Raw genomic sequence first — 121,926 nt, 5'->3', positions numbered from 1 at the left:
ACGTATAAAAAAAATTATCAAACAAAATTTGTAGAAAATTTTGTATTCTACAATATTGATAATAAATACAAATAGCAAAAAACCCATAGGAAATAAGATATTTACATAAAAAGCGCAAAAAACCGATTTTTGTGACCTTTGACCTTGAAATTTAATAGTTGCGTACACCCTACCATATGTAGGTTTTGAGACAACTTTTAGGGTGTCAATATACAAGTATTTACAGACTTACAGCTATCTCGAATTCCGAGATTCTTACCTAATTTATGCTTAAATGACTGGACTAATATTATTATATAGATAATTAGTATTGAAAGTTATTAACTGGGAATCAGGAAGAGCGAAAGACTGCAAGTTTGAATAGAATCTAATAATATCAAAAATCCACTCTGAGCAGGAAGTAGCTTCTGCTTTTGAGAATTTTTTTTCTGACATTCCAGTTTCCATCGCAAGCACCCTTGTCTCCTCCACCAGTGTTGCCGAGTCACTTCTTTTGGAAAATGTTAAGGAATGTAAACAAAATTTCAAATTCAGTGTTGTTAGCCCAGCAGAAATAATTAAAACTTTCAGATCCTTAAAAATGAAAAAAACTGATGATATATGGGGCATATCTGTAAAAATAATAAGTTCTCTTATTGACGTCATAGCACCATATCTAGCACTAGTTTTTAATAGCTGTATTGAACATGGCATGTTTCCTGACCTTCTGAAGTATAGTAAAATTAAACCAATATTTAAATCGGGACTCACTTCTGACCCGAATATCTATCGCCCTGTTTCAGTGTTGCCGACTCTAAGTAAAATTTTTGAAAAAATTATTTTAAGCCAAATGCTTACTCACTTTAACACTTATAAATTACTTCATATAAAACAATTTGGCTTTACTAGGGGACGCTCGACTACGGATGCAGGTGTTGAACTCATCAGAAATATTTTTGAGGCCTGGGAGTAATCACAGAATGCACTTTGTATCTTCTGTGATTTATCTAAGGCTTTTGATTATGTTTAACATTCAACGCTGGTCAGGAAGCTATGTCACTATGGTATAAGAGGAGCTGCACTCGATCTTCTGATCTCATATTTAAATAATAGGATTCAGAGGGTCGAGGTGAATGGCAGGAGATCTCCTGGGACTCCCCTCGGTGTGGGGGTACCACAAGGGTCAATTCTTGACCTTGGACCTTGAACGTAGTGTTGAAATTCTGTTTGATTAGTATCTTTAAGGTACTTACATAATTCGTTTGTTTTACGATTTGGCGCCAAATTGAAAATTGTCTGTATCACGTCAGCATGCGCGATGACTGACGCGAGGTGACTTTCGATATCGTTTAAGAATAGACACTATTTTGGAAAGATAAAACTAATAACTGGCTAGTTTTAGTTCAGTTTTTGATTTTCTTATAACTTTCAGTGTGAATATCGTACCTATAAGGAATCTAAAAAAGAATTATATTCAATTAGAATCGACTTATTTTTGACTTTAATGCAGGCGTTTAGGCTGGCTATCCACGAATCTATTATTATTTACGGAATATTTTTATGGAAAGTAACTCTTGAAAACCTTGGATTACTTCGGTGTTGGTTCTATACTTGTACTATTACGTCTGTACTTGTAGTAGATACCTTTATTACATATTCTTTGTTGTTACTAACAGTTTTGCTGGAAATTCCAAAATATATTTTTAGAAAGCATTTTGCTAAGAGATTTTGCAACACACGATCTTAGATAGTCTTGATTTTTTTACTAAAATGAAGCTCTGTGACGCTTGGTAAGACACCCCCCACTAAACCATGAACATTGGTATGGATTGTACGTTGATAACTGAAATAAAACGGGCGAGGTGATCACCATGTGATGGACTGTAGCTACCGTACAACGCTGCAACTTTGTACAGATTTGCCTATTTCGTTTCAATTACGATATATCGCGTTTGCTTACTTTTATCTCGTTTTTTACCCTTTGGTAGTAACTAATTGTTGTTAGGGCAACATATTAGTAATTTTGTAATGCCATTGATACTTCGTCAGCTGTGCGACAAAAACCGGGGGGAGTGGACGGATCTTTATTGCATCCTACTTTTCATATTTCAGATAGCTAAATATTCCTATAGAGGAACGGTGTTTTCGTGAACATCCCAATTCATGGACATCCCAATGTGAGAAGATACTGTCTTTTCCCCGTATTCTTATTTTTAAATCAAAATACTGGTTTTTATTAAAATAAGTTGGAAGGCAATGTTGTGCAGTGTTTTGGAAATTTGAGTGTGTCACAACCCTACACCCATGCATAACAACAGCTATGCCTGGGTGTAGGGTTGTGACAAGTCGAATTTCATGAATAATATATTTTACTAAGATTTAATTGAATCGGTATTTTCTCACTACATCAAAGGTTTCTCCAACGATGAAACTGAATACACTTGCAGTAGTAGTTTCGAGATTGGCGTTGTTGACTTTTGATAGTCTTCTAAGGTGCATATCCTAGATGAAAATATGGTGCCAACTTACGACCACTCTGTTAAAGTTTAGCGACTGTGAAGATAGCAAAAGGCTCGGCCTTTATTACGTTAATTTGATATAATTTGCGAGCTTCACAATGTCGTTTAGTTCCATCCGTTTGTTAATTGTCTTAACTAACATTTAGTGCTAATTAAATTTTAATCCTGCTAGGAAGGAAAATATGGTTTATTTTTCAATCGATAGGTATACATCACGTGAGTGAAGTTTCGCTTATTAATTAAAATAAAGTGGTATACACATCCGCAAAACCCTTAGGGGGTTGTTATTCGTTGTAGGTATACAAATAGATAACTCATATTAATCATATATAATTTAAGTAAAGATTTGAAATATTTTCCAAAAAATTAAACAATAAGGCAATAGGGGACTCCTCTAGAAGTGTAAAAACAAGCAATTTAACATGTACTAGAATAAGTAATTATAGTAAAATTGCAAACCTGATGCACCAAAACATGCAAGGATTATTTGGTAAAGAACTTGAACTGGAGTTATTTATGGATCATAAAGATATACATATTTTATGTTTAACAGAGCACTGGCTCAGAAAATATGAGCTCATCTTTAACTTCAGTGGTCATCAGGTGGCAAGTGCGTTTTGCAGAGAAAAGGCTACACGTGGCGGTTCTCTTATACTTGTAAGTAAATTATTTAAATTCAAAGAACGTGAAGATATCGTAGGCCTCTCTGTTGAACGTACCATTGAAATAGCCTGTGCAGAGCTCGATCGCGCCATTGTTGTTAGTATATACAGACCCCCAGATGCAGTATATGAATTATTTGAAAGTGTATTGGAGGAGGTTTTATTAAAATTATCTGAGTCTAAGAAGTATATCATGATATGTTGTGATTTTAATATTAATTTATTAGAAAAATCCACAACCAGTATTAGATTCAGATCTTTATTCAAATCATATTATGATTTAACCAATATTTTCTTAGAACCTACTAGAGTAACCGGCACCTCCAAAAGCTGTATTGATAACATATTTTCAAATTATAAACCCATTTCTCACTTTTTTTTTATTTCAGAGCACTTTGAGCCAGTTAGCCCTTTTAATATTGAGGTCAATAAATGTTCTAGAATTAAAAAGTTTACGTTTGTTCCTGTGAATAATAGGCGGATGGAGTAATATAGAGGTAAACTCTCAAATTTGGATTTATTGAAACATAATATTAATCCTAATGAAATGTATGATATGTTATTTAAAATAATTAAAACAGAGTTTGCTTCTATATTAACTTCAAAGACAGTCAAATCAGGTGGTCTCTTGTCATTTAATGATTGGGCAACAGCTGGCATTCATAGGAGCAGACAAAGGCTATATGAACTATATAGTGAGAGATCATTATATAATCATGATGCATTTTTTCTCGAGTATGTTAAAAAATACTCTGAATTATTTAAAAGTGTTTGTTCTATTGCAAAGTCTATGCATATCAGACAGATAATTAAAAATGCAACGAATAAAATAAAGATGACTTGGAATGTGATTAGCTGGGAATCTGGAAGAGTGAAAGACCGCAACATTGAATACAATTTATCAATAAACAATACTATAATTCAATCTCAGTAGGAAGTTGTTTCTGCTTTTGAGAATTTTTTTTCTGACATTCCAGTTTCTATCACAAGCACTCTTGTCTCCTCCACCAGTGTTGCTGAGTCACTTCTTCTGGAAAATGTTAAAGAATGCCAACAAACTTTCAATTTTAGTTTTGTTAGCCCTGGAGAAATAATTAAAACTTTTAAGTCTCTCGACATGAAAAAAACTGCTGATATATATGGGGCATTTCTGTTAAAATAATAAGTTCAATAATTGATGTCATAGTACCATCTTGCAATAGTATTTAATAATTATTGTATTAATCGTGGGGTGTTTCCTGACCTTCTGAAACATAGTAAAATTACACCAATATTTAAGTCGGGATGCTCTTCTGACCCGAACAACTATCGTCCTGTGTCGGTTTTGCCGACCCTTAGTAAAATTTTTGAAAAAATAATTTTAAGCCAAATGCTTACTTACTTTAACTCTCATAAGTTACTTCCTTTGAAACAATTTAGCTTTACTAGGGGACGGTCAACAACGGATGCAGGTGTTGAGCTGATCAAGAATATTTTTGATGCCTGGGAGGAATCGCAGAATGCACTTGGCAGCTTCTGTGATTTATCTAAGGCTTTTGATTGTGTTCAACATTCAACGCTGGTCAGGAAGCTATACCACTATAAAAGGAACTGCGCTCGATCTTCTGACTTCATATCTAAACAATAGAATTCAGAGGGTCGACGTGAATGGCAGGAGATCTCCTGGGACTCCTCCCAGTATGAGGGTACCACAAGGGTCTATTCTTGGACCGTTCCTCTTCCTTATCTATATAAATGATCTTCCTAATCTTATAGAGAAAAAACATAAGGTAGTATTGTTTGCGGACGACACTTCACTGATTTTCAAAGTGAAAAGAAACCAAGCTATGTATGACGATCTAAACGATATTTTATCTGACATCGTGTACTGGTTTAGCGCTAATAACCTATTGTTAAATAGCAAGAAAACTAAATACATTAAATTTACCGTACCAAATGTCAAAAATGTAAATGCAAATGTTTTGTTAAACGTAGAGGTGATAGAACCGGTGGAATCTGCTATATTTCTTGGCATAACTCTAGATTCCAAATTACAATGGGGCCCCCATATTGAAGGATTGGCGAACAGACTTAGTTCTGCAGCATACGCGGTTAAAAAGATTAGACAATTAACTGACATATCTATGTCAGTTAATTGTCGGCGCGACTAGTATACTTTAGTTATTTCCATAGTATTATGTCCTATGTTATATTGCTATGGAGCAACGGTGCCGATATTAATACAATATTTGTGCTGCAGAAGAGGGCTATTCGCGCTATTTATAACCTAGGTCCTAGAGAATCATTGAGAGCAAAATTCAAAAAAATTAACATCTTGACTGTTGCTTCTCAACATATTCTTGATAATGTAATGTATGTTCATAGGCACATAAGTGAATTTGCCAGAAACTGTCATAACCATAATGTTAACACCAGGAACAGACATAAACTGATGATGCCTACTACTCGGCTAAGTCGAGTTAGTCTTTTGTGGGGCGATGTATATGCTTTTACAACAAGATCCCAGAAAGTGTTCAAAACAAAAGTATTACGTTATTCAAAAGAATTGTCAAAAAACGTTTGTGTGGTAAAGGTTACTATAACATAAATGACTTTCTTAATGATACCACAGATTGGGAATGCAGCGACCGCCCTCAGGCTATTAAATAATAAGTTTAATTGTACAATGTTACTTTGTTACATTGTAAATGGTACTTTAATTGTAAAACATATTTTTTAGGGAAAAAAAGCCCACTGAGTTTGTTGCGCCCATTCTTCTCAGGCCTGACGCATTCATTTTGGAATGGGTGGTAGTTTTTTGACTTTCAATAAGTGATTTCACATCCTATTTCTAATAAAAATATTTGAATTTGAATTATTCTATTAATTGCAGTTGAATGAATAAATGAGTAAAAACAAATGTAGCGAAAGACACCCCGGAGCTCTTAGTTATACGGGTTACAGTTCTTGTGCAAAATAAAGTTTTTTTATTAAAAATTTCGTAGCGTTTTCACGATTCGAGCAGAGAAGCAATTTTGGATCCCTCGTTGGACGATCGTCAATAAATCCAAACACATTCATAACAAATCATTTGGCCAACCCACAGAGCTATCGCCCATACCGCTGACATAGCGAATCTTTCAGCTCAATTGGTTGTTGATTATGTTAATAATGAAACCATTAAATTTGTGATTTATTCTTCAAACAAACCATCTGTTGGTTTAAAAAAAAAATATTAATAATAATACGTATTTCTTTGGGTCAACCCTACACTCAAGAATTTTTTTTAGGGAAAGTTTGTAGTGCCTGATAAAATTTTTTAGCTTTACCTATTAGCTTTTATAAAAAAAATAATAACTATGCTGCATTAATTTAACTAGCGAGGACGAGCACGATGTCTTAATCTTTTTCCGAAAACGTTGTAAATGTCGAAATGTATAACATTTGACATTTTTGGCTTAACTAAGAATTAGGGATCACCCACTCTGTGGCTGTGGCCTTGATGTTGCTATATACTTTTAAACCTCGTAAAATTTCACTTTGAATGTCTCATTTCCCTGGTTTGTAAGATTAAACTATAAGTAACACTCCTAACAGTAACAGAAGTATTTATCTTAAAGTTATTTGTGTAATTTTCAAGTCTTACTAATAGCATGTGTAGAACTTTAAAAAGTAAAACTGTTGCATATAAACAGCATATTAAAACTTGAAAATATAACATCACAGCACAAATACACTGGAACTTGCATGGCCTGCCCCAATCGACTATTGTGTTAATTGGGGGTCCACAAAAGCCACAATAAAAAGAATGGATAAGAACTTTTGACATTCATAAGTGTCATATCTTTTGACTTAAATGTATAAAGTGACTTAACAACCAAGAAAAAATTTATCGAAATTCGAAATAAGAAACAAAATAGAAGATAAAAATGTATTATACAAAGTGAATTAATGAATTATGAATATTTCTACAGTTTAACGAATACAAAATACTAATTAATTGTCAAAAAACAAATATTATAAACATTGCAGACCTAATATCGCACACCTAGATCTAAAGAGAGCTAACTCAAAAATCTGAACTTTTGAGATATGCATACCATCGAATTCCTTAACTCATTACATATCGACCAACAAAACAGACACAAAATTAGTTCCACTACTCAACGCTACATGACGCCGGAAAACCGGGTCATTGCTAGTTGCAGTCAGAATAGCATATGGAACGCACGTACCCGTCGTAATCAAATGAGAGTTATTTTGGGTTAATTCCGTGTTGTTGATTAAACCACGAAATTATACTAACATTATTTCGAGTTGTCATCGTTTTTATGGTTAGTGTTGAATAAATTAAAGCTACATTTTGAGTTGAACCAGTGTTGATAGTAAGGTGAGAAGTTTTAATATTTATTTAGAATTGTTACCGTTTTGTTGAATTTTTTTTTAATTTGTAGTTGAGGCTGTTTTGTTGAATCATTTTTCATTCTCTTATATTTCTTGAAAAACCAAATTAAATTGAAACTTTTTGGTAATGGTGATTGAAGGTTTTTCATCTTTAATTATATTCGTTTCGTCTTAGAACTATACAGCTTAATGTGTTTTTACTTAAGTTTTTTAGTGAGAGCTGTTTAGATGGCCACATCAAATTTCATTACATCGAAGTTCATGAAATCGAACACGTTTCATCGATGGCCTATTAAATCTTTCGTTTAAGAAATTAACATTATCTGTTTCAGAAAAGGAATGAATCGTGGACGTTTTTTAGTAAATATGGTTGAAGAAAGGGACAAAGAGAATACCAGCCCTAGCTTAATGATTCAAAATGACAATATGCAACCAGATAAGAATAAGAAGGAGATGGTACTAGTAAATAGGCCACCGCTAGAAGATGACCCCAGGATGACGTCGCTAATGGATTAAGACTCATCTAAGGAACCTCATGTCTCCATATTCGTGGTTGATAAATCTATTCCGAGGACGTCTAAACAACAGACTGGTACAAATTATTACATTTCACCAAACCGAAGTTACGAAAGTGACATTGACAACTCCGATGTGGATCCCAATTTCCGATTGAATCATAAAAGTACGACATTGGCTAAGGTTGTAGCTTCTAGTTCATCATCCAGCACCAGCAGTAGCAGCTCGGAAAGTTTATCAAGTTCTAGTAGCTCGTCCTCGTCGGACAGCGAAGATGTTAGTGCAAATATACAACCTCAACCTCAAAATGCTATGGTTGCTGAAACGAATGCCCAACAGCACATGACAGAATAAAAAAAAGGGTAAAAAGAGAGTTCGAAAACCAACGATGTGGAAATCGAAAGTTGCAAAAGTGCTAAGAAATTCTGGTAAAGCCTACCAGTCCTTGTCGAAATTGAAGATACGAATGCCCGAGAGAAAAGTCGGACCTCCCTGTGGAGAAAAATGTCGGTTAAAATGTAAAGAAAAGATCGATGAAATATCAAGGCAACATATTTTTGATGCAGTTTGGGGACTCAGTAACCTTGATAGGCAGAGAGAATTTGTAGTACGACACTCACAAAAAATAAAGCCAAAATATCGATACTCCAGCACACAAGATTTTAGAGCTCTTAACACGGCATTTTATTTTGATGTTAATGGATCCAAAATAAGGGTATGCAAACCATTTTTCAAATCAACTCTTGAATTAAGTTATAAAGCGATACAATGAAGGCCCTATCAATGAAGACGGAATCAGGAGTCATACAAGCTGATTTGAGAGGAAAACATGGCCATCAACCAACTATTGATCCATAAATTAAACAGTGTTATAGATTTTACAAATTCTATTCCAAGGATAGAATCGCATTACTAGAGAGCTCAAGCAACAAGAGTGTTTATTTCAAGTGATAAATCATTGGCCCGATATCGACAGAGATTATAAACAAGTAGGGTAGGGCGGGTCTTAAAGATCCGCGGGTAAAAACGTCCACCACAAATATTTAAAAAACAAGTGAAGTATCATTCTTTCTAACGATAGTGATGGAATGAAGCCGGCGCGGGGGGAGTAACGCGCCATCGCCGACAGTCGAGCGACGTTGCTTAGCGGAGATACACGGTCGCGTGTCCAAGTTTCAGCGTAAGTATTTTTATTCGATATTGAACTTTTTAGTCTGAAGGACTGTTTTTAAGTGAACGATCCCTAAACACAGTTTTAAGATTTACGTTACTTTATTGTTTTTTAAAGTTTGTTGTTATTTTTAAGTAAGATTGACTGTTTTTTTAAATATAAACTCTTGAAATACTCACACGTGGTTGGGGTAAAAAGGACCAACCGGACCTTTTGACCCCACATCATTTACGTATTGGTTATAAAATCATTATTTCAATTTTAGTATGCGGAACTACAGAAGAAAAACAGAACGTGGCACAAAATCTGTAGAATTGATGCAACGTGCAGCAAATATAGTTCTACATAAAAAAAAATCATTGAGGGAGGTGTGTCGTGCTTATGAATTAAGTAAAACTTCATTATCAAGATTTATTAAACGAATGGAGAATGATCCTGTAAATTTGAGATTTGGCTATCATGGTGCTCCAAGGAAAATATTTAATAAAGAACAAGAAGACAGTCTAACAAAATACTTGCTCAAACTTGCACAAATTTTCCATGGTATAGGTCCTAAAGAAGTTCGTCGCATGGCTTATGACTGTGCTATTAAATATAAAATAAATATTCCAGACACATGGCATTCACATAAAATGGCTGGGAAGGATTGGATGTCTGCATTTCTTACACGAAATAGCAGCCTCTCTATTAGAAAACCTGAAGCAACAAGCCTAAGCAGAGCAACGTCATTTAATAAAAGTAATGTGCAAGAATTTTACACGAAATTAGCAGAAGTTATGGATCGATTTAAATTTACAGCTTCTTCCATATGGAATGCAGATGAAACTGGTGTATCAACTGTCACCAAACCATCAAAAATAATTGCAGCTAAAGGAAAACGAAATGTTGGTTCTGTAACATCAGGTGAACGTGGAACTAATATTACTCTATTAGTCGCAGTCTCAGCTACAGATTCATCCATTCCACCAATGTTTATATTTCCTCGCAAAAAGTTTCAAGATCATTTTATTCGAGATGGTCCTACTGATTGCATTGGTGCCGGAAATTCTAGCGGCTGGATTACTAATGATGAATTTTTTATATTTATCCAGCATTTTATCAAGAAAGTTAGGCCTAGTAAAGAATCGCCGACGTTATTGGTTTTAGACAACCACTGCTCACACTTATCTGTACCCACACTAGATCTAGCTAAAGAAAACGGCGTGGTGATGCTTTCCTTTCCGCCACATTGTTCTCACAAGTTACAACCGCTTGACGTGGCAGTATACGAACCTTTTAAAAGATATATGTCTTCAGCTCAAGATGCATGGATGAGGAATAATGCTGGAAAGACAATGACCATATATGATATCCCTGGACTTGTCCGAACTGCCTTACCTTTAGCTTTAACACCAAATAACATTATGAGTGGGTTTGAAAAAAGTGGCATATTTCCCTACAACCAAAATAAATTTAATGACAATGATTTTGCACCAAGTTATGTTACGGATCGTCCCTTAATAAATTACACAAATGAGCCACAGCCATCAACATCATCAGATTCTTTTCCATCAATACTGTTGAATACACAGCCTTTGATGTCATCTAATCCGCAGCAACCAACAACACATGACGCAATGATTGACACTGGTGATACATTGGTCGATCCTCAGGAAGTTTTTTCGCCTGAAGTCGTACGGCCGCTACCAAAAGCTGGCCACGAAAATCAATCGCAAACAGAAAACGCCGCAAAACTGCTATTTTAACAGATACACCTGAAAAAGAAAATCTTCGAAAAGAACAAGACATTGCGAAGAACAAAAAGACCAAAGGTGTAAACAAGAAGGCGAAAGTAAATAAAAAAGTAGAACAGGTTAAAAAAGCAATATTACAAGAAATTAATAGTGATTCTAGCTCTGATGATGAATATTTCTGTTTAATTTGCTGCGAGAACTACAATGAGAGCGTTCCAGGCGAAGGTTGGATACAATGTAATCTGTGCAAACGTTGGGCCCACGAAAAATGTATTTCAAACAGAGGTAGTGTTTACTTCGTATGTAATAATTGTGATTCAGGAAATGATGAGTCTGATTAAGATACAAAAAGTATTATCTCCAAAGCAATACCTCTTATACTATTCATAAGAGTTAGAAGATTTTTTTTGTTTAATGCTTAGCATTTTGTTTCCTTTTATAAGAGTTTAAATATTTATGTTTGACATTATTGTAAAGTTTTGTCTGGTTATGGCAGAATGCATAAAGGATAGCATTTATTTGTTTATTTTATATATTTAAACTGAGACTGATTATTAAGTGTTAGGAGAAATTACTAATAAAACCAAACATAAAAAATATTCATGTATTTTTATTTGAATAAGACTAGGTAATTCATTTTAATTACCTATACTTAAATGAAGATAATATATTTTCTGTTATTACAATGATTACCGCACTAGTATTTCTGTTTTTTTTAAAACAAATATACTTTTAATATACACTAAAATATTGGACCTTTATGCCTCCCCGCTGTCCCGTTTTACCCCTGCTATGGGGCAAAAAGAGAGAGATGACAAGGTCTAGATAAACAGTAAAAAGATATACTTCTGTAATGATGAATCAATCGAGAATTGGGCCAAATATAGTTCGATTATTGTTTGTTTCATATGTGTTTTTTATTTTGATATAGGCGGTTTGGTTTTCACAGTACAATTGCTAATAATGAAATTGGACCTTTGTGCCCCGCCCTACCCTACGTGAAAAGGATGGTTTAACTTTTGCCACGTCATCCACCTTCAACAGGATATTCAACACCCAATTCAATATTTCTTTTTTTATACCGAAAAAAGATCCGTGTGATTTTTGCGAAAGATATAAAAATTCAGACGTAGAAGAAAAACGCAAGTTTAGCTAAGAATATGAACATCATCTGAATGAAAAAGTTTTGGCTACAAAAAGAAAATGATAAAAGTAGGACCGATGGTACTATCGTAGCAGTTTACCACTTGCAGGCAGTATTGCAGATTCCAAAGGGACAAATATGCCTATTTTTTATAAATCCAGGATTAACTGTTTCAATTTTACCATTAGGGATTTAAGGGCAAAAGATGTGGTGTGCCTCTTTTGGGATGAAGCCCAAGGAAAACGAGGAGCTGTTGAAATTGGCAGCTGCATACTCGACTACGTTAAAGCTCAGGTGGCCCAACATCCTAATAAAGAAATTAACATAATTTTCTACTCAGACAAGTGTGGCGGACAACAAAAAAATAATTTTTTACTGTCAGCCTACGCCTACGCTGTAAACAAGTTGAGTGTTAAGTCTATTACTCACAAATTTTTAATACGTGGACACTCTCAAAATGAAGGAGACAACGTTCAGTGTCATTGAGAGACAAATTAAAAGATACTTGCAGTCAGGTTCAATCTATATACCAGAGCAATATAAAACTTTGATTGATACAGCAAAAAAGACGTGAAAACCATACACAGTCGTAGAAATGACGCATGACAAGTTATATGACGTGAAAGCTTTGCAAGAATCGTGGGGCACAAATTTCAAAATAGACGAGGAGCGAAATCAAGTCAAGTGGCATGAAATTAAGGTTCTCATGATTGAAAAAGGACACCCTGAATCGTTTTTCTATAAAACATCATTTGCAGAGGAAACATACAGAAAAGGTTGTGTGCGAAAGAGGATCCGGATCTGCCATAGATCAATCGGTATTTTCATTCCCTTTAACGCATGCATACACTGAGAAAATGGCATTGTCTGGTGCAAAAAAAATTACATACAAGAATTAATACATAAGAACGTCATTCCAAAATGCTATTGTGATGTTTATTATAAAGATGTTTTGGGCGATGACAATTGACTGTTTTATAGTATATAAGATATAATATATGATGTAGTATAAAACAAATTTAAAAGGTGTAAGAATACAATTTTTTTTAGTTATTAGCTAAAATTTAAATGATACAATTAAATAATTTGTGATTTTCAATTTGATCTCAAAGTGCCATTTTTTGTATTTAAATAATTATATTAAGTATAATGTTGATTATTTTTTGTTAATAAGTAGGTATGCATTTACCTTCACTTTGCTATGTTCAGCATACCTACTCATGTAAGTTTTTTGTTTATAAAATTGCAATAAAAAAAAGTAGAGAAATGTGATTTTAGATGTGCTAAGAAAAGATAGTTTTTTTGAACAATTAACATAATTACGGGTCCTACGGGTACTACGGGCTGTGATAAGATATTCTTTAATTAATGATTATTAAAGATAATGTCTCACTTGAGTACTTAATTCAGTGTTTTCTTGCTAGTCCAACAACTAACATACCCCTTCTGTTGGTCACAAACCTGTGTATGAGTTGCATTATTATAAAATAATTCAAAATGTTGTTACATTTAAATTTATATTGAATCTTCAAAAGAGAGTCAACTAAAAACGAAATTCAGATTCACAGATTCAACTCCAAATAACTAAAAAAATTATAAACATTTTTTAAGCAATACAGAAATAACTACAAAAAAATTAATTTTCAGCCCCAATATACGATTAAAACATACGATTCTGATAACATAATTCTTCAATATGCATTTAAAAAGCATTGATCAATTCAGAAAACTGCTGCAGAGCACAGGGAATCAGTTTTTCAACTCTACTGAAAAAAGGGTTTTTTGAGTTAATCACTGTTTAGATCTAGGTGCTGTTTAGATCTTAACTGCAAAATTTTTCACTATTTTTAACAATTATTATAATATAATATAATCTAGAAGAGTATTGATAAACACAATGTGTATAAAAAAATTAAGAGTATTATCAACAGGACTCCAATTCAAAACCTTAATCATTTTGGCAAACCACAATTAGAGATGATGTAGTGAATATTGTTTTTCTTTATACTTTTTCTACACTAATAAATTAAATTATTGTTAATTCCCTACATATTATGATTACAAGTATAATCATTTTCACAATTAATTACACTCATACAAATTAATTACTAAGCATTTAACACTTATATCTGTACAACCATTATACATGACACAGGAATGTACTTTTGTAGATATTCCAAAAAATTACTATCAGTCACAGATTTTGTTCTTTCCATACTTTAATTAATTCTTTACCATCATCATATCCATGGGATGCAATAACTCTTTTGTAACCATCCTTGGTGTATTTCTTCTTATAAAAATAAAATTGGGCACAATGACTCACATCTACTCCCATTTTCTTAGCTACTATTCCCAAATAGATATCATCAAATCGGAAATGTTGCACAAACAAACTGGCTACATACAAATCTTTCAAGCTTTTATTTGAGACAACAAAGGCACCGGCAGTAACATATTTAGGCCATTTATTCCAGGGGTACTCTTTCAAAGACACTCTCCATTTACTGGAGCGAAACCTTTGTGGAATTGATTCAAAAACATATCCAGCAAATAAGTCTTTCTTATCTTTTGTGTCACTTTTGACATATTCCAATAAGTTGCGAGCGGAAATGTACATATCATCATCTGTGAATAGATAAAAGTCTGCAGTGGGGCAATGTTCGTACAGCCATCGGAATGACATCATAGTCTTAATAGTGTTATTGTAATAAGTGTCATGAAAATCCATTTGTATGATGTCCTGGTAATTTGCCATTTCTTCACTTATTTTATTTTGTATATCTGGCTTGGAACTATCGATACCAAGAAAGAAGAGAGCTTTGACAACTTTACCAGGCACTGAGTTTTCTTTGCCATACGTCTCTCGTACAGCAGATCTTTGTTTGAAATGATCCATTGCTGACTTTACAACTATAAACAAATCAATCTGAGATATTTTGCATTTGCCAGAGTTTGTGAGATATCGGTATGGATATACATTAATGGGTGTAACACTGGGTTTGCCTCCTGCTAGAATTTCATTCACTACTGGTTGAATGTCTATGTTTAGAGGGTAGTCAAAGTCATCATCAAAACTTTTTGAGAACAGATAGTCGCTCACACCAAAGAAGTGATAAATGTACAACAATATACAAACACACACACAATATTGATAAACTTGTCTTTTCCTCATTTTGTTCAGTATTTCTATTCCACAGCAAAATCTGAAAGGAATTTAATAATAATGATAATACTGATTCACTATCTCTAGCTTAGCAGGCAGGATCACTGGGCTATATAAGTGTTAAGTCTGTATAACACAAAATTATTTATTATAATAATGGAAGAACTTTAATTAATAACTTTTTAAAAACAATACAATTAAAAATACAACTAATGTAAGATTTCTGTACTTAGAAACTATTACTATTAAGCATAAAATTAATAATAGAATATATTTGATGAGGAACAATAAAGCTTTGTTACTAATATATACTTTACTTTACTAATAAAATAAATTCAAGAACCTTGAAATAATTATAGATAGTAATTATCTCTAGAATAATATTCTCCATCATATTTGTTATCATAAAATTGTATTGTAATGAGAGATGATAATTGATAACATGCTATACAAATAAACAGATGCTACATACCAGCTTCTACAAAGATGTATCAACATTAGAGCTGATGGACACTGGAGGTAAGTAGTGATTCCTTATGAGACTGTGGAGTCTTGCAACCTCACTGTCCACACTCTCCATCTCTCTGACCAATTGAGTAAACTGCACAATACCTAGATTTTAAAATACTTGAATTTAGAGGAGACATCACTAAAGTTACAATTGAGCGATAAATCGCCCAAGCTTTTCTCTAAACACATATTAAGCATTTTATTTTGTACAACGGTACGGGTTGATCCATGATTCGTAAACCTACCTTCTCGTGATCCTACGAAACCATGCCGTTTAATAGTTTCCATCTCAATCTGAACAACCATAGGGAATACCAGTTGCATCATTTTTAACATCTCATTCCCGGCAGCTTCTTTAGCTTCATCTAATTTACTGGCATAATCGGGAGATTCCAAAGTGTTTATAACTTCACATAAGATCGTTCTCACTTGATCAACGGACAAATTTTGAGGCGATGCCATTTCTGATTTCTCAGAGTAAAAAGATTGTCATTTCCGTAGCTTAAAATAAACTATGAAAAAGAAAAATGCTTAAAATTATTGCTTTTGATACGTCTTTATGTACACCTAAGTCCCAAGTACCTAGTGATTATATTGTCTTCGGTCCCAAGGGTGATGTTTTCAGAAGACTGTAGTGCCATCTGTTAATTGACCCAAAAATGAAAGTTTTATCAGCTGTCACTCGCTTATAAACCTTTCAACTTTTCTTTAGTTGTGTCACTGCCCACTGGTCATAAAATGGCGATAGTTAGGTATTTTTTTTAATCGGTCCAGAAATGGCCCAGAAACAATTTAACACAAATTAATTGGAGTCACCCGGTGCGAGCTCCACTCAGCTTCGCTTTGCTTTGCTCAAATAATAAAACAACAAAATAATTTTTAAGTCATTTATTTTTCCTTTTATAACATTAATTGTAAAATATTTTTCGCATTCACTTTCAACGTATCCTCATAATTATTAGACTCCTTGTTATTTCACAAACAATATCAAATCACATTGATACAAGCAATAATAAAATAATCACTTTGTAATGATGATGTATGAGTGAACAAACGAACTAAAAAGATATAGGTGTAAAGCACAAACAATAAAACACACAGTCTTTGTTCTTCCAAAAAAATCACAAACCACAACATACAACACAAGTACAGACACAGGCCATTTTTCTTTAATTGTCATTACACGTGCACGGCGCACGTGACATTTTAATATTTTGGATTTTCTATGACAGCAGCGACATCTCTGTGCAGGTTTTGTACATATCGTAATGCTTTCAAATTAAAATGCTAATATTTGTGCTTACTACTGCAATATTTTAGTACTTTTTAATTTTTATAGTTATATGTGTACTTTATTACCGTTGTGATACAACTAAGATTGCATACTCTGTTATCAGCCTAGGAAAATAAAAAGTGATTCACTCGATTGTATGAAACGTGCAGTCGTCGACAGATTGAGGGATAAAATATTGTAAAATAGTAGATAGCCGAAATTCAGTACGTTTTAAGCAACTGCTCGCTTTAAAACTAAGCCGGATTATACTTCGTCGCCAATCGCCATTCTGTAATTTTACTAGTACTACTATTTCAAACTTATGTCAAATCTCACTGCACGTTTCATACTAAACTAAATTTCAATTTTTACTTAGGCAGTCCCGCCTCTTTTTATATAGTACTTACATTCTCTTTGATACATACTATTAAAATGGGAAAAACATTGTATCGCCATCTGTTAGCGTGTTTTGATATCTTTTTAACGTTGTAGCTTCACATAGGTACCTACGGCTAATTCTATTATATATTATTTGGTAATAGACGAATTAGGAATTATTACTGAACAGTGTTTAAATTATCTTTGGTAATTACAAACACAAACGAAGATGAGTTATTATGAATTATGATAAATCCTAAGTTATAAGATTATCTAATCTTCTCTAAATATTCTTATTTTTTTTCATTTAGTAATCAAAGTATACATCACTACATAAATTACAAATGAACTGAACTATAGTATATATTAAACAATTGGTTTTTACAATTAAAGTGTAAAGTATAATATTAGAATACAATAATTGATTTTTATGAATGATAAAAAAACATTCTTGATTTATCTTAAGAATTTATTGAATAAAATCTATTTAAAAAAGCTAAGGAAGTAAGGAGTGAGTATTCAGTATTGTTTTACAAATTACACTATTTCATACCACGAAAGGGATTTTGAGATGGATTTGAAGCAACTATTTATTCTATGAGCCTTAATATTGCTTCAGCTAGTTCACTAAATATAATTATAGTAAAAATATTCCTTGCTATTGCTTGATAGCATCATACTTAAAATGTACATAAATCGGTTATTCACTTGATAATATTATATTACAGCTAAAATGGAAGATGACATAGAAAACATTGAGTTAAAACCATCAAGCATAAGACGAAATATAACAGTCAGAAATAATGTGGCTAGACAAGTTGCTGTAAATTTTATGCCCTCACTAGCAACCAGTAAGTTGAGTATATTTTAGATCAATCATATCTCAAAGCCACAAAGGGTTTCATTAAGTTTTCCATGAGTGTCTATATTAGGGCACCATTAAATAACTTAAGCATGATGCTCAATCAGTCCAGATAATAAGCATAGAGTTAAAAAATACACTGAAATTGTTTTTGTTTGTATAGATACAAGTAAGAACAAATAACATATTGTCATTTTGTTTTGTTGTTTTGTGTTAATCTCTCAACCGAATAGATATTTTTTATTGCACAATAAATAGGTATAGATATTAACTCTTAAATTTTAATCTGATATTTGTTCAGGAAATATACTTATTTTAATTGTTTTTCACTGTACATACTTATCATTATTAGTTATCACATTAGTATAATATAATAACAAATATTATTAAAATATAAGTAAAATAAAAATTTATTGTTATAGTTTATATCTCCCAGTAGATCTACAATAATTAAAATAGTCTACAGCTTATTATTATATTTATTCAATGTATACAACAGGTACATTACGCTTGCGTAGAATGAACAGTGAGCATGATATACTAATTGATACTACCTCTGATGATCCTGATTCTGCAGAGAAGCAAGCAGATATTATTGTGAGAGAGATTGAGCAACATCTACATCTCATGGAAGATAATCCTGTCTCTGAGGAGTTGAGAAGGTATTATACAGTATTAAAATATATTTTGTTTCTAAATCACTACATATTATAAAACAAAGTCCTCTCCCGCATCTGTCTGTGTGTGTTTCATGATAAACTCAAAAATGAATGCACCAATTTTCATGCTCTTTTCACCAATGGATAGTGTGGTGCTTGAGGAAGGGTCTATTATAATTTGTTAAGTTTTTGCATACATCTTAGTTTTTTTGTATACATTAACAATATTTGTTGGAGATGTCGGAAAAAATAAGCTGTTTGGGAGTTTTCAACATCTACAGCATCAAACTGTCATAAAATTACAATTTTGCTATTATAATATTGCTATTGAGAAGACTTGTAGGGCCAAAAGTTACAATGTTAAATTGCATACCTAATGCTAAACATATAAAGTAGTAACATTAAAATCAAACATATACTTGTGTATAATAAGTTCAAATATTTTTTATTCCCCATGAGTAACAAGATTACATAAGTTTGAGAATTATTATTTTTTAAATTATAAAGTAACCCAAAAAAACAACATCAGAAAAATCTTTATTTTTGAAATTAAGTGCTCATGGTATAAGTCTATTCAAAGTTTATTTTTTTGTATAGTGTGTAATAACAAAAATATTTAATTAAAGATAGGAGTGGATGGGAAGTTTTTGGCATGTGATGTAAATGATATTTTTGAAAGTAGAGACGGACAGTTAATCTTATTATTTAGTATTTTATTTATTGATGAATTAACAATGATGAACTAAGCTGAGAATATTGTATTTTTCAAGTGAGTGCATAAGAAAAAGTATTATTGGAGTGGTAGTTTAATATATTTATTATTTTCTTTTGCACTTTTTCTATTTGATTTACATGCAACTTATACTTAGGATTATAGTGTTATATAGTGTTTGAGGTTTTTTAAATGGTTTACTAATTCAGTTTGTAAAACCTAAGTTTCGGAAAGCTCTCTGCACATTTGTATCTATATGATAAAGTGAGTTAATAATCCATCAGTATGCCTAAATCTCTTACTGCATCCACCCGTCTTAAATTGTAATCATCTAACCTTTAGTTGAATGTAATTGTTTTTGTATTGTTGTAAGTTTATGAGATAACATAGCATTTATCTATATTGATAAATAGCTGGGTTTTTCCTATAATAATCTGAAAACGACTCGATATCCAACTGTATTTTTTACAGTCATTTATGGTTTCAATAATATGAAAAGGTTTTTTGTCATTGGCATATTGTCAAAACATTTAATTTTTGAGGAAGAATTTTTATTCTTTATCGTTAATATATAATGAGAACAATAAAGGTCCTAAGTGGGATCCTTGTGGGACTCCCGAGGGAATTACCAGGAATCCACAGCAACAACCTTTGACACAAACAGCTTGACTTGGACTACATTATTTCCAAATACTTACATAGTTTTTTTCTATTGACAGAACAGAGTCTGTCGGGTCAGCTAGTACAATACTAATAAGGTATCAAAGAGAACAAGCAGTTAGCAATAAATTGATGTCAAGAATCTCATTTCTTAATTGAAAAGAAAAGATTTACACTAATTCACATACTGTTTATCATGTTTTCCAGTAAAATGACTGACACTTGCTTGTAACATGGATCTTGGTATTGGTAAAGGGCTCCTGTTTCCGCAATTAGACCGCTTAATTGGGTCCATTTTGCGTGCAGTGTTGGCCAGTCATTCCAACCAGCCCAGCTCCTTCCAGAAGTTCAGAACACTCCTGGGGTGTTCGCAGACTTCCTGGAGCGACCTTGTATTTACTAAGTTTTGTGCCCGTTGGTTGGCCACCCCAGCACATTCCAGGATTACGTGAGTGACCGTTTCATCTTCGGTTAGACAGCCCCTGCACTTAGGACTGTCCGTAACGACGATTGTAAATAGGTGTTTGTTCAGTGATGTGTGACCCGATAGGGTGCCGACCATAATTCGGATGTCATGTCTGTTTAGGCTAATAAGTCGACGTGTCAGTTTGGGCTATGTCCTATGTCCAGAACCGCTATGTCCTTTGATCCATTGCAGAGTTACCCAGTTGTTAGAGGCAGCTCGTTCTAAGGATCGGTGACACTCGTATATCAGCGCTGAGTTATAGGTGTTGCTCCCCAGCGCAGTCAGTACTGCCATACTATCGGATAGAATACGGATATAATATCCGTGTATTTTCCTTCTTAGTATCGCGTCTGCAGCTTCCTTGATGGCTATGCATTCGCATTGGAATATGGAGCTGTGTATGCCTAAGGGTATAGAGGTGTGTATATTCAGTTCCTGTGAGAAGATGCCAGCTCCAGTTCCGGCTGCCATTTTGGAGCCGTCTGTGTAAATTCTGAGTTCATTTACACCTGACTGGTCTGCTCCCACTTCGAACAGTTGAATACGGTAATTCTTTTGAAAGATGTGTGTTTTGGGTATTCTATCACAGGGTGCCTCACAGAGTGGGAAATCCTTCCTTACTCTGTTCCAGAGGTTTCCTGTGAGGCAGTCGTCATTCTTGCATACACCCATCAGCTTCAGGCGGAGAACCGACATTGTCGCCTCATGTTGGATATGTATGTCAAGCGGTGTGAGCCCTAGAATGGTTTCTAGGGCAGATGTTGGCGTAGTGCGCATGCAACCAGTTATGGCTGTGCAGGCCAGCCGTTGGAATCGCTGCAGCTTGGTTTGTACTGTTGTTAGCTCTGTCCTGGGCCACCAAGCTATTGCTCCGTAGGTGATAATTGGTCTAATAACTGCTGTATATAGCCATTTACATATCTTTGGAGCAAGACCCCAGGTTCTCCCTACGAGTCTTCTACACTGCCAAAATATTATACATGCTTTTTCCAGCTTGTGGTCTATGTGTTTATTCCAAAGCAGCTTACTGTCCAGTATGACCCCCAGGTATTTAACTTCTTTAGTAAGGCTTATCTCGGTATTGAACAGCTTAGGTAATGTAAGATGCATGGATCTTATTAGAAGACTTTTATACTCATAATCAAAGATCTTCATCAAATCAAATTTAACTTGATAGGTAGGTAATAATTTCGTGATCATAAGAAAAACAAAATTCAATCAAAAATTCAATATTGTGGTTTGATAAATGGTTTTCCGATATCCGATAGTTTCGAAATTTATTTATTTATAGAACTATGTATTTTTGAATACCCAGAGTACTTAATACCTTAGTGTTATTCGTAATTCTTCACGCAGTTTTGCGTTATAGTGTTATCTATGAAAGTAATTAATTATTTTTAAGTAAAAATTGGTACTTACTCATGAAAATTATATTTTGTTACCACATCAAAATTTATTAATTAATATTCCTATTGAGATATATCGTTTGTGAACGGTGGTTCGGTGCAGCGTCGGAAATTATTATGTGGGGTGAATTTTTGTTAAAGTTTTTATAATAGAATTCGGTTGCAAATACATTACTAATAGCTTTAGCACTGAGCACTAGTTATATATATCGTTAAGTGGGTCGAGAGTAATAATCATCTTGATCGTGACACTCTTCAGAACAAAACACTAATATGTCATCAAGTGATACGATAAATTGAACATTAAATTTCAGCTTGAAGCTTCACTTGGTAATGTTTTACTCCCTTCCTCAGCCACATGAACTTGTACTGAACAAGGTTTGTCATTTTTATAATATATATAAATTCCTAAATTCTATCTCCTACACTGTTTCTTCTGCATATCAATGATTTGTTGGACACCTCCAACATACATGGTTAGGCAGACGACAGCACTAGTTTAGCCGTATATACGAGCCCTGAGGGTCTCTCTTGGACTTAAACCCCCTTAGTCAGATGATTTGATATATTTAGTAGTTTAAATAGACAGACGACTCACCTGGAAAGAAATATATATGGACCCAAAAAGCTCTGTGCTAACAACTAAGGAAGATATGCTAGCTAATTGACCGTGTAAGGCTAAACTTACTATGGAGAATTAACTGTTGTTGTACAAATGTATACTCAAACCCGTCTGGACTTACGGCTTGCAACTCTGGGGCACTGTAATTGCTGAAAATAGCCTCTAAAGACTATATATAGCCTATATTATATGCAATATATATTATTTTCAGGGAAGCTTTGCGTGACTTGCCACAAGGGTTGACAATAAAGAGGAACGTTCGTGCCAAACTTTCTGCATCTGTGAGTCTTCGTTCAAAGAGAAGGCCAATATCCATGTTCAAAAGTTTCAAGTACAGATTTAGTTACACTTGTAAAAGGGTCAGTAGTATATTTGTCATTTCTATTATTTTAGCAATTTAAGTGTAGCAGTTTTATTCGGTTTATTATTAAATAATTATCAGTCATTTTTTTTCCTATTCAACTTTAAGGGTTCGTATTGTTATTTGTATATTTGTAAATGTAAATTTTATTTTGTATGTCTACTACTACTTAGTAGTCTTAGCTTTGTTAGTACATATATATTTTAAAAGACGGCGCTTTATGAACTGATGTAACGTCGTTACGCGTTATGACGTTTACCAAGCGTTGTTGCATTGTTATTCTTACTGTCGCTCCCTAGGTTAAATAATTTTTTTTTTATTTTATACACTAGAGTCGTGAGCGACTACGCGACCTGATATTTTCGGTGGAGCTGTGGTACGAGGCGATCCGTCACATCGAGGGGCACTTGGGCTCCGCTGTAGGCTCCTACTTCCACCTGCTCCGCTGGCTGTTCTGCGTCAACCTGGTGTTGTCGGTCTTCGTGGTGGGGTTCGTGATGGTGCCGCAGATCGTGCACGACCAGGCCACCAATCACACGGCTAGCAAGAGCTTGTTGGACTTGGTGACTGGTACGGTGGGTTGTTTGTCAATTATTTATTATCACTATTCATTTAGGTCAAAGAAATTGCCCTATGAATGTCAAAAGTCACCTTTTAGCAAAGATGTGATGAAAGATTGTAATACCTCATGCTAAAATAGGAAAAATAAAGATATTTATTTGTTTTCATGTGTATCATCATCATATATTGCACAGATTGGTATTGAATTATATCGCTTGATAATATGACTTTAAAATTATGGTCATGTTATTGGGCATTAGATATAAAATATTATATTCAAATAATTACCAAAAGTCATGCCTCTGCTCACGAAATATCCGTAAACGCGATCACAGTGTCCATTAATTATTTACTTGTTTTCATTTTAAATTCTTCTATGTATGTGTGAGACTGTATAATAAACTTTGTAACATACCTGTGTTACTTCTATCAGACCCAGTGCCGGATTATCCACGGAGCGAGAGTAGCAATTGCTCCGGGCCCCGCCCCAAATGGGGCCCCGCAAATTTAAGCCCACTTATCATAAAAGCCTGAGCGTAATTTTTCGAATGAGTTGATTGATATTTGGTATTTTGAGTTTACTTGATGTTCCTACTAAGACATGGATTGTCTTAGACATTCGGTAAGGGACTTATTCCAATATGGATAGAGGGCTTCTTAAAAGGTTTTGCTACGGGCCCCGCGCTTGCTTAGTCAGGCATTGATCGCTTCACCTTCTATAGCCGTCGTTACCTTTATAATCGGGAGCCAGCCGAGTATGGTCGGTTCTAGCAGACTTTTGACTTTGTTATATTTCAGGGCGGGTTTGAAGAGTCCGTGCTGTTCTACGGTCACTACCATGACGGCGCCATCTCCGGTCCGACGCCACTCCACTACTACATGCCTTTCGCTTACTTCTTCACCTTCACCTGCCTATACGTAGCCGTATTTGCTGTGCTGTGCTACAGGTGATACATATATATTGGTCCACTTTTGCTAATCTAAGTAGGATAATAATAGCTTCATTTATTATTCCATATTAAGTAATAGGTAAAATTATTTAAACGCTCGTCAGACATTGTTAACTTATTTATTAATATGGCTTTACTCATGATTTATCAGACAAGGGTTGGTCTCTGCCCCCTACTTGGAAACCAGTGTTATTAAATGTATTTCGCAATAAGACCCTTAGTGCCGATGATCACGTAGTGGACATCGTCAGTACATTCTGTGTAGCCGTGGACACCAATAGTGACACAGTGTCAGTGATACCGTGCTCGTACCACCGGCGCGCCCCGCTCTGTCCGGCCGCGCACTCCGAGCTCAAGTCCGCAGTAAGAGGTGGGACGTTATCGCGAACCCACCACACTCACCCTGATGAAGGACCTCCGAATCGTTCGAAACTCAGTCGGTTCCCACCTCAATAAATTGTGAGTTAAGCCGTATTACTAAATAAGTAATAGGTTACTATCTGACTCAAGATTGGAAATATTTAAAGAAAGTAAGGGTAGTGTTGAAATTACTGATTTTCAGTCTCAACTCGAGTTCACATACAAAATCACCAATCATTTTTCTAATTTTTAGGCATACTTTTTTTCCCTTCCTTCAGTTTTACATAATAAATTAGGACTAAAACCTTTCAAATGAATCATTACGTTTATTAGTACATTAAGTATGAAATGCAAATAAAAAAGCCTAGGACTTTGTCCTAATAAAAGTTCGTACTTTGCGTTCCGTTCAAATTCTAAATCACTTTATTCTTGTAAGTCAAGGAAATGACACTTGTGATCTTATTGCTACTGTTTCCCTATTGTACCAGAACAGCTTACTCGTACCGGCGCACCTTCATCGAGACGAGTGGCGGGCTCTCCAACGTGTTCGCCAACAAGGTGTTCTGCGGCTGGGACTTCGGCATCGTGTCGGAGCGAGCGGCCCTCCTCAACGCCGCTAGTCTCTACAATGAATTCAAGGTACGCGCAGACATACATACATACTTGCACCCATTTATACGTAGGTCACACTAAAAGTTTTGCGTAACTTAAAAAAACAACATGTTATAAGCAAAATATTATGTTTATTGCTTTTCAAAATAATACATTTTACAGATTTTTTCATGTGATCGAACCATTTTTTAAAACTGGAGGACCACAGATCTGCAGGCATGTTTTCTACGTGCAGATTGAACGCTATCACTGCCTCTTCGGAACTGGTTAAAGTGGAACCTCTCATCAAATCTTTGATTTTTGGAAAAATACAGAAATCACAGGGTGCTAGGTCGGGGCTATGTGCAGGATGGGTGACGTGTTGTACTTTTTCGGAAGCTAAAAATGTCTTAGTTTTGTTGGCCGTGTGTGAAGAAGCGTTGTCATGATGTAGGAGAACGTGGCTTTTGGGTCTTCTTTCGCGAACTTCTTTTAACACCCAGTTTAAACAAATTGGAGAATAACTCGGCATTAACACTCTTTTGATCTTCATGTGGAATTGTGCAGATGGGACCCGTAGCTGAGCAATCATTTTTTTACCAACGTTTCTCGCCTGCCTAAGTTTTGTTGGCCTGTTCTCATTTACAAACAGTCATTCATAAAATTGCTGTTTTTTTTCGGGTTCAAAACGATAAATCCACGTTTCGTCTTCTGTGACAATGTCATAAAAGCATTAGAATGTCCGTGAAGTACGACTTCATTAGCATCTGTGAGCACCGATCCACGCGAGCCCGCTTCTGCTCCGCTGTCAGTTCATGAGGGACCCAACGACAACAAAGATTCCGAACTTTCAATACTTCGTGTAATTTTATTAAAATTAAATTTTCTGAATTTGGCTCATATCAATCCCCAATAGTCCACGAATTGTCTCAAAGGTAATCCACAGGTTTTCTTCAATTAGCCGCTTAACAGTAGCCACATTATTTTCGTTGATGGCAGGTGAAGGCCGCCCTTGACGAAATTCGTCATGTAAAGAAACCCGACCTCTCTCAAATTCAGCAAACCATCACCTCACGGTGCTCAAGCAAGGTGCTTCTCTCCCAAAAGCATTTTGAAGACGAGCGGCACAGTCTTGCGGAGAGAGAGAGCTTTTAAAATCATAAAAAATCATAGCTCTAAAATATTCTCGACTTAATTCCACTTTAGTTGCGTACGTTTCTACTTCTTTGATGTGTGATAAAAAATAATAATTGACAAATGATTTCCCGCCAATTGTTTTTTTTTATTACTAAGAAGGTTGTAATGTTTCAAAAAATATAACATTCGAAATTCAAATAGTTCCGATTAGCTAGAAGTGCAAAACTTTAAGTGTGCCCCATGAACACGCAGGCGCACGTACGCATTTATAATACTCGCACTTGTTGATTATAGTTAATTTCGGCCTTTGGAATACCTAAAAGTAAGCATAGCGCTTGCTCGTTTGTAGTCAAAAGTCAAAGTCAAAGTTTTTATTTGCATAAACATGTTAGATTGATGTTACATAAACATTATAAAGTTAATGTACTTCAACAGCTCAGAAAAGAAACTTTGTGATAATTATTTGACTCCATAACGTTATTTTCAGGAACTTCTGAGTGAACAGGACAAAACCAAGACAGAGATGTCACTATGTGTCCGATTCGGCCGTCGTCTTACGAATTTAGCCGTTACCGTTTTGGTATTAGGGTTTATAACCGCGCTGCAGTACGGGCTGTGGCTGCTTCTGGAGACAAACGTCAGTAGCCACTCCGAGATACTTCTTTCCTTGATAGTGACGGTCGTGTTGGCTGTTTGTCCGTTCATCTTCAATTTTATTGTAAGGTAAGAACTTTTCTTTTAAGATCTTAACCAAAGAGGATGTACTACGTAATAAGAGTCGGGACTATCAAAGTAAAAATTTAAATTTAGTTTAGTATGAAACATGCAGTGATTTGACATAAATTTGAAATAGTAGTAATTACAGTGTTGAGATTGACCACGAAGGCTAAGTTTGAAAGCGAACCGTTGTTTAAACGTAGTGGATTTCGGCTATCTCTATTCTATTCTATTCTTCCTACTGTGGCTTCTGTGGAAGACACACCACAGATTTGCCAGTATCAGTAGACTACCAAGCTATGAGTATGTGTCTCCAAGTTTAACGGTAATGATTGGTGTTAAGATTACATAAAGTTTTATTTTCTTATAATATCCGAAACAAATAATATACATGCTATTACACTATAAAGGACATACACAGATAGAATTACTTAAATTATTAATTAATATAAGTACTTAATGATATTTACAACTTAATCTTATTTTAATATGTTTACACAAAATATTTACAAAAGGAGTGTAAACTAGGGAGAGGAGACATTTAATGGAGGTTGGACGGTTCGGCTATCTCCTTTTTTATAATGTTATAGACGTCATCTGTCAATCTGTCAATGACTGTACGATTCATACAATCGAGTGAATCGCTTTTTTCATAGAGAGTTTCGCTATGCTGGTCTTAACGTTCAAAGAAAAGTCAAATAAACTTTATTCAATTAGGCTTAAACTGAACGCTTTGGAATCGTTATTAAAAACATTAAGGTAATTTGAACTACTGAATCTATAAATATTCGGAAAACGTAGAGCTCGTGAGAAGAACACACAAGAAACTAAACGGCCACACTTATAAATCATATAGACTATAGAGTGTGTATATATCAATGGCTGTAATATACATACATAACAAATTAGTCTGTAAGTATAATATATATTACAGAGATGCTATAGATATCTTCTGTGACAATATACCCAAAATAAAAAATAAATTAAGTACATAGATAAGTTAGCAAGTAAGTAATCTGTTAATCTTTTTTTTTATTCTTGTTATTGGCTGTTAGAATAAGTCCTGTTTTTATCAAGCTTGTTTGTTAAGCGTGTTTTGTAAATTTTAGTTGATAGAGATTTGGTCCACGATTATAGTGCTACTGATCTTATAACAATGCACAGTTTTCAAGAAAATAACGAAAAAAATTACAACCTCTAAACAGGTAAAACACAGAACATACATTTGAATAGGTATGATAATTTTTGTAACACATAAAAAAGGAATCATAAAATTAAAAAAAAAAACACTTTCCGACTGATTCACCTAGCATCCATGGTTATAAAATAAGTAATAAAAATTCACAGAAGGGAGATGTTGAAACAGTTTTAGCGGACGATGAATTTAATGTTATTCATCCGATAATCGAACGACTAATTGATTTTATTCGTAAGAAAAGCAGGTTAGTTCTTGTGTGAAATTTTAAACTTGAAATTTTATTCTAAACATCACTTAGTTTTGAAATTACTGCTGTAGTTATTGTTTCACTTAATGACGCATGCCACGTCCACATCCAGTAGACTCAATTGATAAATAGTATTTTTGTATATTTTACTACTTTGCAATCCATACAATTGTAGTCAGTTTTGTGGACTAAATAAAAAAAATATGAATCGGGTTGAGACTTAAAAGTTGTATGAATATGAAACTGGCATACAGATTATGTTGTACTTCATTGATGGGTACCAATGTATTGATGTGCCACACATAACAAATAACCACAGTCTATAAAAATCGGCTATGAAATAAATCGAATGTATAAAAGTCACGTAAATATGCAATAGGTGGCCGTTGACTCTCACCACGGAGACCCCGATACGATGCTCGCTTGCCACGTACGATTGTGATTTCGATTTTCGAACTCATATGCACGTAGAGTATGGGCCACGGTGATCACTTACCGTCAGTATGCAATGTGTGTACTTATGTATGCACGCAAGAAGTTATACTTCTTTGGTCTAACAAGGCAAAATTCATTAAAATTATTTATTCCTCGTGCTATTCTACGTTTGTAGAAAGAAAAATATTGTAAAAATCTTGCAACGATGGCTTTGACAATTAATTATTAAATAACGAATACGGCTGTACGGGCTTGAACCTTTGCCAATCCTAATAATGGACGAAGAAACCAAAAAACAAAAATAATGACGAATGTCCCAACCGTCAGAAAATTTTAGGAACCAACTTCAGCCTGTTACTTTTGTGTTACAGTGATGCGCGCGCATCTTAAAATTTCACTCTCATCATTTTTTCAAAACGCGCCTAAAGAAGTATAACATCAAAATACTTTCAATGTATAATATATTTACGGTACTGATTTTGTGTCAGTCGTATAAAGTCAACTGGATTCTGAGAAAATAATATGTAGATGTTCATCTCTCTCACATGCTGTGTTTGTCTATGCGCCGGTATATTGTTAGTCTATGGAGGAAATAAAATTAAATTTAGAGCACTGGATTGTTGATCCCACGTGAATTATTATAATCAGTTGCGTTTTTATAAAAAAAAGGCACAAAAAGGCATTTATTTTCTCAAAAATGATTCCTTTAGAATTCTTTCTGATGTAATTTCTTATAACTACTAGATACTACTACCGCTTCGAAAACAAATGGCGCTCTGAGAGAGAAGAAGCGGCGTAAGACACTCTCCCAGCATTCTTTTTTTGCGCTCTTTTCAATAAAAATATACAATGTTGTACAGTCATTTCTATCGCTATAAAATAATCACAATCTAGTCCCAGGCTGTCCGATCATTTATATATATTCAGCAGTGGAGTAATAGGATTTACGACAGAGCCATTTTTTTTATAAAACATTTAAATTTATTTATAGATAATGCCTGAACAGTGGCTGGGGCTTTATTATAGAAGTGTATACATTTACCCTTAAAGCTATTTTGTCTTAAATTTAGGTTCGAGTTCTACGCGCGCCGCACGTCGCTGTACGTGACGACCGCACGCACGTGGCTCTTGGACATGGCCACGCTCGCGGTCATCTTCGTGTACTGGGCGAGATCCGGCACTGCTGTGAGTATTATGTGTGTTTCATTAATTCAAATGTTAGCCAAATCACGCATACGCAAATATAGTCAGATCCCACACCGAACAACGACAAGATCTATTTTGCGGTGCGCTAACATAATATGATCCACTCATAACTACAGTTATAAACGTTTTGCGACATGGTAACAATGCTACCTATATCTCATAAAATTCTCACTTATTCTTCCTGACACGAATACACAAGAACTGCTGCAGCCGAGAAAAAGAGATGAATATGTCATGCGTATGATATTTACCTAGATGCAAGGCTATAACACTATTATGGATAGTTTAGGTACCTAAACTCAACTGCATCGGAATTGGATCGCTGATTAAAAGTTGATGGTAGGCCTTTATGTATCGGGACACGCTAATCCTGACGACCCTAGTAAGAAAATTGGGACAGATAATGTAAATTATAATCGGTCCTGTATGAAAAATTTAAAATTAATCCGAGTGGATTAAAGTCACGTTTATATTCCGTTATATATACATTTATAGATCTAGATAGAGTCTCTTGCTATTAGACAACCGATAAAAACAGTCCACGAATATTAGTGTAGTGTGCGTGACAAGCTACGTCTTACACTCGCGATTTGTATGACACTTTGTGTTAGTGTGTCTGTATTGCTCAAAATTGAGGTTAATTATAAACTCTTTATTTTCGACGTTTTCACAGCTGTCATAGTCTATCTAGACGTATAACGGCCGTTCCCAATATTCAGTCTCTGTCTTACTTGAGATAAAAATCGTAACTATGCTGACTTGTCTGTCCGAATAAACTTGTCAACGGTAACTTACCTTGTCCCGTACACGCTGTCTATCAATGGGATGACGTATAGCTTACCAGCCATAGAAATTTTTATGGAAATTGCAATTCACGCGTCCAAATATAAGGCGATAAGAATGAAGAACTTATCGGGTATATTGGGACAGTTTCAGATTATTGACAGCTAATTACTGACAGTAGAAGGTAGTAATTAATCTAATTAAGTATTAGTAATTTATCTGTTTCTGTAGGTAGTATATTGGGAACGGTCGTAAATGATTTAAGACACATACATAGTAAGCTAATGTATCACGTTAATATCTATGAACGTCTGCCCTATTTACGACATGTTGTGTAGGGTGTCTGCATTCTGAGACCTAAAATCGAATATATGCAGCAGGATCTAAGAATGAGCTTTGTTTGGTTCATTATTTATATTTTATGAGATAAATTTTACGACACCCAAGCGAATTTCGTTACATTTTCATTTTGAGACTATACAACCATGGCGGGAATATCTAAGAGAGGCCAAGAAGTTCCAGAATAAAAACATGAAATATTGCTGTTTTAATTCCTAAAATATCGTAAGATTTTATCAAATAATTTTATTCCAAAGGGGAAAAGGACCTTGATAATTTATAGGACCTATCTTATTAAAATACTAACTGGTGCCTTGTGCGTCACCTAAAATATTCGATAGTTCGACCTATGGTTGTAAAGATAAAAATCACTGCCACCTGCGCCACCTGTCTCGCACTACCGGAACTATATACGTCGGATTAGTCATGTCGCCCTTTATATGATTTCAAATTCTTTTTTATATTGGGTTAACGGTTCTCGAATTTTAGGTATATATTAAAGATTATTTGTTTTATACTAATTTATTTGTTTATGCGAATATCACTTACTAATTTCCCTACATATATAGAAGATACTTTCAACTGGGGGAGCCTGGAGGCTTCTTTGCACAGGATGCCGGCTAGATTATGGGTACCACAACGGCGCATATTTCTGCCGCGAAGCAGTAATGTGTAAGCATTACTGTGTTTCGGTCTGAAGGGCGCCGTAGCTAATGAAATTACTGGGCAAATGAGGCGTAACATCTTATTTCTCAAGGTGACGAGGGCAGTTGTAGTGCCGCTCAGAGTTGTTGGGTTTTTCAATAATCCTGAGCGGCACTGCATTGTAATGGGCAGGGCGTATCAATTACCATCATCGGAACGTCCTGCTCGTCTCGACCCTTATTTACATAAAAAAAACTAACCGCTCTCAGAGTACCGATTACCGCTTGCGCAAGATAGTAACGTGGTTGAGAACAAGAAGTAAGGTGTGTCCCGTGGTGTCGGCTGCTCCTCTCGGTCATTGGTAATGTTGTGTTGTAGTGTTGGGAGACGGCGGTAGGTCAGGAGGCGTATCGTCTGCTCCTGCTCGACTGTCTGGTCTCTCTGCTTCTCCTGCCCGCTGTTGAGTTTCTCAGAATTTTTATTTATAAGTGAGTTTTTGGTTTTTTTCCTTTTTTTATCTTTGTTACAATTTTTGTTTTAACTGAAATTCATTTTGCCGTTCTAAAGGATCAGACGCCATCTCGTCATTTGTCAGCGTGACAAGCTTTCGCTTTTTGCCCATGTGAAATAATTGATATTTGACTTTCACATTTTAAAATATTCTGAAGTCGATTTAATAAAGGTAAGCCCAATTGGGTTTCCAGACTTTCGAAAATAGAAAATCACAGGACAGATTACAATTTTGCTGTGCACTCAGTATTTTTTTTTAAACACAACGAAGTTTTTGATGTGCAGTTAAACTACCCTTAATAATTTTATATATACATAATATAAATTAAGTAATAGACAATTACATATTGTAATGAATTATCTTTTAATTTAATCTCTAAATCAATAGTCGAACCACAGTGGTTGGATTTGGGTTCCTAATTAAAACATAACAAATATTGTTTTGTATCTATAGATACTCAAACAGTGGAAAGAAATTGCCACAGATAGAGACTACTGGGTATCAAAGTAATTAACAAAAAATAAATATAATAATAATTATAAATTTAATTTAATACCTTTTTAAATGTATAATAATATAACGTATATAAAATAAAATTTAATTTTGTAATTATTAAAATGTATAATAATTAATAATATATAAATACATGATGTGTTTTGATTTACACATTTAAATTATAATATTTGTATACTTTAATATAACGTTATAAAACTGAATGATAATATGTAAAATGCATTAGTTTATTAGGTGTGACATAAAAGGCGTTTGTAGTTTTATTTTAACTATAGTATATATTTCCCTTGTGCATAGATGGAAGCCGGCGGGTGGTGGCCCCGAGTTCAACATCGCGTACAACTCCCTGACGCTGGTGTACAACCAGGCCGTGGTGTGGACAGGGCTGGCTCTGTGTCCTCCGCTGGTGGTGGCCCTGACCGCCAAGTGTCTGCTGCTGTTCTACGTGAAGCGGGAGTGCGCCCTGCGAGCCTGTCTGCCCGCCACCAAGGTACGGTACGGGACGACACACACACTACGAATGTGAACGAGTGCTACTTGTGGTGGCTGGATGCTCGTGTTCGAGAATTTAGCTTGGGCGAGGATCGAACCGGGAGCTCAGTGGTGAGAGACAATGTTTCAAACTGTTGCGCCATCAACGCCTGTTTTTATATTTTTGTAAATATCCCTTTAACTTCAAAATATACGAAATGTAATTGTTTTAAGAGATATGGAATAAATGGCTATATTATTTCTTTTCGATAACAATGTTAATATTATGCTAGCGTAAAATTTTTGTAAGTTCTTTATTCTTAACTTACTTGTGCAACTTGTGTAATTGTTGATTTAAAAGAGTGGCATGATTTCTTTATCACTTCTTCTTTTTAAAGCTCAACCTTTTCCGAAGTGGCGGTAAATGGCAAAATGTTTAAATTATTTTAGTATTCAGAAATGTTAATTATCATTATTTTAAATTTAATTTGGGATCATTTTTAAAATCCAAGATGGCCACCGCGCAAGTAAAGCACGGGATAATTATGTATGTTTGTTCAGGTGTGGCGCGCGGCTCAGACTCAGAGCGTACTGTACATGTTGGTGACGCTGTCTCTGTTCACCATCAGCTTCGGTCTGGGGGTGCTGTTACTGGGGTGAGTCATGTTAGACCGCACACTCGCACTGTAAGGGCTGCTCCACATACAACGAATATGCCGGAAAAAAGACAGAATATAGCGAAAGAATAAGTGTGGTGCGACGAATGAAAGAGAGAGAAGAAGAGTCATTAAGATTGTTGTTTGATAGTACAAAAAGTTTTTTTTTTTAAATGAATAGTTCTTGAATTGAAGTTAATTTCTGCAGTTTTCCTTTAATGAACTTGAGTTCTATGTAGCAAAGTGTACCACAAAAATGTTGCGTATTTTCGTTATAAATTTTGTCTGTGTTTAATAACTATTTATTTATTTAATTTATATAAAAGTAGTAAAATCTGATTCATACATATACAGTAACCTTTTATACCATTATACATACTGTAATTTTTTCATATTATCGTAGAGATCAACACAATCCGTAAATGGTGGTATTATCCCCTGACCAATTACACCAAAAATTCACTTATCAATCGTGGTTTTGTGGCCGATAATTCAAAAATGCATACTAAAAATACAAAGGAGGCCATTAATTGGATCAAAATTAAATAATAATAATAATAATAAAGCCTTTTTATTTCCTTAACTAACATAATAATATGAATAATAAGAAATGTGTATATACATTTAAATATTTTTTTCATAGTTAAGGCCCCTAGCGGGTATAGGCCTCCTAAGAATTTCCAGGTTGTTCTTGACTTTGCTTTCTGAGTCCAGTTTTCTCCAGCAATTTTTTGATCTTATCAATCCATCGTTCCTTAGGGCGTTCTCTGGCTCTCTTGCCTCATGGTCCAGACTAATTGGTGACCAGGTTTGATCAAAATTAAATACACCTTTCAAATTATGTATATAAACTTAAAGAAAATATATTTTATAACTGTGAAATAACGTTCGTAAAATTGCGTAAATCAGGGAAGTCAGCAAAATTTCATACACCGTGTCTTAACTACAAGCGGTGGTCTGTGACTTTACCTGTGTAGATTCTAACGTTTAGTTCATTTAACTTTTGTATTGAGAGAGTTTTTGTTACGATGTTTCATCTTAAAGTGTTATAATGGTCCTATTTCTATTCTTGTTAAGGCTGTACCTAAGGAACTCTGATAATCCTAAAGTGTGAAGAAACATCAAATTCTTACAATAAACATTTATAATTAAAGTGCCTGAGGGTGTTCGCTTTATTCCCAGTCCGTGGTGTCATTAAGAAAATCGTTTATGCTATAATAACCGCTCCCACACAAACGTTTTTTAACAATTCTTTTAAATTTCATAACACATTTGTTTGGTACATTTTCTGGGATCATATTGTAGCAGCATATACATCGCCCAACAAAAGACTTACTAAGTCGACCCAACCGAGTAGTAGGCATAACAAGTTTATGTTTGTTCCTCGTGTTAACATTTTGAATGTCACAGTTTCTAGAAAATTCCTCAATGTGCTTATGAACATACAGAACATTATCAAAAATGTATTGAGAAGCAACAGTTAAAATGTTTATTTCTTTAATTTTTTCTCTTAATGATTCTTTAGGACCTAGGTTATAAATCGCGCGAAAAGCCCTTTTCTGCAGCACAAAGATGGTATTAATATAGGACATAATACTATGAAAATAACTAAAGTATACTAATCTCGCCGTATCTATGTCAGTTAACCATCTAATTTTCTTAACCGAATATGCTGCATAACTAAGCCTATTCGTCAATCCTTGAATATGTGGGCCCCATTACAATTTGGAATCAAGAGTAATGCCAAGAAATACAGCAGATTCCACTGGTTTTACCACCTCTCTATTTAATAAAATATTCGCATCTACATTTTTGACATTTGGCGCGGTAAATTTTAATTATATATACATCAATTGAGAAGCTTATATATGATGATTAAATTTGAATTTCTAGACACAATTAAGTAGGAATATTTAGACTCACTTTTCTAGAGGGCTGACTCTTTGCAACCTAATGTCCAAATGGTAAAAATATTGGAACCAACAAGCTTTCGACTCTGCTACCAACTGGATGCAATCCACAAAGAGAGAGAGAGATCAGCTCTCTCGCTAAATTTGTTAAGATTGTACCTGCGCGCCTTATTTTCTACATTGTTGTTTCCAGTTCGTATACCAATTTTTATTTTATTAATTATAATTCATTAATTAATAATAATACCAATTTAAGTTCATACTCTGTCCTATCGAATCTTAATGACTCTTATAATTATATCATCGAACAGAGCGAGATATGACGTTTTTGTACAAATTCTTAACAGTTTTATAGACTCTCCATTTTTGTTATATTTACTTAAGATATCCTTAGGCCTAGTCTAGTGCCAAACTAGAAATAAGTCATTGTTTTATGCTCAACCAACAAGTACTAAATATGATATGTTCATAATACTTTTATATATCGGGCTTGTAATAAGTATAATATAAAATTTAATAATATTGATTTACATACTTGTTCCATCAAACAGTTTAAGAATGATATTAGATAATACTTACATAAATAATTTCATTTAAGTTAGCAATAATCCGTTTGATTTTTTTTCTCCTAAAGTTTTGTACGTTTTTTATTTTGTTTATTCTCTAACTGCTTTTTTGACTGCTAACATGATATGTATATTAGTGGAATCTTTAATAGTGTGTGTACAATTTTATATGTATTTTTGTAAATGTTTTAAATACTGCATGCTTCCCAAATATAAATAAATAAAAAATAAAATATCTTCTTGTTTATTTAATATATTATGTGTGTCAACTCCAGGTCTCCATCGCAGCAGTGCGGCCCGTTCCGTCAGTACTCGTACGTGATATCTGTGGTCAGTGAGGGAGTGCTGCGCCTCTCTCATCACCACACCGTCAGCAGAGTCATCACCTTCATCACCCGCCCCGGCTTCATTGGCTTCTTTTTCGTGGCGTTGTGGTAAGTTAATAAATAATAAAATAATACTTTTACACATGTTGTTTCCGTGCCGACTCAACAACCAGTTTTGACCATCGAGTCATTAAAGTATAAGGCAAAACTGTTCATTAAACTAACTTCTTGTAAGTTGAATGGATCACAACCCGGTAATCCACTCCCATGCGGTTTGAAATGTATGCCCTTAAGTGAAAGTAGTTTTTTTTAATAAGGAGAGAAAGTAGCGAGACGAGCAATATACTCATTCATATGGTGGTAAGAGATACGCCCTGCTCATTACATTGTAGTGCCTTAGGATTGTTGATTGAACTCAAAATTCTGAACGGCATCGTTATTGCGCTTGTCACATGGATGTTATTATGTATTTGATATAAGATGTTACTTGTCATTAGTTCAGTCATTTCACTAGCTGCTGCACCCTGCAAAAAGAAACCGAGCAGTAATGTGCAAATTGATTTACGACAGAAAATGGCGCCGCTGTGGTGCAGAAACCTCTCACTGGTAACTGCTTATTATAAATAAAACAATTAAAATCAATGTAATTGTAATTGTGTTTCTTGACATTCGATTTTCTGTAAAAGTTAAATTTTTATTATTACTTTTACCAAGACCATTCCAACGTTTCAAGACCTTTCCGGTCTGGAAAGGTCTTTCCTTTCCTTTCCTTTTCCGGAGGGAATGCAAAAAAATGTGTTCTATTTAAATGTGTAACACACGCGTTAATCAAAGAAAATGCTATGGTTATTATAAATTAGACGGTTACACCTAAGTTTTACTTATTTGTTAAAGTTTTAATATAATTAAATGATGTGTTTCAGTGTGTGCGTGTACTGGGCCCGCGCCACGTCGCAGGCTCAACGCTCCAGTGTGGCTCTGTTGCGGGAGATGATCGTGTTACAGGCCAAGGACAAGGACTTCCTGTTGGCTGCCATCGCCAACGTGTCGCAAGGAGGTCAATACCTACATTGTGTTATATCCGTTTTGTAAACAGGCGTCACCTGTAACCTTTTCATTAATAATTTAATAAGCACTAAAATGTATAAAAATAATTACGTATTTTTATACAATCTTATGAATTATCTAATTCTAGTTACGATTATTGTTATTTTTGGAATCGGTGTCCTTCCTCCGCAACCCGCTCTCGCCTCTCGCCTCCTCACAACTCGAGCGCATCTCATCTATAACTATGTATGTAGTTACAAACCTATCTTGGATGACACTGACTCCAAAAATTACACCCTTACTGTAAGTCGTTAAGGAGTCCCATTGGTCATCATATTCGACTACGACAATTACTTGACGATAACTATGATATGATAAATGACAAATATCCAGATACCATAAAAAATATTCGACCGTGTATCGTTAATTTGCTCCTAAGAATTGAAGAGTTCCGTTACTTTGTCATGGATTCCGTAATCAGAACCTTTGAAATATATCCTTTCAAATTAAAAAAGAATCATCGAAATAGGTTGGAAATATTGCGTTATTCGTAAATTTATCACACACTTTGCTATACGTATGTATAGCAAATTTAACACTTTTATGGTTTTCTCATGGATGCCATTGTCAGATCTGGAACATATTACAATGAGACCACACGGGAAGCACCAGCTTTCAAATATAAAAAGAATTATCAAAATCCAAACCCAGTCGAAAGTTTTGAGGTAACAAACATAAAAAAATAATACCGACGAATTGAGAACCTCCCCCTTTTTAACCGACTTCAAAGAGGCGAGAGCGGGTCGCAGCGGTAGGACACCGATTCCAAAAATAACAATAATCGTAACTAGAATTAGATTAATTAGTTTGTATAAAAATACGCAATTATTTTTATACTTTTTAGTGCATATAATATCTATTGTTTTGGAGTAGTGTTTTTTAAGTCGGTTGTTTTTTTGTTAAATTTTTTTTTGAAGTAAGAGAGAGAAAACGACGGCAACAAGCTGTAGTATATCTAGTATCTATATAGTTAATCCACTTTATACGCATCCACAATATACCATACGTCCTATTCTGCATGATGAAAAAATATCGGTTTAAAGTAAGATCTGTGCTGGTGGTGTCAGTATTCCGCTATCATACCAACACACTTTTCTCATGCGAGCCATGTTTGTGGTGTCCTAAAGTGCGTCTGCAGTGGGTGTCAACGACGCGACGGCAATTTAACGCAGCTATCCTTAGCAGTTGCTGTTATAGAATGACTGGTTTACATTGTTCCAGTCCAGTAATCCAGTAACGCTGGACTGGACTGGACCGGGCTGGAAGGATCGTCTACATGATTCCACTGTCGCTAAATATCGCTGGATTTAAAAAACACGAGTTTACTGTACAAATTGTTCTGTTAGCGCTGGAATGGCACTGGATTGGCCGTCTACATGATTCCAGTAGCGCTTGAATGGGCGTGCTGGATTCAAAAGTTGACCGCCAATCCAGTTTCTGCACTGGATTGCTCACTGAATTCAGTGCATTCCAGTGCCGGTTTCCACTATCTCAGTAGTAATCCAGCGCTGGACTGGATTAATATAATGTAAACCGTGCAGAACTGTATCTTTTTTTCGTTTGTTATCATCAGAACAACGATCCGAAACATACGTTCTGTAAAAACGACCAAAAACAACTACTTGATTAGACTAGCTAATTGCTACGTGTACTTCGTATCTGTGAAGCCGACTACGGCTTAAATTTGCTGTTGTCCTTCTAGTATCTTCTCTCCTTTTTACCTAAGGTCCCTTACGGCCTCATTTGAGAGGAACAAAATTGTTCTTATTATCTGTAAAAAAAATTGTTAGTATTTTTGTATTTAGTATAATTAAGTACACGTTCCAAAATAAAAACACACGAAAAGAAAAAATCGTTCACTAGACCTGGTTTCTGAGGTATAAACTTTCCTTCATTCTTTTGAGTGGGACAGCATCGTCCATGGTTAAGTTACTAGACTTAAAGCGATACCTCTTAAAGGGCTTCATTATTTTTTGGTTTTAAATTTATTTTCCATAGTTCCACCTAAAAAAATTACTCTGTATAAACCACTCCACTAATAGTCCAACTTAAAATAATCATTATCAACATTTATGTACTAAACAGAATGGCTGTATAGTCCAAAAGCGGAGGAAAACTTGGAGAGTCACACGTGGAAGTATCTTCAAGAGGTCCGCAAGCCGTCCAACGCCGGCTTCCAACTGGACGCGTCCCGCCACAGCCGCAGCTACCGCGAGCGGCCGCCGTCCTCGGCCCACGACGGCGACACGGACAGCTCCTTCAGCTGGCAGGGCTCCGGCAACCAGCTGCACGACCGCGCCGAGGGCAGGAACATGATTTGATGTTACGATATGTTTATTGTGATGTTGACAACAACATTTACAATACATACTTTAAATATTTAAAGTAAAGCATGCATTTATTCATGACATCACAAAACATTATAATCACGGATCAACTCGACAACAAACGGCACAAAGTGAAAGATTTAATACGGAGATTGTAGATCTCTGTAACTTAGCAGGAAATGCAGTTGCCTAACCATGAGAAGGATGGAGAAGAAAGGTTATTTAAATGATTCTTATTTCAATTCCAAAAGTGCTGAGTGGGTATCCTTTTCATGACATCCTATTTTTAATTTGTTAATTTTACTATCTATAATATACAAATTGGAAAAATACTATGTATAATATAATATAATATATAAGTAATATACAAAAATGTATAATTTACATAGTAAAATTCTTCTCTTCTCTCTTCTCCATCCTTCTCATGTTCACGCAACTGCATTTCCTGCTACATTACAGAGACTAATCTCAGTAATAAATCTTTTACTTTGTGCCGTTTGGTGTCGAGTTGATCCGTGGAGCACAGGGGCATGGAAGATTGTACTATAGCTACTGGAGAACGAAGTGTTTACAACTATTATGGTTTATATATGGTTCGTAATTAAGCCTAGCTGTTCAAGAGAGAAATTCTGGCAATGATCCTTTTACACTTCATTTTAGTACATGTCATTATTATATTACGTATTGTTTACTTGTGATTCTTGGACATATAGCTTTATCAAATCGATTTGAACGATTCGTGCCCCGCATCCGATGTTGTCTTCTGAATTAATAAAATGGATGATCTTCTGAATTATTAATTTTTTCATTCCCATTAAATTTTAATCCGACTTGCAAGGACCAATCGAATTTTTCATGTTTTTTTGTAATAAGTTAGATTTGGTTTGCATGCCATAAAAGAGAGAGAGGTGAGTTATGCTTATCACGAAGTGGATCTTGCATGCCGGATGGATTAGTTTATATTTGCTGCTAGAATTACAGTAGAATCCGTTAACAATGGCATAAAAGTGTCATGAATGTCATACTGAACAAAATGGCAGATTCTTTACTCCTTACGAATTCTTTTAGAATAAAATCTAGATTAATTATTCCGCATCATGCAATTGGGGAAGAGTAGGTGAGACCCAGCATCCAGCATGAAAGTGGTAGGAATCTAGTAAAACACCAATGTAAGACACTAGAACAACACATAGTACTAAAAAATGTCATGAACCGATATTGTCATTAAAAGTAAAAAAGCAAGTTCTGAGTCAACTACGACCAAATGTTTTTGGCCATGTTTGTGAACCCGGGACACGGCTTATAATTAATATATATATCATATAATGTGCGTATAATATTTTGTAACGAAGTACTTGTATTGTGTATATATGAAAGTTTGTGATAATGTAATGATGGTGCCAAATGATATATCTATATAGTTTTAATTTTAGTTCAACTAAGGATATACAATATACACAAATTATATGTTTTAGAATTGTAACTAGAAGTATTATTAGCTGTAGAAACTACAATCGTCAAATTATAGAGACTGGAGAGATAGTTTGTGTCTAAACCCCGCGCGTTGGAACGTGACGTCAGCAGGCTGTCGTCAATTTGTATACATTACTTTTGATTGGTGATTTTCGAGATGTCTACCTGAACTAAATGACCTGTGAAATTTTTGTCACGCGGGTATTTTTTAACTGTGTAAGCGTCTCAATTATAGAAAACTTTGGAACGTATGTTGTTAACTTTCATTAGCCCAGTACCTAATTCTGTTGTCAATATACGATAAATGTAATGTCCGAAGTTTTCCCGAACGGTAACCATAGCAATGTGTGTGCATTATAGAACTTATTTTGTATGTAATGTGTGCATTCGGAAACCCGAATATGTTTTTGATAATCGATTTCAGATATATTATCTAATGGATTTGAATTTGTATTGTTTAAACCAAAAAACCTTTTTTGTAAAAAAAATAAGGGGTTCTCAGACGGAACTCCCTGAGGAGTGCCGGCTGAAGTGAATACTTGAACATTAACGTTGTGCATTTTTGAAAATTTTTGGAAAGGTTAGGGAATAATTTCGCATGAATTGCTTTATTTATCAGTATAAAAGTAGTGGCTAAACTAGAATGTATGTGGTTCAATACAATATTACAGATTATATTACATAAAAATATAATCTAACACTTCGGAACTATTAAATACAGATTTCGATACTCTCAAATTTATAGCCTGACGGCGGTCGCTCCATTCTCAATCCGTGGTATAATTAAGAAAGTCGTTGTACTTACTATAATAACCTTTACCACAGTCAAAGAGCAGACAGAGGCAACAGTTAAAATTATTATTTCTTAAATGTTTTCTCTTAATGGTTCTTTAGGACCTAACTATTCAATAGCGCGAATAGCCCTCTTCTGCAGCACAATGATGGTATTAATATCGGCAGCATTGCCCCGTAGCAATATACAATAGGACATAATACTATGAAAATAACTAAAGTAAACTATTATATTTGCGCCGTATCTATGTCGTCATAAAGTGGACTAGATCATACTGAACTGACGCCGCCCGGATTTATGTCACAACAGTATTTTATGTAGTACATACCTAGGTAGGTATATATATTATTATGTCTTCTTTGTCTATTTTATTTAAGTTATAATCTATAAATAAAAAAAATGCATTTATATGTTTATTACCAATATTTTATTTTGTACAAACGGCTCTGTAATGGGTCTGAATATTGGAATGACATTCAATTAAAAATATAATAATGGAACGAAATGTTATAAATTTATTTTTTACCCAATTAATTATTATGTTCTTAAATTAAATATCGGTGATTAAATAAATAAATAATACACCAGCACTGGTGAGACACTAACGATACTCTTGAGGAAACCGTGCCAATAAATATTAAGAAGCCGGGACCATGGACCTGTTGGCGCTTGCGGTTAAATAACGAAAGCGACACACGCAGTACGGTGATGCATCTATACTTTATTTATTTTCAGGGTTATTTTTTCAAAAATGAAATATTAATGTACATAATTTTAGTACATAATTGGAATCCAGTGCCGACTACTCTCCTTAAGTATCGTTAGTGTCGTGACTACACTATGGAAAATGTTTGATTAATGTTTCGTAGTACGCCACGTAAGAAGTATCGACATACATCAGTTAACACATATTTCTGCAATTCAAGTTGATGTGAACTATGTCGGTACTTCCTGTCCAGGTTTTCCTATAATTATAAATAATAATGTATAAAATAATAGCGGCTTTGGCTAGAAGTGAATTAAATAAGATTTATAAACATTGCTTACAGGACAATAATATTTTGTACAATAATTTTTATTAAATTTGTAATAATATTTAGAGTTGTTTTATTTTTTCTTAATTTGTATTCTGTAATTATAAGGATGGCCTCTACTTCATTCATCGAGAATTGTTACAAAATATTTTTTGCGACTGGTACTGGCCTTACGCTTGAGAACAGCTATACCCGCTTTGTGCTTGACTACAGCTATGTCATTTGGGTTTGCCGTAAGGGTGTTAGCCAATTATATGCTATTGGCGGCTACAACCTAGTTACTAGACTAGTTTTTTGTGCATTTCAAGAAGAAGCACTCCTGTGATGAGTCCGTTTATTTGATTGCGTTAGTGCATATGGAGTTATGTTTGAGTTTATATTGTGAGCACTTTAGCATTGCATTGCTGAGAAAACCAAGAAGCAAAATGAGCTGGAAAGAACGGGTGTTATCTAGGGCGTGGCAATCCAATAACAGGCTCGCTACATACTCTTATACTTTCTTTTCCATAGCTTAATTTCGCCGTAGTTCGCTAAATGTGGACTCGGCCTTAGATAAGTAGGATCCAACATAGACATATCTATGTATTAATGTAGATATATATATTATACTCACTCGATCTTGGACACAAACTGTGTAAACAGTTTTACAGGACTTTGTATTAGTTTAAGAAGAAACTGTTTATAATAAAAAAATAATCGACATGACAACCCGGTAATGCGTGACCAATTTTGATTTGATCCAATTTGTGCGTTTGCCTGTGGTTTAATAATCAAAATACTACATATACTATAAACTATGTCTATGCCTATTTGTCGAGCCTACCGCTATTTTGTCGGTTTTTTGAGGGCGAGTTAGAGGAACAAGAGCGAAGCGACTAATTACTCGTGTAGAGCAATGTGTAGGCAGAGAGGGTAACATTGCTTTAGCGTGAGAAGCAACGCAAGGAGCATAGTGTTGCGGGCCCATTTTGATGGTTTTTCAGTGCGATTCAGAGGACCGGCAACAAGTGGCTGCGTAGCGAAGCGAATAATTGCGCGAGTACCTATAAGAGCGTGTGGGCAGTGAGGGCAACATCGCGATTGCTTGGGGAGCAACGCAGGAAGCATAGTGTGGCGGGCCCATAAGGGTGTAAACGAGAGCCAATGAAAACATATATGCTGTGGAGTGGCCGTCACTCAATTTATATCACACAATTACCATAGCAACGCGTTATTTAGGACGCCGCGTCCCAGTAATGCACATCAGAAATTTCATTTAAATAATCGCAGTAAATGTGTTTTTAAAAATTCTACATATAGTAAGTAGAGAGTTATATTAAGCTAACTATATAAAATAATTAGGTAAGTTATATTATAATAACTAGGTAATTTGCAATTACAACATTTAGGTACTTATTAAGTACACCTCGCACAGCCACGTGGAACCTCTGCCCGGCTGCTTTATTGCTGAAGCGATGCGACCGAGGGACCTTCAACAGCTGTAGAACGTACTCCTATCCCAAAGGCCGGACGCATCTATTGGGCAGCGTTCAGGAAGACTAAAACCTTGTCGCAAATAACACTGTCTGAAGACGAAGGTTTCTAATCAGTGTGTGTTGACAGTGAAGACTTACGGTACGCAGACGTGGTCGCTAACTAAGGGTTGCTCAGAGGGCTATGCTCGAAGTTTCCCTGCCAGATAGAATCAGATGAGGATATCCGTAGGAGAACCAAAGCCACCGACATATCTTAAACGATTGTGTAAATCAAGTAGCAGTGGGCAGGGCACATAGCTCGATGAACAGGTTGCTGGGGCAGTATAGATAGTACTCGAATGGTGACCACATACCGGAAGACGAAAGATTGACCGTTGATCAGTGATCTGGTCAAGATCGCCGGAGTAGGTTTGATGGGGCAGCGCAGGATCGATCGTCAAGATCTTTGAGAGAAGCCTTTGACCAGCAGTGGACGGTCTTACGGCTGATATGATAATAATGACGATATAAAAATACAATCCAGTAGTTATTATTGATGAAATGTATGAATTTATAGATTACACAAAGAAACAGCACTAGCAAGTTTAATTTTTTATTGATTAATATCGTTCTCCTGATTCAATTCGACTAAGGGATCTTCAAGACGAGAGCTTAGCAACTTAAAGGCTGGCCACGTATCTCTTGCCCCTGGTATTGCGGGTGTCCACGGGCGGTTGCCTCGCCATTTTCGATCACGTGAGACACTTGTCCGTTAGCCTCCTCTTATATATATAAATATATATCTGGTAAGCTAACTTTTAAGAGTGACAACTTGCCTCAGGCATTAATAGAACTTAACCTGCTGTTGGTTTGACATTTTAATTCGTCCAGCTATGGCGAGTGGGGACAGGAAACGTCCGGCAGCGAGTACGTCGCGGTCGACCGGCGCTTGTAAATGTCCGTCCAGGTTCGTGCCGGGTCCGCCCAGGAAGCAACCCGCCCTGCCCTGGATGCCCCGGGCCGGCTACAAGCACGAGCTGGATCGGGACAGCGAGCTGCTCCGGGCAGCTAAGAATTATTATCCAGAAGGTAGCATAGGTCGAAATGGCATCTGATTGTAAAATTTCTGTCATCATTTCAAGTAATTCTAAATCTAACCAATTCATTTATCAAGGTCCATAGTGGACACGGTGATAACACATGCTTAATAACGACTGCTACTCAGCTATAGAAAGTGAAAATTAGTCTGTGCAACTTGAAATACTAATTTGAAAACAGGCGACAGCGAGGGTCGCTGCAGCGAGTTCCCGCCGCTGATGCAGCACAAGGCCTGGACTAGGGGAGTCCCGTATCGGGACAGCTTCGATCACGCCAAGCCGACAGATAGTATCGGTAAGTTGTAATAAGTTGCTCAGCACAAACCTGCGAACAACTCTTCGAACGACACACATTCCACGCCCCTCTATTCCAAGCTAATAGAGTTAATTACATGCAGACGTCTTCGGAGCACTTTCTCTCTAGCTTTACCAGGCCAGTAAGACGCTGCGTATATTGGCGATATATATAAGTATGTATATATAATAAAATGAAGAGGCTGCTCACCTCAGCAGAAAATATACTTCTAGTTTTCTGGAAAGTATATTTCCATAAATAGTTTTATCTTCTGTGAAAGTTATATGATATTATAGTTTAATATTCGGACACAGGAAAATCCGGGATTAAATAAGAAAATCAATTAACTACAACACTTAATCATCTTACAATAGCTTGAGTAAAAACATTGAACAATTTTTGCTACCATTAATTATTGGCATGTATTGGAGTAGCTACTGAATAATAATATTTACCATTCGATATTGCCATGTTCTTTTTTATGAAATTATGGGATGAGACGAGCAGGATGTTCAGCTGATCGTAATTGATACGCCCTGCCCATTACAATGCAGTGTTGAGAAGAAAAAACACAAAAATTTTGAGCTGCACTACAATTACTCTCGTCGCCTTGAGACTTAAGATGTTAATTCTCGTTTGCCCATTAATTTCACTAGCTACGGCGCCCTTCAGGCTGAAACACAATAATGAAGATGCTGAATTTGAAGCCGTAATGTGTAAAATAAATTACACATTACTGCTTCTAATTCGGCAGAAATAGGCGCCGTTTTGGTACCCATAATCTAGCCGGCAACCTGTGCAATCGAGCCTCCCACTGGTAAATTTCATTCCCAAGGTGTGGTATAAAGAAAGAAAAAAACAAAAAAAAGAAAGTTATTATTTTATGGGTAACATTTTACGCTACGTCGCGCAACTAATGACTTACTAAATTGATTTAACCGAATAACAGTCATAACAAACTTATTTTATTTTTTATATATTTATTAAGCTATTGCATAGCTTCTATCTCGGGCCTTGAGCGTGGAGACCGAATGCAGAAATTCCGTAACGAAAAAAAACCTAACACCCCACTTACTAGATGTATATAGATCGCCACGGTTGTTACAGTTGCCGTGGAACAGCGGTTATCAAGTATGCTATTTGTACAGAAGGTCCCAGGTTCGAGCCTGGGGTACGTTTTAATTTTTTTTTTAATTTCTTTATTTTTTTATCACGTTTTTTATTATTTTTATTATTTACATTTCTCCAAATCCAAAATTGGACGAGGTAGAGCATTTTATTCATCGCACTTTACTGGAGTACACTGAAGAAGGGTCGAAAATACTTGGTACAAATGGTAATAAATTTCCACTTATTTTGGCTGGCGATTTCATCATCAACTTTGCTGATAAAAAATCAGAGCGGTTGACAACTTTTCTTTCAAAAATATTGAATTTGAAAATGAATACTGATCCACAAGAATCCACAACAAAATATGGGACCACCATTGACGCGGTATTTTCCAGATATTTAGAAGATATCAAGTCTGAAACTTATGTTTCTTATTTCAGTTACCATAAAACTATAGTTTCAATGATATATTCCTGAATAACCTACGTGTATTGTAAGATAATAAAAATATTTTGAACAATATTAACTTCTCATTTGTTTAATAAAAGAAAAAAAATTGTTTTCTTTTCGGTCACCACGCTCAAAAAGTGTAACTTGAATTAATATCAAAGAAAAAAAAACAAAGAAAAAAAAATACTGGATAAATAAAATAAATAAATAATTATACAAATGATTTAAGTTTTCTTTAGTGTTAATTCCGCCAATATATATATATATATATATATATATATATATATATATATATATATATATATAAAAACACTAAAGAAAACTTAAATCATTTGTATAATTATGGATTTCCGCAAAGTAAAGCCAAATTCAATAAATTTTCTTAAATAAATAATTATAATTGCATAAGTTGATAAAAAATGCTATGCAATAGCAACCGCGGCAGTCCCCGAGTGCCACACGTCTTTTTTTATTTTATTTATTTAACACCAACAAGACAAACACTAACAAAAGCATAATAATATTATTATATTAAATAAACGTTTATGTTTGTTCCTGGTGAAAGCATCATGTTGCCTAGTTTTTTGACCGCATAAGTTGCTGAATCTTGAAATCAAGAGTAATTCCATGAAATATAGCAGATTCCTTAGGTTTTAGCTCATCTCCGTTACCAAAACACGCCCTTTTACTTGTGTAACGTTGGATGCAGTAAATTGAATATTATATTATATAACATTATTCTTAATAATTACATGTTTTGTATTAAACAGGAAACTGTTACACAACTGCTTCAAAAACTATGCGAACGATTAACATGCCCCCCAAACGTCGCCCGCCTCCCAATCTGTACGGTCCGCTTGGCCCCAATGGGGAGCTGCAGTTCCCCCCACTCAAGCCTTGGGCGGAGAGAGAAAGAGAGAGATTGGAGGCTCTCCAGAAGGAGAAGAGTAAGCCTAAAGTCCAGAAAGGTAAGGTTGAAAGTTAATGAATCAAATAAATTAAACAATTTAGTTACTTTAATAAAAATCAATTATTTATTTATTTTGTATTTTATAAACACGATTAATAATTATATTGTTCATGTCACAGTGAAATTTGAAATTTTATAATTTTAATCCTGATAAGTGATATTGTTAGTAGTTTTAAAATTACAAGCTTAGATTATTTATACATCTAGATAGACTATGACAGCTGTGAAAACGTCGAAAAAAATAGACTTTGTAAGCTCTAATTTGAACAATTCTCGCACATTAATACAAAGTCACGTACACTAAACTTATATTCCTGGTATTTTTAAGGACTGGTGCTGCTCGAAGACCTTGTGTCTGGTGCGTATGAGAGACGAAAGGCAGCAGAAGCAGAGGCGAAGAGAAAGAGAATAGCGGAGAAGAAAAGACAGAAGATAGAAGCGGAGAAGGCAGCGGAAGAAGCTTTGAAAAAGTACTTACTTTGTTTTTTCTGTGAATAATATAGTAAACTCGTAAACATGCTGTGAACAAATAAAATATATCTTTCATAAAGAGATACAATACAAACATAAATGCTTCTATACCATAAAAGACCTTAACTAACCTGTTTATTATGTGATTTTAATTTTAATTACAAAACTAAGTTAACTTTATACAGAGGCTAACTCGTGTTTATGTAGGCACTTGGCTAAGTTGTCGTTTGAGTTGCCGCGCGACCCCGACCAGCAGAAGGCTGAAATGATCAAGATAACAGAAGAGGAGCACTACAGGGTCCTGACCCCCAAGGAACTGGAGAGGATACAATATTATCTTACCACGGTTGGTAATTATTCTTTTTAACTGACTTTATAAAAAAGGAGGAGTCGGTATTTTTTTTATGTTTGTTACCTCAAACCTTTCGACTCTGTGAACTGATTTTGATAATTCTTTTTTTATTTGAAAGCTGGTGCTTCCAAATTAAAAAAGAATTTGGCCCAGATCTGACACTGGCATCCATGAGAAAACCATAAAAGTCTTAAATTTGCTATACATACGTATAGCAAAGTGGATGATAAATTTACGAATAACTCAATATCGCGCCAACCGATTTCGACGATTCTTTTTTTATTGGAAATGATATACTTCAAAGATAGTTTGGTGAGAGTTTGGTTAGGTTCTGATTACGGAATCCATGACAAAGTAACGGAACTCTTCAATTCTTAGGAGCAAATTAACGATACTCGGCCGAATATTTTTTATGCTATCCGGATATTTAAGTCTACCGTAACATAGTTATGGTTAAGTAATTGTCGTAGTCGAATATGATGATAAATGGGACTCCTTAACGAATTACAGTAAGGGTGCGATCTGTGCCAGAATTTGCAACTGTCTGTAATCAAATTGCAAATCGCTCACGTTCATTGCTGCATTGAAAATTTTAGTATATCTACACATATTTAGACAAATTATTAGTTAGTGTACTTCAAATTCACTAAAAATAAAAAAATAAATTAACAAAAAAACAACCGACTTCAAAAACACTATTCCTTAACAATAGATATAATATGCACTAAAAAGTATAAAAATAATTGCGTATTATTAAACAATCTAATTAATTATTATTATTTTTTGAATCGGTGGCCGTTCACCGCGACCCGCTCTCGCCTCTCGCCTCCTCACGACTCAAGCACATCTCACCTATAACTATGTATGAAGTTACAAACCTATTTTGATAACACCGACTCCAAAAATTGCAATAACCGTTTTATAAAAAAATATTTTAAGTCTGTAGAACGAAAAGTCAATAAAAATGCGTTCTCCCAAAGATAGCTGGTTCGATTGGTTTGTCGCCTCAAAAATTCCCGAGATACACAATGTAAATTGCTTGTATACAAACATATGTTGCTGAATAAATGAGTGTGATTGCAGTCTTTATCAGAGCACCAGCTACCACAGTTTCCCGAACACCTGTACAAGCGCGCCAAGCTGCGGGTGGACAAACAGACGGCACACATAAAGAGGAAGCTTCTTATTCTCACTTACCAGGCCTGCGTGAGACAGAGCGAGGCGGATATTAAAGAGTTTTTTCTTCAGTCAATGAAAAGGTAAGGGTTTAAATATCAATTATAATTTGGTAATTTTTGTCTCCAAATTCCAATCCATCATTTTGATGCAATTTGATATTCTTAATATTTCTTTCTCATAATGATTTCTTCACACAGGAACTGCCAATGAAAGTTTGCGCAAAGATTGTTACGCAAAAATGGTTTTTAGGATTCATGGAAGTCACACATTTCTATGTTCTCTATTCAGAGGTCGGAAAACTAGGTACTTGCCTGTTGGTGCCAGGCAGACGGGCCGCACGCGCATTGTTTTTTTGAAATAAAAAAGTTTTGAGTATTTTTTTTATGTTCGTTCTTTGGATGAAATTTTGTATATTTTAAGCCGAAATTACCAAGGGATGGCTGTAAGCATGTAGCGCATTATTAGTGGGATTAAAAATATACAATAAAATATTATTAATAGAGGTGTGCTGATTAGGTACTCGTTTAGGAAGCTTGCGTCATTTTAAGATTCTATTCTGTTATCAAACCAGGTGGGCACGCTCATCACATGTACCAGTCTCTTTTGTTTAATGTTCAAGTCAAATGTCTGTATACCTAAGATGCCTGCTGAGCTACATCCTGGAGGACCCCCGCGAGCGCGCGCGGCTTCAGATATCGCTGATGCCGACGCTGTGGCCGGCTCTGGTGGTGCGAGCGCCCGTGCCCTGGCACAGCGGCGTGGTGCGCGCCAGGCAGGCCATGTTCTACCGCTACTACGAGGGCAACCCCGTGCTGGTCGAGCTGAGGAGGATGTGGCACGAGAGGTCTCCATTGTTAATTCTTATCTGTTACATCGTTGCACTAGTATTTTTATAGATATAAAATTAAAATTACTATTTAAATGAGGCGCAATCACAAAAAAATTACGGAATGTGTCGTGATCAAAACGATGACTATTCAACTCGGGATATTTTATGGATCAAATTAACCCAAGCTATTTTTTATTTCTTTTTTTTTTTTTTTTTCTCCTTTATTTAAGGTCGCTTAGAACAACAAGGTTATCAGCGACCACGAACACAAATACAATAATTATATCAAACTAAAAAGATTACAAAATTTGAGGAATCGTAGAACATTACAATACATATCAGGATCACTTAATATTAGGTATCTATCACTACTTAGGTTAAACATCTGTCTTTCAGAAATATAACTAGCACATTCGAATAAAACATGTTTGACTGTAAATGGTGAGCTACATCTAAGGCAAGACTTTTCGTGATATAATGTACATGAGATGCATTGGTATGGCCTATTCTCAGACGTGTTAATATACATTGTTCTTTTCTATTAAGTTTTAAAATATATTTGGTTTCACCTTCAAAAACATCTCGCCTGAAATAGTGCAATTTAGAAGTTTCAGTATTCCAATTTTGGTGCCACTTAAGATTTATTACATTGTATAATTCGCGTTTGGCGTCAAGAAGTATGATAGGTATTTCATTACTATTGTAGGGCATCAAACTAGCTTCCCTGGCCACTTTATCGGGTTTTTCATTACCGTCTATTTATTTCTTTTTATCTTCCCTTAAAATATAAATTTAACTACAGCGAAGTGTCGGTGGTTTTAAATAGTCTTATATTATTCTTAATCTTAGCATGTGCCAAACGACCAAGCGGCTCACCTTATGTGAAACGAGAACCACTTTTCATAGAATTTTGCAATACCAAAGTCTTTCATCCCGCATTTCCAGTCTGTGAGGGAAGAGTAGTATCCTCTTATCTGGAATTCTGGCGGCTGTCCGACGGTCCTATTCTGTTTCGGTTTGAAGGCCTAATGAGACTTAATATCCTATATCTCAAAGTGACGACCGCAATTCGGATATCGCTCAGAATATTCGGTTCAGTTGTGAATCCTAAGCGAGACTGCTTTAAAATGGGCAGTGCGTATCACTCACCAACATGTATAAAAATCGGGAGCTATCCTGTTGGTAGCTATTTAAGTCTAGTGAAAAATTTAGTGGGGGACGGAGATAATTTGCAATAAATGTGTATGAAAAAACTTTAGTTGTGAATAATAGTTGTATTTAACCGGAAATTCATGACAAATAAAAATCTTCGTATTATTTCTGCTACTTATAAGTAGGTAAGTTTTCATCACAGTATTTAAAAAGCGCTGACAAGGCGTCATTTTTTAAACTGGAAGTTTTCTGAATTTTCCATAATGTACACAACATTCGTCAGCTCACTCGTTAGTGCACATCATTATTTTCCAGGTATCAAAATATATTCATTTGCGACATGAACAAGATGCAAGAGGAGTGTCCGTTCCCGCAGTACCCTGGCGAGTTCACGGAGCGGCTGAACAAGCTGTGCGCGGACACCAGAGCTGAGCTGGTGGACAACTGGATCGTGGACGTGGCCGACACGTTGATCAAGATGAGGAGCCACTGGTCCGTCTACGTCGCCAAGAAGAAGAAGGCATCCAAGTTCCAAGTGGAGGAGTTTTTTAGGTATTCCTACTTATTACCTGATGAAATATGACACTCAATTGTAAGAAAATTGTTTTTATATAAGTGGGGCAACATGTGATGGGATGAGGTGAGGTAACCGCTAATGGACATGCACAAAACCTTAGTTCTTGTACTATTATATATTATTTGGTAGTAGTTATTAAATTAGTTCCAAGAGTTCAATAATTGTACGTGAAAGAAATTACTTTGAATACCGAACTACGATTGAATTGTGGTTTCCTTAAAAAAATTATAGATAATTGTTTTATAAATAAATTTTGAATTTGTATTTGAATGCTATTAATTAATTCTATTTTCTGTAATTCAGTTGTATTCACGGCTTGATGTCGAAGCAAATTCGTGATCTCGTGGAGCGCAGCGTCTATCACTTTGCCGAATACTTTATGTATTATTTCGTAAGTACCAACGAATAACGTTCACATTAAAAAAATTGATCTTTGGGGCCCATAAACAAAAAAATAAAAGGGAATAAAGATAGAAAATGAAGAAGAAGAAGGAAGCTAAGCAGAGATTTAAACAGATTATGTCGATTTAAACGAAAGCAAAAAGTTCTAATACATCTCAATCATTCAGGATGTATGAAAAATGAGAGTAAATTATATTATATAGTGAAAGGAATATATATATATATATATATATATTATGGAATAGGAGGACAAACCGAGCGTACGGGTCACTTGTTGTTAAGTGATCACCGCCGCCCACAATCTCTTGCAACACCAGAGGAATCACAGGAGCGTTGCCGGCCTTTAAGGAAGGTGTACGCGCTTTTTTTGAAGGTACCCATGTCGTATCGTCTCGGAAACACCGCACAAGGAAGCTCATTCCACAGCTTTGTAGTACGTGGAAGAAAGCTCCTGGAAAACCGCACTGTGGAGGACCGCCACACATCCAGATGGTGAGGATGATATCCTAACTTGTGGCGTGTCGTGCGAAGGTGGAATTCGGCGGCAGGATATATTTTATTAGACAGGCAGTAGGATTTATTTCTCATCGCAACAATGTTGTAGGAAGGCAACGATTACGGTATGGAGTACAAGGATTATACATTCATTAAGAATCCGCTGCTGCGCATCAGGGTCGTGGGACAGCCTGGCTCCATCCAGCTCGCGTTCGACCCATCCCTGGATCATATGAAGGCTCTCATAACGAAGTGGTTCCACACTATAATCAGTGTTAACACTCGGCTGCCAAGCGTCGATGGCCTCATGTATCCAGGTACGAATACGGTCTCAGATAAATTCTTAATCAATTTTTAGAATTATGAGGTAAGACCAAACAATGCGCTTTATTCAACTTTAGCTGTCCGCCTGGAGTATTGATAAACTGGTCCTGGTTGGCGCTCTAGCACGCGCCAATCGTGGCAGTATGGCAGATGCGGACAGATGAAATTTAGATTTTTTATTAAGATTACAAGTGATGCGACGAGAATGATTTTCGACTGATGGTAATATGCCTACACCTTGGCTCATAGATGATGTTACCTCGCAGCGGGTCAGTAATTTCATTCAACTTCCCTAGTAGAAAACGCGTACCTGTGGTAGATACCTCTACAATGGAGCCTGTAACCGGCGAAAATATTTAACTCTTAAGAAACTCGGCCCCTCATTCATGTTCAAACCATTATTTTTTTAATTTTCGGTTCGAATCCCGGGAGGTGCAAGCATTTATATGATGAATATGGATGTTTGTTTCCGAGTAATGGATGTTTATATGTATTTATGTATGTTTAAGTAAGTATATTGTATTAAATATATCGTTGTCTTGCAACCCATAACACAGGCTATACATATATGCCTAATTTGGGGCAAGATATTTTATACAAATGATTTAAGTTTTCTTTAGTGTTAATTCCGCCAATATTTGTTTTTCAAACAATTCGACACGTGTTTCGCCTCTACACGAGGCATCCTCAGGACGTGTTGTCTCGTGCCAGATTTTGGCGAGACAAATTGTTTTAAGGCGAGGTTTTCCCAACACTTTAGGTAAAAATTGCGCGAACGGTAGATTCGATAGGTACGCATGGACACGGGCGTCGGGCATGGCTGAGAACGAACCGAGCGATGCGGGTCAACGACCGCCGACCCAGAAGGACCGCGTAATATTTTTTAAAACTTGCAGTTGTGCTAGAGTACGGAATTACTGTGATAATATTTTTTATGCATTTTTGAAGTAAATCTTTTTTATCGACGTATCAGAGAAATGTTATATTACGCCCAAAATTATGATTTCAACATTATGGATATCGTATCCGAGATTCTCGAAGGTGCAGAGAACTAATTTGGGATCATTTTTGAAATCCAAGATGGCCGCCGCACAAAATTATGATTTCAGCAATATGGATATCGTGTCCGAGGATCTCGAGGGTGCAGAGAACGATTGTGTGATCATTTTTGAAATCCAAGATGGCCGCCGCACTTAATTATGATTTCAGCAATATGGATATCGTGTCCGTGGTTCTCGAGGGTGCAGAGAACGATTCTGTTATCATTTTTGAATTCAGAGATGGCTGCCGCTCATAATTATGATTTCAGCAATTTGGATATCGTATCCGAGATTCTCGAAGGCGCAGAGAACTAATTTGGGATCATTTTTGAAATCCAAGATGGCCGCCGCGCAAAATTATGATTTCAACAATATGGGTACCGTATCCGAGGTTCTCCAGGGTGCAGAGAACGAATTTGGGATCATTTTTGAAATCCAAGATGGCCGCCGCGCAAAATTATGATTTCAACAATATGGGTATCGTATCCGAGGTTCTCGAGGGTGCAGAGAACGATTTTGTGATCATTTTTGAAATCAAAGATGGCCGCCGCACAAAATTATGATTTCAGCAATATGGATATCATGTCCGAGGTTCTCGAGAGTGCAGAGAACGATTCTGTGATCATTTTTGAAGTCAAAGATGGCCGGATGATTGGATTTCAAAAATGATTACAGAATCGTTCTCTGCACTCTCGAGAACCTCGGACACGATATCCATATTGCTGAAATCATAGTTTTGTGCGGCAGCCATCTTGGATTTCAAAAATGATCACACAATCGTTCTCTGCACCCTCGAGATCCTCGGACACGATATCCATATTGCTGAAATCATAATTTTGTGCGGCGGCCATCTTGGATTTATCTAACTTCCCTAAAGTACATATATACAAAAATCCTGCGTGGCATAATATTCAAAATAATATTACGTAAATTTTATTTTAGGTACTTTCCGACTTACATTTATTTATATATTTCAACAAATACGTTGTCGCATCATCATTATTTTTTTACTATGATTCCCGCTTTGTACTTGTTTGTTAAAATCTTACGTAATGTGAGCCCGAGAGACACGAACACAGTACCTTCCTTGACAGTGGTCACGGGCGTACTGCTGGCTTGAGCGAGCATGCAACCAAGGCGTCGCGTTGGTTTATTACGAAAAAAATTAATATAAAATAATTCACAAAGCATATTGATAAATCCACTATCGTATAAAATAAGTTTTGTGTTTATAGCTTTCATATTTTTATGATAATATAAACAATTCAAATAAAAAATACAAATCAAAAAATAAATCTATCGAGGTTTTTTTTTGTAATCGTGCTTTCGAAACAGCGATGATTTAGATAAAGAAATGAAGATAAACATGTCAAAAAATTGGAACCGTAGTATTTGTAGAAGTATTTAAAGTAGATTTTTAAAAATGTTACTTTTTAGGACTATAGCGCCTTAAAAACAAATATTGGCGGAAATAACACTAAAGAAAACTTTAATCATTTGTATAATTACGGATTTCCGCAAAGTAACGCCTAATTCAATAAATAAAAAGATATTTTATGTAAAAAGTGTGTCAATATTATTATATATTATCATTATATATATTATATATTATTTCGTAAGAGCCGACTGAGAGCCCTTGCTATTTCCGTGCTACAATATTCATACTGTCATCATATGATGACAGTATGAATATTGTATATATATAGCGCCACGCCAGTGCAGCTTATTGGGCTAGCTCCATTTGATGACAATCATTATCCTGTTTTTTCTTTCTTTTTATCAATGAATTGTATTATCTAATTAGTTTTCATTGTGTTTAAAGTTTTATTATCTATTCTGTTACTGTGGTAGTGGTTTGTTAATAAACTCTTATTTATTTATATTTAATTATTCAATACTATTTGTTGGGTTTTAAAGAAGTAAATAAATATTATGTGAATAAAATTTAAATTTAGAAATAAGCATACGTCTTGTGTTTAACAAAAGTGTATTATCGTTGGTTAAAGAGAAAAATGTTTTGCAAAAGTTATTTTGTGAAGGTGCTGCTCGGCCCAGACCGTACCTGATGGCAGTGTACCCTGAGGAGCTGTACCTAGCGGAAGTGATCAACAAGTGCGTTAAAGTATTCAGCATCAACAGGCCGGGACCCAGCCGCTACATCAGCATGTACCAAGACTACCACTATCTTCTGAATGGCTCCGCTCATGAAGATCTGCTGCGCTTCTTTGCCTTAGACCCGCCCCCCTACCTTAAGGTAACTGAACATTTTGGACGAATGGACAGTTTATCAACGTTGAAAGGATATTAAAACACGATTTCCCCACAATCTCCTGTAAATGGCTTATTTTACATGTCACTTGAAACAGAAGCGATAACAAAAATTACACTACATTTAATTAATAAAGATCTGTGAGAGCTATTCGATATGAGATTACACGTTAGGTTATTGTAATATCTCGGGACGTAACACCAATACCAATATCACGATGTCATTTTGATGCTCGCTTACTAGTACCAAGAGCGATAGAATCTGGAGAGTTGCTGGTGATTCAATCGTGGAAGGCATATACATTAGGCTTTATAGATATCCTACAACTAGCTCATATCATATTATATTTTTTACATACATTAATATGAAAGATAGTTTATTAAATTGTAATTTTTCCATGGGAGAACCGTCAATTGCCGTAAAGGACTACTCCATTTTTTTCCACCCTGACCTGTGTGGTTATCTCGTCGCTCCATCTCTTAAAAATGGTCTAATACGACGGTGTCTTATATATCGAGTACTAATTACTGACTGACTTTTTATTTAATCCAGCAGAATTCCACTTTGACCTGAGCCACACCATATTCGCAATTATTTTTCACAGATTAATTTTTTTCGCTTTTTAATTAGCCAAATCTATGTCAGTTAACGTAAGATTTACCGAATACAGTGGATAAAAATGTTTCATCGGCTCAACTCATTTCATATATAACATAGTATTTTCTTTGATTAACGCGAGTGTTACACATTTAAATAGAACACTTTTAAAGGATTAAAACGCGTGTAATTGTAACGGTTTTACATTAGATGTTTGCGTAAAAGTTACATTTTTATTTTAGCTAACCCAACGTTTCAAGACCTTTCCAGATCTCGTTTTCAGGGGGACTGTCCAGTTCCAATTTAAGTTCAGAGAGTTAAGAGAGTTCAGTTTAATCCTTTAAAAATGTTTTATTTAAACATATATAACACATTTTGCTATAATAATCACCAAATTTATAGGATTTTTCGGCGCGGATTTATATGTACGAGGCCCTCCGAGATGAGATCGTGTTCCTTCGCCGCGACATCCCCCTCAACATGATCCTGCTGGACTGCGGACCTATCAACGACGTGATCCGGGACATCGTGAACGGCCTGCGACACTACATCGTAGACCATTTCATCCTTCTCAACAGAAAGTGGAATAGATCGTGAGTTGACATTTATTATCACTACATTCAGCTCAAAATTGTTCAGGTTGATACCAGCATCCGAATTCCACCACTGGACATTAAGTGAAATTGGCAAGCACGTCTGGCTCTGCATACCCGCGTGTTTTGTGAAGTTGATAACTTCTAGCCTCGCACAGTAGCTTTGACGAATTGATAACCGGCTGCAGTTTTCTCGAACTTATCCACGTTAGTAATAAATTTTCATACAACCAGCCCGCTTATTCACATTAGTAATCAAATTTCATGCAACCTGCCCGCCTATAAACGATAGTAATGAATTTTCATACAACCAGCCCGCTTATTCACATTAATAATCAAATTTCATGCAATCTGCCCGCCCATAAACGATAGTAATGATTTTCGTATTATCTGCCCGTTGTATTTTCGTATCACTAACCTCTACCCGCGCAGCATCTGCAACGTGTACGAAGAGATGGCATCGCGTGCATCGGAGAGTCCCGAGACCACGGCGCAGCTGGTGGAGCTGCTGTCGTACATCCAGGACTGCCGGGATTGCGCCATGTTCGAGCTGCGAGAGAAGAGTCGCACCACCGCCGAACACGTGCTGTTCCTCATGGACCATGCACATCTCAACTGTATGACGTCATCTTACTATATATAAAGTACTTCTTAAGGATTGGTCGAGTGGGAGTTGGTCTCAAAGTATTCCGTGTCATTGTTCAAGTTGAAGTTTTGAACTCAAATATTTTTATTCAACATAGGATTTCAAATCAATTACTGAATGTCAAAAACTACCACCCATTCGAAAATGTATGTCTCAGATCTGATAAGAACGGGCGCAATAGACTCAGCGTACTGCATTATTTTTAAATAAAATTTCGTTACAATATAATTGCGTACAATAAAATGTATTACTAAATAGCCTGAGGGCGGTCGGTCCAACCCGTCTGTGGTATCACTTAGAAAATTAACGTTATAGTAACATTTACCACACAATTGTTTCTTAAAAAAATTTTGATTTGCGGCCTTTCTGGCGTTTTTCTTTGTCTCGTCGTAATTTAAGCTTAAGAAGTGTAACTCTATATAAGGGAAATTTGGATTTTCGGTCATATTGGTCATTATATTTAAAGCATTATAAAGCATTAATGCTTACAGTTGAAGATATCAACCTCAACACTAGAGTGTTTCTGTGGCCACTGGATATGGAGGAGACAATAGACTTGACTCTGAAGACTCTGAACACTAAGAAGATGATGGCGGAAGATAAGCTGCGCAGCAGAAAGGCGATCTTCGAGGAGAAGCTGAAGAAGCACGAGAAGGAGCTGGAGACCTTCCGGCGATATGATCCACCGCTCCTGAACCTTGATCTGTTGAGAGAAGTTGTCGGCCGAATCGATGAGATACACCATAATTTAGTTGTAAGTAATCTTAATTAACCCTCTAGTTATATTATAGTGTTGTCTAACTAACGAGCTGTTCTAAAAATAATACATAAAATTTTTAATTCCAGAAGTGAGATACATCACTTAGTGTTCAGTACTGTAATGTAAACTAAAACCTACGGTAATGTTTCGGACTCAAATACGTTTAAAATTTTTCGTGACAGGGTACGTGTTGTAGAGTATAATCACTATAATAACTACATTGCCAAAAAAGAAGGTCTAATTACTAAAAATCCTATAATGTTTTGGACTTATATGAAAGGTAAAAGAAGTATTGCCTCATATCCGGCTACTATGACTTACTCTGATCAATTTAGTGACACGGGTTTAGAGACAAGGTTGTCTCAAAGTATTCCGTGTCATTGCTCAACTCTTCTCCACCTATTTCTCTTCCACTTTTTTACCCTCTAATTCCCAGCCATCGTCAGTTACCTCCTCAATCGATTTCACACCAAGCAGCATATCCTCAATTGAAATATCAGCACCACAGGTGTACAAGGAGTTGAAGCGATTAGACCTTAAGAAATCAGCGGGTCCTGATACAATTCCTGCTCTTCTTTTAACCAGTTGCGCTAGAGAACTTTCAGTCCCAGTCAGAATACTATTCTAACGTTCATTAAAAGAAGGTTTAGTCCCTGACATGTGGAAATCAACCTATATCACCCCCATCCACAAAAAAGGCCCCAAACACGTGGTTGAAAACTATAGACCCATCTCGCGAAATTTTACCAGTGGGAGGCTCCTTTGCACAGGATGCCGGCTAGATTATGGGTACCACAACAGCGCCTATTTCTGACGTGAAGCAGTAATGTGTAAGCATTACTGTGTTTCGGTCTGAAGGGCGCCGTAGCTAGTGAAATTACTGGGCAAATGAGACTTAATATCTTGTCTCAAGGTGACAGGCGCTGTTGTAGTGCCGCTCAGAATTTTTGGGGGTTTCAAGAATCCTAAGCGGCACTGCATTTTAATGGGCAGGGCGTATCAATTACCATCAGCTGAACGTCCTGCTCGTCTTGTCCCTTATTTTCATTTAAAAAAAAAAGTTTTTGAACGATTCATTTTCGATCAATTATATAATGAAATTAAGCACGTATTTATTCCACAGCAACATGGTTTTCTCAGAGGTAGGTCTACAGTCTCCAATCTAGTTGTTTTTGTGACTTTGTTACTGAAGCTATGGATAACGGTAATCAGGTTGACACGGTGTACACTGACTTCAGTAAAGCCTTCGATCGCAATGATCACAATTTGCTATTAGCTAAACTATCTGCGTTAGGTATTCATGGAGATCTTTACCATTGGTTCACGTCATAGGTCCACAACAGATCCCAGTCAGTAGTTTTAATGGGTATTCATCGACCTGGGTTGAAATTCCATCTGGAGTACCTCAAGGGTCTTTATTGGGGCCTCTTTTATTTTTATATATATAAACGATATCAACACTTGCTTTCATCATTCTAAATTTCTTATTTTTTCTGACGCTATGAAGGTCTTTAATAATTGGTTCCACTAGCGATGCTTTTCATCTGCAAGAAGATCTTTTGAGACTTGACCAGTATTGTGCTCTCAATAGACCTTAATGTTGCGAAATGCTTTTTACTAACTTTTACTTGCAAACAGGAACCCATTCAGTTTCACTATGAGATTAAAAGCCAAGTATCTCGTGTTAATATCATCAGAGATTTAGGTATTACCTTTGAAACCAAGTTAACATTTAGTGAACATATTAATCATATTACTGAGAAAGCATGCAAAGCATTAGGATTTGATATCCGGTCATCTCAAGACTCAGAGCAAATGAAAACGTTGAAAGTTCTTTACTGTGCTTATGTGCGAACCCACTTAGCTTGAAATATGGAACCCATATATAAAGAATATAGAAAAGATTCAGACGAAATTCACTCGTTTTCTCTGCTATAAATTCAGAGTATCTGGAGTTGAATACCCTCAGCGCTGTTAGAAATTTCATCTGTTACCACTCCAGCTTAGAAGAGACTCGACTGATATTAGGTTTCTTGTAAAAATAGCCCAGAGCGTGGTGGATTGTCCTGAACTCCTCAGTATGATTGCGTTACGAACTCCAAATCGAACATTGAATAAGCATGATTTACTTTACGTACCTACGAGTCATTCTCAATATAGAATAAACAGTTACATACCACGCGTCACCAAAATGTTCAATATGTATAATTGTGATAGCCGATTTGATCTTTTTAGTGGTAGTACGAGTATAAAAAGCATAAAAAGTGCGTTTGCAAATGATTGACGAAATCAAAAAATGTATCATAAGTGTATCTTTATATATGTGTATGTATAAGTGTTTCTATTCTAAATCTATAGTTATAGCCTGTGATTGGCATTTAGAATTATGTTTACTTGACCGATTTGTAAATGTTGCTGTAAGCTCCCCAAATCAAAAAAATCAAAAAAATAAAAATAAAAAGTAACATTAATGAAAACAAATTTATGAAGAAATGAAAGAAAAACAGAATAATATTGACTCTAGACATCAGAAATTATTGATTTATAAAAGCTTAACATCGGGATGTATTGTACTATTCCAAATATGTCTAGAGTTTGTCTTTAACATCCTTAAGCTGTGCCTTCAGTTCGATGCAAGTTTCATAAACCTATTTTCCAAGATACATGATAATTATAAGCATAAGACAACTTTTTCCTGAAATAATAATTTTATATCGTGTAGGAAGACAAACACGAAGCCGATGAGATAATAAACGAAGAGACCCTTCTAGACCAAGAGGTGTCCGTTTACTTCAGTCTGCAGTCGATGCTGGCTGGCGTCGACCCCTTCCATAAGTTGTGGCACACCGCATTCGACTTCTACGATGGATATGAGAAATGGTACGTTGGTAGAGGTTGAATCTCTCTTCGATAACATGTTAAAGAAAATCCATCGCTCAAAGAACATCATACCCTTTCCCATTATCTGAATGACATTTGCCTGATAAGATATACTTGTTTAGGTACCACGGTCCATTCCTGGGCTTGGATGCAGAAACGATCACGGAGGACGTGGAGGCGTGGTGGAAGCTTCTGTACAAGCTGAGCAAGCAGCTTTTCGAGTTCCCGGGGGCGAAGCGGATCGCAGACATGGTGCGCAACAAGGTGGAGAAGTTCAAGGTGCTGCTGCCCGTGCTGAGTGCTATCTGCAACAAGGTGAGCTCGTTACACGTGTTATATAGTCGCGCGCGGAGACAGGGACTGGCCGCCATCTTAGTGACGTCATAGAGACAGCAGGCCCATGCCTAATGAACTTCAGGTGACTCATTCTATGACCACGTTATTATGACGAGGTCACTGCTACAACAGTTATGACCCCACGTATACCAGCTTTTAAAGGGTTTCTAGTTATTCAAACATGTATTTGTTGTTATCGTTGTGTTAATAATGTCTTTATTTTTTTCTATCTTTGTCTCAAATTACAGATGTTTTGAACGCGTCTAGCTGTCACAATTTTAGACTGTGTTGTGATTTCTTTGACCAACTCTTGGTTTATTGTCGTGTTTATAGTTAGAATATTTTCAAATAAATATTTTACAATTAAATCCACTGAAATAATTGACTAATAATACTATACTTGGATACAAAGGGCATGCGTGATCGACACTGGGCTAAGATTAGCGATCTCGTGGGAACAGAGGTGGTGCACGACCCGGAAACGACGCTGGCAGACATGGTGGAGCAAGGAGTCCATGTCTTCTCCTCGCAGTTGGAGGAGATCGAGCAGTACGCCTCCAAGGAGTACTCACTCGAGAAGGCACTCCTCAAGATGAAGGACGAGTGGTCCGGTGTGAAGTTTGAAGTTGTGCCCTACAGGTCTGTTTTTATACTATGCACTAAAACTAAATAGTACTCGTAACACCGAATAGGTATTTTGGAGCATGCAAAAAAACTGGATGGTGAGTTCACACTCCATTCGGGGTTGTCAATAACGGTGAACTCAACATATGGTTTTTCAGTTCCAGTAAAAATATGATTCGACAAAACGTGACTCCGTGTGAACTTGGCGTTCTTAGTAATAAAAATCTTGTGTAAGGTTATTTATTTATTAGTCAAAATGAGTTTTAATCCTTTCAAACGTTCGAGAACATTTTTTATGGTCTTATTTATAATGACTTATCATTATATATAGGCTAAGAATGTCGTTAATATACGATTATTAAATTTGGTATTCACAATCGCATATTAGTGCTAAACAGTCATTATCATCGCCATCAGAGAACCATTTTTTTCTAACCTTAGGTGCTATCCCTTTTTATCGTATCTCTATAAAGACATCTTTCACATAAATTATGGTTATCAGGGACACCGGTACTGGTATACTCACAGGGCTGGATGACATCCAACAACAGCTGGATGACCACATCCTCAAGTCGCAAACGATGCGCGGCTCGCCATACGTGAAGGCTTTCGAGGCTGACATGGTCGCCTGGGAGGAGAAACTCATCAGCATGCAGGATATCTTGGACCAGTGGCTGCAGGTAAAGTATACCTCCAAAGTTACAGCTTTTCATTTTTTTAAATCGAGGGACGCATAAGCTTGCTAATGTTTTTGCAGCCCAATGTCCTTTTTTTATTTTTTATCTTTACATGCCATACATCTTTACATTTTCTTAACTAAGACGGCTCCCTTTGCATCTTTATGATCACCAGAAATTGGAAAATTTTATCCATACTTAACTGCTCGATCTAAGCTAATACGAATTCATAAGCAGGTTTTTGGAGAACTTGTATGCATTATTCTAACTACGCTATTATCAATAACCATGGTTTAGTGCCAAGCTACGTGGATGTACCTGGAGCCAATCTTCTCGTCTGAGGACATCATGCGTCAAATGCCGACCGAAGCTCGCAACTTCCGGGACGTGGATAAGGAGTGGAGGACCATCATGGCTGCCACGCAGAAGGATCCCATGGTGCTGCAAGCTACGGACTTCCCTGGTCTGCTGAGGAAACTGCGCTCCAACAACGCCTTGCTGGATGACATTCAGCGGGGCCTTAATGATTACTTGGAGAAGAAGAGGCTGTTCTTCCCAAGGTTTTATGATAAAATTCTAACTAAGGGCATGATTTGTCTTAATATACATTTTATGATATCTAATCAAAATTGCAAAAGGAACTATAATTACACATATCAATATATTATATAACAGACGGCGGTTGGTGTTTGCGACCGCGAAACATTCGCTTAGATACGCAGAAATGTGACCATATAATGTGATTGTTTCTCGAATTTTTATTTTGGACCATAATTAATATTTCTTAAAGTAGCCTAAATGTGAGCGATATTCCAGTGAAAGTTCTATCAAAATCGCCTTAGCCTTGTTACCTGCATACATTCGCCGGAACCGAACAAAAAACGGATAGACGAAAAAATCAGTTTTTTGGTAGAACTTTTGTATGATCATGCAATATATCAGCTCAGTAAAAAGTTTTAATAGAAGTTAAAATCTATAAGGAGAGTTACGCAGGCCCAACACGGCTAAACCTGCATACGTTGCCACCCCGTACCTCGACGTAGTGCTGATCGAGCACCCATTGTCTTTTACATTTCTTTAGTTTTATTATAATATTGTTTATTCAGTCTTGTTCCAATTTACCTGTGAGTAACATTAAATATTGTTAAATAAAGTGCTTTTTAAAAACTCAATTCCCGACGCCCGATACATAACTGGAGTCTTGAGCGATTTTTAGAAGACGATAATCTGGGATCGGATCTCTCCCTTGTGATAAATGCGGTAAAAGACACACAATGAAGTGACTTATCTATATATGATAATGATTTCTTAGAAGCTAATTTTCTTTAGCTTAACTTTAAATATTTTAATGGGTGGTTTCAGGTTCTTTTTCCTCTCCAACGACGAGCTACTAGAAATTCTGTCAGAAACGAAGGATCCCATGCGCGTACAGCCGCACCTCAAGAAATGCTTCGAGGGCATCTACACGCTGGAGTTCAACGCTGCCCAGGAGATCGTAGGCATGATGTCCGCCGAGGGAGAGGTGGTCAAACTGTCCTCCTCTATTCAACCAGCTGATGCAAAGGTATCATATTCTGATAATTCCATCTTTCATGCAGCTCTGTTTTTCGAGTGTTCATTTCTACCCAACGATTGCTATTCATGTGGTAGACAACGGCTGTTTTTCCCCCGTCTACGAATATCCAGGGCCTTCTAGCAGCATTATTATTCTTGTCATGTGTATATAATATCAGACGGATTCAAAGTCTAAAAGCAAAATTTCTTTCAACATATATACATAATAGGCCAATGGCCGATGTTAATGTTCTTAAATTGATCTGCACTTTTAGCTAACGATGTCAAGTTTAACCAGTACCCCATTTTTTGATTCAAGCTGATCATATGACAAGCGGATTTATTCTTGGTTATGTCCAGGGTATGGTGGAGCGCTGGCTACAACAGCTCGAGCACCAGATGGTGGTGAGTCTGCAGGACGTGGCTGCCGAGGCGATCACCGCGTACGCTCTCTCTGCCCGCGAGCAGTGGGTTCTTAGCTGGCCGGGACAGATTGTGCAAGCTGGCTCATGCGTTCACTACACCACCGAGGTAAGCATCCATGAAATAAGCTGCCTATTCGGTAATGTTACTGTAGAAATAAACTTATCACTATACATAGAATACCTTAAATCATTTATCTATTTCGGTCAAAAAATTACGCTTATTATTATTATTATAATACTTTACACCATTTACCATTAACCTATGAAACTAACAATAACTATAATAACAATAACTAACCTACCATTTACCTTTTGAAAAGTAGAGGTTATTAAGCAATTAATGCATTCTCTTAATTCGCGAACCATTTAAATCAAAGGTTCCCAGACTTCTTTTCCCACGGTTAATTCAAAGCTTTCAAAAATTTGCGAGTTGCGGTGGATGTATGCAGCTACATTTCTACCGACAAAAAATGTGAAGATCAGATCTAACCATGGAATTTGTTGTGTGTGAATTGTGTTGCGGCTGAGTTCTAAACAAGAATTAATAGTTCTCGAAAAAAAAATGGGAATTGATTGTGCTGTGAGTAAATGTCAAAAAAGTAAAGATGGAAAAACAAAAAAACTGGGTCCACTTATTTCATTTAGAAGACTCTCCATTCGGAGTTAAAAATAATTCTAGATGACAGGATGACCTCGTAATTTACATTCCTTTTGACAATACCGAAACTTCTGTAAATTGTGTATGACGACAAAAGTCGGTATTTAAACATACTTACACACGTATTTAAACATAAACTGAGTGACTCACTAGTTATTATACATATTATGGTTATAATTGCATTGACATTGAAAAGCTCACCCCACACCCAACTTCCAACTTAAACTATAATAAGTATACATTTCAAAAATGTTCTCAATGATAGCTCTCGTCCCTAAGTAAAGTTTTCCTGTGTGAACCAGGCAATAGAAGCGATAAAGGCAAACAGCCTCCCGGACATGATCGAGCTCAGCACGAAGCAGATCACGGGGCTGGTGTACCTGGTGCAGGGTGAGCTGGACGCCGGCAGCCGCATCACGGTGGAGGCGCTGATCGTCATTGACGTGCACGGTGACTCATTCAAGTGTTTTAGGGAACATAAATACATAATTAGCAAACACCCGCTGGCATGAAGTAACAATGACATACACTACTGCGGTGTCAGAGCTTCGTGCCTGACGTTCGGTTCAGGCACTGTGCTGAAAACGAGTGCCCTACTGCTATCAATCAGCTCCAAATCACAAGGGGAAGTTACTCTTGTGACCAAACTATGAAAGGAATTTCGAAGTAAATATGATGTGACCCATCCGTACTTTGGTTCGCCTTCTCCCAGTAAATGGAAAAATCTGAAATGGACTTGTTTTTCTTTTGGGGATGTTTATTATACTCTATTTTTAAATATTACTTTACTGTTATCGGAGTAGCTGCAAATTCCGTCAGAAGATTTTATGCTTGAAAAAGAAATTCATGTAACCTACCTGTTGATTGCTAATTAATAAGTATTTCATAATATATTATACCCAGGTCGTTCTATACTCGAGGAAATGGTCGAGAAGAAAGTGCGCGAGATCACAGACTTTAACTGGATCAGTCAACTGCGGTACTACCTGCGTGGAGACAGGATGCTGTGCTCCATGATAACCACCGACGTGGAGTACGGCTTCGAGTATCTGGGTAACTCCGGGCGGCTGGTCGCCACACCGCTCACTGATAGATGCTTCAGGTTCGAACCGAATGGATATGTAACAGAAACGTAAAATGTATGAATGAGAATGCCGGCAAAGCTGTTATGTTTCCTATAGGATTATAAGAGAACTTGGGCTACGGTGATCATTTACCAAAAGTGACCATTTGATTCATTGCGCGTAAATGGAAAAGAAAACAATGTCATAACTGAGTACGACCAAGAAGGACGAAATTAAAAAAAATATGATATTATAATAGCCTATGACTTGGATGAGTAAAATATACTTTAAAAAACAGATAATATTACTCTACAATTATCCTTTTACCTAAATATTCAAAATTTTAATCACATTTTTTTTCCATTGAAAATAAAAATAAAATGTTAAATATAAAAAGTAAAATAGAAAGCCTTTAATGTTGTTTTCAGGTTATACGATTTAAAATGAAAAATATACTTTACCCCTAATAGGATAGACTTTTTTGTAGACCTTTTTAAGTTGTACAATACTGCAGTGCACTATTTTGATCTAACTCGTTGGGTTCAGTCAGCGTTTGTAATGTAAGCGCTAAAACGACATAAAATTAGAAACCTCTAAAATTATCAGTGTTTCTCTATTAAAATATGCATTTATTATACATATTAACCTTCCCTTTGATCACTCAATCTATTAAAAATAACCGCATCAAAATCCGTAGCGTTGCGTAGTTTTAAAGATCTAAGGCCCATAGGTGCTCAACGTGGGCGATCAAAGGGGGCGTTCCCCTTGTGGGCGTTTGAGACTTTCGGGGGGGCAGTAGAAGACCCAGAGAAAATTAGGAGGCATTGAGATGGCGCAGATGGGGAGTGGGTAGATTAAAAAATATAGTCTAAAAAGGCAAAAAAATACACGAAAATACTCTAAAAAAAACATATTCTCAAAGTGGGCGGTGAGCAAAATAAGGTTGAGAAATTTTGAATTCTAAGCATACATAGGGACAGACAGCGGGAAGCGACTTTGTTTTATAGTGATTACGTAGGGACAGTGACATCAATTTTGACCATTAGTTCTTTTTGTTATCAAGGACTCTAATGAGCGCCCTAAAGTTGAACCTGGGCGGAGCTCCCGAAGGTCCTGCCGGCACGGGTAAGACCGAGACCACGAAGGATCTGGCAAAAGCCGTTGCCAAGAAGTGCGTGGTGTTCAACTGCTCGGACGGTCTCGATTATAAGGCGCTCGGAAAATTCTTTAAGGTGAACTTTATAAGTATATATATAAGTATATTATATTATATGATGATTGAGCTGCGTGAGTGAAGTATCGATGTTAGTCAGAGCTGAAGACCGACTCTGTCTATTAAAACGAATTTTTAAATATTTCTTCCTCAAGTATTCTTTTTGATGTCTATCAACTCTGCAAATGCAATCAAAAGACATTTGGAGAGAGAATAATACGGTTTCATATATAATATATAATTTATTTCGAGCAGATAATATTCATAGAAATACTAATTTAAAGCCATAGTAAAGTTTTTTTTTTTAATGAAAATAAGGGACGAGACGAGCAGGACGTACAGCTGATGGTAATTGATACGCTCTGCCCATTACAATGCAGTGCTGCTCAGGATTCTTGAAAAACCCCAATAATTCTGAGCGGCACTACAACTGCTCGCTCGTCACCTTGAGACATAAGATGTTAAGTCTCATTTGCCCAGTAATTTCGCTACACCAGTAATTTTCGACCAAAACACAGTAATGCTTACACATTACTGCTTCACGGTAGAAATAGGCGCCGTTGTGGTACCCATAATCTAGCCGGCATCCTGTGCGAAGGAGCCTCCCACTGGTAAAGTAAAGTAATTTGCTAATTTGTCAGCTAAAGTTAGATTTTTAATTTCTTATATTTTTACCAGGGCTTGGCACAGTCCGGAGCATGGGCATGCTTTGATGAGTTTAACCGGATCGAGCTGGAAGTGTTGTCTGTGGTGGCGCAGCAAATCCTCTCCATCCAGCTGGCTATCATGCGCCGGGACAAGCGCTTTATCTTTGAAGGGACGGAGATAAGTCTAAACCCGACCTGTTCCGTCTTCATCACAATGAATCCAGGGTACGTTATCTGTATCTGCATTTGAAGGCTTGTAAATTCAAGTGGAACTACTCGCATGGGTAATATATATACATATTTATAATATGCAGATTCCCTATCATAGTCAACAAACCTGTGCTCAAGGCGCATTATGATTTGACTTGTACTAATTTATTCTCTATGACACAATATCTACTTACACTCGTGATTACGATAGTACTGCTTGCAACAAATATCTACTGAATTTATTACATAAAATTTTGTAATCAATCGAGAGGTGGAATTTCAAGCAAAAGTTAGTTTAACTTTTTTGCAAACATTAGGTACCTACTGCTATTATTACAAGTACATGCCTTGATTTTAGATTGTTTTCCGCATTTACTAGTCTGATATTATCAAATGTGTCGTTAGGTACGCGGGGCGCACTGAGCTGCCGGACAACCTGAAGGTGTTGTTCCGCACCGTCGCCATGATGGTGCCCGACTACGCCATGATCGGAGAGATCACGCTCTACTCGAACGGGTTCGTCAACGCCGGCCCGTAAGTTCATATACCACCGACTATACTCCATAGCATACATCTTTTAGTTTTTTTTTATTATTACTAGTTATATTATAACATAGCCCCTGAATTGACGAGCACTAAACTTACCTGATGGAATTTACCCCAGCCTACTAGAAACTGATGATTATGCAGAACTAAAGGATTATATTACTGGGTCGTACATTTCCCAGGCTGGCTCGCAAAATAGTGCAAGCGTATAAGCTGTGTTCGGAGCAGCTATCGTCACAGAACCACTACGACTACGGCATGCGCGCGGTCAAGTCAGTGTTGCTCGCGTCAGGTGCCCTCAAGAAGAACTACCCCGAAAAGGACGAGTCGCAGCTGGTCCTGCGAGCCATCATCGACGTCAACATGCCCAAGTTTCTATCGCAGGTTCGTGTTTAGTCAGTACTCAAGAGTTTTGCAGTCATCGGATTAACATTCTTCAAATTTCAACCTTTTTTTACTATAACACGTAGTTATTTTACAAAAAGAATATATAACAAAGAGTTTACACTATGGCTTGAGGCTCACCAGTTCTTTTAAATATTTCTGATGAATCCCATTTAAACAGCTGGCAAATACATTACGTTTTTCGAATTTCTTAAGAAATTTGCTTTGAAATTATTGTGAGTTTGGCTGAGCAAATACGGAATATAAATTCATATGTAGCTGTAAACATGTATTGCAAAAAAAATATTTATATAGACGCCGTGCAAAACTTTATTTACCTAATATTATTATCAAAAATACTCTCTTCATTTATATCTTTTCCTCATTTAAGAAAGCGTATTGCAGGATGTCCCCCTGTTCATGGGTATATACTCCGATTTATTCCCCGGAGTGGATATACCGCAGCCAGACCGAGCGGAGCTTCTTAAGTGTATTCTGAAAGAGCTGGAAAAAAGGAACCTGCAGGCCACAGAGTGGTATCTGGAGAAAATTATTCAGGTCAGTTGGTAAACACTTCAGCTAAAGTATTATTGTGTTAGATCTATTCTACAACATATTATATTGATAAGGGTGTTAATTTGGTTTTGAGTGGAAAAGGTATATATATATATATATATATATATAAGGTTCCCCCAAGCTTCATTAAGTAATATTAACTAAATACCTGTCTAAATAATATGCCTTCAGATATATGAAATGATGTTGGTGCGCCACGGGTTTATGATAGTGGGTCCCCCGATGGGCGGCAAGACGCAGGCCTACCAGACTCTGGCGGAATCCTTGCGCGCGCTGCAGCTGATGAAGCCCCCGCCCAGGCACAAGGAGTTCGGAGCCATTTACCGCATCCTCAACCCCAAGGCTATCACCATGGGACAGCTATATGGCTGCTTTGATCCTGCTTCTCACGAGTGGTGAGTGCATAATACATTGAGAGAAGCATAAAACTTGGATTATTCAATTTTGAACGTGGCGATTGCCGCCTGGCTGTTTCAGGATATGAACATTGATTCTCATATGAAAAATGTAACTTTATATGTGAATGATGTAGCTGCGTGTGCGCAGGTCGGACGGCGTGCTGGCGATAGCTTTCCGGGAGTACGCCATGTCCATCACGCGCGATCGCAAGTGGATCCTGTTCGACGGGCCCGTGGACGCCGTGTGGATCGAGAACATGAACACCGTGCTGGACGACAACAAGAAGCTGTGCCTCATGAGCGGCGAGATCATACAGGTCAGCTCTACGTGTGGTCATTATTGGGGCGCACATCACAGTTTAACTACAATTTCCTACAGTATCGCAACGAATTTACTTACACAGAGACTAGACTTAGAGGCTTTTTCACAATGTTCAACTAAAGTAGCAGATTGTAATAGGCTAGATAAATTAATGGCTACATAAAAGTTCCAGATAAAACAGATTGCGTTTCACAATCACTTCACCGCTATATTTTGCAAGCTCACATTCAATAGTTCCGTTTGACGAAAAAATAATTCTGATACGAAATAACGTAACACAAGCTTAAGCTTAAGCCATTAATAGCTTTTAATGAAAAAAATTTTTCATACTTTACATTTATTAGACATTCAAATATGTTAAACGTAGCGATATAATAAAAATCTTCAAATTAATTAACCTAAAAAATACAAAAGATCTATGGGGCCATTCGACTAATATTGTAAAATACATACTTTACATTATAGCACCTGAATTAGCAATAATATTAAACGAATGCATAGATGACGGTTTGTTCCCTGACCTCATGAAATACAGCAAAGTTAGATTTATAACCTGGGTCCTAGAGAATCATTAAGAGAAAAATTTAAAGAAATAAATATTATGAATGTTGCTTCTCAATACATTTTTGATAATGTTCTGTATGTTCATAAGCACATTGAGGCATTCTATAGAAACTGTGACATTCATAATGTTAACTCGAGGAACAAACATAAACTTGTTATGCCTACTACTCGGTTGGGTCGAGTTAGTAAGTCTTTTGTTGGGCGATGTATATGCTTCTATAATATGATCCCAGAAAATGTACAAAAGAAATGTGTTACGAAATTTAAAAGAATTGTTAAAAAACGTTTGTGTGGAAAAGGTTATTATAGCATAAACGATTTTCTTACTGACACCACGGACTGGGAATAAAGCGAAAACCCTCAGGCTCTTTAATTATAAATGTTTGTTGTACGATATCACATTGTAATCGATATTTTATATAAAAAAAGCCCGCTGAGCTTCCTGCGCCCATTCTTCTCAGGTCTGAGGCAGTCTCTTTTGAATGGGTGGTAGTTTTTGACGTTCAATAAGTGATTTAAATCCTATTTTGAATACAAATATTTGAATTTGAATTTGAATACTATATAGGCCTATTTTAGTACTGCCTGTTTTTAGAAAAAAAATAATTATTTTTGCTGCATTAGTAGCTGACTAATGCATTTTTGTAAATTAATGAACAAAAATCAATTTGGTTTCACTAGGGGCTTATCAACAATTATTGCCAGTACTAGACTCATTGAGCACATCTTTGACACCTGGGAAGAGTCACAGGATGCATTGGGCATTTTTTGTGAATTCTCCAAAGCATTTGACTGCGTCCACCATGAAACTTTACTCCTAAAACTAAAGCATTATGGAGTGAAAAATAGAGCCCTAAATCTGTTAAAATCAAATTTAAGCGAAACAGTTCAGTCGATGTAAATGGCAAACGGTCTTCGGGTAAACCAGGGTCAGGTGTTCCATAGGGGGCTTTTTTCGGTCCTTTCTTGTTTCTTATATATATTACCGATCTACCGTTTATGGTAGATAGCCATGAGATTGTAGTGTTTGCTGATTATACTTCACTTATTTTTAAAGTGAAGCGACGTGCAGATATTGATGACGAGGTAAACAATGCACTCTCAAAGATAGTGCGTTGGTTTGAGACGAATAATCTGCACTTAAACAGTAAAAAAACAAAGTGTTTACGGATCATTACACCAAACACAGCGGAGGTACAAACCAAAGTACTTATAAATAATCAGAGATTGGAACTTGTGGACTCTACGGTCTTCTTGGGTATCACGTTAGATAAAAAGCTTCAGTGGGGTCAACATATTGCCTAACTAGCAGATAGACTCAGCTCTGCGGCATGTGCCGTTAGAAAGATTAGAGAGTACACGAATGTTGCGACCGCTAGATTTGTGTACTTCAGTTATTTTCGAAGCATCATGACGTACGGTATTTTACTCTGGGGTCATGCTGCTGACATTGATATAGTGTTTACTCTGCAAGAGAGCTGTTCGTGCTATATATCAACTTGGTTATAGACAGCCTCTCAAAGAAAAATTTAAAGAAATAAATATTTTGAATGTTCATTGTCAGTACATTTATGAAATTATTATTATTAATATATCATATACGTTCACAAAAATCGTAACCTTTTTGCACTTAATAGTGATTTTAATTATTATACCACTAGAAATTAGGGATTGCTTGTAACTTATTCTAGTAGGCTTCATAAGATACATAATACCGTTAAGTGTAAATGTATACAATTTATTAATAAAGTCCCAGTGGCTGGGACTCAGGCATTATCTATAAATAAATTTAAATGTTTTTAAAAAAAATATCTCTGTCTTAAATCCTATAACTCCACAGCTACATCTAATATTTCTAAGTGATAGGACAGCCTGGGACTAGATAATGATTATTTTATCGCGATAGAAATGACTGTACAATATTGTATATTTTTATTGAAAAGAGCGCAAAAAAAGAATGCTGGGAGAGTTTTTTGCGCCGCTTCTTCTCTTTCAGAGCGCCATTTGTTTCCGAAGCAGTAGTAGGGTCTTGTATTAGAAATGACATCAAAAAGAATTCTAAAGGAATCAATTTTGAGAAAATAAATGCCTTTTATGCCTTTATATCCATCCTATAATTTAAATAGCGCTTACCTGATAGAAAACTTTATTTGTACATCGTGAAACGCAAATGCCTTTATTCGATAGATAAGTAGCATGTAGTCTATACGTAACTTACCTTGGACATTGTGAAACAGCCCCTTAGAGTATGGCTTTTTATTACTAGCCTCACTTTTATCTGACTAATGGTTTATTGAAATGTTTTAAGTACTTAACCTACAAGTCTCAACTCTTTTGTTGTGAAACGTGGATGTCTTTGCTTTGCTTTAATACTTCCAAAGTACTATTTAAACTTAACATTTATTAATACAGGAGGGTATTTATATTGCTTATAATTATTACCATTAGACAAGTAGTAGGTTTCGATATAAATATAGTTGTGAATAATAAAATTATATTAACATATTATGGGACAGATGACAAATAAGATGAACCTAATATTCGAAGCTGCGGACCTTGAGTTTGCGTCGCCGGCCACTGTCTCGCGATGTGGAATGATATACATGGAGCCTGAGCAATTAGGTTTGTTAATATTTGATTTTTTTTTGGAAGAGGAGGACAAACGAGGACGTAAAGGTCACCTGATGCTAAGTGATCACCGTCGACCACATGTCCCTGGTATACCAGCGGAATTACATGAGCCGCACGGAGAATTGTCAGCCATCTAGGAAGGTGAATGCGGTTACGAATTAGGTAGCCATGTCGTATCGTACTGGAACCAACGCTCAAGGAAGCTCGTCCCATAGTATGATTGGACGCGGAAGAAAGTTCCTTGAAAACTGTAGAAATACGATGCACATCCACATGGTAAGGATGACATACAAGTTTGTGATGTGATGTGCGAGGGTGAAATTCAGCAGCAGGAATTAGGATACTGGAGGTCTACTCGCAAAATCGACAACGATACATTCGGAACGATACGATAATACTCCGAATATATCGCAACTAACCTACTCTAACAAATGTTCGAATTCCTTATCGTTTATCGTTACCATAGACTAATATTTTGATTTTTTTACGATGTTAGTGTGAATGTAATATGTTCAAACCTAAACATTATCTGTGCTTTGTCGCTGTGAAGTGTCAAAAGTCAAAACATAGTTTAGGCGCTAAGGACCATGCCAGACTCTGCACCACCAATTTGGTGTCATTTACATATAATGTAAATGTTAAAAAAATATGTAATGAATATAATATAACCATTTAAAATTGAATAAATAATACAAAACTCGCGGATAATAAAATGTAAAAAAAAGTAACTCAATCCTTCTCGTCGACTTCCTATTTCTCAGGCGGCCATTTGCATTATTTCTACGCATAAACGATCAACAAAATGACTTAAATAACTTAGTAGTAAAAAAATCCTCTTGAATAGTAAATCACATATAATTATTTTAATAATATTTATTAACTATGTATATTGTATGGCAAAGGTACAGATACAACTTGAAATGATAATAGCAACGACAGCCTAGATGGTGTCGTTGAGATTATCGTAAAAGTGACGTTTGATTATTTGTGAAATTCGAATATTCGTCTCTGACATTTTCAACTAAGACTAGGGTTAGGACCGATAATATCGAATAATGTTTCGTTCGTTCAATCATCGTTTCGACATTGAATACGACGTAACTAAGAGTAGGATTCGACACGACTAATGCCACGATTTATCGAATATCGATTCTAGGAGTAGGCCCCCTGGATCTCAGACAATTCGTGTTCCTCTGCGTCATTTAGAGGCACTATTTATGCTCGAAAGAAGCAATAGGCGCTTAGAACATAAACTTAGTATACTAAGCGTAATAGACAAACACTCTCCTCATTATGGCGAGAATAATTTAAAATGTTCATGTTTGCTAGTTTTACAGATGTTGTCAGTGAAGTGTGTAGTATTTTGCTTTTGGACAAACCCTATGACAGATATTGATAAACGGCGTCATATTCACGTACACAATATTTTATTTTAAACACATATTTTTTTAATAAATATAATCTTTGGAAAATAAAGTGTTTACTGCATGTATAAAATGTTGTAATTTCTTTTTACTGAATATGTTCTACGATAATATGCACCAAGACGCAGTACAGACGAATCAGTATTTATCTGTGAAATGTTTCTTTATTTGGATTGTTGCTGTATATAATAACACAATCTTACATAGAACATGACATCATTATATTTTAAATTAATATATGTTAAGACACAGAATAATTACGATAAAAACACTAAAATTAAAATGCGGTCCAATTTGACAGGAGATTAATGGACACTAAATTGTTTAAAAACGGTTTCACAGTCCATCCATTCCGTCTCTTTCTCGTGCTAGTTAGTTTTTATTTTGCAGTGAAGGAAAATACGTTTACGATTTGAAGACCCCGAAACATATGTCGGGGCCCATATGTCGGGCTCGGGTGTAAACACCCCCTACCGACTAAAAACCTCCTCTGTGCTCATAGCCCCAAAGGTTTATGCAGCGAAGCCGGGCGGGGGGCCTTGGAGGCGGAGGCTAGTTAGTACCTACACTAAGTTATTGGTTTAGAATTGAGTGTCAGTTGAGCACGGCTACCGGTTGCCCAGGTTGGCGCGCGTTCCTCACCTCGTACAACGTCCTGCTGACCAAGAAGCTGATACCGGAGCAGTACGAGCTGATCCAGGAGCTCATAGATTGGCTGGTGCCGGCCATGTTCGAGTTTATCCAGCTCAAGTGCCATCACTTCGTGCAAGTCGGCGAGATACATCAGTTCTTTGTGAGCGCTGTTGTTATAAATTTAACTAAATTCGTGCCGATTTTTGAGTATCCAGCGCCCGAATTGTAGATAAAAACCCTACGTCTTCTTCTGTACCCGTGACGACGAGTGTGCAAAATTTTAACATTATCAATTGAGTAGTTAAGTTAAACTCACATTCGCATTTATATTATTAGTAAAGATAATAACTAAATATACAGATATAGGATATAAATATATAAATAAAGGATAATAAATGTTTGTTATTGGGTTCCAACTGGCAGCTGAAGCGCTTGAAATCCAAAAATCGGCGTCCTGGAGACCATAAATATCAAATAATAATAATTAATAATTAAAATTTTCGTTTTCTTGTCATGTTTTTGTCAGTTCGTCATAAAATCTATTTTATTACTAATTTCGACATAAATATAACTTTGCCCTAAAAGACACTGATGAATTGCCATGATCTTTAGACATTCATATTGACGATCTTGTTGATTGTTTATTTGTTTTTTTACTCATGTCTAAAGTAGAACCTATTTGTGTACTTTTCACCATCTATTTGTGTACTTTACCTGTATAGTTATATATTGTTATATGGTTATCTAATTGTTGTGTACATACAACAAAAGAATTACTGCCTAAAATGATATAACTATTACCCATGTTGCCTGTATTTAGTCGTTCACTCGCTTGTTTACGTGCCTGCTGGAGGGGGAGACCCAGTTCAGCACCATCTGGCTGCAGTGCACCTTCGTGTTCTCGCTGTTGTGGGGCATCGCGCCCTCAATCACAGGTATATTTTCATTAAGAGGATATTGAATATTATTGTCGCGCAATCTATTCGATTAAAGTTTTTATTTATAACAATCAATATCAAACTTTGAATGAGAATTTTTATATAGATAAAACAAAGTCGCTTTCTCTCTCTGTATATCCGCTAGCTCCTCCTAAATGACACGGGTTTTAGTGCGGTCTTCAATATCAGTTATAGTTTTTCACTGAAGATTTATAGATTATATTATAAAATTTATCCCAGTAGAAAAACAATATTTTTCAACCAAGTCGCCGTACAATATATTTACATTGATTTATTAATGGCTATTGACTTCTGTTGTTCTTCTACAAGCGTAAAGAAAACTCTGAGATGGTATATATGTATTTCTTGTATGGTTGACTCACTGCAACAATTTCATGTCACCACATGTAGCTTTTTGCCACTGACATATTATAATCATTTATAAATTGGAGGCATATTTTACAAAACTTATCAAAATTCCTAAATTGTCATAGTAACCATGAGGATCCATAATCATCGGATCCTTGAAATTGTTCGCTCTCTCTTTGATATCTGAACATTGTATTCCGTTAGGTGATAGCCGGAAAGGTTTCGACACGTTCTTCCGCAAACTGCTAGATGGCCAGAACACGGCATACCCAAAACCGAAGTCTTTCAAGCTGACCAAGAATCAACTCTTCCAAGACAAGGACACTGTGTTCGATTTCGTGTACGACAAGAGGAACAACGGAACTTGGATACCCTGGGCCGAGCTGGAGAAAGAAGCCCCGTTACCTGCCAATGCTAAGGTACATCCATAAATGTTTAATTGGTCTATCAGTATCAGTAGTCCCATTGAGGGGAGATAATATATGGAATATCATACCTTAGAGTTAAAATAGCTTTAAACACAATCCGAAACTGGTCTTACAGTTGCGTTGTGAAGCTTCGTTGTAACGACATTTTTAAGATTTCATTCATTGTTTAGGCGATATGTATTACCTCTCAGATAAGGTAACTATTACTTTATTATTATTAATATTTATGTTAGTATTGGCCGCGGCATTGATCAAGGTCAAATAGGTCTCCCCAGTGAAGAGGAAACGAAGAGACGTCCACTGATCACACCAAACTGATAGTGTAAAATAGTAAACTGCTGTTCGTGCAATTTTGCAGTGTTCGTCTGGGGCATTATCACCACACTTGTTAGTTCTGTAAAACAGAGGTGCACTTGTATAGTCCTGTATTGGATAGAAAGGTGTTGGAACACAGATTGAAAATAGAGCGACCACACTGTGGCTATTTAATAAAAAAAAATATCGTACGATATTTTATTAATACAAAAGCCCACTGAGTTTTTTGCACCCGTTCTTCTCAGCTCTGAGGAATACTATTTCGATTGAGTAACAGTTGTTGACGTTCAATAAGTGATTTTAAATCCTATTGTAAATACATTTTAATTTCAATTTAAAGAATTTGTCGAACAAAAAACTTTGAAGATTACTTTGTGTTACAAATTCATCCAAGATCACCTGGCTCCTGTTTTGGTATAACCCGAAAACACGAAAGATGAAACAATAATCCTATCGCACGTTAATTCAAAATTTAGAACTTAGTTCATGGGAAATTCTATTCTTTTGGATGACGTCAATATACTCAATTGCGCCAGTTCTTCGACACGGCCGTTAAATGGAAATACGCCTAGATATAGATTCTTTTAGGATGTTCCAATCAGTCAAAATTTTCAGTCGTGTACAGATAACAGAAGTCTTTTCATGAGAAAAATGAACGGGTTGAGCTGGACGTTCATTTGACGGTTAGTGCTACGCCCTGTCCAATACACTGCAGTGTTGCTCTGGATTTTTATTGAACCTAAAATGCTGTGCGGGCTCGTCACTTTGAGATTAAGGATGTTATGTCTCATTGTCCCAGACAAAGCCGTCTCTGCGGTACACATATCGAAAGCTTCCTGGGCTAAGCACTAGTAAAATTCAGTCAAGTCGTCAATCGTCGACAATGTAGTGATATCATAGAATCGATGCTGAAGAAATCTATTTCAGTATAACTTATGTTATTCCTCTACAGGTGAACGATCTTATAATCCTAACGAATGAGAACGCGTGCCTGCGATTCTTCGTGTCCCGAATGGTCAAGTCTAAGATCCCGATTCTCCTGGTGGGCCCCACCGGAACGGGCAAGTCTTCGCTGGTGCTCAACTTCCTGCTGTCGCTGCCTAAGGAGAAGTACATCACCAACACTATCAACTTCTCCGCCAGGACTACTGCGAATCAGGTCAGTGAGTTTTTGGAGTTCCGTAACCAAAGGCTAATAAAACCCAGTTAGAGCATTTTTATGGCATTACTTTACATTGATTATAATTAAAATAATTTGTAGAACAATGAAGCTTTAAATATTGATTTAAAAGAGTATCAAAGAGTTTCTTGCCACTTGTGATGGTGGTAAATGTAAAATCATTTATTTGACCTTAATAATCGATATTTTGTCGACGAACCCCTTTTCATCCATTTGTTCGCCCGCCTGACGGTCCGAGAACTGTACCTCTTAAACTAGAATAGTTCTCATAAAATTACAAAATATTTACTTGATAAACTTCTCAATGTAGAAATCAAAAATAGTATCCCATCAAAAACATAACTTGTAACAAAACAAGTCTCGCAACTAGGTCTTCTACTGTGAAAAGTTGTGAGATCCATGAAACACCAAGTCGATCAATTTATTTAGTCTCTTCATAACTTAATACAAAAGGACCCCTTTTGTATTAAGTTATTACATAATTAGCTAATTTAACATCTTATTATGACCATATCAATATTGAATATATTTTATGTTTTAATTGAATACTCTTCCATAAAAAAAAGTTATGATAAAATTTAATTCATAACATTAATATTAAATATTTTTGCGTAGGAAATTTTGGAACTATTAAAGGGGTTTTTTGATGATCTGTTCGTTTGTGTGTGTATGTGTTTTACGAGTTTTACAATCGAACAGAGTACGATCAACCAGTCTGAGCAACAGTAACACTAGTATTTGTTACAGACTCAAGACATAATCATGTCGAAGGTGGACAGACGCAGGAAGGGCGTGTTCGGACCTTCGATGGGCAAAAAGGTAAAGAGATTTGTCAAAATTTAAATTGTCAACTAAAATTACCAAACATGGCTTGTTTTGATTTGAAAGTTATTTTAACATCGGCCAGTATGTATTATTGAACAATGCTGTAGTGCGTACTGTTCGTGGATGACCTGAGCATGCCACAGAAGGAGCAGTACGGAGCGCAGCCCCCACTCGAGCTGCTGCGGCAGTGGATCGACCACGGTCACTGGTACGACCTCAAGGAGATGGTGCGCCAGGAGCTAGTCGACGTGGTAATTCTCATTTTAAATTGTACCAAAATTTACACGCCACCCAACGGATACACCCGTTTGGCTAACCTAAAACTATCAAACGTGTGATTTCAGCGGAGTACACGCACGTTGATGCGGAAGTAAGAAGGAGTATGATATACATATATAGATATGGTTTTTAAGGTTCTTGGAGTGACAGCGAGTTTGGTATCATTTTTAAAATGGCCACCTGTCATGGCCACCACACAAAATTTATCATTGAAAACGGATGGTTATCGCAAGGTTCTCGTATCGTAGCAGAGAGCGGGTTCGCGGGCGGGCTTACATCTTCAGACATTGGAGGCAATATTTTGTTTATTAGTTTGTACGCATGTAACCACAAAAAAGCCAAAAGATATTCACACTAATAATTTATATATATATAATTATCCAGCTGTTCGTATCTGCCATGCTGCCTCCGGGAGGCGGCTCGAATCTGATCTCGTCTCGGCTGACCCGGCATACCATCCTCATCGCCCTGGACTCGTTCGAAGACAACACCCTCAACAAGATATTCTGCACCATTATGGAATGGCACTTCCTCAAAGGCTTCTCCGAAAGTCTTTCCAGGCAGAATAAGGTAGTGTCTGTCAATAAGTGAATATATCTATATCTGTAATTAGAATAAGTTGTTTATTATATTATTACTATGTGTAAATAGCTGTTGGTATTCCTGGAAATAAACCGTTACTATTTTTTTAAATTCGAATGTTACGTTTTAACACATAATTACTCAACCGAGAATCATGAAATATTTGACATGACGGGTACTTTTATGCCCAAAATTTTTGAGAGTTTCCAAGCGAGTGCCAAAAATGTAGGTAAGTTATATTCAATCCAAAATATAGTCGTCTTTTTAACAATAAAGAAATGAAAATTATAATTTTTAAAACATGAAAAGTAATACTGTTGTAGTTTGGGATCACTAGAACAATACTTTTGAAAATGATTACTATCAATCTTAAAGTTCGTGAGTAGCTTCATTTTGACATTGTTCAATGATGGAAAAATTTAATTACAAAAGTAGTTTAAGTTCTGCAACATTAAAACTTTAAAAAAAATTTTTTTTTTAATATATTTAGTGGCAATAGCATTTACAATGAATTTGTACAGTGGCTTATAACGATGAATTATACAAAATGTCTTATAAAGTGGATGGTGCGTAAGGACAGTGTGGCCATACGTTAATAAATTCATTTCATATTTAATAGTTATTTATGCAACTGTTGTGTAATAAGGGGTATTAAAACACGAATGTGGATTTATCACACAATCATATCTGCAATATGAACAACTGCAGGTCAGAATAAAAATCATGTGTCATCATCGACTGAAAACTTAGGGTTGGGTTCTCGGCAATTTCTTCCTCCAAAAGTTATGCAATCGTAAAGAAAATTTATGCAACTGTTGTGTAATAAGGGGTATTAAAACACGAATGTGGATTTATCACACGATAATAGTGTCACATGAGTGTTTTAATACCTAATTATCAACAGTTGCTTACAAGACTTTATCTACACCCAGAATATGAATCCTCTAAAAGATTCTGGAACAGTTAGCTTACTGCTAACATTAAAACACCAGTCCTAGTAGTAACCTAATATCATTCATTGCTGATTATATACAAATAAACTAAGTAGGTATTAATGAAACAATTATTTATTTTAGTAGTAATTTACATTTTGTATAGTGCAATAATTAAAATTCACTCGAATATAATGTTCTTTTGTAGCGTTTAAAATGAATCGCTCATTTTTTGTAAACAAAACAATAAAAATATTGAAGGAAAATGGCGGAGATTCGAATAACCTACTTTTTTTTACGGCGCGCGACGTTCTGGGAGTGTGGAGCGCGCGTAAACGAAAATGTTCTTTTTTTGAAATTCATACAGATACCACGCATCGAGCAATAAGAATGTGGCTGTATGTTGAAACTCTGCGCATGAAGGGATAAAAAAAACATAGGAGTGTTGTTATGAAATTCAGTACAACATTACAACACTCTTTTGGATGATGTAATGGTTATTAGAACATTGGGTGTTTTAATGTTGGCAATAAGCTAACTGTTTCAGAATCTTTAATAGAGGATTTAAAGCATGGGTGTAGATAAAGAATTAAACCTCAGCTTGTAAATATAAATATATTTCAAGGTGAAATTATTATGAGGCCATTATTATGGTGCCATACACGAAGAGTGCCGTACCCAGACAGAGCTGAAGTAATAATACCCAAGTTGGCGAATCCCACAATTTTTTACGTACTATTATTGTTATACTTCCTTACGATGGTACGGGACCCTCCTCATGTATTCCACCCATGAAGTTTATTTTACTTGGCATACCTACTGGGAACATTTACAAGCTGTGTGTCTTTGCCGTTTATTTATTGCCCTGTAGGTCTTTATAAATTAAACACTATCAGAAAAATGCTTGGTCAGGATTGTAAAACAGAAGGTGGGATATAAATGGATCATTTTTCTGAAAGATGATGAAAGTATTAAATGGAGATGTAACACATAGGGCATAGTGGGTGCAACAATGGAGGTGTACAAAGCGGTGACGAAGCAATTCCTGCCGACGCCCAGCAAGTGTCACTACTTGTTCAACTTGCGGGACTTCGCGAGAGTCATCAAAGGGGTGTTGCTGGTGCCCGCTACGCACATGAAGGAGCTCAACAAGCTGGTGCTGCTGTGGATCCACGAGACCTACCGCGTGTTCTACGACAGGCTGGTGGACGATGCTGACAGGTGAACCGCGCCGTCCGCTGTGTAGTCGATGCCATGCTTATCTAAAACTTATCTTTTCATCTTATTTTTCGTTTGCTTTTCAATTCTGTCCAAGGTTTTCATTCTCCACGTGGGTCGAGCTAGACTTCTCAGATCATATTCCCATCCGGTCTGTAAATGTTTAGCGATATGTGTGTTCTTAATTATTTGATTTCATTTGAGCTCAAGTTTTCGTTAGTAGGTAAATATTTTAGGTTTCAACAACATTGTTTATAAAAATTTCAGGCCACTCCGAAACTTTTGCTTAATATGAATTTTCTAAGCGCATGCAAGAATTCGGCCAAAGCGAGATATATGTGTTGATAAAAAAGTCATGATGATATGGTCAAAAACATTTTTGATATTGATTGGGTATAATTATCCATCATTAAAAAATGCCTGTACTTATTGTAAGCTACATCAAAAGAATTCAATAAAAAACATAAAAAGTTGTCCTCAAACATCTATAATATTTAAAAACAACGTAACACAAAGTTTAGGGATAAACATCCGCTGTACCATTTTGAAGTACGTACATGTTTATGAGTATATTCATATTTTATTTTACTTGAGAACCGCCCCCTTTTATTGAAGCTCTTTCAAACTTGTTCAAGCTCAACAATAGGCAATGACATCAAAACTCTAGCACAGTTGACAGTTTCCGCGTAGGTACATATTACGTAAAGCACGTCTTCGAGACATATCTTCTCTTTTAGGACGTGTGTGATCCTCAGGGATTCAGGAATGTACTCTTTATTGTTTTTGGCGCGCTGCTTCAGTCACCGCCAATCGCTTGAATGTTTGCAGAAAAAAACTATTCGATGTGGTGTATAAGTCTGTGTACGGAAACTTCCGTGTGCATATGGACCAGGTCCTGACAGAGATGGGCTACGTCCCTGACGGAGAGAAGTGCAGCAACAAGCACGCTGCCAACATATTCTTCGGAAACTATATGGAACCCGATGCTGATCCGAAAATATACGACCAGGTACGATGAACTACATCTTAGAATTAGCTAAATGAATCTTTTTTCTGGAAAAGGGTTGAGCTATCTCATGGTTCTGTACCTCATGCTCTCATTTCGTTATTCAATGTACATCTATATACTTTTAGCTGTATTTAGTTTTTTTAACTACCTACAAATTATTTGTTAATTACGTTCTTTCTCTTAGTCTAAGTTAGCAAGATTTGTTTGTATTGGTAATGTTTCCGCGACAGGTGATGGACCTGGAGGATATGGCGGTCAAGATGGAGTACTACCTGGACGAGTACAACGTTGTGTCGTCGTCGCCGATGGCGCTGGTCATGTTCCGATACGCGCTCGACCACATCTCTCGCTGCACGAGGGTGTTGCTGCAGGATAACGGTACTTTGCAATTATTGGGGTGGTACTGTCAGCTGAACATCACAATAGGACACCATGCCATTCCCCGGGACCACGTTGTGACATCAACGGGTATTCCACAACAGCGAGTTGCGCAAAACAAGCTTCTTGTCTCGCACAGTTCGTTTAATCAGCTGCCGGATGCCTGAAGACAATAATATTATCTTTATAGCCTGGTTATCCATACAGACGCTGGCTCCTTTTGGTCCGGATTAAACTGCCGTCGCCTAGAATGTGACTGATTTTTTATTATTTCCTCGTTGTGATTTGCTGGTGAGAGACATTGGTCTTGTCCGCAAAAACCAGTTTTTGTCTTAATTAGCACTCTTAAACTGAGACGACCAGCTCTGTTTAGGGAGAGCACCCTCTCAGTTTTTTTTCTTTTACTTTTTGACCATAACTCATCTTTTTCTGATATAGCTCGACAAAGAATGTTTCAAGTGTGTTCCGGCACGCATCCAAGGGTGATGCTTTTGGATTAGAAAAAAATATACATAAAAAAGGGCAGTTTACATGACCACATTACACTATGACAAATTTTCTGTGCGAGGAATACATTGCTACTTGGTCACTCAAACTTTAAACGGTCGAACAAAATTAGAGCCGTGTAATAGTGAAAATAAAGTTAACCCTTCTGAATATCTAAATCGCTGTTCCGCGTATTCAACTGAAGAAGTGCTTGATAAAAGCCCGTTGATAATCGAACCTTACTAGTACAACTAAACATAATGTATGCTGTGTTTGTCCGGGTCATTGCGGGTAATTAGCTCTGTTCTGTTTTATTCGGGTTTATTTATTTAATTAAATTGCGTTACATGCGATTTAGTTACTAAACAAAATTGTAGCACTCAATAATTATGCACCTCGTAAAGCATAGAAATGAACGACAAGTGCAGACATTCAAATATTTTTTTCCTCTAAGTATTCATTAATAGAATAGTAACTTTTTTCCAAAAGTAACTTTATCAAAGAGCTTATGAATTATGAATTTTTTAATATTGGTTTCGGCTTTTAAGTGTTCTGGTAACTTATTATAAATTTTAACTGACATTGGGTAGGGACCGGAACTGTGTAATGTTAATTTAGGTTTAGTTTGCAAAAAATATTTTTTAGCGAGGAGTGACTCGGGCACGTCTATGATTTTAGTGTACAGATTTGGGTGTTTTCTTACAAACTTACATATTTCGAGTATATATGTGCACGTTAACTTTAGAATATTTAGTTTTTGAAAATGACATATAACACATAGGTTAATTCATTATCAGTCCCGTTATTATCGGGATGATTTCGCAGTACCTTACGACTCGCAGTAGATGATACCGCTGAACACCAGAATGGTCATGTGCTCGCTCTATCATTTAATTGTGCGTACACTGTGCAGGTAACCTACTGCTCGTGGGTGTGGGTGGCAGCGGACGAAGCAGCGCCGTCAAGCTAGCCGCCAGTATACTCGAAATGAATGTTATTCAGGTAACCTGTATACCTTATCAATACTCCCTAAGTTTAAGAGGAAATAATGTTATCATTAATATGGTGCTTTAATACCGTCATTTGACAGCTGACCTGTGTCTCCTACCACAATTATAGCGAGGATTGTTCTGATAAGCTGTTTGATCTGCTTCCTGCCGCCGAATTCCACCATCCCATTTAACTGTGGAATGAGCCTCCTTGTGTGGTGATTGCACGATAGGACATGGGTATCTTATGACAACACGTACATAATCTTAAAGGCCGTCAACGCTCCTGTTATTCTTCCAGTATTGCAAGAGTGTACGCTTGTTTGTCCCCCCAATAAGATAAACAGGAATACTGCCACAACTCCCAGAAAGGATACAACAAATCGCTTATATTGTTTAAATTTGGCCCTGAATGAATTAATAATTTATTGCTTTTACTTTGGCTTTTATGATATGTATAATGTTCGCTTATATTGAGATGGTCTTAATAAAATGGCATTTCGATACTACTTTTATGCACTATACTATTTATGTATGCATTTTACAGATTGAAATCTCACGAGTATATGGTCAGAATGAATGGCGCGACGACATCCGCAAGTTGCTGATGAAGGCGGGCATCATCGGCAAACCTCTCGTGTTTCTCTTTGCTGACAATCAGGTGAGGGGCAGAAATATAGTCAATATTATTAGGAGACAATAATAAACGCACTTATATACTTATGTATAATATGTGTAGACTGTTGCAGAATAGCGTTTTTATGGAATATTGGGGCAAAAGGCAGTTGGGACAACTGATAGTTTATACTCACCGCAGCCCATGCTCTCTTATAGCATAGAGGAATTGAACACTATTAAATACCATGCACAAAGATATAATACTCGAATTTGGTTGGAAGTAGAAGAACATTCCTTTAGAACCGCACCGTGGGTGGACGTGTCCTCTAGTGAGGATGGTATTTAAGTTGTGTCGAGGTTAGGCGATGCTGGAATTTCAACATATTTCTGTTCCAACAATTAAATAAACCTTAGAAACATTAATCCTCATGACTGATGTTTGCCCTTATTAAAAGGTCATGTAGCCAAAGTCTAAAGGTAAAATAAATTTTACATAAATACTATTTCTGATCGAAAACCTTTTTGATTTAACGTGTTTTTGAGCTTTTAGAGCCACCGACGTTGCATAAAGATTGTGTTGTAAGTTTGATAAACTTATGTAAACTTTACAGATCATGTACGAAGGTATGGTAGAAGATATAAATATGTTACTGAACACAGGCGACATTCCCAATTTGTACGGAATGGATGAGAAAGTAGAAATTTTAGAAAAAATGCAGAACGCTGTTAGAGAGTCTGTAAGTTTTTCATTCTCTTTTAAATATTTATTGCTTTTCAATTTATTTAGTTTCATAAAATGTATATGCATATGTAGCTGGTTTATAAACGGCTCGAAGGACCAAACACGTTTGTACCGCTCGTAACATACCGTATTTCAAATACTTTTATATTAATATTTTGACGATGTTTTGCTTTAATAGATGATTTTTTTATTAACGCCAGCTAAAAAAATATATTATTTAAATAAAAGATAATATTTGACTGTTAATTATTATTTTATATTTATCTCTTCATATTTATTTATATTTGAAAGATAATATTGCACACTCGGGAGCCCTACTAAACTATAACATAAGCATTTGAATCATAAATCATACAAAATTAGGGCAGGAAAATGGAGACCACACCACTAGCAATGTTCGGCTTCTATGTAGAGCGAGTGAAGGCCAACTTACGCATCGTGCTGGCTATGTCTCCCATCGGAGACTCCTTCCGGAACCGTCTTAGGATGTTTCCGTCCCTTATCAATTGCTGCACTATTGACTGGTAAGTGGCGTGCTTGTTACTATAATACTGCTTACAAATCCAGAAATATATAAAGTATATTCATATCGTATATTCAACGAATAATTATTTCTCGGACGAATGTAGCTGTAGAATTATATCAATTTGTTATGTCGAGGTTTGAAATCTGGCTTTTTTTATTTATATATTATCGTATTGAGGTCATCTCCTAAATTTTTATATATAATAGAAGCCCAGACGTTGCACAGTATGCGCATATATGGATACCACAGCAGCACCTTTTTCTGCTGCCGTGTAGTAAAGAGATGAGCACTATTTTGTGTGAGTGTGGGTAGCATCGGAGCTAGTTAAAATGACTGCGCCCTAGACTTGACATCTAAGTCTATACATGACGAGTGCAATACCGGAGCAATAAACACTATACCATGTAGAGGGTAGGGCTTATCACTTACCAAGTGAATATTAAAATAATATTAATGTACATGAAATAATATAAATTCAATAAAAACTTTTGAAAAAGGTTTACGTCTTGGCCGAGTGAGGCTCTCGAACGCGTGGCATCCATGTTTATTGCGAAGATGGAGAACGTAGATGAGCAGCTACAGCTGTCCTGCGTGCAGATGTGTCAGCTGTTCCACATGAGCGTGGTGGAGCTCAGCGACAGGTAACTCACCAGTTGCCCGAAACTAATACAAATTTGGAATATCCAACGTAAAACTGCCTCAAATTATTACATATTAAATTATAACATGATTGATTAACATATTATGGTGCTGCAAGAGAGTATTCGCGGTGGTGACCAAATTTCAGCAAGTGATCCGCATAAACCAGTAATGCTGTTAACAGCCTGTTATAGATATCCTACACAAAAAACAAATATCATTTTCGTATTTTTTATCATAAGCCATTAAACATTTTTAAAATCAGGTTCTACGCGGAGCAGAAACGGAAAGTCTACGTGACTCCTACAAGCTACTTGGAGCTGATAAAGGCTTTCCAGAATTTGTTTGCGTTAAAAGTGGACCAGATTACTAAAGCTCGTACACGGTGAGTAAAAAAATTTTAGAGTTTTAAATTGAGTTTTTGGAATTTTTGGATAAGTTAGCACACAACGGCTTTTCAGGTACGAGATAGGTTTGGAACAATTAGAGTTTGCAGCTGGCCAGGTAGCGGTGATGCAGCAAAACCTCAGAGATTTGCAGCCACTCCTCGTTGAGACCTCGGACAAGACAGAGAAGCTCATGATCAAGATCGAACAGGACACCGTTGTGGTGGAGAAACAAAAGGAGGTAAAGTATCAATCATTGTTTCGTTAAAAGCAGTTGATTTTGCTTGAAGTCAAGTTTGGAAAGCCAAGAACGTTGTCAGACTAATAATGATCGGATCTTACGAGCATAAATATCTTGCGTTGTGTCAACTTGATTTCTTTTGGGACTAGAGTTGTAGAGAATTTTTGATTGACTGTACATTAGCAAGTACTTGATAGTTACCTAATTTAAGAGGCACACTCATATGAAAACTATGTATATGACGCAAATTTCAATTATTGTTCACACTTAAAACAAAGATACAGTAAGATATGTGGCATAACCTCTGAGAAACAGATCACTCGGCGTTTACTTTACTGACCCACTTTACTGATAATTCATTTAAAATTATAAAAACGTCTAGGTTTATATTTGCACGAAAAATATTGTATGACAATTGGTGGAATGTCAGTGTCTAATAAAATGATAACACTTAGATGAGAAATGTATGTTCAAGCCGATTTCGACCTAACTGCTAATTATGACTGGAGGAAAGTGATATTAAGAGTGGGTCACGATTTAGTTTTTGTTGAAAGTACCTACATAGATATAAGGTAATACATAAATTTTGTCTAAATTGTAAAGATAGTGGGCGCGGATGAGGCGCTGGCCAACGAGGCGGCTGCGGCGGCTCAGGCCATCAAGGACGACTGCGAGTCGGACCTGGCGGAGGCCGTGCCCGCGCTGCAGGCCGCGCTGGATGCCCTCAACACCCTCAAGCCGGCTGACATTACGCTGGTCAAGTCCATGAAGAACCCGCCCGCTGGGGTCAAGCTGGTCATGGAGGCGGTGTGCGTCATGAAGGGCGTTAAGGGAGACAGGAAGATGGATCCTAGTGGCTAGTACTACTTGACTCAGATTTTGTTGCATTAACACAATAATGTGTAAAACTCTCTTCTATAACAAACGTGCTAAGAACTGCAATTAGCAACATAATTTTGTATCTTATTTTATACCGCACGTTCTTGGCCACCACGCTATTATAGCACCACGTTGTTAAGCTGTATATTTATTTAAAAGGTAAGCCTGTGGAGGATTACTGGGGGCCGTCGCAGAAGATGTTGGGCGATATGAAGTTCTTGGAGAGTCTGAAGAACTACGACAAAGACAACATTCCCCCCGCTACGATGAAGAAGATCAGGGACAAGTGAGTTGCTTCTTCTGCAGTAGTGTCCCAGGTCCAACATCACTAATATGGTGACCCTATTAGTACTTTGTTTTGGACCTTTCAGTAGCTATTTCAACCTAATCTATCAGTGGCAGTCTTTCAAATTTTACTACTTAGACGCGTTGCTTCCAAAAAGTTGCAGATTGTTTAGGCCATTATGAGTTACATCTCTTGTATGTTGATCCTCATGCTTCTGTTATTTATTCTACTGTTCTATTTATACTGCCATTTGGTTGACTTGATACACCTAATTATGTTATGGTGATAGAGATATCCGCTGCCACGCACCTCTGCTGCGTGGATATTTAGATTTATCTATGATACATAATATGTTCTAAATTTTTAATACAAAAATTTAGCTTTAGATTTTACCTGTATACATATAAATACTATGCCTTTATTTAGCGTGTAAATGTATGTCATGCCTGTATGTGATTCTGACATCTTGTTCATATTCATGCAGAAATAAAATCTATTCAGTAGTTATAGTGTTTTGCTCACACAAATAGACATAAAATCTAAGTAAGTAGTACTGTTTGTAGAACATTCAGCAAGTCTTGTTTAAAAAAATATTCAATGTACGGTTTTTATTTATGATTTTACTGTACATACTATGTATGTATTATGTGGCAAGCAAGAATATCCATCCTCACGTACTTTACCTCACGTGGCTTTATCCACTATACAAGAGCTCAATCCACGCTCCCTGTCGATGGCTCACCTTAAGTTTCCTACAGATACATCCCGGACCGTGAGTTCGACCCCGCGGTGATCGCCAAGGTGTCATCGGCTTGCGAGGGTCTGTGCAAGTGGGTGCGGGCCATGGACGTCTACGATAGAGTCATTAAGGTGCGCTACATGCAAATATTCGTTTCTAGAGATACTTCTTATATTACCTTGGGGATACATTATCAGTTTTACTCCCAACAGTTGCACTTACAATTAATTCTCTTTGACTAAGACTAGTGGAAAGGGGCACTATATTAGTAGGTTTAAAATTTTATTTTTTATTACATTACCAATATATCTTAATGGAACAGACTAAGTAAATGTAAATAAATTTAAATATTTAGGCCATTTTGTTACCAGCAATCTGAGCGATGATGATGATATACAGAGAGAGAGAGAGAGAAGAAATTTATCAGTTAGGGCGAACATGATAATAGGAAGATTTCAGAAGTGCAGCAGGATGATTATTATGCTATTCTGAGGAAAAATATTTTTTTAATTAGGGATAGAATTAATAAAAATGAAAATAGTAAAATATTAACAGTCTTAAATAATGTAGGTAATTTTATTAATACAAAATGGTATATTATTCTTAATCAAATAATAAATGCTTCTAATATTACTGATCCTAGAATAATTAATATGTAGGTACTAACAATATTTGGGCAATGCTGCCTGAAATTTATTATTATAATTATTTTAATCATGTTATAATTTTTTTGTTTGTATTATTATTAAGTTTTATAGTTGTACTCGCTTCAATGTGTGAACACTAACAGTTTTCGTCGACCAGGTGGTGGCACCAAAGAAGGCGGCGTTAGCGGAGGCCGAGGCGGAGCTCCAGGCGCAGATGAACACGTTGAACGCGAAGCGCGCGCAGCTGCAGGCCGTCCTCGACAAACTGCAGGTGACGCTCTCGTGTGGCGGCCCAACACTACAACATATGGAGATCCGGTGTCGAGTAGCGGCCAGGTGCTGATACTTTGTACCGGTTACAGTCGCGAACCAACGCACCCAACCGCAGCCATTCTTCCTCAACAATATGACAGCGTTTCTAGAAGAGATTGGTTTGTCGTAGGTTTATTGCTGAAGAAACGTTTCCTCTTGAGAGGATCATTGCTAATGCCGCTCGTTGTATCTGAGCAGGCCGCAATAAGACGTGAGTCAGTCGGAAAACGCACCTGTGACTACTCCACCGTTACAATGGGGTATCGTACGGTCATGTAACTCGTACGCTCGTGTTTCCTAATGACCCCACAAAAAAACACCTCATAGCTTCGAAATAGAAAAAATGAAAGGTCTATCGAACTTTCCGTAAATACTACAATTATGTTCGCGAAACGCAAGCGGTTCAGTAATTCACCGCCTCGTTTCCCAAATGGATACCGCAACTGCGCCGAAAGAAGACTTGATTACACCATTATGACCTATAGTAAAGCTACCTTGTACCTTTCACTTGAGTTATCGTTGCTGTCGTGATAATAATTGGTAAAATGTTACGCAGTGTGATATTTCTGTAAAGAAATTGTCTCGTTTGTCCATAGCGTCTTTTAAAACACATATTTAATGCATATTATCACCAGGCTTTGAACGATGAATTCGCCGAGATGACTCGCAAGAAGAAAGGCTTGGAGGATGAGATAGATCTGTGCTCCACGAAGCTGTGCCGCGCCGAGCAGCTGATCGGCGGGCTCGGCGGCGAGAAGACAAGGTGGACGGAGCTGGCGCACCAGCTGAATGCATTGCTGGACATGATTATCGGTGAGGTGGTAGACGGAGTGAACAGGGAACAACTGACAAACACTCTAGACCAAGCTAGCATTTATAAAACAAGGGTCGAGTGCGAGTCGGACGATCTCGTACCATTTTGTCTCTGAGAGAGAAGAAAATATCTAACGGACACACAGCAAGATAGTAAACGAAATCATATTTTTTGTGAATGTAACCAACTTTGATTGACTTCTTGAAACAAAAAAATATTCTTCTATGTACAGGCGACGTGTTGCTAGCCGCGGGCTTCATCGCCTACCTCGGTCCCTACACCGTCAACTATCGCAGGGAAATCGCGCTCATGTGGAACAAGCGGACTCTTGAACTGAGTAAGTTATTACCTATTAACTTATACACAGTCTGCAATCATGCTGTAATGTCATGTGAAACACTAGATGGGGGGAGAGATTAAATGAAAAGTGAGCGATCTATTTATACTAGTCACTGAATTCTCCTTTTAAAGTGACTAGCAAGTGGTCAGCAAGAATACTTTAACAGAGAGGGAGGTACCTATAACAGATCACATCGCCCCTAGGCTCAAGTAAAATGCATTTTTATTAAAATAAAAAGGCCCGCTGAGTTTTTCCATTTCTGAGGCATATTTCAATTAGAATTTGGCCAAAGTACATAAAAAGTAGAATCCATCGTAATCAAAACAAACTGTGTTAAGACATCCCGTGCTCGGAGTCGTTCACACTGATCGCGACCCTGGGTGAGGCTGTGGTGATCCGCGCGTGGAACATCGCCGGACTGCCCGTGGACGCCTTCTCCATCGAGAACGGCATTATTGTGGAGCGTTCCCGCCGCTGGCCGCTCATGATTGATCCTCAAGGTGAGTGCTGGACGGAGGTAATAATAATATAAAGGTGCATACGGTACAGGCAAGTAGGAATTATATAATAAATCATTAAGAACCTAATAAATAAACCGCTCATTCTCTGACCAAACTTCTAATGGATGACACCCACACTGCGAGATTTTCCTTACACTACTAAATACCTGCGGTAGATAGTGTTCAGACTCCAGGTTCCAGGTTACATATTTAAAGCAAGCAACGTTTCATACAACTTTCAAACTAAAATTATGGCACCAAAGAAAAAAGTGTCCTATTTGTACGTGTAATGTTTTAAAACACGACCTTCGCTATTTAACAGCGATAGGTTAACAATCTTACCTTATCCACAGCCCAAGCAACCATCTATATAAGTATTATAAATTTTAAAATGATAAGCGCAACTACTACTAGTCAGATCTGCTGTGCCTACCGCGCCGGGAAATCAATATACGGTGGAGCTGGTATAGACATCTGTCTGACGGCGGCGGAGTATGCCGTACGTAGATAATTAAGGAATCTAGTTAAATATAGTGTAATAGTTAATGGCACACCTTCAAACAATTTATCTATATAGACCCGAACTAGGCATAACCTGTAATAGTACAGGTAACTATGTAGGTGCTAGACAACGATTTACTTAATACGATATACATACTTAAACATTCATAACTACATATATAGCCATCCACTCATCAAATACACGTGTTCAACGGGATTCGACCCCGTATCTCCTAGTTCTACCGGATCCAGTACTCTATGAGCAGAATCCAGAGCGTTCTGAAAAATTTGAACAGTAGTCATGAAAAAGTATCATCACCATCATCATCATCATCAGCCGGAAGACGTCCATTGCGGGACAAAGGCCTCCCCAAAAGATCTCCACGACGATCGGTCCTGCGCTGCCCTCATCCAACGTATTCCGGCGAACTTGATCAGATCGTCAGTTCATCTTGGGGGGGCCTACCAACACGGCGTCTTCCGGTACGAAAAAGTATATTGAACATTAATTTGAAATTTCTTTGCTAATTCAAGGATTCATTTAAAATCTGATGCGATTAAAATATGATAGGATAAACAACAATTGATATTGGTATTGCCAATCGCCACAGACATCAGTGAAGTAAAAGTAAATCCCCAGAGCAAGCGAACAAGTGGGTCAAGAACATGGAGCGGGAGAACCAGCTGAAGGTCATAAAGCTGACCGATTCCAACTACGTGCGGATCATGGAGAACGCCATCCAGCTGGGCTTGCCTGTCATCCTGGAGAACATCCGCGAGCATCTTGACGCCGTCCTCGAGCCGGTGCTGCTCAGAAATATCTTCAGGTACATAAAATCGGAACTTTTGCCTTATTAAAGAATCTTGGTAATCAGAAGTGCTGTTATATCAAACTGGTAGCAACGTTGTTTAAAGACTGGCTTCCTCTCGGAAACTACATGTTTGATGTTGCAACCCGTCCAACGAAGATCTCGTCAATATATGCATTTGAACTTGAATTGGTGCGCTAGGTCGGGAGGGATAGACTGCCTGAAGTTGGGGGACAACATCCTGGAGTACAACCACAACTTCCGGTTCTACATCACCACGCGGATCAGTAACCCGCACTATCTTCCAGAGATCGCCGTCAAGGTGAGCCATATGGGACATACTTGTTCATGACATCATGTCCATGATCCATCCAGCTGGCCCTATCGCTGGCATAGCGAGCTCGCGAGAAAACGAGAATAATTATTGTCAGATGATATTTTGCTCTTTGATCAAGTTCAAGTAGGAGGAGGTTCTTAATTATTCGACTGTATGTTTATGTATATGTCCGAAATGTTTAAACAGACTTAAAACACTCATATTTATAAATAAAAAATAGTAACGAACCAATTATCTGTAGCTGTCCGTCAACATATCTGTCCAAATCAACATGGATTCTTTAAAGGTAGAAGTGTTGATAGTAATCTTTTGGTGTTTAATGAATTTTTGTTAGATGCTATGGACAAGGGATACCAGGTAGATGCTATGTATACCGATTTTGCCAAAGCATTTGACAAAATTTGTCATGATACTCTATTGATGAAGCTCTGGCAACTCACTAATAGGAGTCAGGCTGTTGTAACTAGTGGTTTCGTTTCTGATTTTAAATCAATAAGTTCTGGTGTTCCACAAGGTTCGCATTTGGGCTCTCTATTATTTATTTTATATTTTAAAAATATTTCTGAGATTCTTAAGAAATCTAACTCAATATTATATGCAGATGATACCAAAATATACAAAGTAATACGTTATATAAATGATTGCATTGCACTACAAAGTGATATAAATACTATTGAAATTAATTGCACAAACATTAATTTATTTTGAAATACAGAAAAATGTCATATTATTACTTTTACAAGAAAACGCAATCCAATATTTTACAATTATAATCTTCGAGGTAAAGAACTCACAATAGTCATCGTAGGGATCTAGGCGTAATTTTAGACTAAAACCCCCCTATGTTAATCATATAGATAAAATCGTAAATAAAGGGTATAAACAACTTGGTTTCATTCATTTTACGCGCTGGAACGTTTAATACTTTATTCTATACTCTTACGAATAGAAAAACAAGGCGTGCGAGAGAAAAGAAGATCTCTAACTTCCATCCCACTCTAGTGGCGCGCAGATCGTAGGTATCAATCAGTTGTGCGGGGGTAACCAATGGACATTGTATGAGCAGGTGACGTTGCTGAACTTCATGATAACGCCTCAAGGCCTTCAAGACCAGCTCCTGGGCATAGTGGTCGCGCAGGACCGGCCGGAGCTCGAGCTGAAGAAGAACCAACTCATCGTTGAGGGAGCCAACAATAAACGGACCCTCAAGGAAATTGAGGATAAGATTCTTGAGGTAATGTTTTATTAGATTAACCCGGTAACCACACATTTAAATGAAATACTTAAGTTTAACGTTACGTTACATATTACGTTAAATATTTAGACAGCAATGTATTAATTTATATTTTATCATCGCGGATCTAAGGAATTGCTTGATATAATCACTCAATTTTTCAAGTTAGCCACGAGCGTGCAACTTTATTTGGTGAACACCAATAACAAAAAGCCTACCAGTGAGAGGCTTACTTGATGTCTAGGTGGGTTCCACAGCAGCTTAATTTTGTACTAATATAAAACTGCCTTACAAAATTCATAGTGTGTATTTTTTATTGTATACTTGCATAATGGATACCACGGAGTCTAATAATATGTAAATTCTTTATTATTATTTAAATTTGAGCTGTATAGGCACATTAACATATAATTCGTCAGGTGCTGTAACAAATCATGTTTATCATAACGCAGGTTCTGTCATCGGCTGGTAATATCCTGGAAGACGAATCGGCGAATCAGATCTTGTCGTCGTCCAAAGTCCTATCGATAGAAATCCAGGCCAAGCAGGACGCGGCCGCCATCACGGAGAAGGAGATAGACGAGGCGCGGCTGCTGTACGTACCGGTGTCCAAACACAGCTCTGTGCTGTTCTTCTGTATCTCAGACCTGGCCAACATCGACCCCATGTACCAGTACTCGCTGAATTGGTGAGTGAAATTAATCGACCACTAGGTTATACTAATTCAAATACTTTTATTCAACGGAGGATTTTACAATTACTTATGGTTGATAAGTTTTTTTAATGGAAGAGGTGGACATACGATCATACATACCTGTAAGATCGGAGGAGTCACAAGAACTTTGCCAACCGTATGAAGCGTCGAAATACGTACTTATGAATTTGAAATCGAGAACACATTGGTTCATGGCTGACGAATTACGAACCGGGGCCTCCATGGTGAGAGTCACCGGTTCTACCTGTTGCGCCACCGACCCTGATTACTTAGAACCTTTATTTTAAGCCAAGACTATCGTACTGAACAATAACTATATAAAGGCTGCGATGTACTATCGGTTAGAAATCTATATGTCCTTCGTGTAACTTATTTATTTATTTTTTATTTATTTATTTATTTAACACCAACAAGACAAACACCAACAAAAGTATAATAACATTATTACAATAGATAATAAATTCTAAGGCTTAATTTGGCTTAATTATAGGTGTTACACACATTTCAAAAAACATAGACACAAACATATTTAATTAAAATGAATGCAAACATTGTCGGAATATTTACAAATTGAATTAAACGTAAATGAACAAGAGATCAATAATATTATATAATAATTAAAACATGCATCATTTCACAATTATATAAAACAGACTTAAACTTATCAGTATTTATTAATTATTTGAATAAAATATACTTTTTGCCTATAATTTACAAAAGAAAAAACAATTATGAATATAAGTGAAATAAATTCCGTTAAAATGACGAAATATTGTCTCAAAATATATCAATATCAACTTTTTTATCTTTTTCTTTATCCTTTTCTTTATTAACAGTAGTTGTTATGCCACCAAAATACATTTCTTATGTGATAATTTATATATATAATTATAACCCAACATTAATCTATTAATTGGAGAATAGCGTCTTTGACGTGAGCGTGTGCTTTTTTCTACGAATGGCGAGTGGGGCACCAATATTTAATTGAGCTATTAAATAGGTACTATCAATGACGCCATTCACCAACTTATATAGGGTCTTTCAATAGGGACTTCAGAACTTTTACAGTTGATAGCGGCCATCTTGTTGAAGCTACATCTGTCAAATTGGCTGTCATTTATTCAGTCTGTTTTGCCAAATCTCCATGGATGAATAGATGCGTTTAACAACACGTGCAAATGATAAAATTGTTTTATCAAAATGGGTGTTCTGTTCGGGCAACGTTCCGCGCGCTTCGCCCATTTTACGGGCGCCATAATCGTCCTACCGAGAGGACTATTCGCAGTGTGGTGGATAAATTTGAGTCCACTGGTTCAGTAAACGATCAACCAACACCCGTACGTCGACGAAACGCAAGATCTACCGAAAACATCGCCGCTGTCCGTGAGAGCATGCAGGAGAATCCGAGGCAGTCGATTTCGCGTCGCTCACAAGAACTCGGCCTTTCACAGACCACAACTTGGCGAATTTTGCATCGTGACTTGGGCCTGCACCCGTACAAAATTCAACTGACCCAGGAGCTGAAGGTAAACGACCATAGACAAAGACTTGTGTTCGCTGAATCTCTGGAGCAGTTGGCAACTGACCCTAATTTTCATCGAAAAATCATCTTCAGCAATGAGGCCCATTTTTCGATGAATGGGTACGTGAACAAACAAAATTGTCGAATTTGGGCCGATACAAATCCACATGAGATCCAAGAGCGTCCAATGCATCCCGAAAAAGTCACTGTTTGGTGTGGATTTTGGGCTGGCGGCATCATCGGTCCATATTTCTTTGAAAACGACGTTGGCCAGGCCATCACCGTAAACGGAGAGCGCTATAGGTCGATGATTACCAACTTCTTTTGGCCTGAATTGGATGATATGGACACCAACGACATGTGGTTTCAACAGGACGGCGCTACGTGCCACACAGCTCATGCCACATTGGACATTCTGCATGAGCGGTTCGATGGCATGGTCATCTCACGTGGAGATGATGTGAACTGGCCACCGAGATCGTACGATTTGACCCCATTAGACTATTTCTTGTGGGGTTTTCTTAAGTCGCAAGTCTATGCGAATAAGCCACAAACCACAGCGGCCCTCAAAGCCAACATAACCCATGCCATCGGTCAAATTAAAAAAAAGCCTGGTTTATGCACCAGCGTCATGGAAAATTGGACATTTCGGATGCGCGCCACCCAGAGAAGCCGGGGCGGACATTTGAACGATGTTATATTCCACACATAATGGCATCGATAGGCCTTTCAAACGAATAAAAATTGTTGATGATATCTAACACAAATTTTGTTTTATTTAAATTTGAAGATAGGAAGCCCTTAATGAAAGACCCTTTATAAGAAAGTAAGATCGAGGAGCTGTCTTCGATTCGAAAGTGACTGAAGCTTGAAGTACTTTAATTTATTCTCGTAACTCCTAAGAGTTTTAACTAGATTATGATCGTAAGACAGATGCAAAAGAAATCTCTTTTGTATCCTTTCGATTCTTTGTGAGTAAATATTAAAGTGTGGGTTCCATACAACGCTGCAGTATTCCAAGATACTACGTACCAAAGCTGAGTAAATAATTATTTTAGTGCGAGCATCCTTAAATTGCTTACAGTTACGAAAGAGGAAGCCAAGAGTCCTAAAACCCTTCCTAACAATATTATCTATGTGGATATTATAGCGGAGCTTCTTGTCTAGCGTAACTCTTAAATCGCTTATGTGAGGAACTTCAGACAAAAGTCTGCCATCAATGTAATATGATGATGCAAGAGATGTTTTCATTCTAGAAAATTTGATAACATGACACTTGTTAGCGTTTAAAATCAAGCCATTGTTACGACACCACAATAACAAATTGTTTAAGTCTTCCTGTAAAAGCTCCGCATCTGCATTCGAAGAGACTGGTCTAAAGATCTTAAGATCTTCAGCGAATAAGTAAAACTTAGAATTCGTAAGGCAATTAATGATGTCGTTAATAAATATGTTAAACAACAAAGGCCCTTGAGGTACACCAGAATAGGCAAAAAATGGCTCAGAAGCATAACAATTAACAACAACAGTTGATAACCGATTGGTAAGATACGATTTAAACCAGTTCAGCAATGGGTCTGCTATACCTGTGCCTTTGAGTTTCATTAGTAAAATGGAGTGATAAACCTTGTCGAAGGCCTTACTGAAGTCTGTGTAGATTGCATCAACGGATTTGCCAGTATCAAGAGCCTCAGTAATGTCTTCCACAAAGGAAACAAGGTTGGTAACTGTTGATTGAGCTTTCACGAACCCACGCTGCTCAGATGTAACAAAGCTTTTAAAGTGCCATGAAACGACAGGACATATAAGTAGCTCAAACACTTTTGCAAAACCAGAAATTATGGAAATAGGTCTATTTTTTTTTACCTCCTCTTTGTCACCGGCTTTAAATAAAGGCAACACCAAGGCTTTTTTCCATAAGGTTGGATATGTACTAGTCCTAAGAGATTTGTTGATAATCAGTGCAAGTGGTAAAGCTAATGCTAAATGCTAACTAGCGCAATTATGTACAAATATCGATGGAATACCGTCTGCTCCAGCTCCTTTCCTAATATCAAGTCTTTTTAAAACATTATAAACTTGGTCCTCTGTATAAGATATATAATCAAGGTACACATTACAACAAGGGTTGATAAGATTTGAAATACCTACTATTAGAATTTTGATTATTACTATTACTATTATTGGAACTGTATACCGACGAGAAATAATCAGCGAAAACATTACAAATGTCTGTCCCATTGGAAACAGAGTTATTATGGTTTTTAATTTTTGAAGGATACGAACTTTTGCCTCTCTTTTGTTTTAAGAATGACCAAATTAATTTAGGGTTTGATTGTAATGATAGTTCAAGTCGTTCAATATATTTAGCGTAGGAGCTTGCTAGCATCACATCTTTTTTTCAATAAATCAAAGGATAGTTTATCGCGAAGGTTGTTATATTTTCGAACTTTCATCCTATATTTATATTTTTCTTTAATGCAATGAAGACACGGAGTGAACCAAACTGGGTATTTATGACTGCGTGATTTTGCCTTAGGTACATATTTCTACTATACTCAAAATTTCCCTCCAGTCTATTTCATTGAAACCTTTCCTTATGTTTTCATAATCAGCCTTATGAAAACAAAATTTTGTAACGGTATTATTAGGGACTAGTGATGCCGGGTTTGTTAAATGAATTGTGAAAACCAATGGTGGATGAAGGGGATCAACACGTGTCAAATGAACGAAACGAACAAAGGTCACGTCTTAAGACACAAAACGTTAATCCCTGACCTCTCTTACCTTTGGAAAAAGAGAAAACATGTTAATAAAATATCTTAAGACCATTCTTGCACAGCGACTGTTTACGAAACAAACTGAACATGTATACCTTATAAACGAAAATCTCATATACGTATATATATGTTAAAGAAAGTTTAATGTAGACGAAGTGTTACTACTTGGTTGAATTCAATGAATTATGTTGAAACGGAAGAGCTATTTACCTAAACATAGTAACTGTTTAAGTAATGTAAACCTACTTAATACAACCAGTGAAGATAAAATTAAACAATAATTACTGCCTGTTCCTATATTTTTCTTTTGTTTTATATTTTTGATAGATTTTTTTTTATATTATTTAATATTAATAAAATGTATTTCCTTTATGGACAGGCGTGTCCTTCTGGCACATGTGTTTCTCACAGTTTGTTGTCATTTGGATGGATCGTTTATTGGAGTGCCAAAATCAGGAAATGATATTCTCGATTACGGTTGAATATTAAACCGGCCTTACCTCAGATTCTTCCATCCAAAGTGCCTCATTCTAAATATTATGCCCAATATAAATAGTAATGCACTGAATATTGGATTTATTTTGCTTTTTTGCCCCCAGCAAAATGAGGCCGAAAATTCGAAGCCTGGTGAGTTCACGTCTTTAAACATGTATAATAAGTTTATTTTCTCGTACGCCTTAAATTCCGCAACTGTGTGTATATATCATTTAAAAAATTGGCTCCAAACCAGGTTTATCAACTTGTACAACCAAGCGATCATAAACTCACCGAAGGCGGACGATCTGGACGAGCGTCTGGCCGGCTTGAACGCGTACTTCACCAAGAGCATCTACGAGAACGTGTGCAGGAGCCTCTTTGAAAAAGACAAGCTCATCTTCTCCCTAGTACTCACACTCGGAATACTGAGATCAAAGGTACGAAGTAAAAAATGATACAACAAAATTCGATAAAAGTGTAGAACTTCTTTCTCTCGTCAGTTTCGTCTTTGAGATTTTTAACCACCGGGCAGTAAATGTAATAATTATTCGAAACTTTTACTAGTACCTAGAGTAGTACTAGTAAAAATATGAATTGTGATCTTTAGAAAATATTTGTCCATAGGGTCAAATAGATGACGACCTGGTTGCCTTTCTGCTGACGGGAGGTGTTGCTCTGGAGAACCCTTTCGAGAACCCCGCGCCTACTTGGCTCACGGAGAAGGGCTGGTCGGAAATCGTACGTTCCAGCAATTTAAATGGGTAAGTAGTAACTAACTTTTACGTGGGTACTTACGTAACAACCGCCGATTAAATGCCGCCATTGTAAAAACTTGTATTGTGAATGTTTTCTCCAGTTTATTGCACTTTGGACATACAATTTTTAAAATGATTCTTATATATAATAATATAAAAATCCACTTATATTTAATATTAACTATCATTCATTCATTTATACAAAATTATTTTAACTTCTAGACTACGCGGCTTTAAGGAAAACTTCGAGAAGGACGTTCAAAGCTGGAAGGATTTTTATGACCTTTCTGCACCCCATGAGAGCTCCTTCCCATCTCCATATGAGAACATTCGAGGGATACCCAAGCTTATTATGTTGAGGTATGATTTACATCTATACAACATTTTTTAATAACAAATTTACATGTATAACTTCTAATGAACTTACGTTTAAATTACGTTTTCACTGCATACCCGACTTCTTTGCATAAGTTAACGCTTAAATATTTTAACAGAAATGATAAAATTCCAGATGTATTCGACCGGATAAACTCATCCCCCTCGTACAACAATACGTAGTGGAAGAGATGGGTCGGACCTATATTGAGCCTCCCCCCTTCGACCTGGAGAAGTCGTACAACGACAGTAATTGCTGCTCGCCGCTCATCTTCATCCTGTCGCCAGGATCTGACCCCATGTCAGGGCTTGTCAAGTTCTCAATGGAAAAGAAGGTCGTCAGCTTTGAGACTATATCTCTGGGACAAGGGCAGGTAAACTATGACCATGTGCAGTGGGTTTTGTCGTTACAAAATGTACAAAACAAATGTGTTACGAGATTCAACAGTTCAATTCAATTTGGTAAAGGTAACATAAACGGCTTTCTTAATAATACCACAGATTGGAAATGCAGGCTCAATATATTGTTTTGCAAATTAATTGGTTAATAAATTATTGTATTCTACCATTCCCATTAAACTTCAACCCTTATTCGTAAAGGCGGTGGTACATAATATTTTTTTTAAATTCATAAGTGTATTCCCGTGACCTACATGAATAAATTTATTTTGATTTTACATTATAACGATATTATTATAAAAAAAAAGATGCCCGCTGAGTTGTTTTGAGCTGACATTTCGAATGGGTAGTTATAGTTTTTGACGTTCATTCTATTTCTTTATTGAATTTGGACTACCTACTTCATTTCATCATACGCCCACTGGAAAAATTTCTGCACTAGCGTAGTGGACTATACCCGCAATATGAGAATTGAAATATCTAGTAAATACCTGCATTTATCATTACAATAAACTGTTTTTTAGAATTAACATTGCGCGGGCCTATTAGTTAGATTATATAAATCCAGGGCCCGATTGCGGCAAGTATGATCAACGTTGCGATCCAGTCGGGAGGCTGGGTGGTGCTGCAGAACTGCCATGTAATGGACTCGTGGATGGGCGAGTTGGAGAGGATCTGCGCGGAAGTGATCGTGCCGCACGCCACGCACCACGAGTTCCGCTGCTGGCTGACATCGTACCCCAGCAAGGCGTTCCCCGTTACGGTGCTGCAAAATGGTGAGAACTGGGGGCATACTAAAGCCCAATAGGAATGCTGATGGTGTTATTAGTAAGGCAACATCTAAGGCGCCGTAACTAGTGAAATTACTGGGCTAATGTGGCTTAAAATCTTACGCTTCTAAGTGACGAGAGCAATTGCGATGCCGCTCAGAATTTTTAGGTTCAATCAAGAATCCTTAGCGATGCTGTATTGTAATTGGAAGGGCTTATCACCTTCCATCGGGTGAACGTCAGTTTTTCTCTAATAAAATATAAAATAAGATTTCTAATGATTACCTATCCGTTCGGGAAGAACTTCTTGATGGCAGGCAACTTTACCCAAAACCTAGTCATCATCAACCAATCATCTTTTAGAATTGAGATTGACTATTTAGTAAATAGGGTAAGATATTTTGTTGAGTCCTACGAAAGTGTAAATTGTACGCACAAGGCGAAGCTGAGGGTCTGTAATAGACCTTGAGTAGTGGAGTTGCACTTTCTTATAATTTATTTAGTACTTCACATTACAATGACAAGGAAAAATATATAATTCTAATAAATAATTTACAAAATTAAATTTAATAAATAGAATGCACAGGTATTTAATTTCTTGTCATTTCAAAGCTATTGAAGTTTTGAGTGGCTGACACATTAATTTTAACTGGACTGTAAAGCTTTTCGAAAAAATTATCAATAGAAAAAATTAATAAGAAGCACTTTTAATTAATTTTTATAAGAAAAATTATTATTATTATTATTTTCGAGCAGTAAAAGTCTATATTCACAAAACATGTCAAAATTGCGATTTTTATTGAAGAGCTCGGCTGGAACCTAACATGTAGGTAGGTGATATAGAACATGTTTTGTTCTAGGAGTAAAAATGACCAACGAGGCCCCGAAAGGACTGAAGAACAACATATACCGCTCGTACATATCAGACCCGATCTGCGACCCCGAGTTCTACATTTCGTGCCCCCGCACGGAGGAGTGGAGACGCCTGCTGTTTGCGCTGTGCTTCTTCCACGCGATAGTGCAGGAGAGACGCGCCTTCGGACCGCTCGGCTGGAACATCCAGTACGAGTTCAACGAGAGCGACCTCAGGATCTGCATTATGCAGCTGCAGGTGAATGGATGCTCTGTCATGCTGTATGATAAGGTTATAAAGGCTAATTGAATATGTTATTACAACTGATTTACGATCCACAGCTGAATGCACCCTGCAGACGGGTTTAGTTATGGTATAGCAGGAACATGACGACGGGTAGGCTTATTGTCAGTGGTTGCCCTTACTCATGTGCAAAATCAGATGATTCACAAGTGCAGTGCCCGTATTTAAGGAGGAAAAGAGTCATATCAATCTGGGAAATATAAAGTAGTTTTATTTGTTCGTTAAAAATGGGCTAAGGGTTTTTATGTATACCTAAGTCTTGTCTTGCAGTCTTCACCCCAGAAATAGAGCACTTGTAAAACTAGCTTTACTTGGATAATAGGTATTTGGTGAAATGATTTAGGATTACAGTGTCAGATAGTACCTATTATGTGACCCGCAATGTCTATAACCTTTAAATACCTCACGAAAAATATGTTCTGATATCACCAGATGTTCCTAACGGAGTACACAGAGACGCCCTTCGAAGCCTTAAACTATCTGGCGGGAGAATGTAACTACGGCGGCCGCGTGACAGATGACAAGGATCGAAGGCTCATCATATCGCTTCTTTCTATCTTCTACAACGAGGATGTCACCGGTGATCCGAAGTATAAACGCTTATATATATATATATACTTATGTGAACTCTTAAACTAATGAACGGGATTTAATAGGGATCATGGAGTGCAGTTTAGTTCAACTTGAGACATAGGATAGTTTTTATTTCGATTTGGGACCTATATTTTTTTTTTATTCATTATTTTTATTTCCAATATTTCTTTTGTATGGACATATTCTTTATGAGAGAGCATATTTTACGAAATAATTCTTGATGTTATAAAATACTATTGACATAAATAAACAGAATTTTATTTATTATGTACAGATCCTGTATTCCTTGTTTATTTATAATAAGTGCCTTATAGACATAGTATATTTAGCATGCAGTCTCAACTGTAGTAATTTTATTACTACGTAATAACATAATATATTGCTTCTTAGTGAAAACAATTGAAAATGATGTCATTAATATCGCATATTTAAATACATAAAGTCCACATCTGTGTGTTCATCAACATGTCCAGCTACTCGTTCTCTCCGAGCGGGGACTACCTGATGCCGCCCAGCATGGACTACAACTCCGTGCTGGAGCACATCAAGGCGCTACCGCTCATCGCCAGGCCTGAGGTGTTCGGCTTACATGAAAACGCCGACATCACTAAGGACAATAAAGAAACTGCCGGTGTAAGTTGCATTTTCGCTCCACTCCTCTTTGACGATAATTACATTTCATGAAAAATTTGCCGATCGCCGGATTATAATAATACTTTTTAAAAGCTCCCATTCCATATTTACCAGTAGGTTGTGTGAACAAACTTCGTTGAGAAATATCTGTTTGTTAAATTATAATACAAAATTTGACTGTCTGCGAATAAAATATAACAATAACCAATTGTAATTCTAACGATTATTAATGTCGACGGCATAATTTCCGAACTATAGTTGCTCTGTGAAGTTTTAAAGTGTATGTATGTCAGTATGCTCCCGCACAAGCTACAGTATATTATAATGATACATGGCCTCGTTCAGCTGCTGTTCGGGTGCCTGTTGACCCAGACGAGCATCACGTCGGGGGGCGGAGGCGCCGACGGGGCCGAAGGTGGCGGCGTGGTGGAGCTGACACGCGACATGGAGGCGAGGCTGCCGGCGCCCTACGACGTGTACGAGGTGTCGCTCAAGTACCCCGTGCAGTACTACAACAGCATGAACACGGTGCTCAAACAGGTCACTACTGCTGTCCTCTCTATATTAGCAATTATACATTTTATGTGCCGCGGAAGAGGTATTTCGCAAAGAACTACCTATTTATATTTCACACTTTATACGTCTGGAAAATGGTTGGTCTAGAACTTTCTTCCGCAACATAGTTTCTTTTTTCTATAAGTACTGTGTCTGGATTCTCATTAATACCTAAAGCCACATAATGTTATGTTTATTATATATTTATTGTTTTATAGTATACTTATACCTTAATTTGCATTAAATATTTTTGCATTCTTTGAAACAATTGTATACATTTGCTCACTAGAATTGCCATGAAATAATATTTGTGAAAAAAAAATCCGTGACATCATCATCATCATCGTCGTAATATCGAAATACTCCCGTGTGAAAATTGAGTCCCTGTACTCAGGAGTTGATCCGCTACAACCGGCTGTTGAGCGTGGTGGCTCGCACGCTGCACGGTGTGTACCTGGCGGCGCAGGGCCTGGCCATCATGAGCGCCGAGCTGGAGGAGTGCAACAACGCCTTCGTGAAGGGCATCGTGCCCGCCGCCTGGATGTCCAAGTCCTACCCCTCCATGAAGCCGCTCGGCTCGTATGTCGCCGACTTTTTGTCCAGGTACGAATATTTCACTACAGGTATATCCTAATTATTGACCTAATACTACCCAAAGGCAAGGTAAGGTACTCTGAATAAGTGCTTGCTCTCTTTAAAACTTACATTTTGTTTTATTTACACAAATGAAACTCAGAGGCTTTTAGCTTATAATGTTAAAAGGCCACGCAAGCTTGAAAAATATATCCAGAATATGAATTAGTTCTAAGCCTCCCCGTTGTAAAAAGGCTAAAATAGCCTTCTACTTTTTTTTCTCAGATATTATATGTATATAGTAATTTTATATTCCGCAAGATCGAAACTCGTTGGGAAAACTCGATTGATTTTAAAAAATGAGTTTCCTGTCATCGTATCATCATCCAATTACAACAATTACCGAAAATAGTTTCTGAGTAGATATCTCTTCTTCTTAAATTTCCGTCAACTCTTCCAACAAGTGAAAAAATCCATATACATGATTCCATGGTTACCTGTAGGTTAAAGCCAATTGGCTTCGAAGAAGCTGGGCGTCATAAATAGACCACGGTAATACTTCAAGCTGGCCCACATTCTACAAAGCTCAGGTCCGGCCACATATTATTGCTGTCATCTCTAGTTTGGCGCACCCCAGTTTCAGCTCGATCCATTTGACCGTGTGCGTTGCACAGAGCGGGTCGAATTGTCGGGGACCCAGTGCACTGTGAGCGGCTGGATCACTTGGCATGGGTAGAGACGTGGCTTAATTGTGTGTCTTCTACCGCATTTATCACGGGGAGTGTTCCCAAGAGCTGTTCCACCTGATTCCTGTCACCGAATTCCAACTTCGCACAACACGCCGCAAAATAAGGATATCATCCCCACCATCCGGTCATCCACAGTGCGCTTTCCAAGGAGCTTTCCTCCACGTACTACAAAGTTGTGGAATGAGCTTCCTTGTGCGGTGTTTCCGGGACGATACAACATGGGTACCTCCAAAAAAAACTCGCACATCTTCCTTAAAGGCCGGCAACGCTTCTGTGATTCCTCTGGTGTTGCAATGTGGGCGGCGGTGATCACTTAACACCAGGTGAACCGTACGCTCGCTTGTACTCCTTTTTCTATAAATAAAAAATGAATGGGTGAAAATTATTCCGTATGTACGACTTAGCTTTTCTATAAGCTTCACCAAACTAAGTAAAATATGTCAGCTATAGAGACTTAGCTTCAAATTTTTTTTCGTAGCAGGGTAACTGATCTAGTCTAAATCAGCCTTGAGAGAAATTTTACTAGACTCGACGCGTTTCGTTTCCAAGCATATCTATATTTACATACTATATTATATTTACGCATACAAGACTATCCTCAAGGATAGATTATTCCAATAATTAAGATATGCAATTATCTTGACTCGCCGCTAGACAGCTCAATGGGTTTTAATGAATAATCCATTGAATTATTTACGGACCAATTCACTCATTATTCTAATCTAAAACGGAATGTAGGTAACGTAACTACGTGCCTTTACCTACGTAAGCACATAGGTACGCTAGAACGAAATTTTTTGATTTGAAGTAAATGAAAGACAGCCGTTAGCAGCGTTTTGATCACTCGGATATAAGTTAGTAAACCTAACATTACATTGTTATGTTTTTAAATATTTCTCGGTTATCCATCGGTTAGATAAAAAAACGGACAATCGAGAGTTGCCGCCTCATATTATGTAAACACCACTTACATACCTATACTTACTTACTTACGAAAAATGTTAAATTTCGTAAATATATTTAAAACCGTCGCAACGAACTCGTTTCATTTGCATAGGTATCAATAATATCATACTACCTACAGTGTGCAATTTTTTACTGGCTTTCTACTCAATAGCGCCCCTAAACTTAACCGTAGTTCAACCCTATAGGTAATATAATATTAGGTATATTCTTGTTCACTTCGACGTAGGACTGGTTGAAAATAAAAGAGTAGGTATTTGGATTGAACACAATGAAAGACAGTTTTTACTTTTTATCACAATAATACTTTAATGTTATCAAAACACTCACTATTATTACAGAAATTGTTGTAAAGTGTAGGTACATATAGTTTAACTATTCAGTCTGCACTTACTCGACTAGTTGCGACACGTTTATTGCACATGTACTACAGTCTACAATACAAACAATAGGTAAGTCTTTTTTGTCATTTACATAATTTAATAAAATATTAATTTATCTTTAGACTTGAGCAGCTAATTAGATGCGCTTCACGTCGGCTCATCTCTTCGTTGAGCACAATTATTATTTTCCTTTCTTATTTATAAAGTTAAAATGTCTGTTCACTTTCGGAGCGAATTCTATATTATGTATTTTGTAAGAAAAAATAAATACTAGGTGCATGCAGTTATAGAATAGATTTACATTCAACTATCGATTTAACTCAATTATAACATGTAATTATCGACAAGTTGAAAACATTTTATCATCAAAAATCACTATTCGGATTTTTAAAGCATTATAGCGAAAGAACTAAGAAGCTAGTAAAATAACTGAATCCCTCGGCAAAGTTCTGGTTCAATCCGATGTTGCCGTGAATAGTTGCGCAGTAATAAAATAAGGTCTTGAATAGGCGAATCTGGAATGTAGGTAAGTATCTGCGCAAACAGTAGCGCGCTGAACTTCAGAGCGGACTAGAAGTTTGTCGAAGGGTATACATAGTACATACAAGCAGCTTTACTGTAACCATCCAGTATAGATTACAGAAAATGCTATTGGAAATAAACGTATATCTACTGATATTATATGAATAGGAAAAGTGGATTGAAAGTTTATTTTTATTATTAACAATAGCGTTAATAATTGCGTGTTCACATAATTTCTTAAAATAAAAGTTATTTTGTTTGCAATCAAATTACGAATGTCGTTTTTACCTAATAGTAATTTATAATAACTTCAAGTGTTTCTCCTGCGCTTGTTCTATATGTACCTTTATCAAATTAATACTTAAAAATACCACAAGATCTTTGAACTTTGTACCAACGGGGAATCAGCATTGTAGGTCAGATCAAAATGTCAGTATTTTTAACACACAAAGCCCCCGATAGTTTTTAGCCATAGACTTGTAATATACTAGCGTATAAATGACCCGCCGAAGCCCGAAAATGCGTAAATTTGTCACACATTGACAACATTCACGTTAGCTTGTTTAATATTCAAAACACTACGGAGCTAATTCCAAGCGTAGTTACGACTTGTCAATTAAAATCTGTTACAGTAACAATAGATTCGCTTTCCGTTTCTATCTTGCTGTACTTCTGTTAGAGATGTTCTCTCTTGCACGCTTTAATTGTCTATAGTCAATACGTTAGCGTAATGTTAGTCTATGGTTTGTGCAATCAAACTCTAAGGACAGACGCAACTGTGTAACTTTTCCTTGCGCCAACGTGCGTACAGTAGGTTCGCGGGATTCCTTTGGCGGCCAACTAATTTATTGACCACAGTGAAGAAATAGAAAACCATTTTAGGCAGAACTTATTTCATTTATGTGGTAATCAATATTTTAGAGAAATAAACGTACCTATAACAATCACGACTATGCAGGTAATTCCAATTTTTTACAACGAAATTGTTCATCCGAATACGAATACAATACGTTATTGAATTTAATAATAGAAAACTGAAAACATCTAACAATAAAGTGACACGTAAATAATATCTGGCAGTGCAACACATGTAAAAGTGATAAGGCATATTTAATTATGTACTTAATTTAATTATATGATTACGTACTAACACATTGAATTTATTTTGCCATTTCTGACAACCCTTGGACATTTGCGATTGACAAACACAGAGTCCACTTTTAAAAGCTTTATTGAGATTTAAGATTAAGTTAAAATATTTCCAGTAGTTTGAATGTTGTCAACACAATAGAGGCGTTATTTCGCGTTGAAATGCGCGGCACTCAATTTGTAAATAATACAATTTTTCAAGACAGAAGTCTGGACCTGGACAGAACTTATACCTACCATTGTACATTAAATTCGTGTAAAATATTTCCTAATTTTAACATACATCCATTCAAAAAGAAGTTGTCTTGCATTACGAGTAAAATGGCTATAGTGTTCAGTCGTATGAAGAGTTAGGAACTTAGTATAACTCCGTTATAACATTAAGGGTATGTTCCGATATGCACTGCGAGCACTGCACAGTGCTATCACTGTAGAAAAATTCGTTCCGTTATGAACTGCCAGTATACTACCGCAGTACCTACAGAAAATATATATGACGTCATAAATCGCCGCCATATTCTACTGTGAGCACGGGCGTTTTCGAGGTAAGGAACTCGCATTACTTTGATCACGTGATCAGTCAAAACCACTCAAGTGCCTAACGTTTTATAAACAATACCTACAGTTTAATCCCAAATATTTTTAATTTGACAGTACTCCAACAACAGTTTTTTTAATGAACTAGAAAACTTTAATACACTCATTTGAATGCTGCGTCAAAAAATGCGGCTGACAGTTTAGGGGATTGCCGTCCGTTTTAAATAGTAACCAGTATAACTAACTATAAAGGAACGGCTTCAATGTATACTAAATTGACGTCACACTGTACAGTGGTCCCAGTGCATATCGGAACATACCCTAAGTTTTGACGAAGTCAATGACGTTCTACAGACAAATATAGATAACATATAGACAAATCACGCTGTCAAAAACAAAAACGAAATATGGAACATGTCACAAATTACACAACAATAAGCTCCGACTGCTATATCTATACATTGCCGCATTTACTACACAAATTGTTATTAAGTTAATGTAGGATATGTATGTATGTATGTACCTCACTTCTGGGATTAAATATATAAATTACATAAAAATACCAAACATTTTGGTTACACAATTTAATTTATACAGTTCTTAAAATATTCTTGATCAAAAAGCTGTAATGTAACATATTTATTCAGTTCCGATTACGTATATTTAATTGAAATATGCTTACATTGTCTTAAGCACACTTTTGCCGTTCCGCTATCAGACTGCGAACGATGTCCTATCTATGTCCTTATATTATGTATAAAGAAACTCAAATACAATACTATGTAGTAAGATAAAATATAAATCTACCCTCAGATTGATCACAACAGGTTCCACACAGGGATTGAACACACAATTTTGAGGTAATAATAATAATTTGATTGTAGTGATTTGTGATGCCATGACGACAAAATTATGGTAAGATAACGTTGGAACGGATGCTCTTTAAAACTAAAACATTGTACTGGTAATGTTACACCTACTATGTGATAGTTATGATTCGGTCTCACTACACACTAGACATGTATATCAACACAACATTTATTTAGATCCCTATAAGATGTTAAATATATTCAAGTTCAGATCCCATTAGTCATCGGAATTTTTAGCCAAATCCAGCAATTTATTCATAAGCTCGCCCCCAAACGACTCCCTGTATTTCTGACTAATACTATTCAACAAGGCGTACGGCGTCTCGTACCTCGTATCCTCAATATTTGAAAGGGTCACGTCGTCGTACTTCCGGCCGACCACCCTGAACCCTGCCGCTGTCATCTCTACGCAGTAACTGAGATCTTCCAGCGTGGTCAGGTTTATGTAAACCGGTTGAATCACACAGTTAGACATATGCAGGGTAGTTGAAACTTTGGCATGTTTGAGGTGTTTGCTAATGTCGGCGATGACCGCTTCTGCTTCGGCGGCCCATATGTTTTTGTTACATTCATCGTCCGACATTATTGTAGGCTGCTGAAAACAAATGTTGAAATATTCTTATAAAAATGATTTAGAACGGCTAGGGTACAAGATTCAGACAAGTTATCCAACAACTGATGTTTTTAATACTGCACTACCATGCCGGTAGGTACCTACTGATTTCTGATATATTTTGAAACTTGAAATATTCTATTACTATTATTATTGGTTAGTGTAAATTACATTATAAACGTTTAAATTAATTAAAACATAGTTATTTTTTATTTATGTATCTAGTAGAACAAATAGTAACTAATAGTCAGTGGGTACTCCATTCGTAACTTCAAATTCTAATATTTTTATCCATAATAGGATATAAAATCACTTACTACACTGCATAATGTATCACACCGCGTGGGTAAAATTTCGCTACAATCAAATGTACCTACCTATTCATTAAAATATAGCTTCACTCCCAACGTGTGGTAAGATTAAGAAAGTTATTTATGAGACAGCTGGCTGTAAGCTTTACCACACAAACGTTTTTGAAAAAATCTTTTGAATTTCGTAACACATTTGTTTGGTACATTTATTAACTCGACAAAACCTTAGTTTTGAAATCACATTATTAAATATTAAAAGTTTTGGTTACAAAACTTTATAAGCAAGAGATGATTTGTTGTAAAATTAACGATGTGTCTAGTTCAACACTATATGCTTTACTTCGACTGATAAAGGATTTTTCCCGTGTTGTGTAATGAAGCACTAAGTATATATAATATACCGGGTGTAACCAGAAAACCTCCGAATACAGAAGTGTTCCGTAGAGCTCCCAATAACTGAATCATAGCTATTGACGTTCCGTAGTTGCAGAAAAATATTTCAAATTTGTTGTAAACTTTTTAAGTCAGCATTGTAATGCAATGTACAGTTCGAAAGTAATAAGGGTCAATATCACTTGTACAACGTTTCTGACGCTGTCAGCTGTTGTGGCGAAATACATTTCTGATATTTGTTTTTTATAATTCTAGGGACTATTAAAAGAGATGATATGATTATGATTCATAAACGGAATGCATTGCATTTTTATAGTAAAAAAAAAAAAATTAGCAATATATATTTTTTTTATTTTGGAAAGCTTCAGTGCCAATTACTTATTCAGAATCATGGTCCAATTGCATTCCCCCACTTTTAGGATGTAGTTGTTTCACATATTACGTAGGTATATTAAAAGAATAAATAGTATTTGTATTCTGAAGCGGAAACTATGGTTGGTTACAGTTTAGCAGCGCGGGGCGCACCAACCGCGCCCGGATAAACTGCCGTTAACTGAGTAGTACGCATAACAAGTTACATAACCCTAGCCGGAAAAAAAACATTAAATGAGGTCTTAAGAAGGAAGAAACAGCGTATAATGCCATCATTCTTATATTGTAGAGTATTATTAGAAATACTGTTAAATAATTAGTTTACTTTAAAGGTTAAAGTTTCTACAAGACTGGATAGACGAGGGTCCGCCTGTCGTGTTCTGGCTGTCAGGGTTCTACTTCACGCAGTCGTTCCTCACCGGCGTGCTCCAGAATTACTCGCGACACAACAGGATTCCCATCGACCAGGTGCACTTTGAGTTCACCATCACCAGCCTGGAGTCCGAATGTGAGGAGGAGCCATCTTTTGGAGTCTACTGTAAGGTTGGTATCGTCTCGCTGAGTTTATAATTAAGTATGATACATATAAATGTAATTATTATAACTAATATACCCGGATATATTAAAATCAAGGTAAGTATCCTAATATTATGCAGTATGAGTTTGATTGATTGTGACGCTTTCACATTTTAACTGCAATTTCGCGCAATGAATTAAAAATTTTGCGCAATTATTGTCAAGGATACAGATATCAATATAGGGTTCATTACATCTTTAAGAGGGAGCTCTCGAGAGAGCGCGAAACCAATTGCCGATAGGAAGGAAGTCATGGATAGAAGGTAGTTTTTAGGTCGAGACAAGAATGATCCATTTTTCATTGATTACTGGTGTATATATATAATAATGATAAATATTTATTTACAAGCAAACACAAAAATTGGATAAACACGATCACGAGCATAGTGTGTATGTATGGGTGAGTAATGTACATGTTGTGATGGTATATTTGACGTATTTATAATCAAATATTTATCTTTTATGGAAGAGGAGAGGACAAACGAACGTACCAGATGCTGAGTGATCAATCCCACATTCTCTTGCAACATCAGAGGAATAACAAGAGCTTTGTTCGCCTTAAAAGTGTAAGCGCTTATTTTTCAACCCATATCGAATCGAAAAACAGCGCAATTAAGCCTATTCTATAACTAGGTTTTACATCGAAGAAAATTACTTGAAACCCGTATTATAAAGGAACGCTAGACATCCAGATGGTGGGGATGTTATCCAAGCGTGTCGTGCAAAAGTGGAATTTGGCGACAGGAATCAGGTCAAACAGCTCTTTGAAACACTATCCGTGATAAATGTAGTAGAAGACACACAATGAAGCAACGTCTCTACGCAAAGCCATGTGACCTAGCAGCTCTGCGTTGCACGCTATCAAATATTTTGATTTGATATAAAGGTACACTAGACCAGAAGTGAGAGCAATACTCCACACGTGGACGGCCCTGCGCTTTGTAGCCATAGAATGTGAGCCGGCTTGAAGTAGTTCCGTGTTCTATTTATGACGCCCAGCTTCTTCGAGTCTAGTTTGTCTTTGCTTTTTAAATTCCAGACAATCAATCGGTTGATGTCGAATACGACAAATGGGTTCTTTTTAGTGGTTAACCTGCAACTTGAGCCTTCTTTTGTCTTTTTTAATGGAAGAAAGGGCAAACGAGCGTACGGCTCACCTGCTGTTAAGTGATCACCGCCGCCCCTATTCCCTTGCAACACCAGAGGAATCACAAGAGCGTTGCCGGCCCTTTTGGGCCTTTAGCATGCGTTGGATTTGTTATCTTAATATGTAATACTTGTTTAACCCATGACAAGCATTTATTTTATGTCTACCTTTATTTATATACTCATGTATGTTTTAATTAAAGTACATAGTATATTTTTATTATTATGTTATTATCTAATCAACAGGGTCTGTTCCTAGAAGGTGCAAGATGGAATAGAGAGACAATGCAGCTTGATGAATCTTACCCCAAGATTTTATTTGACACCATCCCAATAATCTGGTTCCAACCAGCTCTTATAGTCAACTTCAACCCACCACCATGCTATTTTTGTCCCATCTATAAAACAAGTGAAAGGAGGGGAGTACTAGCTACTACGGGTCATTCAAGTAATTTTGTGATGTACATCACTCTTTTGTCAGATATACCGCAGAAGCATTGGATAAACAGGGGAGTAGCAAGCCTCACTCAGCTTGATGATTAAGAGCATTTTATAGTATTATATTCACTGGTAATTTTAACAGGGCTCTTGTATTGTTGTATGATAGGCAAACTAATACCACTGATTTATGGATGAAGATTTGCTGCAGAATTTTAAGATTTTTATGTTACTTAGATAATATGATCCTTTATTTTAACCAAATATAATAATAATGTACTGTGATAATTATCTAGTCTAATAAAAAAATTATGAGTCACATTTTGTTTCATTTTTCCATTTAATAATTAATTAATTTCAAATAATAATTTATAAATTAATTGGTATAGCAGATGAATCACTGAAGGGTTGTAATATGGTTAATAATATGCATGTATGAATTTATAAGCTGCAGATAAAAATATAGATATTCATAATATTAAATTACTACCTTTATCTAAACATCATTTTGTTGGAAATAATAGTCAAAAGCTAGGATAGTCAAAAGTGAGCACTTTTTGATAGATCATTAAATTTTTCAATACAGAGGTAACCAATGTGTTGTTACTCAAATATCTATAAATTGAAAAAATATTAAATTAGATTGAATATTGAATGTGGCTGTACAACAGTTGGAATGATATGTACATACATATATAATATACATGTATTTGAAGCAATCTTTTGGAAAAAATTCATATAAAAAAGAGAATAATGATCACAAAAGCAAATTCACACTATATTACTGCCTATTATAACTTTACTGTGTTTTATAATATAAATTATTAAAAAAAAAAATTGCTACAATATCAGCTGAAATCATTTCACTAAGTAATAACTTCATAACCATCAAACAATATTTGTAAATTGTCTATCACTTGGATAAGTTTACTACACATTTACAAAACGATAGCAAAAAAAAAGCACAAAAATTCAATGTTGAGAAATTTTAAATTATTGCAAAAAATGTCTGTGTGGTAAAGAGTACATACTAAAATACATATTTTAATATGGATTAATGACTTGTTAAATGATACCACACCTTGGGAGTAGAGCAGGATATGTAATGTTTAAAATTAATCTAATATAATTTTATTAAAAGGTCTCATTCTCAAAACTCAAATTCTTCTCAAATCTTAGTCATTTATATCGTAAAATTAGTATTTTTTGTCATTAAAATAAGTAATTGTAAAATCCTACTATGGATTCAAATGAAGACACTTCCCATGTAGGCTAGGAATGACCACCGGCTGAACTGAATTATTCAATTTATTACAACTAATATTTGGCAGTGGCGTGCATATCATATAGGCAATTAGGCAGTGCATACCTCATTATGAACCTAAATAAATATAGCACTAGTATTAAAGTTAATTAAGTTAGTTTAATTTGGTTCCATTATTTTATAATCAAACTCTTATTCAACACCCACTCATAATTTTTTTCCTTTTGCTAGATACTAAATACCTACGGTAAGCAGTCTTTTCATATTCCAAAGCTAGTAAGATCCGCAGTGCCTACCTTACTAGAAAACCAATGCACGCCCCTGTATGTTGGGTATATTATTATATCATTTTATCAGACTATCTTTCCATAAGCTATAATGGCATATAAAATTTGTCAGACCTGTGCCAAACATTCAGGTACACAATAAATATTATTTGGAAATATGCACTATTTTGCTGCAGCATGTTTGTACTTACATCTAAATTAGTTTAATTTCGTAGGTAGGTGCTGTAAAAATACTGAGTGTGTTTATCAAGCTTATTCATAAATTTGCTCTTATTTAACCCTTAGAATTAAAAAATTCTAAGCAAGTAACGAAATGCTTCTATTAGTAAACACTAATAGAAGCATTTCGTTACTTGCTCTACCGGCACTTATACAGTAAAAGAGTGACTTGTTTGTTGTTTTTCAAGCTTATATTATTCTACAGAAAAAAAATGATGTATCATTATAATACGAATAGAATGTTGTTCGAAATAATAAAAATTATCTACTGTGATTAAAGTGATTATTTGTGAGTAAATTTAAATAATGATAAAATTTTAGAGAATTAAAAAGAACATTTTAGAGGCATTATTTAACATTTTGAGACTACTTTTAGAGATGTTATTTGTACTGCTGCACCATCAATGCATAAAAAATAAAAGGGAATAACAGTGCATGCATGAACAGATTATTGGAACAATAAACAAAATTTTCTACGGATGTTAGT

At 36.4% G+C, this 121,926-nt stretch overlaps 3 protein-coding genes across 8 annotated transcripts; 2 read left to right on the top strand and 1 right to left on the bottom strand.

The window, feature by feature from the left end:
* Positions 1-7,056: 7,056 nt before the first annotated feature.
* Positions 7,057-16,315, bottom strand: LOC126969642 (protein C10-like). 2 transcript variants are annotated; one of them, XM_050815208.1, is made up of 3 exons: positions 16,029-16,315; positions 15,746-15,885; positions 15,165-15,313 (listed from the first exon to the last, which is right to left on the bottom strand). In XM_050815208.1, the coding sequence occupies exons 1-2, from the start codon at positions 16,243-16,245 to the stop codon at positions 15,752-15,754; spliced, it is 351 nt and encodes a 116-aa protein (XP_050671165.1). In that variant the 5' UTR covers positions 16,246-16,315; the 3' UTR covers positions 15,165-15,313; positions 15,746-15,751. The 2 variants fall into 2 exon arrangements, with proteins under 2 accessions (XP_050671164.1, XP_050671165.1); XM_050815207.1 differs by lacking the exon at positions 16,029-16,315 and having other exon boundaries at positions 7,057-15,313.
* Positions 16,316-17,637: 1,322 nt separating this feature from the next.
* On the top strand, positions 17,638-44,101 carry LOC126969624 (transmembrane channel-like protein 5). Of its 4 annotated transcripts, XM_050815172.1 has the most exons (15): positions 17,638-17,945; positions 18,163-18,285; positions 18,796-18,958; positions 23,033-23,180; positions 23,515-23,757; positions 24,542-24,690; positions 25,542-25,692; positions 27,269-27,504; positions 30,449-30,563; positions 32,730-32,839; positions 33,673-33,865; positions 34,408-34,502; positions 37,254-37,412; positions 38,228-38,361; positions 40,497-44,101. In XM_050815172.1, exons 2-15 carry the CDS (start codon positions 18,168-18,170, stop codon positions 40,730-40,732), a joined length of 2,250 nt encoding a protein of 749 aa, XP_050671129.1. In that variant the 5' UTR covers positions 17,638-17,945; positions 18,163-18,167; the 3' UTR covers positions 40,733-44,101. The 4 variants fall into 4 exon arrangements, 3 of the variants coding, with proteins under 3 accessions (XP_050671129.1, XP_050671131.1, XP_050671130.1); XR_007730429.1 differs by lacking the exons at positions 32,730-32,839; positions 40,497-44,101 and having other exon boundaries at positions 17,639-17,945; XM_050815173.1 differs by lacking the exons at positions 17,638-17,945; positions 18,163-18,285; positions 18,796-18,958; positions 23,033-23,180 and having other exon boundaries at positions 23,615-23,752.
* A 5,119-nt stretch (positions 44,102-49,220) lies between these two features.
* LOC126969617 (dynein axonemal heavy chain 3) lies at positions 49,221-119,988 on the top strand. 2 transcript variants are annotated; one of them, XM_050815162.1, is made up of 69 exons: positions 49,221-49,412; positions 49,743-49,884; positions 50,093-50,231; positions 51,321-51,496; positions 52,057-52,260; positions 53,713-53,949; positions 54,278-54,365; positions 54,981-55,188; positions 58,275-58,489; positions 59,504-59,694; positions 60,127-60,311; positions 60,832-61,094; positions 63,823-63,980; positions 64,103-64,295; positions 64,729-64,955; positions 65,443-65,620; positions 65,915-66,177; positions 66,980-67,181; positions 67,532-67,702; positions 68,557-68,704; positions 69,158-69,356; positions 70,382-70,550; positions 71,210-71,403; positions 71,794-71,922; positions 72,117-72,318; positions 72,724-72,876; positions 73,066-73,289; positions 73,441-73,609; positions 76,695-76,800; positions 78,857-79,026; positions 79,687-79,801; positions 80,378-80,592; positions 81,869-82,075; positions 82,844-82,915; positions 83,029-83,172; positions 83,585-83,770; positions 85,709-85,935; positions 86,761-86,941; positions 87,172-87,319; positions 88,719-88,807; positions 89,342-89,455; positions 90,024-90,149; positions 90,518-90,678; positions 91,178-91,321; positions 91,585-91,704; positions 91,781-91,946; positions 92,550-92,802; positions 92,985-93,111; positions 93,870-93,981; positions 94,655-94,768; positions 95,445-95,622; positions 95,856-95,960; positions 96,302-96,463; positions 97,605-97,791; positions 97,975-98,095; positions 99,177-99,344; positions 99,797-100,032; positions 105,092-105,275; positions 105,463-105,599; positions 105,816-105,953; positions 106,105-106,342; positions 106,936-107,143; positions 107,998-108,248; positions 108,726-108,883; positions 109,361-109,520; positions 109,866-110,060; positions 110,470-110,678; positions 117,842-118,052; positions 119,478-119,988. In XM_050815162.1, exons 1-69 carry the CDS (start codon positions 49,244-49,246, stop codon positions 119,772-119,774), a joined length of 12,036 nt encoding a protein of 4,011 aa, XP_050671119.1. In that variant the 5' UTR covers positions 49,221-49,243; the 3' UTR covers positions 119,775-119,988. The 2 variants fall into 2 exon arrangements, with proteins under 2 accessions (XP_050671119.1, XP_050671120.1); XM_050815163.1 differs by lacking the exons at positions 93,870-93,981; positions 94,655-94,768; positions 95,445-95,622; ... (16 more) ...; positions 117,842-118,052; positions 119,478-119,988 and having other exon boundaries at positions 92,554-92,802.
* The last annotated feature ends 1,938 nt before the right edge of the window (positions 119,989-121,926 follow it).

Source organism: Leptidea sinapis, chromosome 18, assembly GCF_905404315.1.
Source record: "Leptidea sinapis chromosome 18, ilLepSina1.1, whole genome shotgun sequence".
In the NCBI taxonomy this organism is placed as follows: Eukaryota; Metazoa; Arthropoda; class Insecta; order Lepidoptera; family Pieridae; genus Leptidea; species Leptidea sinapis.
This window is presented reverse-complemented; position numbering and strand designations above follow the sequence as displayed.

Excerpts from the sequence above, each read along its gene's own strand:
- LOC126969617 (XM_050815162.1), top strand. The coding sequence starts at position 49,244 with ATGCGAACGATTAACATGCCCCCCAAACGTCGCCCGCCTCCCAATCTG. Across the intron at positions 95,961-96,301 it reads CAAGCGGACTCTTGAACTGA|ACATCCCGTGCTCGGAGTCG; the intron begins GTAAGTTATTAC and ends AACTGTGTTAAG. Across the intron at positions 100,033-105,091 it reads TACCAGTACTCGCTGAATTG|GTTTATCAACTTGTACAACC; the intron begins GTGAGTGAAATT and ends GCTCCAAACCAG.
- LOC126969624 (XM_050815172.1), top strand. The coding sequence starts at position 18,168 with ATGGAAGATGACATAGAAAACATTGAGTTAAAACCATCAAGCATAAGA. Across the intron at positions 30,564-32,729 it reads GGGCGAGATCCGGCACTGCT|TGTTGGGAGACGGCGGTAGG; the intron begins GTGAGTATTATG and ends GTTGTGTTGTAG. Across the intron at positions 33,866-34,407 it reads CCTGTCTGCCCGCCACCAAG|GTGTGGCGCGCGGCTCAGAC; the intron begins GTACGGTACGGG and ends ATGTTTGTTCAG.
- LOC126969642 (XM_050815207.1), bottom strand. The coding sequence starts at position 15,282 with ATGAGGAAAAGACAAGTTTATCAATATTGTGTGTGTGTTTGTATATTG.